The sequence below is a fragment of the Xenopus laevis genome, chromosome 5S (assembly GCF_017654675.1).
Source record: "Xenopus laevis strain J_2021 chromosome 5S, Xenopus_laevis_v10.1, whole genome shotgun sequence".
Classification (NCBI taxonomy): domain Eukaryota; kingdom Metazoa; phylum Chordata; class Amphibia; order Anura; family Pipidae; genus Xenopus; species Xenopus laevis.
Genome location: NC_054380.1, coordinates 138,638,086 through 138,782,264, shown reverse-complemented (window position 1 = coordinate 138,782,264; position 144,179 = coordinate 138,638,086). Strand labels below are relative to the sequence as shown.

General features: G+C 40.6%; 2 protein-coding genes across 2 annotated transcripts in view; one reads left to right on the top strand and one right to left on the bottom strand.

Annotated features, from left to right (window-relative positions):
• The window catches only part of znf395.S (zinc finger protein 395 S homeolog), a 23,603-nt gene extending 3,212 nt beyond the window's left edge, over positions 1-20,391 (top strand). Inside the window, 9 exon segments of the mRNA NM_001093094.1 lie at positions 4,698-4,946; positions 7,656-7,903; positions 8,030-8,136; positions 10,492-10,727; positions 12,621-12,721; positions 14,065-14,323; positions 14,891-14,983; positions 17,866-17,957; positions 19,792-20,391. Coding sequence (NP_001086563.1) covers positions 4,704-4,946; positions 7,656-7,903; positions 8,030-8,136; positions 10,492-10,727; positions 12,621-12,721; positions 14,065-14,323; positions 14,891-14,983; positions 17,866-17,957; positions 19,792-19,903 — 1,491 coding nt within the window. The 5' untranslated portion in view covers positions 4,698-4,703 and the 3' untranslated portion in view covers positions 19,904-20,391.
• Positions 20,392-47,770: 27,379 nt separating this feature from the next.
• pnoc.S (prepronociceptin S homeolog) lies at positions 47,771-91,607 on the bottom strand. The gene is made up of 3 exons (XM_018264820.2): positions 91,494-91,607; positions 74,392-74,528; positions 47,771-48,896 (listed from the first exon to the last, which is right to left on the bottom strand). The coding sequence occupies exons 2-3, from the start codon at positions 74,515-74,517 to the stop codon at positions 48,297-48,299; spliced, it is 726 nt and encodes a 241-aa protein (XP_018120309.1). The 5' UTR covers positions 74,518-74,528; positions 91,494-91,607; the 3' UTR covers positions 47,771-48,296.
• Positions 91,608-144,179: the final 52,572 nt, after the last annotated feature.

Below are 144,179 nucleotides of genomic sequence, written 5' to 3'. Positions count from 1 at the left end.
ACGAATATGATGGCTTTCCTTTAGGAAGTGTATGTGTATATATGTGTGTGTCTTTGAATACAGTGTGTGTGTATATATATGTGTGTGTGTGTGACACAGAGTGGGCAGTGCCAGTGAGTCGAGCAACTCCTCCCCCTCCCTCCCGTGTAAAGCAGTGTGTGAGTTGCAGCTCCCGTGCATGAGACGTGTTTGTAAATAACATGATGGTATGCGGTGATCTTTGCTGCCCAGATGCGGGTTCTCTGCACCCCAAGTTCTAGAGTTGCCACCTGGCCGATGATGGTTGATCCCAATTTTATTAATAGGGAATAAAGATAAATATATAGGAAGGCCAGTGATCCCAATGTTATTAATAGGGAATAAAGATAAATATATAGGAAGGTCAGTGATCCCAATTTTATTAATAGGGAATAAAGATAAATATATAGGAAGGTCAGTGATCCCAATGTTATTAATAGGGAATAAAGATAAATATATAGGAAGGTCAGTGATCCCTATGTTATTAATAGGGAATAAAGATAAATATATAGGAAGGTCAGTGATCCCAATGTTATTAATAGGGAATAAAGATAAATATATAGGAAGGTCAGTGATCCCAATGTTATTAATAGGGAATAAAGATAAATATATAGGAAGGTCAGTGATCCCAATGTTATTAATAGGGAATAAAGATAAATGTATAGGAAGGTCAGTGATCCCAATGTTATTAATAGGGAATAAAGATAAATATATAGGAAGGTCAGTGATCCCAATGTTATTAATAGGGAATAAAGATAAATATAGAGGAAGGTCAGTGATACCAATGTTATTAATAGGGAATAAAGATAAATATATAGGAAGGTCAGTGATCCCAATGTTATTAATAGGGAATAAAGATAAATATATAGGAAGGTCAGTGATCCCAATGTTATTAATAGGGAATAAAGATAAATATATAGGAAGGTCAGTGATCCCAATGTTATTAATAGGGAATAAAGATAAATATATAGGAAGGTCAGTGATCCCAATGTTATTAATAGGGAATAAAGATAAATATATAGGAACTTCAGTGATCCCAATGTTATTAATAGGGAAAAAGGTAAATATATAGGAAGGTCAGTGATCCCAATGTTATTAATAGGGAATAAAGATAAATATATAGGAAGGTCAGTGATCCCAATGTTATTAATAGGGAATAAAGATAAATATATAGGAAGGTCAGTGATCCCAATGTTATTAATAGGGAAAAATGTAAATATATAGGAAGGTCAGTGATATGATTCTAATGTTATTAATAGGGAATAAAGATAAATATATAGGAATGCCGGTATAGGTAGCAACTCTAACCCTAACCCTGTCATTTACTCCCTTACGCTTGGACACAGAATTCCTGGTAATTTCACTTTTTGAACAAATTTTTTCCGCCTGCCAAGTTTGACTTGGCTTCACTTGCCCATCCTTCGTCTCCAGTGCAGTTTTCTATATAGTAATGCAGGATCTGTGCGTGTATTTGGGTGGTGCTCAATCTGGAAATCTTACTGCAGGCTGAGTTATACAGGGAATGCTGAGTATCACTCATGTATTATAAGGGATAATGTACCCCCTACTGTAAATGATAAGGATATTAGAAGTCACTGAGGGGTTGTTCTGTGACCATATAAAGGCACAAGGCTGCAGGCTGAGTTATACAGGGAACTCTGAGTATCACTCATGTATTATAAGGGATAATGTACCCCCTACTGTAAATGATAAGGATATTAGAAGTCACTGAGGGGTTGTTCTGTGACCATATAAAGGCACAAGGCTGCAGGCTGAGTTATACAGGGAACTCTGAGTATCACTCATGTATTATAAGGGATAATGTACCCCCTACTGTAAATGATAAGGATATTAGAAGTCACTGAGGGGTTGTTCTGTGACCATATAAAGGCACAAGGCTGCAGGCTGAGTTATACAGGGAACTCTGAGTATCACTCATGTATTATAAGGGATAATGTACCCCCTATTGTAAATGATAAGGATATTAGAAGTCACTGAGGGGTTGTTCTGTGACCATATAAAGGCACAAAGCGGAGTTATAAAGGTATGGGAAATACAAAAAGGGGTTGTGGGAGCACTCACATTGCTAAGTAGAAATATATAGAAGTATAAGGGAAGTGCTACTGACATAACCAAATGGGTCAGTGCACATTCCCTGGGCCCCTGTCTAAGTAATTCAGTAGATATGCAAATGCATGTGTTCACAAAGACAGGGGTCTTTGTGAACATCAAGGTATCAAGGTAAACCCCATATGGCGGTCCCTAACTTGTTTACCTCCAGTCATAGGTAAACAAGTTAGGGACCGCCATATGGGGTTTACCTTGACGTGGTATGGAGGCTTTTCAACTTTATGATCATAACTTTGTAACTAAAAACCCCTGTCTTTGTGAACACATGCATTTGTATATCTACTGAATTACTTAGACAGGGGCCCAGGGAATGTGCAGCTTGTACTTGATCCCAACTAAGATATAATTAATCCTTATTGGAAGCAAAACCAGCCTATTGGGTTTATTTTATGTTTATATGATTTTCTAGTAGACTTAAAGGGGTGGTTCACCTTTAAGTTAACATTAGTATGTTGTAGAATGTCTAATTCTAAGCAACTTTTCAATTGGTTTACATTTTTTTTTTTTTTTTTTTTTTTTTTTTTTAGAGTTTTTGAATTGTTTGCGTTCTTCTGACTCTTTCCAGCTTTCAAATGGGGGTCACTGACCCCATCTAAAAAAACATGCTCTGTAAGGCTACACATTTATTGTTATTGCTACTTTTTATTCCTCACCTTTCTATTCAGGCCTCTCATATTCATATTCCAGTCTTTTGTTCAAATCAATACATGGTTGCTAGGGTAATTTGGACCCTAGCAACCAGATAGCTGAAACTGCAAACTGGAGAGCTGCTGAATAAAAAGCTAAATAAGTCAAAAACCACAAATGATAAAAAATGAAAACCAATTGCAAATTGTCTCAGAATATCTCTCTCTACATCATACTTAAAGGTGAACAACTACTCAAGAGCTGCCTATCCGAACACTGGCATCTTGCACACTTTACTGCACTGCTGTGAAACTGCCTGCTGCTTCCAAACATTCCTGGAGCATTTGTTGTGGTGTTTGTCAGACAGCGATACACTCAGTACAGTGAGATCCAGGGCAGAAAGATAAATAGGGAATGTGTTGGCATCTCCTGATACCTTGGGGGAACTTTATATTTTTAAACTGGATACTTTTTCTTTTCTGAAGTCTCTGTTCTTTGAAAAATCTATTCTGTCTTTTCTTTTTTTTAACCAAAACAGAATTATTGTACTCGGTAATTACCATATTCATTTTACAAAATTTGGCAGGTTATGAAAGTTTGAACACATTGCTGTGTTATTACAGTTTTGCTAATGAAGGGGAATTGTCCTTTAAGCTGCAAGTCACAGTTTCCCCAAGAGACCTGCTTATCTTAAATTGTTACAATTGTTTCTTTGCTTCTCTTAAATTGTTACAATTGTTTCTTTGCTTCTCTTAAATTGTTACAATTGTTTCTTTGCTTCTCTTAAATTGTTACAATCCCTTCTTTGCTTCTCTTAAATTGTTACAATCGCTTCTTTGCTTCTCTTAAATGGTTACAATCGCTTCTTTGCTTCTCTTAAATGGTTACAATCGCTTCTTTGCTTCTCTTAAATGGTTACAATCGCTTCTTTGCTTCTCTTAAATTGTTACAATCGCTTCTTTGCTTATCTTTAATTGTTACAATTGTTTCTTTGCTTACCTTAAATTGTTACAATTGTTTCTTTGCTTACCTTAAATTGTTATAAAAGTATCTAAGTGTACCTGCTGAGTCTTCTGGGCTCTCTGCCAAAAGCAAATTAAGTTTTAGAAACGTTAGATCATTTTCTGGCTGTTCAGTAAAAGTCAAGACGTTTCAGTAACAATTGGGGCTGCGGGTTGAGCTGTCAAAATCGGGACTGTCCTGTTATTCACGAGGTATGCGCATGCGTGTGCCCCAACATGGCGGCTTGTACCAGGAGCTCCCTCCCAGTGCAAGTGTCCTAGCGCTGGCAGGGGAACATTTTTTTAAAAAAAACTATGGTTACCCCCTAGTAGGAGTGTGGGCTCTATTAGCTGCACCTTTAGTTGGGGATAATATTTTTGCCCTTTAATGGGACGTCATCAATAGACGGCTCCTATATCTGTTGTTGTGGGATTAAAGGGAAACTGTGCCGCATTAAAATGTGGAATCTCAAGCCAGTTGAAATGTTATGCAAAGTAATTCTGTTTTGGGCAGAAAATGAAGAAGCAGTAAATAAAAGTTTTGGCTAATGGAGTTATGAACGCTGATAAAAACCCAACAACCCAATGCTCTGGCAAATGCCAAGATCTATTTATTCTCTCCTGTCCCCTAAAACTTACACTACATCCCTCCGTTTTTTACCCGGGGTTGTACATCTTGAAATCCCTTGTACTCGGCTTCCATAGGGAGCTGGGAGTTGTAATGGTACAAAAGCAACAACAATGGTGTTTTCCTCTGCTGAAAATGCAGCTATTGGACGAAATCTCTGGGGATCTGAATGGGTTTAACCTTCATTAATGTTTTACAACTACTTTCAGGTTAAAAATACCCTCCTGTTCATGTTAAGAGGCTTCTCTCTTGTTTTCCGAGTATTCACAAAATCTGCTTCTTGTCTCCTGTAGCTGACAATGGCCAGCATGCTGTCGAAACGTCTCGGCAAGAGGTCCCTCCTTGGGGCCAGGGTTTGCGCCCCGACTTTGTCCGGAGATGGAATGTTGGTGGACGGGCAGATGTCGATACAAGCAGAGATTTCTGGGGGATTCGGTGCTGGCGCATTGGAAGGTGGATACTGCAAGGAGTTCCCCGAGGATGGGAGTTGTGCTTCCGCAATGTCTCCTACCAACCGCTTTAAGTTGTATCCTGGGCAAAAGGTACAAGTTTGTGCTTCTTCAGGATGATTTCCCCTTATACGAGTGTGGCTGAATAATAGGACGTACCTGTCCATTTGTTACTCCCTTATAGGAAATTAGTTAAAGGAAAAGTAAACCTTTAAATAAGTGAATGTAAAATTGCTATTCTAAGCACTTCTGCAATGTAGATTCATTATTTATTTTCTTCTAATTGCAAGATATTAAGGGATACATGTACTGTTAATATGAATGAATTTTGTTACAACAGCGCCACCTGCTGGTCAGTTTCCCACCAGTCTGACCAGCAAGTAGTCAAGGAAGTTGTCAGGAGAAAGAAAGAGGCTGCTCTGATGTTCTTCTGCTTAGGAAAGATGTGAGAAAGGTTTCTAATTTTATTCCTAAGCAGAAGAACATCAGCCTCTTTCTTTCTCCTGACAACTTCCTTGACTACTTGCTGGTCAGACTGGTGGGAAACTGACCAGCAGGTGGCGCTGTTGTAACAAAATTCATTCATATTAACAGTACATGTATCCCTTAATATCTTGCAATTAAAAGAAAATAAATAATGAATGTACATTGCACAATTCCTTAGAATATCCCCCTCATCAATTTAATATTCACTTCTTTTATCCTTTAAATATAAAAAAGTAACACAGATAAATGAGTGGCCTGATGTAAGACAGAGACTCTACATTGGGCAGTCAGTCTCTTTAACATACTCCTTAGCTCTCCTAGCATTGTCTACAATGTTTAGCAGTTGCATGTACATTGGGAGATTCTGTGCATCTTTATCACAAGTTGCCCTAAACATCCAGATATGACAAAGAGCTGACAATTGAGTAACTCGCCTCCACCCAATACCTCTCTCCAGTCGCAAGGTCTACCGAGGTAAAATCGCTAACTAAAGAGAAGAATCCAGTTATTATTGCTATCGCTAATTATGGGCGACATGAGCAACTCCCTGCGGCACGCTATAGAAGAGGCCGCTGCATGTCTGTGACGTTAAACGTATACGTTTATAATCCAATAACCTGTATTGTCTCTCTCTAATATCCGTGTTTTGTGATGTCATTCAAAACCATTCAAAAACGGTAAAATAAATACATAATTAAATAATGAATCAAAAAGTTGCTTAGAATTTACGATTCTGTAACAGCAAAAGTTAACGTAAGAGTGAACCGCACCTTTAAGACTATTTGTTATGCAACAGTGTTTTTAGGCAAAGAAATATGGCAGCTTCTATATGTAAACAAATATAAAGGAAGGAATGTATTGTGTACACAGTAAATCCTTCCTCTTCTGCTTCACTGCCTGTTTTAAAGGACAAGTAAAGTGCTATTCGCTGCGAGTACCAACTCCCCTCAATGAATATAGTTGTTATACTTGTCTGTAAAGTTCACATGATCGTACAGGTACGGGACTTGTTATCCAGAATGCTCGGGACCTGGGGTTTTCCGGATAAAATCTTTCTGTAATTTGGATCTTCATAGTTTGTCTACTAGAAAATCATATAAACATTAAATAAACCCAATAGACTGGTTTTGCTTCCAATAAGGATTAATTATATCTTAGTTGGGATCAAGTACAAGCTGCTGTTTTATTATTACACAAAAAAAGGAAATAATTTTTAACAATGTGGATTCTTTGGATAAAATGGAGTCTCTGGGAGACGGCCTTTCCGTAATTCAGAGCTTTGTGGATTATGGGTTTCTGTATAATGGATCCCATACCTGTACTAAACACACAAACTGTCAGCGGCCTGTGCCCTGGGAGGCACCCGTGGCTGCTTATATGATTAATTAAATCTTTTTCTAGAGAAATGAATACAGGGGTGGAGCAGATTTGGCAGATCTCCCTGTGCATTGGGCACCAAAATCAATGTAATTCTTATAAGGCCTGGGGGGCACAGGCCTGGACTGGCAATCTGTGGATTCTGGCAAATGCCATATGGGCTGCTATAAGGTGCCATAGAAAGTCAGTATTTAGTGGGCTGGTGGGGGCTGTTTGGGCCTCTGTGTACCTGAAATGCCAGGGCCTATTTTAATTCTCAGTCCGGACCTCGGGGCAGGTTTCAGTGGGGCTTTCCCCGGTGAGCTAAAGGGGATGAGACCAATGATTTGCCCAATGAAAGATGATACAGATCAAAGCAATTTTCCAACAAGCAGTTCTTAAAGTTAAATGTAATCTGGGTGACTGTCTGTACTGACCCCCAATAGTCAGGGCTCTTTTTAAAGGCGAACAAAACCCTAAAAATGAATGTGGCTGATGCTACAGGTTTGCTGATTATTAAATTCTGATGCTAATTGCACTGGTTTCTGTGCTGCCGTGTAGTAATTATGTGTATTAATTACTAATCAGCCTTATATTGTGACATTTCTATTCTATGTGTACTGTATATTGTGAGTGGCTCCCTAAGCTCAGTAAGTGACAGCAGCACAGAGCATGTGCAGTGAATCAGCAGAAAAGAAGATGGGGAGCTACTGGGGCATCTTTGGAGACACAGATCTTTACTGCTAAAGGGCTGTGGTTGCCTTGGGCTGGTACAGAAGCACAAAACATCATGTACAACATTTCTACCTACTTCTTTAGTTAGGCTTTAGTTCTCCTTTAAGGGCAGGGGTGCGCCGCTGACCACACAGCCTCTTTGGGCAAATATTTCTGCTTCACTAATTTTTTTAATTAGGTTTTTATGTACATTTTAAGATAACGACTTTCCCTGATTGTTGGCAGGTTTATATCACTCACAACGGGAAGGAATATGTCGGTTTGGTGGAGCAGCACAATCATGTGGATGACGAGGTGAAGCTGTTTGTATTGGAGCTGGGGCTTCACCTCTGTAGAAAGATGGAGGACGTGCGCCTCGCTGAGACCCAGAAACCACTGTCCTCCCCAATTGAGCAAAGTCTTCCAACAAGCCCTGGGGCAACTTCCACCTCTGCCCAGAGATCGGTGTCTCGCAGCATTGATGTTCCCAAAAGGTGGGTGTGGTCTGCCCTGACCAATCAGAAGCTGTAGTTCTGGTATAGCCAGTTTCCCTTGACATAAATCTGCACCTTGATTAAATGGAGCTTGGTCTAATGGATACACTTTTGGGCAAATTGCAGGAGGTCGGATGCAGTAGAGATGGATGAGATGATGGCGGCGATGGTCCTGACCAGCTTGTCCTGCAGCCCCATTGTACAGAGCCCACCCTGCACTGACAGCATCCCAGGTAAGTAAGCTCTGTAGGCTTCTCACCACAACTTGCCTACTAGCCACAAAGCTGAACTGAAGTCCATCCACATTGTTTTGCATAAAAAAACACACTGGGGCACATTGACAAACAGTGAGCAAATTATCACCTGGGCAGTAACCCATATTGACCAATCAGTGATTAGCTTTTATTCAGCCAGCTTCAGGTTGAACAATGTAAGCAATCATCTGATTGGTTGCCATGGGTTACTGCATAGGTGCAAATTTGCTCAGTGTTTATCAATGAGCCCTAATGTGATTCTGAGCAATGTATCCAATGCTTAATGGGGGAGTTCACATTTGAGTTAACTTTTAATATGTTCTAGAACGGCAACTTCTAAGCTACTTTTCCATTGGTCTTCATTTTTTATTTTTTTTGTTTATTTTCCCTTGTTCTTCAGACTTTTTCCAGCTTTCAAATGGGGGTCACTGACCCCATCTAAAACAAATGCTCTCTAACGCTACAAATGTATAGTTATTGCTACTTTTTATTACTTATCTTTCTATTCAGGCCTCTCCTATTCATATTCCTGTCTTTTAGTCAAGCCAATGCATGGTTGCTAGGGTAATTTGAACCTTAGCAACTGGATGGCTGAAATTGCAACTGGAGAACTGCTGAATAAAAAGCTAAGTAACTCAAAAACCACAAATAATAATAAAATGGAAACTAATTGCAAGTTGTCTCAGAATTTCAATCTCTACAACATACTAAAAGTAGGGATGCCCCGAATCCACTATTTTGGATTTGGCCGAACCCCGTAATCTTTCGCAAAAGATTCCGCCGAATACCAAACGAATCACACATGTAAATTAGGGGTGGGAAGGGGAAAACATTTTTTACTTCCTTGTTTTATGCCAAAAAGTCACATGATTTCCCTCCCTGCATCCTAATTTGCATATGCAAATTTGGATTCGGTTCAGCCGTGCAGAATCCGAATCCTGCTGAAAAAGTCTGAATCCCGAACTGAATCCTGGAGTCTGTGCATCCCTAAGTAAAAGTCAAGTGAACAACCCCTTTAAATGTCATAATTACATAATGTAATTGAAAGCAGCGTCTGTCTGGTTACTTATATTCTCTGCACTACTGTTTCTGACTCTTGACACCATGTAACAGATGCCACCATAGGAAACTAAATGATCTGGGTGCTCAGAGAGTCAGAAGCAGAGAACAGAAAGGAATAAATAAATAACACTCTCAATTACATTTACACATGATAACATTTTTAATTTTTCAGAAATCTGTTACATTTTTTTTTCCATTAAATAAAACAACATCCTATTACTATGCAAAGACCTTGAGAAGCTATAACTCAGCCGTCAAGTACAAAGCAGTTTTTGTTTGGGACAGTAGCTCCTTTCCAAGATCCCTGTCCCTATTATTCACATGTTAATTAATGTACATACAGCTGGTTTCATAGATGGGGGTGAGGAGAGCAGTCCCTTGGTGGTGTCTCTGCCATATTTGACTTCCCTGGATCAGCTCAAAGCTTGTGTGCAGCAGTCAACCTGAATCCACCCAACCTGTGGGTCCCATGGGCTTCAAGTGTGCCCAAGCATTGCTGCCATACGACTATAGGACTCATATGGTTTCCACAACTATTAGGAAAAAGAAAAGTAAAGAAGACAATTGAAAGGATAACTAAACTTGTAAAATAAGTGAATGTAAAATTGATAAGGGGTCTACTCTAAGCACTTCTGCAATGTACATTCATTATTTATTTTCTTTTAATTGCAAGATATTAAGGGATACATGTACTGTTAATATGAATGAATTTTGTTACAACAGCACCACCTGCTGGTCATTTTCCCACCAGTCTGACCAGCAAGTAGTCAAGGAAGTTGTCAGGAGAAAGAAAGAGGCTGATGTTCTTCTGCTTAGGAAAGATGTGAGAAAGGTTTCTAATTTTATTCCTAAGCAGAAGAACATCAGAGCAGCCTCTTTCTTTCTCCTGACAACTTCCTTGACTACTTGGTGGTCAGACTGGTGGGAAACTGACCAGCAGGTGGTGCTGTTGTAACAAAATTCATTCATATTAACAGTACATGTATCCCTTAATATCTTGGAGTTAAAAGAAAATAAATAATGAATGTACATTGCAGAAGTGCTTAGACGACCCCTCTCGTCAATTTTACGTTCACTTATTTTTAAGTTTAACTTAGCCTTTAGAAATAATAGGCCTATGTATAATATTTTATTTAAAGGCAAACCTCTCTTAAAGGGTCAATTATAGCAGGATGTATTGAAGTGCTGTTGCACAAGGATTTAGATATAAGAATTTTCTGACAAACCCCATGAGTATATTAGCAGCAAGCCTCGTCTTTTTTTCTCCCCCAGCTCCTCGGGTAACGTGTGACTTGTGGAAAGAGGGTGGAGACGTGTCGGATAGTGGCAGCAGTACCACCAGTGGACATTGGAGTGCTAGCAGTGGGGTCTCCACTCCTTCCCCTCCCCACACTGACGCCAGTCCAAAGTACACCAGCGAGGTGTTCAGCGCTTCCCATGTGGACGAGGGCTTTGAGACTGACCCCGATCCCTTTTTGCTGGATGAACCAGCGCCACGGAAAAGAAAGGTATGTGACAAATTATTATTATCTGCAGCTGTTGTAAAAAAATAAATAATACATTTTAATCGTAAGCTCTTTGGAATACTGTCCACGCTTGAAGGGAATGTTTACTTTCAGTCCAATGTGCAAAAATGATAGGGATGCACCGAATCCACTATTTTGGATTCGGCCGAACCCCCAAATCCTTTGTGAAAGATTCTGCCGAATACTGAGCCGAATCTGAATATATTAAGGGCAGGGAAAACATTTTTTACTTCCTTGTTTTGTGGCATAAAAATCACACAATTTCTCTTCCACCCCTAATTTGCATATGCTGGGCAGAAGGACTCAAATCCTGCTGAAAAAGGCCAAATCCCGAACCGAATCCTGGATTCGGTGCATCCCTAAAAAATCAATATTTTATGATCACCGCTGTGCATGGATTAATATGCATGGCTTTGATTGGATAAACGGCAAATACTCAAAAGCATTCAATGGCTGTGGGTTACGTTGCTCAGTGCTGGGCAGAGACTAAAGGCAGTGCCAGGGAGGAACCTGCCAATGGAATTGCATCATTTTCACTGATAAATATCTGAAAAGGGTTTGATTTTTACACATTGCGCAAAATGTTCATTATTAGACATCGGCCTAAAAAGTTAAATCCCCCTTTTCAAAGTTCTCATTATTAAAAGGGGAGCTGCATTGGCAAAAAAACCCTATGGGCTATTCAATAAATCTGTTTTACAAAAGTCTTATTTTCAAAGGGAATATTGTTAGTTTTTCAAATGGTTTCTCCGTTAGGGGAACTATTGCGAAAATGGACATTTTAATATAAGCTTCCTCATACTGAAATAAAAAACTTTCTTAAAACAATCAATTAAAAATTCTGCATCGTTTCTGAAATAATCAAGTTTATCTTCACTGTCCCTCTCTCAGCATCTGTTTCTCTTCATTCTCTCTCTTTATGCAGCAGTTGGGTGTCACATATTCATTGACAGTTAGATCCAGTGGGGGGTCATTTATCAACACTGGGCAAATTTGCCCATGGGCAGTAACCTATGTCAACCAATCAAATTGCTGCATTCATTGTTCTACTTGCAGCTGGCTTTAAAAAGCTTTTCACTGATTGTTTGCTATAGGTAAGTGTTGCCAAGTGTTGATAAATGAGCCCCAATATATCTTACAGGGGGGCTCCTTTTGCCTAGAAGATGTATTAGAGCTCACTCTATTAAACTCACCAGACATCATGTCTCTCTACATGCAGGATTTGTGCAAAAGGCAGTTATTTTGTTAGATTTTGTTTGTACTGGAATCAGTTATTTGAGTGAGCTCTAATACATCTGCTAGGAAAGGAGCCCCCCTATAAGATATATTGGATCTAACAGCCGGTAGCCTGTCATTTAGATTTAAAGGAAAGTGGTTTTTAACTTGGAGTTGTATTTAGCTACCTGACATCCTGGGTCGGTGCTCCTATCAGCTGAAAACTGCAGTGACCCGGGGTTCTTCTAGCATTTTTCTTCACTCTTCAAATTTCCCGGCGCAGACACATTCGCATTAGAATGAAATAGACGGCTTTTTCGTTAAAGTTCGGCTTTTCCCTCTACTGCACCTGCTCAGCCACGAGAAGAAAGAATAATCAGGAATTGGGTCGATCCACAGTACTCGCCGGGTCAGTACAGTTTTCTGCTGATAGAAGCACCAGCCCGGGGGGTCAGGAAATACAATCACTTGGGGTGCAGAACTTTTGGCACCCCATGCAAAACAAAGACTTTCCTTATTCTTTAATGCAAACAAATCTGTGTTTGCAGATTCCATTAAAGCAAATAGCAGGCTGTCCATTCAGGTTCACTGATGTTCCATGAGCCTATAAATGAACAGCAGCACTTTCTGGCCTAACTCGCAGCCTTTTGTCTATTCCAGAATTCTGTCAAGATCATGTACAAGTGCCTGTGGCCAAACTGTGGGAAACTTCTTCGTTCCATTGTCGGCATTAAACGTCACGTGAAGACTCAACACCTTGGGTAAGGATTTCATTCCTGTTCTGCTGCTGCACCTAGGAGTAGTAACGTAACGTATGGTCGTATGATATAGACGGTTGTATCCGAAGACCATTTGCAACTTGGATGATGTGAATAGTAGAGTATCTAAAGAGCAATTTAAACTGCAGGAATAACAATTCATATTGAAGCCTCAGAAGTGCAATAAAAAAAAAAATCTAAAATTAAACAATAAAAATGGCAACTGCAAAGGGACTCATCTATAACATACTTTAGGGTTTACAAAAATCCAGAAAAACGTTTGGTTATTTGTTCTTTTATCTCTCTGCTGTGAATATTAAATGGGAATGTCACAGAAATACACTAGTTAAGTAAAAGCATCGACATTCTAAGCAACGTTACAATAAACATTCAATAATTATGGATTATATTTGAAGTTATTTGCAATTGCTGTTGAAAGCAGAATTTGTCCCTTTCTATTTTTTGCACTGCTAGTTCTGAGTAGGGATGCACCGAATCCACTATTTTGGATTCGGCCGAACCCCTGAATCATTGCGAAAGATTCGGCCGATACCGAACCGAATCCTAATTTGCATAGTTGAAATATTGGTGTGTAGGTGCATCTCAGGTCATTTTGCCTGGTCATGTGCTTTCAGAAAGAGCCTGCACTTTAGAATGGAACTGCTTTCTGGCAGGCTGTTGTTTCTCCTACTCAATGTAACTGAATGTGTCTCAGTGGGACCTGGATTTTACTATTGAGTGCTGTTCTTCGATCTACCAGGGAGCTGCTATCTGGTTACCTTCCCAATGTTCTGCTGCTGGGGGGGGGGAAGGGTGGAGGGTGATATCACTCCAACTTGCAGTACAGCAGTAAAGAGTGACTGAAGTTTATCAGAGCACAAGTCACATGACATGGGGCAGCTGGGAAACTTGACAATATGACTAGCCCAAAGTCAGATTTCAAAATTAAATATAAAAGAATCAGTTTGCTCTTTAGTAAAATGGATTTCAGAATTCTTTTTGAGCAGCACTATTCACTGTGTGTGAAACGAAACATGTTTTCCTGTGACAGAATCCCTTTTAGTTGTTTCAGTCAGAACCAGCAGTGCAGAAAAGACCCTCTATTGCAATTCCCTTTACTAACTTTAAAGCCATTGGACATTTACAATGAATTTGCATGTTTTTTATTCAAAACATAAACATTTTAACTGGGACTTTACTGATCGCATAGGTATTCGGTACTCCCAATTGCCATTCCCAGAAATGCTGCAGTTCATCCCTTGTTATTCTGTAAAGCTCCTGAGCTAGGGCTCTAATGGTCCGGCATCTGCTCTGCCATATTTAACCCTCTCTGATTTCACCAACAGGGATGGCTTGGATTCTGACCAGCGCAAGAGGGAGGAGGATTTCTACTACACGGAGGTACAAATGAAGGAGGATCCTGAAGCTGAGCCAACACCAAAAAGTCCAAGCTCTGCCACTGCTCCCCTCCTCATTCAGCCGGTGCCAGCCAAACCTGAGACCCATGCTATAGAGGTGCCATCAGTAGAGTCTCCATTGTCCAGTGCCCTCAGCCAGTCTGCTCCAGGCTCTTTTTGGCACATCCAAACTGATCATGCTTACCAGGTGGAGTTTACAATTCTTTATTCGTGTTGGGTGTTAAACGGTGTCCTCAGGACGTGGCCAAAAGTATCCATTCATTTATGGTCCGGCCCACTGGTTCAGCAGCCCTTAACTGTAAAAATCCAGGCCTTCACAGTTGTCCACAGCAGTCTCACATCATTGACCAGCAAGTAGTCAAGGAAGTTGTCAGGAGAAAGAAAGAGGCTGATGTTCTTCTGCTTAGGAATAAAATGAGAAACCTCAGATAACTTTTCTCACATCTTTCCTAAGCAGAAGAACATCAGCCTCTTTCTTTCTCCTGACAACTTCCTTGACTACTTGCTGGTCAGACTGGTGGGAAACTGACCAGCAGGTGGCACTGTTGTAACAAAATTCATTCATATTAACAGTACATGTATCCCTTAATATCTTGCAATTAAAAATAATGAATGTACATTGCAGAAGTGCTTAGAATAGCCCCCTCATCAATTTTACATTCACTTATTTTTAAGGTTTACTTATCTTTTAAAACACCTGAAACTCTTTAGAGATTTTTTAATTTAATCTGAAATGTTTCCCCCCCCTCTTTAGGCACTGTCTTCCATCCAGATTCCTGTTTCCCCTCACATCTTCACCAGTATCAGTTGGGCAGCTGCTTCTTCTACAATTCCGACACTTTCTCCGGTGGGTCCCATTTAATAGACAATATCAGTATCTTGCTATACAAGAAATTCTACTCTAAAATGCATTAGTTTTAAAACTAAAATTCAGGTTATGTGAACCCAGACAAAGTATAGTTGTGTTTTCTAAGCAATGGTTTTATTTTCTGGGTATCCTGACTAATTTCCGTTAAGTTTGTAACTATGGCATCAAATAACTTGTGTTTATACCCAATAATTTAACTCTACTGATTATTAATTATTTTATTATTATTACTATATTAGAAGTCACTGAGGGGTTCTGTGACCATATAAAGGCACAAGGCTACAGGCTGAGTTATACAGGGAACTCTGAGTATCACTCATGTATTATAAGGGATAATGTACCCCCTACTGTAAATGATAAGGATATTAGAAGTCACTGAGTGGTTGTTCTGTGACCATATAAAGGCATAAGGCTGCAGGCTGAGTTATACAGGGAACTCTGGGTATCACTCATGTATTATAAGGGATAATGTACCCCCTACTGTAAATGATAAGGATATTAGAAGTCACTGAGGGGTTGTTCTGTGACCATATAAAGGCACAAGGCTGCAGGCTGAGTTATACAGGGAACTCTGGGTATCACTCATGTATTATAAGGGATAATGTACCCCCTACTGTAAATGATAAGGATATTAGAAGTCACTGAGGGGTTGTTCTGTGACCATATAAAGGCACAAGGCTGCAGGCTGAGTTATACAGGGAACTCTGAGTATCACTCATGTATTATAAGGGATAATGTACCCCCTACTGTAAATGACAAGGATATTAGAAGCCCCCAGGGGTTGTTCTGTGACCATATAAAGGCACAAGGCTGCAGGCTGAGTTATACAGGGAACTCTGAGTATCACTCATGTATTATAAGGGATAATGTACCCCCTACTGTAAATGATAAGGATATTAGAAGTCACTGAGGGGTTGTTCTGTGACCATATAAAGGCACAAGGCTGCAGGCTGAGTTATACAGGGAACTCTGAGTATCACTCATGTATTATAAGGGATAATGTACCCCCTACTGTAAATGATAAGGATATTAGAAGTCACTGAGGGGTTGTTCTGTGACCATATAAAGGCACAAGGCTGCAGGCTGAGTTATACAGGGAACTCTGAGTATCACTCATGTATTATAAGGGATAATGTACCCCCTACTGTAAATGATAAGGATATTAGAAGTCAGTGAGGGCTTGTTCTGTGACCATATAAAGGCACAAGGCTGCAGGCTGAGTTATACAGGGAACTCTGAGTATCACTCATGTATTATAAGGGATAATGTACCCCCTACTGTAAATGATAAGGATATTAGAAGTCACTGAGGGGTTGTTCTGTGACCATATAAAGACACAAGGCTGCAGGCTGAGTTATAAAGGTATGGGACCTGTTATCCAGAATGAGCAGGACCTGGGGTTGTCCGGATAAAGGATCTTTCCATAATTCCATAATTTGGATCTTCCTTTGTCTACTAGAAAATGTAAACATGAAATAACCCAATAGGCTGGTTTTGCTTCCAATAAGGATTAATTATATCTTAGTTGGGATCAAGTACAAGCTACTGTTTTATTATAACACAGAAAAAGGAAAAAAATTTGGATTATTTGGATTGAATGGAGTCTATGGGAGGCAGTCTTTCTGTAATTTGGAGCTTTCTGGATAACTAGTTTCCAGATAATGGATCCCATACCTGTATGTTAAATGCATAAGTGTGCTTCTGTCTAAGCAGAGCTATATGTCGGAGCAACTGCATTGCACGCCCCCTGGAAAATTTCAGAAATTTATCTTAACCCTCCTAAGCTGGAATGATTGACCCCCTAAAAATGTTTCTGTCTTGCTGTGGAAATTGAATGGCCCGGGATCCTTACTGCCTGCACCATAAACCAGTTCTCTTAAAACTTTAGAAGTTACTTTTCCAGTCTGTCTGGCAGAAGGGACGGCAAAATACAAAAAAATGAAAAAAAAATTATTTATTAAAGGAGAGGTAAACCCTAAAAATTAATGTGGCTAAAAATTTTATATCCATTTTATATTGCACGTGGCTAAAGTTTGAGCTTGTCAATAGCAGCAATGATCCAGGACTTCAAACTTGTCACAGGGGGTCACCATCTTGGAAAGTGTCTGTGACACTCACATGCTCAGTGGGCTCTGATTGGCTGTTGAGAAGCTAAGCTTAGGGCTCGTCACTAATTATCCAGCAGAAAATTAGGTTGTCCTATAATAAAAAAAAAACCTCAGATAACTTTTCTCACATCTTTCCTAAGCAGAAGAACATCAGCCTCTTTCTTTCTCCTGACAACTTCCTTGACTACTTGCTGGTCAGACTGGTGGGAAACTGACCAGCAGGTGGCGCTGTTGTAACACAATTCATTCATATTAACAGTACATGTATCCCTTAATATCTTGCAATTAAAAGAAAATAAATAATGAATGTACATTGCAGAAGTGCTTAGAATAGCCCCCTCATCAATTTTACATTCACTTATTTTTAAGGTTTACTTATCCTTTATCCGTTTTCCTGCTATGCTTTTTATTTTTTTTATTCTGTACTTTTGAGAAATGAATAAATAGGGATTTAAAAAAGGAAAGGAAATGAATAAATAGGGATTTAAAAAAGGAAAGGAAATGAGTCCCTACTTTACCTTTACCTGGAAGTAGAACAAGATAGGCAGTTACAGTAGTGCCTTTATACTGTATATTGTATGATAGAACTCCACTATTGCCAGATTTTGTTATTTCTGCCAGCGTCAGGCCTTTATGAGGTCACAATCCAATATTGATGTATTAATTCCCGAGGATAAAAGACTAAAGAACACTGAGAATTAAAAATAATACCTTTAATAAACGTGGATTTGTTTTACTCTCCTTTCACTTTAGATCCGAAGTCGGTCCCTGAGCTTCAGTGAACAGCAGGCGATAAAGTCCCACCTCATTGTGGCGTCTCCTCCGAGGCCAAGCAACGGCAACAGGTAAAGGATTCCTTGGGTTCTTTCTGAAACGAAGCTTTAAAGATAAAATATACCCCTGTATAGGGTTAGGGTATCTTTCATAAGAACTACCAAAAATTATTATAGGAGGCCTCCAATAGAACAATTGTTTTTCAGATTCACTGAGCAGGTTCTGTTTTTACCCTTTAAAGGACCAGTAACAAAAAATGAAAGTGTTTTAAAAGAATGACAAAATAATGTAATGTTTCCATGCACTGGTTAAACTTTTGTGTTTGCATCAGAAACTCTACTATAGTTTATATAAACAAGCTGCTGTGTAGCCATGGGGGCAGCCATTCAAGCACAGGATACACAGTAGATAACAGATAAGTACTACTATAGTTTATATAAACAAGCTGCTGTGTAGCCATGGGGGCAGCCATTCAAGCACAGGATACACAGTAGATAACAGATAAGTACTACTATAGTTTATATAAACAAGCTGCTGTGTAGCCATGGGGGCAGCCATTCAAGCACAGGATACACAGTAGATAACAGATAAGTACTACTATAGTTTGTATAAACAAGCTGCTGTGTAGCCATGGGGGCAGCCATTCAAGCACAGGATACACAGTAGATAACAGATAAGTACTACTATAGTTTATATAAACAAGCTGCTGTGTAGCCATGGGGGCAGCCATTCAAGCACAGGATACACCGTAGATAACAGATAAGTACTACTATAGTTTATATAAACAAGCTGCTGTGTAGCCATGGGGCAGCCATTTAAAGATGAAAAATTAGAAAAGGTACAGGATACACAGCAGATAAGCTCAGTAGTATACAATGGGATTCTTCAGAACATATCTTATCTATTGTGTATCCTGTGCTTGAATGGCTGCCCCCATGGCTACACAGCAGCTTGTTTATATAAACTATAGTAGTACTTATCTGTTATCTATTGTGTATCCTGTGCTTGAATGGCTGCCCCCATGGCTAAACAGCAGCTTGTTTATATAAACTATAGTAGTACTTATGTTATCTACTGTGTATCCTGTGCTTGAATGGCTGCCCCCATGGCTACACAACAGCTTGTTTATATAAACTATAGTAGTACTTATCTGTTATCTACTGCGTATCCTGTGCTTGAATGGCTGCCCCCATGGCTACACAGCAGCTTGTTTATGTAAACTATAGTAGTAGTACTTATCTGTTATCTACTGTGTATCCTGTGCTTGAATGACTGCCCCCATGGCTACACAGCAGCTTGTTTATATAAACTATAGTAGTACTTATCTGTTATCTACTGTGTATCCTGTGCTTGAATGACTGCCCCCATGGCTACACAGCAGCTTGTTTATATAAACTATAGTAGTACTTATTTGTTATCTACTGTGTATCCTGTGCTTGAATGGCTGCCCCCATGGCTACACAGCAGCTTGTTTATATAAACTATAGTAGTACTTATCTGTTATCTACTGTGTATCCTGTGCTTGAATGGCTGCCCCCATGGCTACACAGCAGCTTGTTTATATAAACTATAGTAGTACTTATCTGTTATCTACTGTGTATCCTGTGCTTGAATGGCTGCCCCCATGGCTACACAGCAGCTTGTTTATATAAACTATAGTAGTACTTATCTGTTATCTACTGTGTATCCTGTGGAGGGGGAGGGGGAACTATGGGGTAGTAGTGGATGGAGCTTTTCTCATTTGGGGGTTTAGTTCTCCTTTAAGGTATGAAGATCCCAATTACGGAAAGATCCATAATCCAGAAAGCCCCAGATCCCAAGCATTGTGCAGAATAGATCCCATACCTGTTCACTTCTTTATTTTAACCCAATATACAAAGAATCCTAATTGGTTCCTCCCCACAGGAAAATTCGAGGCGAGGCCAAGAAGTGCCGTAAAGTCTACGGGATCGAACATCGAGATCAGTGGTGCACGGCTTGTCGGTGGAAAAAAGCCTGTCAGCGGTTCCTGGACTGAGCGTCTATAAGAGAAGCGCCTGCTCGACTGAAAGGTGGAAAAACGTTGGTTTTCGATTCCTGATGCGTCACGGAGTTGCAACTGCGCCATCTCTTCGAAAGGGGCTGGGGCAAAAGACTGTGTAAATTCCCAAACCTGTAAAGATGTAAATTGCAAGACCTATACAAGGTTACGTTAGTCAGATCTTTTATTTTTTTGTTTCTTTCCATTTTAGACTGTCCAGTTTTGTTTTTAATCTTCGCTACACGGAAGTGCAGGGACCAAAGTGTTTTAACTTCTTTTTGTTTCCCCCAAACCCGCAACGTTTGATTTTATAGTGACCCCTCCTCATGTAAAATAGTCTTGTCCTGCTCTCTCCTCGCTCCTGTGAAAGGTCTATGATCTATAGATCTATATATTTCTCTTGTACACGTACATTTTAACCTCCTCAAAGTGTAAATACAGTAAAGATAAATTTGCAGCTCCTCCGTTGTGGAGGGCACCCGTCAGCTCTTTGTTTGGTCCTTAAGTTTGTTCTCTCGGAACTTGCAAGAAAAATAAAATAGATGATGATCTCAATTTCCAGCAGGGAGTAACCTGGGGCTGAGCACTGGGGTTGGAGACAATGGAGAATGTTTGGCAAGAGTGATGATGTCTCTCTTTTAATTCACTTGAATGGGATATTTGGGGACGTATGAGGGTTAAACCATGGGAGAAACCACAGCCTCAGAGAGGTAAGTAAAAGAACCGCAGGCTTTATTGTAGGCAGTACAAACACAGCCTTACGCGTTTCGGGCACTTAAAGGGGACCTGTCACCCACACATGAAAATCTGTATGATAAAAGTCCTTTTAAAATTAATCATGAAACCCATTTTTTTTTTATTTTTATTAAAGGATAAGTAAACCTTTAAAATAAGTGAATGTAAAATTGACAAGGGGGCTATTCTAAGCAAATATACATTATTTATTTATTTATTTTAATTCCAAGATATTAAGGGATACATGTACTGTTAATATGAATGAATTTTGTTACAACAGCGCCACCTGCTGGTCATTTTCCCACCAGTCTGACCAGCAAGTAGTCAAGGAAGTTGTCAGGAGAAAGAAAGAAGCTGATGTTCTTCTGCTTAGGAAAGATATGAGAAAGGTTTCTAATTGTTTTCCTAAGCAGAAGAACATCAGCCTCTTTCTTTCTCCTGACAACTTCCTTGACTTCAAAACAATTTCCTTGACTACTTGCTGGTCAGACTGGTCAGAAAAAGACCAGCAGGTGGCGCTGTTGTAACAAAATGATTAAGTGTTTGGAACACGAAACGCGTCAGGCTGTTTTGACACAAACTTTTTCACTTTTGGAACATCTGCCTGGTGGAAGTTTTTGCCCTTGAGTGCCTGCTTCTATTCGAGATTTCGGTAACAGTACATGTATCCCTTAATATCTTGCAATTAAGAGAAAAAAAATAATAAATGTACATTGCAGAAGTGCTTAGAAAACCCCCCTTATTAGTTTTACATTCACTTATTTTAAAGGTTTACTTATCCTTTAAAACAACCATACTGGTTATAAACTCCTTTAAAACTTTCAGCTGTCAATCATATATTGCCTGCCCCTCCTTTATGCCTTAGGCATAGAGGCCGTTACTTTCACTTTCCAATGTTCTACAATTCCTAGATGTCACTGCTCTCCTTACATTCCCCCTCCGTCTCCAACGATTTTATTTTGTAGCCAGTGTATGGGCACGGGCACCAGCTGCCCCATTATGGTGTATAAACATGATTTTGGCAAGAATTTAGCCTTAATAACAGTGTCTGCAAAATGGCTGCTGCCTGCTTGATGTGATTGTGATTTCCAAGACTAAAATAAAGAAGATTGAAATCATTTATATAATGGAAGTGAAGTTTATTTTGCTTGAATAACATCATAAAACAGGATTTGGAATTATTTTTTAGGCTGACAGGTCCCCTTTAATCATAGGCCTGAGTGCATGAAACGCGTAAAGGCTTTGTGTTTGTCCTAAAATAAAAAGAATGCAGTTCTTTTACTTACCTGTCTGTGAGTACCTGCTGTTTCTTCTATGGTTTCAATACCTTCACCTTGAGCTTTAGATTTGGGGCATATACCCCCAGACCCCACTTCTAAACTGCTGAGAACATTTACTTTCTGGCTATGAACCAGCAATTTTTCATTGTTAATGACCCCCTTCCCCCTAAAAACCCTATATATGGTAAGTATTTGAACTCTTCATAAGTCACAATTGAGGGATACATATGACAACTTATAAAAAGGGGGGTGTTCAGTTTTGTATGCATTGAAAAATGGGGTGAACTTACCCAGAAGGACAAGGGGTCCAGGTGTTCAAGCCCCAGACCTTCAGCTCAGGGAGGCAAATGTTGCAAATCTATAATGAACGGCTGGCACATACCAGACCACACTCCGTAAAAGTATTTATTTAAAAGGGACCCGTCACCCAAAAAAATTATTCAAAATCCTATTTTATCACATGTCAAGCAAAATGAACTTTAAGTACACTGTAAAAATTATTTGAATCTTGTTTCCTTCAGTCTGGGAATTCATAATTATAACAAGCAGGCAGGAGCCATTTTGTGGACACTGTTATTAAAGGGATACTGTCATGGGAAAAAAAATTTTCAAACTGCTCCAATTGCTGAAATCCATTTCTCAAAAGAGCAAACAGATTTTTTTATATTTAATTTTGAAATCTGACATGGGGCTAGACATATTGTCAATTTCCCAGCTGCCCCCAGTCATGTGACTTGTGCTCTGATAAACTTCAATCATTCTTTACTGCTGTACTGCAAGTTGGAGTGATATCACCCCCTCCCTTTCCCCCCCAGCAGCCTAACAACAGAACAATGGGAAGGTAACCAGATAACAGCTCCCTAACACAAGATAACAGCTGCCTGGTAGATCTAAGAACAACACTCAATAGTAAAATCCAGGTCCCACTGAGACACATTCAGTTACATTGAGAAGGAAAAACAGCAGCCTGCCAGAAAGCATTTCTCTCCTAAAGTGCAGGCACAAGTCACATGACCAGGGGCAGCTGGGAAATTGACAATATGTCTAGCCCCATGTCAGATTTCAAAATTGAATATAAAAAAATCTGTTTGCTCTTTTGAGAAATGGATTTCAGTGCAGAATTCTGCTGGAGTAGCACTATTAACTGATGCGTTTTGGAAAAAAAACATGTTTTTCCATGACAGTATCCCTTTAACCTTTGGCTCTTACACAGGTCCCTCATAGTCAACTGAAGATTTCAGAGGGCCTGTAGGAGGCCGACATGAGACATGAAGTTCCCATATATATAAATGTAATTGTTAAGAATCCGCCCAGCTACAATTTTCTGGGCCCAGCCATGTCTGTTTAGGGCCCTTCTAATCCCCTAATCAGTCTTGTTTTTTTTTTTTATGCCAACTGCCACAATTGTAGAAATGACAGTTGTTGGCTAAATGCCTTTGTTTGTAAATCTCCGTAGCACTTTGAAATCCTCGGGTTTTTATAACTGGGGAGTAAAGTTTTAGAAAGATGAGCAGGTTTTATATTCTGTTAAATATAATGGCGCCCCTTTATTCTGTGCATATTCTTCCCTTTCTGCTTATTACTGTTACTGCATTAATGCTGCTTCCTCGGCTAATGAATCCCTGAAATACCACAGCGGATTAACTCCGTCTCTTTCTACTTTACCGTTCCATACGTCTTTCCTGAAGAATGCAGCTTACACGGCTGCTTCATCTTTGTTACATTTTACTATATTATAAGCAACTTTTCAATTGGTCTTCCTAATTTATTTTCTATAGTTTTTAAATTATATGCTGCCTTCTTTTGACGCTTTCCAGATTTCAAATGCGGGTCACTGACCCCATCTAAAAACAAATGCTCTGTAAGGCTACACATTTATTGTTATTGTAATTTTTTATTACTCCTCTTTCTATTCAGGCCTCTCCTATTCATATTCCAGTCTCTTATTCAAATCAGTGCATGGTTGCTAGGGGAATTTGTGCCCTAGCAACCAGCCTGCTGAAACTGCAAACTGGAGAGCTGCTGAATAAAAAGCTAAATAACTAAAAAAAACACAAATAATAAAAAATGAAAACCTTTTTTTTTTTTGGTCCCACAACGCCTATGGGCGTCAATTCCGCTGCCAAACAAGGCGAAAAAATTCGTTCCTCCCTAGTTAAATGTAAATCTATAAAAATCCAAACAAATAAGGTAAAGAATTTGTTTATAAAAAAAAAAAAAATCGGAGGTGCTGTGGGGCTGTTTCTTTTTGCACTTCAAAAGCCAAGTTTATACATAAATCTGTATATTCTACATATTGTATAGTTACGTCTTACCTTTCCCAAAATCCTTTCCTTCCTGTACTGTGGTGACTCAATAGTGAACTTTATAGCACTTACCTGTCTGTATAAATGAACTCCGTACAAGTCAGACTCTTGTTATTATAAATATAATCGGAGGATTAAGAACATCCTGAAGGATATGAACGAGAAACAATAATGATCCAGAACTTCAATCTTCTACAGCACAGCTCCCCGTCTTCTGATGCTGTGGGTCAGTGACTCTGCACATGCTCAGTGGACTCTGGGCGGCTTAGGGCTCGTCACTAATTATCCAGCAGAAAATGAGCTTCCCTGGCTGTAATATAAGCTGATGCTACAGGTTTGCTGATTATTCAATTCTGATGCTAATTGCACTGGTTTCTGTGCTGCCATGTAGTAATTATCTGTATTAATTACTAATCAGCCTTATATTGTGACATTTCTATTCTATGTGTACTGTATATTGTGAGTGGCTCCCTAAGCTCAGTAAGTGACAGCAGCACAGAGCATGTGCAGTGAATCAGCAGAAAAGAAGATGGGGAGCTACTGGGGCATCTTTGGAGACACAGATCTTTACTGCTAAAGGGCTGTGGTTGCCTTGGGCTGGTACAGAAGCACAAAACATGTACAACATTTCTACCTACTTCTTTAGTTAGGCTCTAGTTCTCCTTTAATTATAAATACCTCCCAACTGGGACAGTCCCGATTTTGATAGCTCAACCCGCAGTTCCGGATTTGTTACTGAAATGTCCTGGCTTTCTCTTTGATCTCCTGCACTGAACAGCCAGAAAAAGATACAAAGTTTCTGAACCTTAATTGGCTTCTGGCAGAGAGCCCAGGATACGTGGCAGGTGCACTTAAATACATTTGTAACAATTTAAGATAAGCAAAGAAACAATTTAAGATAAGCAGGTCTCTTGGGGAAGCTGACTTGTAGCTTAAAGGGCAATTCACCTTCATTAGCAAAACTGTAATAACACATAAAAAACACAGAATGTGCTGAAACTTTAATAACCTGCCAAATTTTGTAAAGTGAACATGTTAATTAGGGGGTGTGACCAAAAAATGGGTGTGGTCAAAAGATTTCGCACAGCAAATCTTTTTGTCCCTCTTTCTATTTCCAAATTGTTGGGAGGTGGGACAATGTCTGTGCCCAACAAATCCTATGAGAGGGGGAAACCCTTATCCCGAGGAAAATAACCGACAAACTGTCAGATTAGAGTGAACCTCGATGGCAGTTTCTCGTCTAATCACAATTGAATGTTTTGCCTGTTGCACTTTGGCTTTATTTCTGGTTTGTATTGGAAAGAATCACCTGCAATGAGACGTGTGAGTGTAATATCGATTATTTTCTTCATTGCGTTTGATGGCCGCCATGTTTATAACTCTCTGCTGAATTCGACATAATCGTAAGCAATTCATTTCCTTTCTCCCCCTGAGTTTGTTTTCTGTATACTCTGTAAATATTTTTTGGGTTTTTTTTTTTTTCTCTTCTTGTTATTAAAACCACTTCGGCGGGATAGAATTGCAGTTCTACTACTACTTTCCAGATTTATTAGACGCTTTACATTTTGCACATTTTTTATTTGTTCCCTTTATACTTTTCTTTCTTATTTTGTATTTTTTTCCCAAAGCAATTGCACAATGTTTCGACTTTATTGGTAGAAAAAACATGAATAAAAAAAAATCCCTAACCTGATCACTGGGACATTTCTACAGCACAAAGCCTGAGCCTCCTGCAAACATCTGCATTAAAGGAGAAGGAAAGGCTAAAAGTAAGTAAGCTTTATCAGAAAGGTCTATATAAATACACCAGTAACCCCTCAAAGTAATGCTGCTCTGAGTCCTCTGTCAAAAGAAACAGCACATTTCTTTCCTTCTATTGTGTACTCATGGGCTTCTGTATCAGACTAACTGTTTTCAGCTTAAACCTCCAGCGCTAGGGCTTGAGCATGCTCAGTTTGCTCCTCTCTCTCTCCCTTTTTCCTACTCCTCTTTTTGCTTTAATCTGAGCCCAGAGCTATGAGTGAGCAGGGAGAGATGTCACAAGCTAATATGGCAGCTGCTATCCTAAACAAACAGAGAGAGCTTCTAGAGCTGATTACTCAGGTATGGTAAAGTATTCTGCAGAATAAATATAGTCTTATAGCTTGTACTATTGTGGCTAATCTATTGGCAATAAACTGCTTTGGTAGCTTTCCTTCTCCTTTAAGTGCTGACAAATGGCAGCCTATACGCTCCAGACATTGAAAGGAATGGGACCACATTGAATTTTTTTTTTTAATTTTTATTTTCAAAATAAAAATTCTTGACTTGCTGATGTCACATTGAGATTTAAAAAAAAAAAAGTCTGTGTCCCCCCAATAGAGCTAAAAACAACAAAAATTCACGCAACACTCAATATTTTTTATTTATAATGACATATTCCTTCCTATTATGCGAAACACACTTTTGAGCGCATTCTTTCCATTTTGTCATTTCTAAGGGAAATCTGTTGCTACTATGTTAAAGCAGAAAAAACTGAATTTTTACCAAAAATTCTGCATATTTTTTTAAAAAAAAAAATCTTTAAGTGAGACCTGTTGCTCAAACATAATAGAGCATTTATGTGCTGAGCTGCTTCATTATGGAAAGTTATCTACAATTAACCCCTTCAGCATATTCATTTCATTAATAAAGCATTTGTGGTTTTCTGTTGTGTCTGTGTAATAGCAAACTGTTTGGGTTTTGTTTACCCTCATTCCTTCAGCCTTCTTGCCCTGAAATCTGCATAATTAAAGGGATTCCGTCATGATTTTTATGGTGTAGTTTTTTATTTCTAAATGACACTGTTTACACTGCAAATAATTCACTATACAATATAAAATGTCATTCCTGAACCAGCAAGTGTATTTAGTTGTAATATTGGTGTGTAGGTGCATCTCAGCTCATTTTGCCTGGTCATGTGCTTTCAGAAAGAGCCAGCACTTTAGGATGGAACTGCTTTCTGGCAGGCTGTTGTTTCTCCTACTCAATGTAACTGAATGTGTCTCAGTGGGACCTGGATTTTACTATTGAGTGCTGTTCTTAGATCTACCAGGCAGCTGTTATCTTGTGTTAGGGAGCTGTTATCTGGTTACCTTCCCATTGTTCTGTTGTTTGGCTGCTGGGGGGGAAAGGGAGGGGTGATATCACTCCAACTTGTAGTACAGCAGTAAAGAGTGACTGAAGTTTATCAGAGCACAAGTCACATGACCAGGGGCAGCTGGGAAACTGACAATATGTCTAGCCCCATCTCAGATTTCAAAATTAAATATAAAAAAATCTGTTTGCTCTTTTGAGAAATGAATTTCAGTGCAGAATTCTGCTGGAGCAGCACTATTAACTGATTTGCTGCAGATTGTATTGTATATCACTTAGCAATGTTGTTCTGATTAATCACTAGCACCAACATCTCAAAGCCTTGTGCTAAATATAATGGAGGCATCTCCACTTGAATCTTTCTCCTGTCTCGCTGGAGGGGTTTGTTTTTTCAGCTTCTTCCGAGTATTATTTCTATTGGAACACAAGAGACCAATGGGAACTCGTTATGTTTATACTGCAGCGATATGGAATCTATTTGATCAAAAACCATGTGGCTTGTCCAGTTTATTTAAAGCTATGGGGCTGGTGAGTCTGGATTGTGTGAGTCTGAGGTTCCCAGTTAGAGTTGCCGGTAAAACACCTGCCAAGGCCGGGGCCACTATTACAAATTTACCAGCAATGTAGCGGCCTATACATTTGTAATACCCCTAACAAAGGCCCTTGGCCCGGCCCCAATCCACTCAAAATTTACCTTTTTGCCTCCTGGTCATCACGTGCTGTGGCTCTGCCCCTTTATACATCACATCCCGCCCCTTTTTATGTCACCGCCCACCTTTTAGTTCCCGCCCCCACCACTGGCCAGTGGAAATTTTATTAAAAGGTGTCAACCCTATTCCCAGTTAGAGAGGCCACTTGCTCACCCCCTCACCAGCTGCATCCCCCATACACCAACTCCCCCAATACACCGACCCCCCCCATACACTAACCTCCCCACCAGTCGTACCCCCCTATACACCAACCCCCCATACACCGACCCCCCCATACACTAACCTCCCCACCTGTCGCACCCCCTATACACTAACCCCCCATTAGGGTTGCCACCTTTCTGTGACACACAATCCATACAGGGGGTGGAGCCATGACATCAGAGGGGTGGGCCAGTGATGGCGCAGAGTGAAAGCCTTCGTGGGGGCGGGGCTATGACGCAGCAATCAGTGATTGGCTGATCAACATGTCAATCGAGGGAGAGCCTGTCTGATTTTCCTTATTTCCTTCTGAAAACTGCTCTCCAGGTCAAATCCAGACCTGAACCCCCATAAACCGTCAACTCCTCAGCAGCTGCATCCCCCCTGCATGGCCCTCCATGTAGGATTGCCAACTTTTCTGGGAAAAAATACCGTCCTTCCTCTATATATATATATATATATATATATATATATAAGATATATTATATATTTTTCCCTATTAATAACATTGGGATCAACCATCATTTTTACCGGCCAGGTGGCAACCCTACCCCCATGTTTGTACCTGTTTATTTTCATTATTATGGTTTGATTAGAGACCAGTGGGGGGGGGGGTCAGGGTGCAGCACGTAGAGCTGGAGGGATCAGCAGTTTTTTCCCGGGAACCCAACGGCCGAGTCTGACCCTGAGTTGACCCAAAACGGGGCGGAGGAGTGAGGCAGAATTAGCGCATGGACTCAGCCCTGGATTTGTGGTGAGACAAGACTGTAGGAGCAACGTCCCGCCCAACCGCATTCTAAGAAGCGCCAATCACCAGCGCTGCATACACACTCACTGGGGGGAGGGGCTGCGCATGAAGGTGGCAGGTGCTAGGACCCTGTGGGCTCGGGGTGCCCAAGATGAAACTCTAAACCTGCACAGACACGGGTTGAGTGATGGTCCTTCTACGGCTTCATTTCACTACTGAACATTTCACTACTGAACATTTTGCAGCTCAGTGTTGATTTGTCCCCCCCCACATCACTGGAACCTGTTGCACCAAAACTGTTTCCAATCTACTGAAGCTGCAATTTGGCACAGCCCACACTCCAGACGGGGGGCAACAATACGGGCTGGGACATGCGCCTAATGCAGAGACCATAGAATACATTATTATTGCTACAGTCATGGCGGCCATTGCTATAGTTACATTGATAAATCTGTTGATAATAAACAGGACCAAAGTCCGTCAAATTCAACCCTCCAAATAAACCCCAGTGCCCATATATATCCAGACCTGTCTAAATACTATATATCAACTACAGTCATATGAAAAAGTTTGGGAACCCCTCTTAATTCTTTAGAGTTGTGTTTATCATTGGCTGAGCTTTCAAAGTAGCAACTTCCATTTAATATATAACTTGCCTTATGGGAACAGAAGTATTTCAGCAGTGACATAAAGTTTATTGGATTAACAGAAAATATACAATATACATCATAACTAAATTAGTCAGGTGCATAAATTTGGGCACCCCAACAGAGATATTCCATCAATACTTAGTTACAAATGTAACAGCCTCTAGATGCCTCCTATAGCCTTTGATGAGTGTCTGGATTCTGGATGTGGCTATTTCTGACCATTGGTCCATACAAAATCTCTCCAGTTCAGTTAAATGTGATGGCTGCCGAGCATGGACAGTCTGCTTCAAATCATCCCATAGATTTTCCATGATATTCAAGTCGGGGGACTCCAGAATATTGTACTTGTCCCTCTGCATAAATGTCTTTGTAGATTTCCAAGTGAGTTTAGGGTCATTGTCTTGTTGGAATATCCAACCCCTGCAGCGGAACTTCAACTTTGTGACTGATGCCTGAACATTATCCTGAAGAATTTGTTGATATTGGGTTGAATTCATCCAACCCTGGACTTTAACAAGGGCCCCAGTAGTCCCTGAACTAGTCACACAGCCCCTGAACTAGCCACACAGTCCCTGAACTAGCCACACAGCCCCTGAACTAGCCACACAGCCCCTGAACTAGCCACACAGCCCCTGAACTAGTCACACAGCCCCACAGCATGATGGGACCTCCACCAAATGTGACAGTCGGTAGCAGGTGTTTTTCTTGGAATGCCGTGTTCTTCTTCCGCCATGTAAAGCGCTTTTTGTAAAGACCAAATAACTAAATTTTTGTCTCATCAGTCCCAAGCACTTTGTTCCAAAATGACTGTGTCTTGTGTAAATGATCTTTTCCATACAACAAGCGACTGTGTTTGTTCGAGTGCAGAAAGGGCTTCTCATCCCCCTGCCATACACATGTTCTTTGTGCAAATTGTGCTGAATTGTAGAACGATGTACAGATACACCTGCATCTGCAGCAAGATGTTCTTGCAGGTCTTTGGAGATGATCTTTGGGTTGTCTGTAACATTCTCACAATCCTCCGCATATGTCGCTCCTGTATTTTTCTTGGCCTGCCAGACCTGGGTTTTACAGCAACTGTGCCTGTGGCCTTCCATTTCCTCATTCCATTCCTTACAGTTGAAACTGACAGTTTAAACCTCTGAGATGCTTTTTGTAGCCTTCCCCTAAACCCGATACTGAACAATCTTTGTTTTCAGATCTTTTGAGAGTTGCTTTGAGGATCCCATGCTGTCACTCTTCAGAGGAGAGTCAAACAGAAGCACAACTTGCAATTGGTCACCTTAAATACCTTTTCTCATAATTGGACACACCTGCCTATGAAGTTCAAGGCTTAACGAGCTAATTCACTTTACCATATAATAAATTTACACACTCAGACACAAAAACGTAATCTTGGCAATTACAACACTGTTTGCAAAAAAATGTTAACCTACATAACAATAATATAAATACCACCCAAAGGTTAGTACAAGGCAACAAGAAGCGGATATACTTGCCACAAATGAGAATGACCCCAATGTTTCGGCACAGAGGGGGATTCCCTTGACAAAGCGTTGGGGTCATTCTCATTTTTATTTTTTGACTTTTCCTTCTGACTCTTTCCAGTTTTTAAATGGGGGTCACTGACCCCATCTAAAAAACAAACTCTGTGTAAGGCTAAAAATGTATTATTATCGCTACTTTTTATTACTTATCTTTCTATTCAGGCCTCTCCTATTCATATTCCAGTCTCTTAATCAAATCAATGCATGGTTGCTAGGGGAATTTGGACCCTAGCAACCAGATGGCTGAAATTGCAAACTGGAGAGCTGCTGAATAAAAAGCTAAATAACTCAAAAACCACAAATAATAAAAAATGAAAACCAATCACAAATTGTCTCAGAATATCCCTCTCTACATCATACTAACAGTTAATTTAAAGTTGAAGAATCCCTTTAATCCCTTTATATTTATACTTCCTATTATTTGTTATAATGTAATGATGTTTGTATGTCTCTATACTGTGTGTGCTGGTGGCACTATGTGAGTACAGTTATTTGTGACAAAAAGTCCCGTTATTTTTGTATTCTGCGTATCTTGTCGGTGCTGTATAAATAAATGATGACGATGATGATGAGTTTGGCCAGGCTCTTGGGTTCGGCTCAATCAAAAGGCTGAATCTCGGCCGAATCCTGAAGCAAATACTGGATTTGGTGCTTCCCCAAAAAGAAAGTCTCAAGGACATCGGGCTCAAGAGATTAAAGTCTTCAGTGATTGTTGTTTGGGTTTATGACAGTTGCACAGACGTATAAGGCAAAGCTAAACTCCACAATCCTTGTCCCACCAATCCCATGAGAAAACCTGGAGCCCTTTTGTGAAGTTGTGTAAAAATACAAATACTTAAAAAAAACTGCCTAATCCTGAACTGAATCCGTCCCCTCATTTGCATATTGAAATGAAGGCGAGGAAGGGTTAAAAAGAAACTTGGTGAATTGTTTGGTCTCCAGGGTACAGGGCTGCTATTGCAGTAAATGGCCAGCAGAGGGCAGTCTTGTATCACAGGTGAATGTGCAGCTTGTAGTGATTATCCCACAATGATTATTTTGGCTGATTATTGTGACGAGTGTTTTGGGGAACAGATACTTTTCCTTACAAAGATGTAACACGTGTTAAAGGGGTGGTTCACCTTTAAGGTTATTATGTTATAGAACTGACGATTCTAAGCAAATTCTCAATTGGTTTTGATTATTATTTTTATTATTATTATTTTTATATAGTTTTATAATTATTTGGCTTTTTCTTCTGACTCTTTGCAGCTTTCCAATGGGTGTTGCTGACTCCCTCCTAAATTCTCTGTCAGGCTACAAAGTTATTTTTATTTTTATTCCTCCTCTTTCTAGTCAGGTCTCTCCTATTCATATTCCAGTCCCTTATTCAAATCAATCCATGGTTGCTAGGCGACTTTGGACCCTAGCAACCAGATGGCTGAAATTACAAACTGGATACTCACATATACTCACATATACTCACATATAATCACATATATTCACATATACTCACATACATTATACACCTGTATAATAATATTTATTTGCTACATTTTATCATTGTTGCATTTTCTGTGATTGTTTTATTGAATATTCTGTTCTGTTTTGCTTATGTATCTTTAGTTTAGTTTTGCTGTTTGGTGCTTTGGTATAGAAAGATTTATTTTACTTTGTTTGATCCATGAGAATTAGGGATGTAGCGAACTGTTCTGCGGCGAACTTGTTCGCGCGAACATCGGCTGTTCGCGTCCGCCGCAAGTTCGCGAACGTCGCGCGACGTTCGCCAATAGGCGTTCGCGTCAAAATCGTTCGACCATTCGACCATTCGATCGCTAAAATCGAACGATTTTCGTTCGATTCGAACGAAAATCGTTCGATCGAACGATTAAAAATCCTACGATCGTTCGAATCGAACGATTTTCGGATGTTCGAAGTTCGCGAACAGTTCGCGAACTGTTCGCATTATTTGCCGGTGTTCGCGAACGGCGTTCGCGAACACATACTCGGCGGTTCGCTACATCCCTAATGAGAATATGTACTTTCCAAAAATATATGGTTTTCTGGGTTTTTTTTTTTTACAGTTTGGGGGTCTTACGGCACATAACGCACAGTTAGGGCTCTGTTTTCGGCAGCTTAGTTGGCCGGCGTGAAAATTCATATGCATGTTTTTAATTTGGGGTCCGTACACACCACATACTTTGGTAAATCTATGCATATTGGGCATCAAGCTATTCATTAGACCTCTGGCGTCCATATTTAGGGTGATTTTTCTTTGTAAGTAAAACATTGTGTGCGATAAATGCGGCAAACTGCAACATTTTTAGGCAATTTTCATAAAAGTTGTAAAAACCTCTACGTTTAAAAAAGCTTTGCAGTTTGGTAGTTTGGTGTAGAAAGACGTCTTTATCTTTGTTGGATTCGTCAGAATGTGTACTTTCCAAAAATATATGGTTTTGGGGGGTCATTGCAGGCACATAATATGAAGTCAAGGGTCTATGTTCACAGAAGGCGAATCGGCAGCAGAGAAAACTCATATTCACTATTTTTATTTGGGGTCCGCACATGCCAGCTGCCTTGGTATATCAATGCATATTGGGCATCAAACTGTTCAGTAGACCCTTGGCGTCAGTATTTATGGTGTTTTACAATTGTATGTAAGAAATTGGGTGAGATAAATGCGGCCAATTGCAATATTTTTAGGCGATTTTCAGAAATGTAAAAACCATTGCTTTTATCGCCAAATTTAGGAAAGGCTTGCGACTTGGTGCTTTGGAGTAGAAAGACATGCAATTTGGATTCATGGGAATGTGTATTTCTGAAAATATATAGTTTTCTGGGGTGAACTTACTTTTTTTCTACCTTTGCTCCCCCCCCAAAACTATGTAAATGTGTTGATTTTGCAGCATCTGAAATGACAGACCATATGGGGTCTTCATTTTGGGGCCCCTATATACCACGTGCTTGGGTAAACATACACAAATTGGGCATCAAACTGTTCAGTGGACCCCAGGCTTTCATATTTGGGGTGTGTTACATTGATACCTAATGATGTGTGGGAGATATGATGCTGTAGAGTGGAAGCTTTGAGGTCATTTTTTTTTTTTAAAAAATTCACCAATTTCCATAAAAAATTATAACTTTAGGAAACAATTACAACTTGGTAGTTTGGAGTACAAAGATATATTTACCCATTTTTGATTCACCAGAATCTGTTCTTTCTAATAATGGGTCGTTTTCTAGGGTAAACCTACTGTTAGTGGAATGTTTGGCCCTGAAATCAGAAGTGTGTCGTTTGGGGAGCGTTGCTTTGGACATTTGCTAGTGTACTGCTTAGAGATTTTGATCTATACAAGTGAGAAATCTCCATAAAACGATATATATTTGGTATTTCCGCGTTCAGGAGACATAGAACATTCCAAATCGACTGTTTTCTTGTACATAAAATAAATGATGTTTCTGATATATGTGATTGTTCTTTGTGAAACAAGATTTTTTTCATTTTATTAGACACTTATTTTTTTACACCAAAATTCTTGCATATTTTGAAAGTTCAGGTTGTCCTGTAAAAAACAATATATTGTTTTCCTGGGTAAACTAAAAGACCCCCCCAGGAAAGGCCCTTAAAGTGAAAGAGTGCAAAATATCTAAAAACTGCTTGGCAGTAGATGTCCACATCGTAGACAAAACGGCTGGCAGGGAAGGGGTTAAGGGTAATTGAGTGTTGAGAAATGTAATTACTCCGTACAGACTCCATATTATTCTTGATTCCTTCTGATTTTACTACAAGGGATTCCCCACCTTCTACAGCAATAGGCACAGTAACCCCTTCTTGTCACAGACAATAGACTTAATTAATTCTACTGTAACTTTAAACTTGTTTCCTAGCAACGTCAGGTCGTGGTTGGCTCTCAAAGGGTTAAACTGGAGGAATCGACATGCTGCCTTCATTTCTTGGGTTACCAACACCCGCCATTTTTATTACAGGCCTCTATAGTCATAGATTTGTCCCTCCTGCCTGGGAGCAAGTTCTCTGCCTTTGCCTGAGATATTTAGTTAAAGTTATAATTATTTCTAATTAGAATAATCGGCAGATTAAAGTGCAGTTGTATTGGAAAGTGGTAGGGGCAAAGCTTGTCTGTTCTACATTGGAGTGTTCAGAGCGAGATTGGGGTCGGACTGGAGCATTGGAGGCCCACCGGGTCCCAAACTTATGCACGTGCGTGAATGCAGACGCACGCCACAGATCTTTGTTTTCTTTTGGGGGCCGGCAGATCAGGGGAGGGGGTCGTGGGATCCTATGAGGGCCGGGTTTTTTCCTGGTGTCCCGCCAGCCCAGTCTAAACCCTATTTATAGACCCCCATATTGAAAAAGGTATCACTGGATTTGTACTGGTGGGAGTGGGTAGATCATGGCTTCTTACTGGGCCCCCCTATAACAAATGCAGGGTCTGTTGCCTCTATAGTTGAGCCCCAGTGACTAGTGCAGGGCTTCCACTTACTCTCATCTGGGGATTGACCAGCAGGGGGCGCCACTAGCCAATAAATGACTTGTCAGTGTCACAATTCAGTAACAACTAAATAAACGGAAATAAATGATGTCAGGGAGTTATATACCTCCCAACTGTCCTGTTTTCTGCAGACAGTCCCGATTATGACAGCTCAGCCCACAGTCCCGGGTTTCTTACTGAAATGTCCCGACTTGATTACAGAAAGGCCGTCTCCCATAGACTCCATTATAATTAAATAATCCACATTTTTAAAATGATTTCCTTTTTCTGTGTAATAATAAAACAGTCGCTTGTACTTGATCCCAACTAAGATATAATTAATCCTTATTGGAGGCAAAACCAGCCTATTGGCTTTATTTCATGTTTATATGATTTTCTAGTAGACTTGAGGTATGAAGATCTAAATTACAGAAAGATCCCTTATCCAGAAAACGCCAGGTCCAGAGCACTCTGGATAACAGGTCCCATACCTGTACCTTGTACTTGATCCCAACTAAGATATAATAAATCCTTATTGGAAGCAAAACCAGCCTATTGGGTTTATTTAATGTTTATATGATTTTATAGTAGACCTAGGGGATGATTTATCAACGTTTGAATTTGACGATGCAAATTTCTTTGCACAAAAACTCTCAAATGCGAATGATATTATCAAAAACTTGAATGTTCGGTATTTTTTGAGCACGAAAAACGTGAATGTAAAACTTCGCCATCTTAAAGATTACGAGCTCATGTAGAAGTCAATGGGAGTTGTTCTAGGCAAAATTCAAGCTCTTTCTTTCATTTGAGCTTTCGTGTTTTTTGAGGTCTTTTTGCTTGTAAACTCACAAATTCGAATTTTTCACTTTTTTTTTGCTCTTGTTAACTCACAAATTTGGATTTTTGCCGTTTTTTTGATCTTGTAAACTGGCAAGGTTTTTTTTACGATTATAATTAATCAAGGTTTTTATATTCAGATTTCTAAATAAACAAACATTCAAGTTTTTTTTTCTCCTTAGGGGCAGATTTACAAAGGTTCGATTGGTAAATTTTAATTTTCTATTTTTTTTTTTGTCAAAACTCACAAATTCTCTTTGTCAAAACTCACAAATTCGAATTTTATCACATCTTGACCCTGGAAACAGTTCTAATTCGACTATTCTCCACCTAAAACCTGCCGAGTTCATGTAGAAGTCAATGGCCGAGGTCCCTTGAACTATTTGAAGATGTTAATAGTAGCAATGAGCCAAATTTTCTGCCAAGTTTCACTACGAAAATGACGATTCAATTAAAATGCAATTTGAGGTTTCGGGTCGGGACTATTCGATCAAATTTTAGATGTTCAATTTTTTTCATAAATAACATACCATTCGAATTGTAAATAAAATCAAATTTATTAAAGTTTAAAAAAATTCACATTACGCTAAAATCTGACCATTGATAAATAACCCACTAAATTGTGAGTTTATTCGAAGTACAAAAAAACCTCATAAATTTTATGTTTGCTAAATAAGCCCATTAAAGTATGGAGATCCATATTACGGAAAGACCCCTTATTAGGGTTGCCACGTATCCCATTTTGACCCACACAGCCTGCTTTTCAGAAGGGATGCCTATTGCCTGGGTCAAAACTGCCTGCAAGGTTTTCCAAATTAGGTTTTCCCTTGATTGACAGGCTCTGCTGGGATTTGAAACAGGGACCTTTGGGTTTCTGGCTCAATGCCTTAACCACTGGGCCAGATGAGCAGCCTGTAGGGTCTCTCACTATATATTACCTGGCCTTTGTACCCCTAGCCCAGCAGCTGTCTGGTTGGTTTGCAGTCAGCCAATCAGGGCTGACTCTGCCTTATTTAAGGCCAGCCCTCTAAGTACTCCTTGCCTGAGCATTGGTTCCCAAAGTATCAGTGTGGCATTGTCCCTAGCTAAGGGTTCCAGCTCTAGCCATTTTCCCTTGATTCTACCTTGCCCTGATCTTCATTGTCTTTCCCTGTGTTGTCTTGCCTTGCTTTGAACATTGTCTTGTTTTACCTTGCCTTGATCTGCCTTACCTTCCCCTTCTTGGTTCTGCTCCAGTCCAGCCTAAAAGACTAACCTTCCTTCTGCTGCCTCCACAGTGCCCTCCGGGCCCCTCCCCCATACTTGACAGTGATTAGCCAATTGTCAATCGCCAAGTCATGGCCCTGCCCATGATGTCACGGGTCCACCCTGTGACCTCACATACCCTGTGACCTGTCCGGGCAGCTACTACAGGAAAGTTGGAAACCTTACCCTTTATCTGGAAAACCCCAGGTCCCAATCTTTCTGGATAACCGGTCCCATACCATCAAATATTATTGGTCAGTACCAGTAGGGCACACAGTAGCCCAGGCTTGTATCATGTTAGCCACTGATCACTCATTTGAGTCACTGAGATTAATTTAACAACATTTAATGGATTTTCAAAAGCACCGACCCCCTGCGACGCTCATAATGGAAATATTTTTACTTTGAACCATAAACGCTGATCTTCTTATGAATTCGTGGCTACGGCTCCAAGCACAACGGCACTTCAGAGGTTTTGATGTTGTGATGATCCTGAGCTCAATGATGAGTCTGAGTCTTAATGGGAAACAAGGAACGTTAGAAGAACAAGTTCACTTTGATGGTTCCACCCCGGGCCTTTTAATCTAAAACAAGTCCTTTTATTCTGAGAAACATCTAAACCCCTTGACTCAATTACAAGTGCAACGAAATAAAGGCAAAGACGGAAGGTTCTTCAAAGAAATGTGATAACAGCATAAAGAATAGATTTTCTGTAATAAAACTAGTGTAGGGTTTGTTGGGGAAATATTTGAAATGTAGTAGAGTCCAAGGGTACAGGTATGGGATCCATTATCCAGAAACGCATTTTAGAAAGCTCAGAATCACAGAATGTCCACCTACCTGTACTCCCCTCCTCTTTGGAGCTGCACGCAAGATGGCGGCGCCCAGGGAATGGAACCGACGCGTTGCAGAACCGTGACGTCATTATGTCTGCGAATGCTGCTGGCGTCAACGTGTAACGATTTGCACCAAATTAAAATATAAATAGACGCCTAGATTCCTTGTCCTTGAATAGGTTCTACTTTTGTACATTCCTGGGTGCAGATTTCCTTATCTGTGGACCGATTATTTGATCCTGACCTTCGACTTTTCCCCTGACTACGAATCTCTACTGCCTGTACCGACCCTCTGCCTGGAGACGACCACAAACTTGTTTAACACTTCCGATACCCGACTTGGATCTAGAGACTCTTGGCTTTCTCCTTGGTCCCTACTTGGGTATTGACCCTGACACTACCATAGACTCCATTTTATCCAAATAATCCAAATTTTAAAAAATATTTTCTTTTTCTGTGTAATAATAAAACAGTATCTTGTACTTGATCCCAACTAAGATATAATTAATCCTTATTGGAGGCAAAACCAGCCTATTGGGTTTAATTAGGGATTTAGTTACTAAATAACAACCTGAAATAAACACACACTCCTGGAGTCACAGCAGCAGCTACACAGCAGCTTATTTATATAAACTATAGTAGTACTTATCTGTTATCTACTGTGTATCCTGTGCTTGAATGGCTGCCCCCATGGCTACACAGCAGCTTGTTTATATAAACTATAGTAGTACTTATCTGTTATCTACTGTGTATCCTGTGCTTGAATGGCTGCCCCCATGGCTACACAGCAGCTTGTTTATATAAACTATAGTAGTACTTATCTGTTATCTACTGTGTATCCTGTGCTTGAATGGCTGCCCCCATGGCTACACAGCAGCTTGTTTATATAAACTATAGTAGTACTTATCTGTTATCTACTGTGTATCCTGTGCTTGAATGGCTGCTCCCATGGCTACACAGCAGCTTGTTTATATAAACTACAGTAGTACTTATCTGTTATCTACTGTGTATCCTGTGCTTGCATGGCTGCCCCCATGGCTACACAGCAGCTTGTTTATATAAACTATAGTAGTACTTATCTGTTATCTACTGTGTATCCTGTGCTTGAATGGCTGCCCCCATGGCTACACAGCAGCTTGTTTATATAAACTATAGTAGTACTTATCTGTTATCTACTGTGTAGTAGAGTTTCTGAAGCATCAGTTTTACCAGTGCAACACAACAGTACATTATATTATCATTACTTTAAAAGACTTGCATTTTTTGGTGTTACTGTTACTTTAATCATAGGCTCCATTGTCCTGTAGTCTATTGCAATAAAACACAGGTTTTCAGCCTGGAGTTCCTCCTGATTTGTGATAAAAAAATAGTTGCCTTTCATGATATAATTACTACCCTAGCGGGTTTAAAACATGCTAACAATTAGCACTCTGACATAGATGTAAAGGAAATGAATATTAAATATATAACGTGGGCTTATCTGTTGCTGGTATAAATGTATATTAGTACATTGTCATAAATTGGGAGGGATCTTTCCACTTTCAGTAAAGGACCATGTTGTTCTCTTTCAGTTTTATGCAACCATACTCATTAATGTCTATTACCATCAGTTCACTTAATAACCCCACTGATAGAGTTCCAAGGTTATTAAAATCACTGTTCTTGAACTTGCCCTTGAACTTACTGGTTCAGATATTCTTTACATGGACTAACAATGCTCCCAACATGCACTTATGGCCACACCGGGATGCTCAGCCTGAAAACCATGCAGAGTAATAATGCTTATTTGATCTCAACACTGATGAAAGCCCAGCCTGAAGCTCATTTAGGGTGAGATTTGGGGTGAAAACGTATTTGATTCTTAGATATTCTTGGAAGTTTGGCTGAATGACTCAAGCACAACTGTTTTCCTATATCTGTAACCTTATTATTAGCCAAGAAGGGGATCAGGAAAACACATTTGCCTCCAAGAGGGGCATAAACCAAAAAAGTCTGACAACCATTGATGCAGAGCAGGGATCCCCAATCTTTATTAACCATGAGCAGCATTCAGGTGTAAAAGGAACATTGCACGGATGTTCATGGGCTAAATAAATCACCCATTTCACTGAGCAATTCAAGGCTGTGCTTCTGGATTTTTTCGGCATTGGAAGACTATATGAAGTAAATATTTGGTAAATATTCTTAGAAAATTCATAAAGCCAAGAGCCACAGAGAAGTTTCCAAAGTAAGAACCTATTCCGTCTTTGTATCTAGTCAGCCAGCTAGTGTTAGGGTAGTGTAGGCAGCCATAGGGTTAAGTTCCCCTATGGTCTGATTATCGCCACATGGTTGAAAATCCCCTGCTTTGGGCAGCTAAGAGTTGGACCTAAATTGGGAGTCTTGAGTGGTCCCATATACAGTGAGCCCTGGCAGATTCCAGATTTGTACAATGAGTATAAAAAGCTGAGCTTCCATGTGCTCAGTGCTTCTTTCAGTTTAACTTCAGCAGGACTGAATGAAGTGCAGCAAAGATGTAGGGGCCTGAGGAATTTGAGAGGCCAGTATTTGAGAGGCGCATGAAGGAGTTGGGGTACGGAGCTCCAAGCCTGGTGATCTCAACCATGGAGGGTTTAGAATTTGGAGGCAGAGAAGAGACTGTGATAGCAGCTGCCTGTGGGTGGATTCCAGTACAGGGGGTTTGTTGTGCTCACACTGTGGATAGTGCTGGGAGCTGTGCCTTGAATATTAAAGCAAGCTTTGTGTTCAGCTTAGACAGCTTGGGAGCTCAACTTGAGGTTGTGGAGATGCTGTGGATGCCTGTTCCATCATTGTGTGACCCCCAGTGAGTCTCTGCCTTAGGGAAGGTAGGGAAAGGCTCCAGTGTGTGTCCCCTGTGTGAGGACAGGTGTTGTCCGTGTGCTGCTATGTGGGAGCAACTACCTCTGTCCAACAGGAGAAGTATTTGGGCAGGTAGCGCTACCTGGGGAAACTTAAGAGCTCATGGGGAAAACTGACTGGGACTCTCTTTGTCCACCAGGAGTGGAGTGTGTGCCTGGTAAAGACTGTGCCAGGATTGGGACTACCACACAGATACCCCAGGGCAGGGTTTATATGGCTTAAATGAATATGTAACTATATTTTTGCCTTTCAGTTACTGTATATACAATTATATTGGTTAATGCACTTGTGTGTAATTATTGTTTCCTAGTGGAACCAGTAACATAACTACCCGGGTACAGGCCATGCATCTGGCGGAAAACAACTGTAGCACCATCATCTGCTGACGGCAATTACAAGAGAAATAGTAAACTAATTTATTAATCATTTGCTATGTACAAGTTTAATGATGATTTTTCATATGAAACAATTAAAAATCTTTTTTTTTTCTTTTTCTCTCTTTTTTTTTTACAAACAGTTACGGCAGTGACCAAACAAGGAAACCCCAAATTCATGTCTGCCTTTTGTTTATTTCTTTCTAAATGAATATTTGTCATGCTTGATTGGCAAGTAGGCAGGACGGCGGTGGATACGCTCTTCCCTCCGTAAGTAGAACAAAAAGGCTGACCCTCTAAAGTGACAGCAGTGTTAGAGCTAGGACAGTACATGCCATGGCTAGACTAGTGGTACATTAATAACGACTGCTTTAAAAAGAAGCAGAAAGTCAACCAGAGCCCTGAATAACAACAACACAAGTTATTGTATAAATGAAGACATGGAGTAGTTGGGGGATTAGGGTCCATAGACTGTAATACAGGAATTTCTCTTTCGGAGATGATACATTTTCACGATCGTTCGGTTGTAGAGATAAGAAACGACTGTGGCTTTTGTGTTCTTGTCAATGTGGATCTTCATTGCACCAACTGCTGCAGAACTTCAATTCCATCGCCATTTCTGCTGACAGGAGGGGGGGGAGATGCTTCTTCGCAGGGCTTCTTCTACACTGTCGCAGAAGTCTGAACCAGCAGTGCGGAGAATAGATACGGGCTTATAGATGCTCCTTTCAAAAGCAATTCTGTCTACAAATGAGGTTCAAATGAACGTGAACATGTTGAAATGTTTAGAAGGACATTTTCTTTCAATAGGCAAAATGTATTAAAGTAGATTGGAGCAAAGCAAATAAGTATTGGTATGACATTGATACCCTTTAAATAACAGTTTCTCTCTCTCTCTCTCTCTCTCTCTCTCTCTCTCTCTCTCTCTCTCTCTCTCTCTCTCTCTCTCTCTCTCTCACAGGGCCAGAACTAGGGGTAGGCAGAGTAGGCACATCCCTACGGCGCAAAACTGAGGCACGTCGTACCTTCTCTGTTGCCTACTCCATATCTGGTCCCCTCTCTCCCCACGGTTTCCCCATCGACTAATGTTTCTGCACATGAGCGCACATCATTTCGCCCGGTCAGTGCTGGGATTGGCCAGGTTGCCTAGGATGCCCGGCTCTGATGTATAATATTAATTATAATTAGGGCTTGGTGTCATATAAAATTTGTGTATAATAAAAAATAATGTCCCCCCTTTTGTAAAGGATATGAGGTTATGTCCTGTATAAAAGCAGTCGGCCTTCAGCCTCATGTCTTCAATATTTTACACACACATATATATATATATATATATATATATATATATATATATATATATATATATATATATATATATATATATATAACAATTTTTAAAACCATTAGGCGGGGGTGCATGAGGCTGTGACCACAAAATACATATAGACAAATACAAGAGTCCTCTGCACTCAACCCATTATCAATTTATTTAAGACAGAGACATTTTGTGCTACTGCTACTGAAAAATGCCTTACCCTTTAAACAAAACAGGGATTGTTTGTCCATATATTAAATATAATTAAGCTGAACAACAAAGTCATTCCATATCTGGCCAGTCCTACACTTAATTTTCATCTAATTCATTAAGAATTCTATTGCTTCGTTATACAGTTATAAGGGGCTAAGTTTTACCTGTCTTAAATATATTGATAATGGGTTGAGTGCAGAGGACTCTTGTATTTGTCTATATATATATATACATTTAAATGGGAACTGGTGCAAAAACAAAGTAATAAGAAAAACCTCAGTGTTTGGCAGAGTATCTTCTTGTTCACAGTGACAAACTCGAGGAAGGCCACAGACAGGGCTCAAAACATTGGATTTTTGTTAATAAAAAGGTCATAGGACTCCTTAATATTTTGCCCTTGGGGGTACATTATTCTCTCTCTCTATATATATATATATATAATGTATATGAACTCAAATGGGAACTAGTGCAAAAACAAAGGTCATTTTAGCAAAAAAGATCCAGAGTTTGTCAGTGACAAACCTGAGGAAGACACAGCCAGTGCTAAAACGATAGATTTTTGTTAATAAAATGACCCCCCTTTTTTGCACTAGTTCCCATGTAATTGTGGTAACTTTCTGTACATTTCTATTACCAGCAGATCATTTCTGGAAATTACCTGGGAGACTCTGCTTGGCAGGACATGTGGTTTTTATACAACTAAAACTCGCCTTCAAGTCAGGAATTGTAAAATAATCGCCTGCTTTGAGGCCACTGGGAGCAACATCCAAGGGTTGGGGAGAAACATGTTGACTATGAGCCACTGGTTGGGGACCACTGATCTATATGATGTCTGTGTGGCTCATGCAGCCCATAATTGTTACCCTGACTGTACAGAGATTGTTACAGTTCTACAACCGTCCCACCTGCTCTTCTGTTCCAAAGAGACACACACAGTAAGCCATTATTTAGCATTTTAGATCATAGTGCCACTTGCAATGTAAAAAGCATCAGCAACATATTTTTAAGTATTACAGTTTATAAGATTCATTTAGACATCATTACAAATGGAATAAAAACAAAGGGCAAATGCTTTAACTGGCTTTTTACAGAATTTGACGTTTCTTAAAACATGTCTGGGACAAGGTGGCACACATATGGACGTACAGGCACAGGATCCGTTATCCGGAAACCCGTTATACAGAAAGGCCGTCTCCCTTAGACTCTGTTATAGTCAAATAATCCAAATGTTTAAAAATGGTTTCCTTTTTCTGTGTAATAATAAAACAGTCGCTTGTACTTGATCCCAACTAAGATATAATTAATCCTTATTGGAAGCAAAACCAGCCTTTTGGGTTTATTGAATGTTTAAATTAATTTCTAGTAGACTTAAAGGAGAAGGAAAGGCTAAAAGTAAGTAAGCTTTATCAGAAAGGTCTATATAAATACACCAGTAACCCCTCAAAGTAATGCTGCTCTGAGTCCTCTGTCACAAGAAACAGCACATTTCTTTCCTTCTATTGTGTACTCATGGGCTTCTGTATCAGACTAACTGTTTTCAGCTTAAACCTCCAGGGCTAGGGCTTGAGCATGCTCAGTTTGCTCCTCTTTCCCCTCCCTCCCTGCTGTAATCTGAGCCCAGAGCTATGAGTGACCAGGGAGAAACTCAGGCAGGAAGTGATGTCACACCAAGCTAATATGGCAGCTGCTATATTAAACAAACAGAGAGCTACTAGAGCTGTTTACTCAGGTATGGTAAAGCATTCTGCAGAATAAATATAGTATTAAAGCTTGTACTATTGTGGCTAATCTATTGGCAACAAACTGCGTTGGTACCTTTCCTTCTCCTTTAAGGTGTAAAAATAGAAATTAGGGAGAAATATGTTATCTTGAAAACCCCTGATCCTAAACATTCTGGATAACAGGTCCCATACCTGTACTGAATGACAGATTAAGGTATAGAGATAAACACACGCTACTAATGTGCTGTATCAAGACATGTAGAGAGTAATATGGAAATGTAGCTCAGGAGCTGCTGGTAACACTGGGCCACTTATCAGAAAGGTCCTTCAGTGGTCAGATCTGAATGTCTAAGTTATAGAATGTATAATCAGTGCTAAATATATTTAGGGGGTTATTTATTATAGTCCGAATGCCAAAAACTCGAACAATTCGAGTTTTTTTTACTATAAAATACAAAAAAATCAATTTTTTTGAGATTCATTATACCCCAAGGATGGAAAAAGTCAGATTCTGAAAATCCGGCATCTCAGACTTACCAAGGTTGTATATAAGTAATGGGAGAGGTTCTTATCCTATTTGGAAGTTTCTGTGGTCTGCGGTGGAATTAGCCCGAAATCCGTTTATTTTGGACTTTTCGGACAAAAATCGTTTAATCGTTTGATTTTTTCGTGTTTGTCCCTGATCCAATTAAATTGTGCTTCTTGAATAAGATGTAAGGTCCAATCATGGATTCTAGTGTGGTCAGACTTTTTTATTTGATAAATAAGGCCCTTTTAGTTGCCTTGGAGTGGGGCACATAGTCCGGCAGAGCAGCTTCAGCCTTGAATAACAAGGTATAAACAGAACACCCAGACGATCATCGCTCCACAGGGAATGTCGAGACGGCCATAAAAACCAGTGCCGGGAAATGTCTCGCTGCTTTTCTAGGACGTATTTCCTTAATCTACATTTTAATGACTGTATTTCAATGTGGGTTGGTTTTTGTTACCCAGATCTGAAATATAATATACCCAAAATAACTTTGTTCAGATACTTATACGCTAATGGCACATGGGGTGTTATATGACGGGTGCTGTGGCCCTTGGAGGAATCACAGAGGGTAATATAACACTGGGGCTTCTGGTGGAGACTACTCGGGGGGGCACCAAGTGATCCCAACACTAATGCCTCCAATTCCTCTTTCTTACAATTGGGAAGCAGCTGTGACACCCTATGGGCTATTGATGTACCATGAATGTTGGGAAAGGTACAGTAATTAATACTGTATATTTGGACTAAATTACAAGTTACTGTACATTAGATATTTTGCAGTAAATGTCAGTTATGCACAGGCTTGAGTGGTTGGTCCTTCTGCTGATCATTGGTTGACCTGTGATGTTGGGTTGGGTATGTTAATAAAATATTGTGCACAAGGGATGGTAATTCCAGATTACATTAAAGGGATACTGTCATCGGAAAACATGTTTTTTTCAAAACACATCAGTTAAAAGTGCTGCTCCAGCAGAATTCTGCACTGAAATCCATTTCTCAAAAGAGCAAACAGTTTTTTTTATATTCAATTTTGATATCTGACATGGGGCTAGACATTTTGTCAATTTCCCAGCTGCCCCAAGTCATGTGACTTGTGCCTGCACTTTAGGAGAGAAATACTTTCTGGCAGGCTGCTGTTTTTCCTTCTCAATGTAACTGAATGTGTCTCAGTCATAGAGTGTAGTGCTGCACAATCAATCTCACCGCTTTTTGTAGCGTGGGGTGCCAGCTGCGACTCTGCTTCATTTGCAAAAATAAATTTCTTTCACTATACTGGAGTGCTGCTGGAATTTGTATCTGAATGTGTCTCAGTGAGACATGGGTTTTTACTATTGAGTGTTGTTCTTAGATCTACCAGGCAGCTGTTATCTTGTGTTAGGGAGCTGCTATCTGGTTACCTTCCCATTGTTCTGTTGTTAGGCTGCTGGGGGGGGGGGAGTGAGGGGGTGATATCACTCCAACTTGCAGTACAGCAGTAAAGAGTGATTGAAGTTTATCAGAGCACAAGTCACATGACTTGGGGCAGCTGGGAAATTGACAATATGTCAGATTTGAAAATTGAATATAAAAAAATCTGTTTGCTCTTTTGAGAAATGGATTTCAGTGCAGAATTCTGCTGGAGCAGCACTATTAACTGATTCATTTTGAAAAAATTTTTTTTTTTTACCATGACAGTATCCCTTTAAAGGGATTCTTGTCATTATTTTAATGATGTAGTTTTTTCTAAATTACACTGCAAATAATTCACTGTACAATATAAAATGTCATTCCTGAACCAGCAAGTGTATTTAGTTGTAATATTGGTGTGTAGGTGCATCTCAGGTCATTTTGCCTGGTCATGTGATTTCAGAAAGAGCCAGCACTTTAGGAGAGAAATGCTTTCTGGCAGGCTGTTGTTTCTCCTACTCACTGTAACTGAATGTGTCGCAGTGGGACCTGGATTTTACTATTGGGTATTTTGCAATTCTACATTTAAAAAAAAAAAGAGAAAATGTCTATTTTATGCGACGGGAGATCTCTGCTCTTGCAAAGGCAACATGTATGTCAACTGCCGCTTTAACTGATGTCGTTGGCAACACAATACTAACATCCACTTGACACATACAAACAGATGTGTGCGTGACTAGAAAACATATGAACAACCACACGTTCCCATTAGCATTCGATGGGAGAATAAAAACCCCAATACATATGTTTAATCACAAATTGTAAACATTATTTAAGGTGCAATATACAAAGCCTTTTGGGGCCAATTGCCAGTTTGCCCAGTAACTCTCAGAAGGTCTCGGCTGTCCCTATACTGGATATGAATGAAATGAATGAAATAATGCCTATGAAAAGATGGGGTATGTAATACGCCTCTATACGTGGAGATTTGGTTACACCCCACTTGGTATATTGGTGACTGAATGGTAAAGATCCAAAACAAGTGCATTGCATGTCATGTACGATTATAATTCAAACACAGGTGTAACATCTACAATGTCAAATAAAGGTAAGTGAGTCATGGGCAGGTTCTCACTGTATTTATGCCATATTTATATAAACAAGATCTACTATATTCTCCCTATTCCCCGATGGTGACCAAACAATTTGCCATAATGTCTATGCAGTAGGGGTGGAAGTTGACTTTCTGCCTTGTCGGTTATAAATCAGATTCTAGGCCTCAATAAAGAAGTCTTCAGATTTCGTGTTGCCCGTTTATTTCGTTCATGTCATTGGTGAAGGTGTCGTACTCAGCGGAGCGTGTGGACATCCCCAGGTATTGTCTCAGAAACTCACTAAATCTCTTCTGGTTGTTCCATTTCCGGGCTGATTTCCTGACGCCAATGAAACCTCCGTAACGCTTCTGGAGATCCTTTGAGGGACCCATAAATTTTCTGTAGCTGTATTTTCCTTTAACAAACCCCCCAAATCGTTTGGACATGGCGTTAGATGGGTTTTGCAGTTGAGCAAATTCATCAGGATAATTGGCCATTCCAAGCGTCTTCTCCGTGCCGTCCATGTTGGTATCTTCCTCGCCTTGTTCGCGGATCAGGTCGCTAATATCGGACAGCCTCTTGTCTTCATCCAATTTATTTAACTCAACCATTTTTGTGAGATCGCTGAGCCTCTTGAAATTGGAGGCAAACTGTCTGTCTTCTATATTTATAGGTTTGAAATCTTCTTCTTCTTCAAAGCTGTCCATGCTGAGTTGTACCGATGACTTTACCAGAACTGTTTTGCATACGGACCACATGGAACTTGAGTAGATCTTTCCTTCACATTCCACAATGCAAAGCTGTTATAAAAGATGTAAAGAATATTGGTTAGAAATGAAGAAAACATATTGATATACATTCCTTTGCTTTATAAACATCTCTGAGAACCATGTATTATACAGTATAATGTATGTATAAAACATGGGGGCAGCCATTCAAGCACAGGATACACAGTAGATAACGGATAAGTACTACTATAGTTTATATAAACAAGCTGCTGTGTAGCCATGGGGGCAGCCATTCAAGCACAGGATACACAGTGGATAACAGATAAGTACTACTATAGTTTATATAAACAAGCTGCTGTGTAGCCATGGGGGCAGCCATTCAAGCACAGGATACACAGTAGATAACGGATAAGTACTACTATAGTTTATATAAACAAGCTGCTGTGTAGCCATGGGGGCAGCCATTCAAGCACAGGATACACAGTAGATAACAGTTAAGTACTACTATAGTTTATATAAACAAGCTGCTGTGTAGCCATGGGGGCAGCCATTCAAGCACAGGATACACAGTAGATAACAGATAAGTACTACTATAGTTTATATAAACAAGCTGCTGTGTAGCCATGGGGGCAGCCATTCAAGCACAGGATACACAGTAGATAACAGATAAGTACTACTATAGTTTATATAAACAAGCTGCTGTGTAGCCATGGGGGCAGCCATTCAAGCACAGGATACACAGTAGATAACAGATAAGTACTACTATAGTTTATATAAACAAGCTGTTGTGTAGCAATGGGGGCAGCCATTCAAGCACAGGATACACAGTAGATAACAGATAAGTTGTAAAAAACCCCATTGTATACTATAGAGCTTATCTGTTATCTGCTGTGTACCACCAATGCTTATTGACTTGATCTCAGATTCCCTTAGTTCGTCATTTTAGCGATTTTCCCCTTTTAACCACCTACACAACTATAAACAACTTGGTTTTTTTTTTTTTTTTTGAAAATCATAATTTGAAAAGAAAAACACCCAGAGAAGCTGCGGCTATGAAGCAAATTAATGAATATTTTGCATTAGAGAAAATCTCCTGCCTGCCAATGATGCCTGTAATTAAAGCTCATAAAGCCAAGCCAGACATCATAGAACCTTCCGCATTCGTCTGTCCTTGGGGTCAGCTCTACGTAACCTCTTGTGCTGGGCTGAGACAGTTACAAGACCTCATTAATGAAGCTTGAAATAAAAAAGATCAATGTTCTGATGATTGGTGTAAAGTAAAGCAGAATAAATGAAGTGAGCAGTATAATGTCAGTTGTTCCATTTGGAATCCCATACAGAGTGTTCCGGTTCAGCGATGTTGAACGAGACCATTTGCTGATTATAACTCTATCACTCCTAGTGTGGGACACTGTGTTTTCCCTTCTCACGTTCAACTTGCCGGCTTGTTGTGCTTCTGTATGGGATCCGTTATCCAGAAACCTGTTATCCAGAAAGCTCCAAATTACGGAAGGCCTGTCTCCCATAGACTCCATTATAATCAAATAGTGCAAATTATTAAAATGATTTCCTTTTTCCCTTTAATAATAAAACAGTCGCTTGTACTTGATCCCAACTAAGATATAATTAATCCTTATTGGAAGCAAAACCAGCCTATTGGGTTTATTTAATGTTTATATGATTTTCTAGTAGACTTAAGTTATGGAGATCCAAGTTACAGAAAGATCCATTATCCAGAAAACCCCAGTCCCAAGCTTTCTGGATAACAGGTCCCATACCTGTAGTATATTACATGTTAGAGAGTCTATGCGAGGAAGATCTTTAAACTCTTTATTCCATAAAAACCCATTGATCCAACAGTCATTTGCCAGGGCTTTGGTATAGAAAGAGAATAGGGAAAGAGAAAGGTGGAGAGAAATCTCTGGTGTGAGATATTACAGGTACGGGTTTGGTTATCCGAAAGCTTCGAATTATGGAATGGTCATCTCCTATAGACTCCATTATAATAAAATAATCCAAATGTTTAAAAATGATTTCCTTTTTCTCTGTACAGGTATGGGACCTGTTATCCAGAATGCTTGTGGACCTGGGGTTTTCCCGATATCGGATCTTTCCGTAATTTGGATCTTCATACCTTAAGTCTACTAGAAATTAATTAACCCTTGATATTCGACTGGGAATTAAAATCCTTCGAAGTCGAAGGATTTTAGCGCAAATAGTTCGATCGAACGATTAAATCCTTCGAATCGAAGGATTTTAATCCAACGATCCAACGATCGAAGGATTATCCTTCGACCAAAAAAATTTAGGAAAGCGTATGGGGACCTTCCCCATAGGCTAACATTGAGTTCGGTAGGTTTTAGATGGCGAACTAGGGGGTCGAAGTTTTTTCTTTAAGAGACAGTACTTCGACTATCGAATGGTCGAATAGTCGAATGATTTTTAGTTCGAATCCTTCGATTCGAAGTCGAAGGTCAAAGTAGCCCATTCAATGGTTGAAGTAGCTCAAAAAACACTTCGAAATTCGAAGTTTTTTTACTTCGAACCCTTCACTCGAAGTTAGTGAATCGGCCCCTAAATAAACCCAATAGGCAGGTTTTGCCTCCAATAAGGATTAATTATATCTTAGTTGGGATCAAGTACAAGCGACTGTTTTATTATTACACAGAAAGAGGAAATAATTTTAAAAAAATTTGGATTATTTGGATAAAATGGGGAGTCTATGGGAGGCGGCCTTGCCATAATTTGGAGCTTTCCAGATAAAAGGTTTCCAGATAATGGATACCATACCTGTAAAAATAAAACAGCAGTTTGTACTTGATCCGAACTAAGATATAATTAATCCTTATTGGAAGCAAAACCAGCCTATTGGGTTCATCTACTGTTTAAATGGTTTTATTGTAGACTTAAGGTACAGTATGAAGATCCAAATTACAGAAAGATCCCTTATCCAGGAAACCCCAGGTCCCGAGCATTCTGGATAACAGGTCCCATACCTGTACATGTCTGAATGACTCAGCTATACAGTGTATACAGAACATTCCTTTTCTCTTTATAGTCATATATTTGTATCTATACAGTGTCCATATGGCTCACCTGTGCTGATGTATTTTTCGTAGTCATCCATTTAATAGAAACATATTGTGAAATTCAAACATATGAATACTGAGAATACATGAGCCATGGTAACAGGACTCGTCCCTTTCATAGGTATAAACACAGTAATACATAGTAGGCATATTCAGTAACAGCAATACATTTCCCCACATGTTGTGCTCTATTTGTATTGCCTGGACAAAGCTGAACACTATATTAAACAGGGAATAATTACTTTCTAAGCGAAAACCAGCAGTATTTGGAGACATGATTTGATACTGAATTTATTGCATAGCTGAAGGCGTATGTATACACTTAAATTTGTGTAGTTCTTCTCTCATACATGTATATATTTATATAATGGGACTGCACTAGGCAAATCCATAATGGAGACGGAGCTTGGAGTCCTTGTAGATAATAAACTTGTCTGTAGCAAGCAATGCCAGTCAGCAGCATCAAGGGCAAATAAGGTCTTGACTTGTATTAAATGGGGCAGAGAGTCACGGGAGGAGGGGGTCCCACTGTATAGAGCACTGGTAAGGCCCCATCTAGAATATGCCCTACAGTTTTGGTCTCCATCACTCAAACAGGACATTATTGTATTAGAGAGGGGACAGAGAAGGGCAACTAAGCTGGTAAAAGGTATTGAAAATCTTAGCTATGAGGAAAGACTGGCCAAATTGGGGATGTTCACGCTGGAGAAGAGGCGCTTAAGGGGTGATATGATAACTATGTATAAATATATAAGGGGATCATATAATAATCTCTCTAATGATTTATTTACCAGTAGGTCTTTCCAGCTGACACAAGGTCACCCATTCCAATTAGAAGAAAAGAGGTTCCAGCTAAATATTGGGAAGGGGTTTGTTACAGTGAGAGCTGTGAAGATGTGGAATTGTCTCCCTGAATCAGTGGTACAGGCTGATACATTAGATAAGTATAAGGAAGGGTCGGATGCTTTATTCACCAGTAGCTCCTCCCAGCAGACAGGAGGGAGCCAATGAGATTAGAGGAGGGAAAGGGGTGTTACAGGGAGAGTTGGGAAGTGAATCAGTGGTACAGGCTGATACATTAGATAGGTACAAGGAAGGGTCGGATGCTTTATTCACCAGTAGCTCCTCCCAGCAGACAGGAGGGAGCCAATGAGATTAGAGGAGGGAAAGGGGTGTTACAGGGAGAGCTGGGAAGTGAATCAGGGGTACAGGCTGATACATTAGATAGGTACAAGGAAGGGTCGGATGCTTTATTCACCAGTAGCTCCTCCCAGCAGACAGGACGGAGCCAATGAGATTAGAGGAGGGAAAGGGGTGTTACAGGGAGAGTTGGGAAGTGAATCAGTGGTACAGGCTGATACATTAGATAGGTACAAGGAAGGGTCGGATGCTTTATTCACCAGTAGCTCCTCCCAGCAGACAGGAGGGAGCCAATGAGATTAGAGGAGGGAAAGGGGTGTTACAGGGAGAGCTGGGAAGTGAATCAGGGGTACAGGCTGATACATTAGATAGGTACAAGGAAGGGTCGGATGCTTTATTCACCAGTAGCTCCTCCCAGCAGACAGGAGGGAGCCAATGAGATTAGAGGAGGGAAAGGGGTGTTACAGGGAGAGCTGGGAAGTGAATCAGGGGTACAGGCTGATACATTAGATAGGTATAAGAAGGGGTTGGATGGTGTTTAGCAAGTGAGGGAATACAGGGATATGGGAGAGAGCTCATAGTACAAGTTGATCCAGGGACTGGTCCCATTGCATCTTGGAGTCAGGAAGGAATTCTTTCCCCCTCTGAGGCTTAGGAAGGGGTTGTTTTCCCTTCCCCTGGCTAAACTAGCAGTTATGCAGGTTATATATAGACTTAAAGGAATTGTTCAGTGTAAAAGTAAAAACTGGGTAAATAGATAATATGTGCAAAATAAAAAATGTATCTAAAATAGTCAGTTAGGCAAAATGTAATGTATAAAGGCTGGAGTGAGTGGATGTGTAACATAATAGCCAGAACACTACTTCCTACTTCCGATGATGTCACTTCTGGTTTACAATGACAGCACTTCCTGATTCTTGATGGTCAGCGGGTTGCGGGTCTGGTTTGCGGATAAGGTACTTGTGGGTCGGGTAGCGGGTCCAAGCGGGTAAGAATGCGGGTTGCGGATTGCAGGTTGCGGGTACGGGTTACAAAATATTGACCCAGAAAAAAAAAGAAAAAAAGCCCAGGAAACCTTAATAAAATAAAATAGTGCTGTTATATTGCCCTACACATGAGCCCAGTGTATAGTTTATGTTCCATATGTTAGGAAATGTAGGGGGGGAACCCGGGTACCCAAACATTTTTTACAGACGTTTGCAGCCTATCAACCTTAAAAAAAAAAGACACCAGCGTTTTTTGGGACTAAAAAAATGTTTCAACTAAAAATTGAAGAAGCCCTATACATTCCATTGTACTGGTCTAAACTGGCGAAGGCAAGTCTGGCGGAACAGGTAACGTTGAGTAAAATCCGCATCTTAGTGAATTTGCAAAGTAACGCTCTTTCGCCAGAGTGTAAGATTGCGAAGTAGCGCTAGAGTCTATCTCCTTCGCTAGCGAAGTTACGCCTGAAGTCCTGAAATGACGTCACGCTGGCGAATTTTCGTTAACGTTAGTCACTTCGCCCTTTAGTGAATGTCCCCCAAAGAATCACTGTGTAACTGCAGTTTTATTGCAGCCCAAGTTTGGGGCATCACTAGAAGAAATATATTGTGGGGCACAATAAATCTACACTTTACTTTATTCTGGGTCCCTGTTCCCAGATTTGTTATATTATAATTACTATCCACCAATATGACTTTCCTTTGGTTTCCACTAAATTGTTGAATAAAGCAATGAGCTGTCAGCGGTCAGAGATACAAGGAGCTCATCAGGGAAGATGCTATAAGGAAAATTACAGATAATGCAAGATAGTTAATTAGTCCAGATAATTGGACGTTCAAAGAGCAAATCCTTTTAAATGAAAGATTTGCTTCAATTTGTATCTTTTTGCCTTTTTCATTTTATAGGGAAGGCTTTACAAAGCAGAACTGTACATGGATGCAGCTTGCTGGTCACACCACATTACTGCTTTACACCACATTTAGCAGAGCTGGAAATAAGTCACCCAGTGCTTTCCACTCTTTCCAAAAACAATTAAATAAGTAGGGATGCACCGAATCCAGGATTCTGCCATTTTCAGCAGGATTTGGATTCAGCCGAATCCTTGTGCCTGGCCGAACCGCAAAATGTAATGTATCCGAATCCGAATCCTTAAATCATTTGACTTTTCGTCACAAAACAAGGAAGTAAAAATGTTTTTTGCCGCGCACTCTATTTTTCCCTCCCCCTCACTGATTTGCATATGCAAATTAGGGTTCGGATTCAGCCAAATCTTTCACTAAGGATTCGGGGGTTCGGCCAAATCCAAAAAAAGAGGATTCGGTGCATCCCTATAAATAAGGGATACCCAGTATGAGACAGAAAAGCTATAGACTATTGTTTTTTAAGTAAAAAAAGTCCAACCAAACGAGAATCCGTGATCTGACCTTATTAATCATTGTAAAAAACTCAAAAAAAAAAAAAAGATCAAATTTTTCGTGAATTCTCTTGGGATTTTTGGCCAAAACTCAGTGCAGACCATAATATCTTCAAATTTGAAATGGGACCTTTGCCATTGACTTCTACAGGCCCCCGGCAGCTTTAAGATGGAGTATTTTTGGATATGGACTTTTAGCAGCCTCGGGGTATAATAAATCACAAAAAATGTTTGTTTTTTTCCCCCCTGAAAATTTGGATCCAATAGTTGAAGAAAAACTCGAAGTTTTAATAAATAACCCCCTAAATATTATGAGTTATGGTGCACAAGTGTGCCTGGCACAAGAACAAACACTCACATTACTAGCCAACTGCACACAAATGCCACTCTTGTTGCCAAACTAATGTCTCTAGCTGCTTTCCATATGGCATATGGGCCCACTTCTCCTTTAATAAAGATTGAATCAAAAAGATGAAACTCCCACTGAAATGCTGGAGCCAGTCTGTCGGTCTGTATTTCCATGGGTAATGGGGAAGTGTGGGCACCATAAATTAGTGTAAATAGCATTTCCATCAGCAGAGATACAGATATGGGATCCATTTTCTGGAAACCCGTTATCCAGAAAGCTCTGAATTACGGAAAGGCCGTTTCCCATAGACTCCATTATAATAAAATAATCCAAATTCTTAAAAATAGTTTCCTTTTTCTATGTAATAATAAAACAGTCGCTTGTACTTGATCCCAACTAAGATATAATTAATCCTTATTGGAAGCAAAACCAGCCTATTGGGTTTATTTCATGTTTATATGATTTTCTAGTAGACTTAAGGTATGAAGATCCAAATTACGTAAAGATCCATTATCTGGAAAACCCCAGGTCCCGAGCATTCTGGATAACAGGTCCCATACCTGTACTTGATCCCAACTAAGATATATTTAATCCTTATTGGAGGCAAAACCAGCACATTGGGTTTATTTAAGTTAAAATGACTTCTAGTAGACTTAAGGTATGAAGATCCAAATTATGGAAAGATCCATTATCTGGAAAACCCCAGGTCCCAAGCATTATGGTTAACAGGTCCCATACCTGTACAATATTTCAGGAAAGTTCATTTCCCAGTGCTAAGGATATCTTTGCAGCCCATGTCAAGCCATTTGTTATTATTTGGGAAAGCAGCAAAAAGTATGTCACATAATACTAAGGGGCAGATTTATCAAAGGTCAAGGTGAATTTTCGAATCTAAAAGAATTCTAATTTTTGAGCTGTTTTTTTGTGTACTTTGACCAGGGAATAGGCGAAATTCTATTGGAATTTGAAAATAATTTGAAAACTCGAATATCGAAATTTATCATCTACTGTCTCTTTAAAAATTCGACATCTAAAACCTGCCGAATTGCTGTTTTAGCCTATGGGGGACCTCCTAGAGCCTATTTGGAGTCAATTGGTGGACTTTGAAAAATCAAATGGTTTTTTGGGAAACAACTTTGATTTGAATTTGACTTTGATTCGTACAATTCGGCCGAATACGGACCTATTCAATCGAAAACTGACCTATTCGACCAAATAAAAACCTTCGACTTAATTTCGGTTTGTCTTTTTGAATTCAAATTTCGAAGTTTTTCAAATTCTAAATTCCACCCTTGATAAATATGCCCCTAAATGAAAGAGCATGAAGATAAATACATATCTGATATATATATATAAGTGAGACCATAGAAATACAAAATTGTGCTTATAAATAGCAGAGCCTTTGGCTAGAAAAGATCACAATGTCCTATATGCGGGATATTGGATTTATCAAATTATACAGACAAGACACATGAAGAGTAAAAACAATGAACAGTTCATTACAACTGAGAGCTATTGTGCAATGGGCATGGTATTTATAATAATATATAATAATAATAATATAAATTAGGCAGTAATGAGAGATAGTGGAGTAATCTGGGAACGCGTTTCTTAGAGGTTAATTAAGGTCTTCTCTTAGATCAAAAATAGGATTTCCTTACACAGATACTAACTGATTTCTTGTGGGATTGGACAATTTGGAAAGACAGAATTGAGCTAAATGATATATTCAGAAATGCACCCAGGGCTGGACCCAAATGTGTGTGGGTGGGGTGAGAGCGTCAGAGGGGAGGGAACATGGACTAGGGGTCGGCAGCAGGGCCAGAACTAGGGGTTTGGAAGAAGAGGCACATGCCTAGGGCACAAAGAAGTGGGGCTCCAAGCCTATACCTCTTCCCCTGCCATAACCCCTGGTCTGGACCATTGTTTCCCTACTGGGACTTTTTGCATGCTCCACCCCTCCATGCATCACGCATGCACCAGGGAAGGGGCAAAGTGACCGGTTGGGGCTTGGCCCGTGCCCGGTAGGCAGAAGACTAGGGTTGTCACCTGTCCGGTTTTGACCCCGGACAGCCGGGGCTGTCCGGGTCAATGCTGCCTGCCCGATTTTGCAAATTAGGAGATTTTGATTTCCTATGATTGACGCAGCATCGGCCAATTGCTGACAGTCACAGCCCGATTCCTGATGTCATGACCCCACCCCCATCACTGCCCCCCCATTATGTCACGGCTCCACCCCCTACCCAGAGTTAGACGGCCCATAAATTGGCAACCCTACAGAAGACCCTTTAACAGTACCGGCCCAGCGCTGCCCCATCATTAGACCCTACGCAGGGGCCGACTCCTAGTTCTATCCCTGAATGCCCCTTATACTGTATGACCCAAGTTACAACACTCAGCTTCTTATTTTGTTATACAATTAAGACAATTAAGGGGCATATTCTTTTTAAAACAGCAAAAAGTTTTCTCCAAAAGTAAAGACCAAAAATGATATTTAAAAGTTGAAATCATTTATTAGGACATACAGGTAACCGCCTAATACGTTTCGTACCTACTGGGGCACTTACTCATAAGGTACGAGACGTGTTAGGCAGTTAACAACTTTTTGCTGTTTTGGATTTTTGCACCCGTGGACTGGATTGAACTGTGAGTATCTTTCTCCCTTTATTATTTGTTTATTTTTCTTTTTGATTAACAATGGTACAGTTATTGGCATTTCACACCCTATTTCTAATGTTTGACATGTTATTTTTATACTTGAAAGAAAAAATGTAATTAAAATGTAATGTTAAAGAAGCTTGTGTAAAGTCAGTCAATCTGTGCCATGGGAGAATCTAATGAGCCCAATTTCTCCGTATTAGTCTTCAGCAGATAATGGCACCGAGGTGGCCTGCAGAAGAGACAAATGGCAACTAGAATCAGCGCTGGCCGTGACGGTGAAGTCCTATTGTACCCGTACAGTGTCCTGGGTGAGATCCAGCTGAAACCTTTCTCTACAACTTGCAAGTCTAAGGGGCAAATCTACTAAAGGGCGAATTTTCACCTTGGAAGGCTCCACCACACTTCACGCAACTTCGCTAACGTTAATTTGCAGCGAATATGAACGCGGACGTACTTTCACCAGCAAAAATTCATCAGCATGGGCATTTGTAAACGGATTTTTGCTAACATTACTTTCTTCCTAGTGAAGCTTGATTAATAGTGATGGGCGAATTTGTCCCGTTTCGCCAAAAAATTCTAAAGTGTCCTGCGAAATTCGCAAAATGGCGAAAATCTTTCAAAACACGACTTTTGACGCTGTCGACAATTTGCATTAAAATCGTTGCAGGCGGGAAAAAATGTTCACCAGCAAATTTTTGCGCCAGTTTTACGAATTTGTTTGCCAGCAGCAAAACGTGGAAATTCCCCACAAATTTGCGCCTGCCAAATAAATTCGCCCCTTCACTATTCATTAACATACTTGCGCTTACATCGATCTAAATATGACGGGTACATATAGTTAAAGGGATACTGTCATGGGTATCAATTTTGAAATCTGACATGGGGCTAGACATATTGTCAATTTCCCAGCTGCCCCAAGTAATTTGACTTGTGCTCTGATAAACTTCAGTTGCTCTTTACTGCTGTACTGCAAGTTGGAGTGATATCACCCCCTCCCTTTCCCCCCCCCAGCAGCCAAACAAAAGAACAATGGTAAAGTAACCAGATTGCAGCTCCCTAACACAAAATAACAACTGCCTGGTAGATCTAAGAACAACACTCAATAGTAAAATCCAGGTCCCACTGAGGCACATTCAGTTACATTGAGTAGGAGAAACAACAGCCTGCCAGAAAGCATTTCTTTCCTAAAGTGCAGGCACAAGTCACATGACCAGGGGCACCTGGGAAATTGACATAAGGAGAATGTTGCTTCTTCTCGAGGTATAACCTGGCGAAACAGACACTGGTGAAAAGGGTAACGTAGAGGAAAGTTTGCACTTTGATGAATTTGCGGAGTAACGACCGTTCGCCTGAGCGAAAATTCGACTGGTGAAAGTACGTAAAACGTTGTCAGCAATCAGTTCTTTCGCTAGCGAATTGTCCTTAATTCCTTTTAGTAAATTGGTGATTTCCCAACAAATTGTCTTTTGGCGAATTTTCACTAGCGACGGCCACTTTGCCCTTTAGTAAATTTGCCCCCATGGGTTAATATATTTTGCTTTAACAGAAAGGAATATCAGTTCAGCTCTGTATTTCACTTCTTAAAAGACTTTGCACATTACAAGTAGCTCATTATGGACAATTATATATCGAAAAAGGGGAAATGTGAAGGAGCATAAAATTCTACATTCATCCCTGACTGAGGGGTAAATTTACTAAGCGGCGAAAATTCGCTCAGACAGTGATAATTTACTAAAATGCGAAGTTGCGTCCAGGGCGCCGAATGCTGGCGAATTTTTGCTGTCATTACTTCGGCAATCAAAGCGAAGATGTGCTAGCATTCAATTATGCCTAGCGCGACTTCGTTAGAGGTCTTCGCTCAGGCTAATTTGCATACGCAGGAAAATTTTAAGTTGAATGGACGTATATGTTGCAGCAAATACATTACATTACACAAGTCCAGGGAACCTTAATAAAGAAAATAGAGTTGTTATATTGCCCTACACATGAGCCCACTGTATAGTTTATGTTCCATATGTTAGAAAATATAGGGGGAACTCGGTTACCCAAAAAAAGTTTACAGACCTTTGCAGCCTATCTCTCTGAAAAAAGGAAAAATGCCAGTGTTTTTTGGGAAAGATTTTCCACTACTCCGGTGCACTTAACCTGTCCTATTAACCTTTCACCATGTCAGCCTTCTACATGTTTTATGGTATTGAAAGTCAGAAGGATCCACAGTAAAGCCCCACTTCTAAAATATATTTTCCCTTTAAAGGAAAAGTAAACCTTAAAAAGACATGAATGTGAAATTGGTGAGGGGGCTAATCTAAGCATTTCTGCAATGTACATTCATTATTTATTTTCTTTTAACTCCAAGATATTAAGGGATACATGTACTGTTAATATGAATGAATTTTGTTCCAACAGCGCCACCTGCTGGTCAGTTTCCCACCAGTCTGACCAGCAAGTAGTCAAGGAAGTTGTCAGGAGAAAGAAAGAGGCTGATGTTCTTCTGCTTAGGAAAGATGTGAGAACAGTTATCTGAGGTTTCTCCTTTTTTTCCTAAGCAGAAGAACATCAGAGCAGCCTCTTTCTTTCTCCTGACAACTTCTTTGACTACTTGCTGGTCAGACTGGTGGGAAACTGACCAGCAGGTGGCGCTGTTGTAACAAAATTCATTCATATTAACAGTACATGTATCCCTTAATATCTTGCAATTAAAAGAAAATAAATAATGAATGTACATTGCAGAAGTGCTTAGAATAGCCCCCTCATCAATTTTACAGTGATGGGTTTTTCAGGGTTGATAGTTATAGAAATAAATGGGGTCAGATCTATAAGAAATTCAGCAGAATGTTCATAGAAGGACAGATCCATTTCAGGCTTGGAAATAAGATATTTTTCCTTATATGAAATAAAACAAATAATCGCCTCCGTTTCATTTTAAATCAACAGTGACAGAATGAATTGTACGAAGCTCTGAGCTCTGATCTATTTCTTTCTCGCTGGGTTATTATGATACTGTGACACGCGGTGCAGATAATTGAGCGGTGAAATTGGTTTTTTTGCTCCTGTAAAGGAAATTTTTCAAATTGGCATTAAATGATGTCGGACTGAATTCAATACTTGTGCTTCGTCCTCAGGTTATCAATGGACTGGCAAAGACAAATGGAAATGAGAAAGCTGCTAATTTCACTAAAAACCATCAATTGTCCGATTTAGAAGGGACATGAGCCCGGGATGGGCAGGTCATTAGCCTCCATTGTGAAGAGTCGGCCATGTGTGATAATAATGTGTAATGATTTGTGCAAAGCAGATTTCCTTTTAACTATTGATCACTTTAAATGAATGTCACCTCCATTAATCATAGCAAGTCATCTTCCTAGACTTTAAGTTTAACCCCTTGACTGTAGGGTTTCTCTGATCACATGGCTCAAAGATTAACCTACAAAATATTCAGTGACACCGAGGAGCAGATTTATTAATGGTCAAATCGAAAATTGTTAATTATCCAAACTCGATTCAAGTTTTCATTTGAATTTGAGATTTTTCATACTCTGGCCCTTTAAGAACTCGATTTCAACTATTCTTCTTCTTTTTGTTGTTTGTTATTATAATTTTCTGTATTGTGACTTTGTAAATTCATGTGAAAAAAATTTAATAAAAAAGCTAAAAAAAAAAAAAAAATATAAAGAACTCGATTTCAACTATTCACCACCAAAAATGTGCCGAGTTCATGTATAAATCAATGGGAGAAATCCAGGGACCAATTTGGACATGTTAGTCGCCTTCCTGACATTCTCGAATCGACTTTCGAATTAGATTCAAATCAGTACAATTCGTGCAAGTTTTAGACATTCAATTTTTTTTATGAAAAATAAATATTTAAATATTTATTAATTAAATAATCGAATTTCGAGTATATTGAAATTTAAAGGAGTTTATTCACATGAATTCGAAATTTCGTCCTTTAGGGGCAGATTTTTCAAGGGTCGAATTTCGAAGTAATGGGATTTTTTTTGGATTTTGAAAATTTTAATAAAAAGACCAACTGAAATTTATTTTAAAAATAAAAAGTTTTTTTGCGACTGAATAGGCTGTATATTCAATCGTTCGAATCGAAGTATTTTTCAAAGTCCACCAATTGACTCCAAATGGGTTCTAGGAGGTCCCCTATAGGCTAAAACAGCAATTCGGCAGGTTTTAGATGGCGAATGGTTGAAGTCCAAGTATTAAAGAGACAGTATAGGATAAATTTCGTATTTTCTAATTTTTTTCAAATTCAAATCGAATTTGGACTATTTTTTTTTATTTCAAATTTTCAATTCGACCCATGATAAATCTGCCCCTTAATAAATGTGCCTCTGACAGTTAGCCTCCTGACAGCTGGTAACTGGTTAAAATATCCTTTTTTTCAAATAATGAAGCTTTTACATTATACAGATCACACTGTAATGTGACCCCTGTGTCAGTGTTAATGATAGTAACAAGCAAGAAAATATTAGGGAAAATATACAATCTCCATTTTATTTCACAGCACCAACTGGGGCAACGTTTGCAGTCGTGCAAGGGAAATGTTTGTAAAAAAAAATGAACGGACAGAGCAAAGTCGGGATCAATTGGTATAAGATATATAAGATAAAGCAATTGTAATTATAAACATTTTATAATATAACAAGTGTCTGGATAAAAAAAGTGACTTTATGAAAGCGATATCTACATGATTAATTTAGCTCTGTTTGCCTTTATCTACATCTGGGCTGTCCAACTGGAGGCCCGTGGGCCGGATATGTGGCTATCCAAAGAATTGTTATGGCCCCAGACTGCTCAAAGGCTCCATATATTTCAATGTATCATAATTTAACCCGGCCCATGAATATGCTACTGTATATGAAAAATATTCGACCCACTACATGTAGAAAGTTGCACAGCACTGGTCTAGATCATCTAAGAAAGGATCTGCCAAACCTTCTTTGTCTTTATTCCACTGGTGAAGTCATTAATTATTATTAACATGTATTTATATAGCGCCAACATATTGCGTAGCCCTGTAAAGTAAATGTGATTATACAACTAAATCACATGAATTACATACATAGAATATATGGAGTAACAAACATCACAATCAATACAGGTACAAAAAGGTGAGGAAGGCCCTATGCATAGGCATACAGTCTAAAGGGAAGGGAGTAATACACAAGGTGTGGGAGTGGGCAAGATCGAATTAAGTGGGTGAGAAATGTGGTATTGTATGTGGTGTTGTGTTTGGTAGTTAAGCAGAGTGAGGGGAGGCTTCTCGAAAGAAGTGCGTTTTCAGAGATTTTTTGAAAGCAGAAAGGTTGGGAGAAAGTCGGACAGACCGTGGGAGAGAGTTCCAGAGGAGGGGTGCAGCCCTTGCAAAGTCTTGAATGCGAGCGTGTGAGGAGGTAATGAGAGAAGAGTTGAGTAGCAGGTCAGTAGAGGAGAGTAGTAAGCGGTTGGGTGAGTATATAGAGATGAGTTCAGAGATGTAGGGTGGGGCAGAGTTATGAAGTACTTTGAAAGTCAGTGTCATTAATTTGAATTTGATTCTGAAAGGTAACGGAAGCCAGTGCAGGGATTGACAGAATGGCGAGGCAGAGGAGGAGCGGTTGCTGAGGTGTATGAGCCTCGCAGCAGTGTTCATTATGGACTGGAGAGCTGACAGTCTCTGGAGGGGAAGGCCAATTAAAAGAGAGTTACAGTAGTCTAGACGCGATATGATGAGAGAGTGAATAAGAATTTTGGCAGCATCTTGGGTGATAAATGATCGTATTTTGGATATGTTCCTTAGGTGGAAGTGACATAATTTAATAAGTGACTGGATATGAGGAGTGAATGACAGGGCAGAATCTAGGATAACCCCAAGGCACCGGGCCTGGGGAGGGGGTGTGATAGTGGAATTGTTAGCTATGATGGATACTTTGGGGATGCTACTGGTGTTAGTTGGAGGAAAGAGAACCATTTCAGTTTTAGAGAGGATTTATTTAAGGTAGCGTTGCGACATCCAGGTAGAGATAGCGGACAGGCAGGAGGAGACGCGAGTTAGGAGTTCTGGGTTGAGATCAGGAGATGAGAGATAGATCTGAGTATCGTCAGCATAGAGGTGGTAGTGGAAACCATACGAGTTGATTAATTTGCAGAGGGAGGAAGTATAGAGGGAGAATAGTAATGGTCCCAGGACAGAGCCTTGAGGAACTCCAACAGAAAGAGGTAGGGGAGAAGTTGATACTCCATTGTAGGAGACACTGAAGGAACGATTGGTGATGTAAGAAGAGAACCAGGACAGGGCTATGTCACGAAGGCCAAGTGACTGGAGGGACTGGAGGAGGAGAGGGTGATCTACAGTGTCAAATGCGGCTGAGAGGTCAAGCAGTATTAGTAGTGAGAAATGATTGTTGGCTTTAGCAGTTAAAAGGTCATTAGTTAGTCGAGTCAGGGCAGTTTCCGTGGAGTGTTGTGGCTTAAAACCAGATTGTAGGGGGTCCAGCAGGTTATTGTCAGAGAGGAATGAGGTTAGTCGGTTGTAGACTAGGCGCTCAAGTAGTTTAGAGATGAAAGGTAGCAGAGAGATAGGTCGGAGGTTGTCAAGATTGGAGGGATCAAGAGAGGGTTTTTTTCAGAATGGGGGTGACAAGAGCATGTTTTAGTTGAGAAGGAAACAGTCCAGTTGAGAGGGAAAGATTAAATAGGTGAGTTAAGGCTTTGATTAGACAAGGATTGGTATTGCGGAGAAGTTTTGAGGGAATTGGATCAAGCGGGCAGGTGGTAAGGTGAGAAGAGGCCAGAAGCTTTGAGATTCCTCATCAATGACAGGGGTGAAGGAGCACAGGAGAGACTGGGGAGTGTGGAGGGAGGGTGGTGGAAGTCTAGGGGGGTTGAGTAGTGTAATGTCCCTTCTGATAGTGTCACTTTTGTTTTTGAAGTGCTCAGCAATATCTTGAGCAGAGACAGATGTGCATGGAGGGGGTGGAGAAGGGGAAAGGAGAGTGTTAAAGGTGGAGAAAAGTTGTGCTGGTTTTTTAGAAAGGGAGTTAATGAGTGAAGTAAAGTAAGTTTGTTTGGCTTGGAAGAGGCTGGTGTTAAAGGAGCGCAGGGCAGATTTGTAGCTCCAAAAGTCTGATTAAGAGAAACGATCTTGTTCATCGAAAGGGAGTGCTGATCCTGCTATCTAAATTTTGTCTGCATGAAATGTAAGGTAATGAAGGATATAGGGATGCACCACATCCACTATTTATGATCCCCGAATCCTGCGTGAAAGATTTGGGAGAGTACCAAACCCAAATTTGCATATACAAATTAGGGACGGGAAAGGAGAAAGTGGGGAAAAATCTACTCCTTGTTTTGTGATGAAAAGTCATGTGATTTTCCTTCCCATAATTTGCATATGCAAATTAGGATTCAGATTTGGTTCAGCCAGGCACAAGAATTCAGCCGAATCCAAATCCTGCTGAAAAAGGCAAAATCCTGGCTGAATCCCGAACCAAATCCTGGATTCGGTGCATCCCGGATATGGAAAAAAACTGGTTGTCCCTTGGTCAGACTTGGGTATCTGGATGTTGCAGGACTACAGTTCACAGAAATACATGTTGGAGTATCCCGGGAATCAAACAACTCAAGGGAACCAGGGTTAAGAACTTTGGGGAAAATGGTGAGGCTGATTTCTGCGCCTATTGGATGAAACATTTATCAGATTCACGAGGGAGTTGAACCATTTATTAGTGACACTTTATTGCTGTCTATCAGCCCTCCCTTTGCTCACGGATTGTTACACATACATAAAGCATGTGCGTTGGGTAAGTAGGATCAAAATCCTAAGCACCTTAAAACCATTAAATTAAGGGGCCCATTTACTTAGCTCGAGTGAAGGAATAGAGGAAAAATAGTTTGAATTTCGAATAGTCAAATATGGCTACTTTGACCATCGAATGGGCTACTTCGACCTTCGACTACGACCCTCGACTTTGAATCGAATGATTTCGAACTAAAAATCGTTAGACTATTCAACCATTCGATAGTCGAAGTACTGTCTCTTTAAAAATTTCTTCGACCCCCTAGTTCGCTACCTAAAACCTACCGAGGCCAGTGTTAGCCTATGGGGAAGGTCCACATAGGTTTCCTAACAATTTCCTGATCGAAGGAATATCCTTCGATTCGAAGGATTTAATCGTTCGATTGAACGATTATTCCTTCGATCGTTCGATCGTAGGAATAGCGGTAAATCCTTCGACTTCGATATTCGAAGAATTTTACTTCAACGGAGGTTAATTAACCCTCGATAGTCAACCCTAGGTAAATCGGCCCCTTACTGTTAGTATGCTGTAGAGAGGGATATTCTGAGACAATTTGCAATTGGTTTTTGTTTTTTATTATTTGTGGTTTTTGACTTATTTAGCTTTTTATTCAGCAGCTCTCCAGTTTGCAATGTCAGCCGTCTGGTTACTCCTTTAATAGCTATTACATTTACAAACGACCCTGAAACCATTGAAAATGTTTAACTAAAGCACCGTGGGATTCTGCGGCAAGAAAAGATTAGTATTAACCTTTGCACTGTCTGAATTATTGGCAAGTGAATCCAAAGAGTTGTTAAAAAGTATTAGGTTTCAAGTTTTATTGCCGAATTCAAAATTCTAATTTATCCGCATGAAGCATCTCCAAAGTAGTCATTACTGGTGCTAATTTCTTGTCTTCTAGACTTTCAGCTTCTAATCACAGGGGGTGACCTGCAGCTCCAGAATTACTACTTCCATTTCTGTTAGTCCATTAGGAAGCGCTCACAGGCCAAGCTCTCGTCTGCTGCTCATCACCGGCTCTTACTTCAGAAACACTGGCCAGAATTGACATTTAAAGGTTACGTCCGGTTAAATCATTTTATTGCGGCCGTACTGAATGCGTCTGTCTGTATGCGGATAGCTAGGAATAGGAAACATCTACATAATTATGCTCTGCAATCAAGGTGAAGAATGACTCCACAGCACTTAGAAGAATTTATTTTTATGGTCGCAGAAAACTTTGTGGTTTTTTTTCACTTCTATGAGGCTCAGGGTAAGAAACCTTGTTGATCAGATGCAGAAAAAAGTTTCCGTTTTATATATAATAAGTCACTATTGGGGGAATGTTATATGTTTCGTTAGGGCAAAAAAACGTTTGACCATGTTTGACTGAATAAAGACCTCAAAGACTTCCTCACAAACAGAATATTTAAAGGGATCCTGTCATCGGAAAACTTGTTTTTTTCAAAACACATCAGTTAATAGTGCTACTCCAGCAGAATTCTGCACTGAAATCCATTTCTCAAGAGATCAAACAGATTTTTTTATATTCAATTTTGAAATCTGACATGGGGCTAGACATATTGTCGATTTCCCAGCTGCCCCAGTCATGTGACTTGTGCCTGCACTTTAGGAGAGAAATGCTTTCTGGCAGGCTGCTGTTTTTCTATCTCAATGTAACTGAATGTGTCTCAGTGGGACATGGGATTTTACTATTGAATGTTGTTCTTAGATCTACCAGGCAGCTGTTATCTTGTGTTAGGGAGCTGTTATCTGGTTACCTTCCCATTGTTCTGTTGTTAGGCTGCTGGGGGGAAAAAGGGAGGGGGTGATATCACTCCAACTTGCAGTACAGCAGTAAAGAGTGATTGAAGTTTATCAGAGCACAAGTCACATGACTGGGGGCAGCTGGGAAATTGACAATATGTCTATCTCCATGTCGGATTTCAAAATTGAATATAAAAAAATCTGTTTGCTCTTTTGAGAAATGGATTTCAGTGCAGAATTCTGCTGGAGCAGCACTATTAACTGATTCATTTTGAAAAAGTTTTTTTTTCCCATGACAGTATCCCTTTAATGAAAAAGTTTTGCGACAAAATATTTCATGAAACTCCAGAGCAGGTGGTAAAGGTCTGCAATGCACAATTAAAATTCGTAATGCAATAGAATATTACATTTGCGACAGGAGAATTTTTAATCACAAAGCTTTGCTCTTTGCAAATTTTATTACATTCCCCCTTAGAGGTTTTCAACTTTTTTTCACTAGTAAAGATTTTTGAGGAATACACATTTTTAGCATATCATTCAGCTTTTTTTCCCATTCACACTTATTATATTCAGATCTTTTAATGGCTTTCATGACATTCCTGGTTCTAGAGAAATCAAGTTTAATTGTGGTTTCAAAAGCTCTAAAACCACTAAAATTGGACCTTTAATAAATGAAAAAGAGGCCTAGTTGGCAATTTTCACGTTTGAGGGAAAAAAAACTGGGGCAAATCTCATGCAAATTTTTAAAATTGCTCCATTAATTTTCAAGGAGGCTAAAAAAATTTAAATATTTTAATGAAGTGGAAAAATAAATTAAGTCGTTAAAGAATATTCCCACTGACTACTATTGAACCTACCAAGCTTTTACATGCCGTTGCTGCCGAGTTTTTTCAGGCAACTTTTCTCAGATTTTTTTTTTTAAAAACAGGGACTATTTTTATTTGTAAGGTTTTGCACTTCGCAAATTTTATTTTATTTCCCCCTATATGTCTTGATTCCATCAGAAATAAAGGGTGGTCAGGGAACAACTAGGTGAAAGCACAACACTTATTTGTAGCATAAGCCAGCTCTTGAGAGTGGCAGCCTCCTGCATGGGACTTATAGTTTTGCACAGTTTAGTTAATCAGCAAAAAATAGAGCTAGTACTTACAATGCCCACCTCCAGGTCACTAATAAACAAATTAAAAAAGTAAAAGGGCCAAGGATAGACTCCTAACTAACTCCAGAATCCACTAACAATTGCAATTAAATGTTCAATGTATCACTACCCTGTAATCCAGGGTTCCCCAACTGTGAGACACATTCAAATGTAAAAAAGAGTTGGGGGGCAACATAAGCATGAACATAGTTCCTGGGGGTGCATCATATGAGCTGGACTGGCAGCCTACAGGAGGTTCTGTTTGGCAGTACACATGGTTTTTATGTAACTAAAGTTTGCCTTTAAGCCAGGAATTCAAAAATAAGAACCTGCTTTGAGGCCACTGGGAGCAAAATCCAATGGGCTGTTGAGTAATTTTGCTGTAATCTATCCTGCTGCCAGTTCTCTATCCAAGTACAAATACTATGTTCCAGGCCAACATTCCTTCATTTAACCAGTAACCTTCTGTGTGTCACTGTATCAAATGCTCTAGAATAATCTAATTATATCACATCCACTGCCACTCCAGTGTCTAAGCTTCTACTCATCTCCACGTTGGAATTTGTTTGGCAAGATCACTTGCGCCCTTAAACTATGCTGGTGCAAAATTATAATATTTTGAAATGTACTCCAGTATCTTATCCATTATTACCCCCTCCAATAGCTTTGCTACCACTGATTTCAAGCTAACAGACCTATAGTTTTCAGGTTGAGAACTGGATATGTTTTTGAATAATGGCAGCACATAATCAATTTGCCTGACTCCCTGCATCATGCCAGACATCAAATACTGGAAAATTAAGGGGTTTGGCATATGATACACCAGGTTTTTGTTATGAGGTAACATTCATTGGACACCGGTTCTGATTAGTTTCCTTGTAAAAAACCGCAATTAATTACACGAGTGGTGTCATGATGTTTCCTAAAATGTTAATTTATTTATGTAACATTAACATAGGACTTTACAGAGGTTGTTCATCAGCCACATAAGTCAAACTGTAAATCTTTTAATTATTATAAAATAGGATTTGGTCTGATTAGCTAAAGATTCTGGCCTCATTGATCTTAAATCTGGCTCCACAAAGCTTAAAGGGATACTGTCATGGGAGAAATTTTTTTTTTCAAAATGAATCAGTTAATAGTGCTGCTCCAGCAGAATTCTGCACTGAAATCCATTTCTCAAAAGAGCAAACAGATTTTTTTATATTCAATTTTGAAATCTGACATGGGGCTAGACATATTGTCAATTTCCCAGCTGCCCCAAGTCATGTGACGTGTGCTCTGATAAACTTCAATCACTCTTTACTGCTGTACTGCAAGTTGGAGTGATATCACCCCCCTCCCTTTTCCCCCCAGCAGCCAAACAACAGAACAATGGGAAGGTAATCAGATAACAGCTCCCTAACACAAGATAACAGCTGCCTGGTAGATCTAAGAACAACACTCAATAGTAAAACCCATGTCCCACTGAGACACATTCAGTTACATTGAGAAGGAAAAACAGCAGCCTGCCAGAAAGCATTTCTCTCCTAAAGTGCAGGCACAAGTCACATGACTTGGGGCAGCTGGGAAATTGACAATATGTCTAGCCCCATGTCAGATTTCAAAATTGAATATAAAAAAATCTGTTTGCTCTTTTGAGAAATGGATTTCAGTGCAGAATTCTGCTGGAGCAGCACTATTAACTGATTCATTTTGAAAAAAACATGTTTTCCGATGACAGGATCCCTTTAAGATTGTATAAAATGCCAGTGCATTGCCGGCAATCATGCCTCATAAAAATCACCACGATTTTAATCAGCAACGGTGCCATACTGGTGCTGCCATATATGACAAGCCTAAAAGCATTTGTGCTGCTAATTGTTACATTTTCATATTATATTTTCAACAACAAAGTTTGAAACTGTGGCTTATGTAAGTAGACTGATTAAAAACACATCGTGGACGCTACTCTAGAGGTGTATTTGATTAGAGAAGATCTCAAGAAACCAACAATTTGGCTTTATGCCATACTATGTCTAGGAATGTCCAGATCTCTTGGCCAAAATGAGAGAGAAATGGTCTAGAGATGTTCCAGGACTAGCGGAGGAGGTGTGGGTAGATGTGCTGAAACAGGTTCCCGAGCTCAGTGTTGCCCAAAAAAGTTAGAGGCAATTTGGGGCCTGTTGCTGGAAATGGAAGACACCCACTATGACTTCAATCTACAATGCTGATGATTATGTGGCAACTTAATTGTCCCTTTAGTTTTTCTTTCATTTTGTGCATTTCTTTCTTTCCTGTATTTGTTAAAGTAAAATGCAAAAAAAAGAAAAAAGAAATATGTTGTTGTGATTTATTGTCAATAACTATCTGTATCACCGGTGAGAATGAATTGGACAGCTGTAATGAGGATTAAGAGTTAAAGCCTCACTCGAGGAACGAAAGGAAAATTCGACTTGTCTATTTGTCAGGGTAAAGGATAGACTGTTGCGAATGCGTCATTTGCCCTTGCACCTGCATCCAGCTTCAAATCAAAACAGCAATTGATATAACTGAGCAGTGCAGATTGCATTAGTAACTCCCCGCAGGTTACGTGACGGAATCACGCAGAGACAAAAATTACATTTGGTTCCAATTTATCATTTCCTTAAAGGGATCCTGTCATCGGAAAACATGTTTTTTTTTTTTTAATGCACCAGTTAATAGTACTACTCCAGCAGAATTCTGCACTGAAATCCATTTCTCAAAAGAGCAAACAGATTTTTTTATATTCAGTTTTGAAATCTGACATGGGGCTAGACATATTGTCAATTTCCCAGCTGCCCCCAGTCATGTGACTTGTGCCTGCACTTTAGGAGAGAAATGCTTTCTGGCAGGCTGCTGTTTTTCCTTCTCAATGTAACTGAATGTGTCTCAGTGGGACCTGGATTTTACTATTGAGTGTTGTTCTTAGATCTACCAGGCAGCTGTTATCTTGTGTTAGGGAGCTGCTATCTGGTTACCTTCCCATTGTTCTGTTGTTTGGCTGCTGGGGGGGGAGGATATGAAATAAGACTGGATATATACATATATATATAATACAAATCGAAGAAGAGGATCAACACTCACACAAAATCAAATAAAAATTTCTCACTTTGAGAAAGGCCCTGGACGGGCCGAAACGTTAGTCCATAGTTCTTGAATAAATTTTTATTTGATTTTTCTAAGTCCTGTGAGTGCTGATCCTCTTCTTCGATTTGTATTATTTAATTTGCTGATCGTGCACCCAGGTGATTTATCACCTTTTATCGTGAGTGCTGGCATCCCTTCGAAGGTATATATATATATATGTGTGTATCTTTCAATAATACATATAACAGCGTCATTTGCGGAGTCTACAAACAAAGCAATACAAATCATTTACTATGTTTTGTTTAAAAAATAAAAACCCTGTATTTATATAAAAGATATTTTGCCAAAGGAAAGAAAATAAGAATTACTAAATATCATGATGCCTTGATGAGAAAAAAAGACAGAAATATCATTAGGTCAATTTCCTCCAAACAAACACAATGTTATTTGTGCAACGTCTGCCTTTGTTAGTCCTTATATTCTGAATTGAGGCTTTTCAGACAGTTCCAATCACCCTCCATTATAGTGGAAACCAATTATCTCTTCACCCACAAGATTAAGGGTTGGGAGAAAAAAGTAGATGTTTGACTTTCCAGGCAATAAACTCAATGGCTATAAACCAAGCGCTTCTTATTGGTCAAGATCAGCAGATATTCCTTTCCTTTTTACCTCTTACAATTTGGTGGATTCAGCAGTTTGTGTGCCATTAGCTGAAGAGTTTTAATAGAGCTTTAAAGATAAGAGTAAAGAAAGTAGAGACACTTCCCAGTTATCTATTTTCAAAATAACAATCAACTTATTTTTTTGCCTAGGGCAGCACCGTAGAGATGTGCAGGTCAGCTACAACTCAACCCACACCTGACCCTAACCTCCAAAACCTTATCCTACACACTAACCCACAAATCCCACACCTGACCCTAACCTCCAAAACCTTATCCTACACTAACCCTAACCCACAAAACTTTATCCCACACCTGACCCTAACCTCCAAAACCTTTTCCTACACTAACCATAACCCACAAAACTTTATCCCACACCTGACCCTAACCAGCAAAATCTTATTCTGCCCTGGACACTAACCCGCAAAATCCTATGCCGACCCTAACCAGCAAAACCTTCGCCAAAACCTAACCCATAAAACCTTATCCTGCACCTGACCCTAACCCACAAAACCTTAAACCACACTGAACCTAACTCAAAAAACCTTATCCCACACCCAAAGCTAACCTGCCCAACTAGTTGTCAACCCATTGGTCGCTGCAGGTTTTGGGTCAGCTTGAACATCACTACAGCACCAGCCCTTCAACTGCCGCTACCCTTACCAGTTTGCATATGTACAGCACAGTCTGGGCATACACCAATCATGGTAGAGAGGGGTACCCCATCACCCTAACCCAATATCCCCGAAACTTTAACAGGGTGACTGTTGAACCTATGTATGTGCATTTAAACAGGAATAAAGCACCAAGAATTAGAAGCAAAATACAGACTGCTGACCTTTCCACCAGAGGACAAAGGGTCTCTCTCCACCCAAACAATCTTACCCAGTGATCCCCAACCAGTAGCTCGTGAGTAACATGTTGCTCTCCAACCCCTTGGATGTTGCTCCCAGTGGCCTCAAAGCAGGTGATTATTTTTAAATTCCAGGCTTGGAGGCAAGTTTTGGTTGTATAAAAACCAGGTGTACTGCCAAACAGAGTCTCAATGTAGGTTGGCCATCCACATAGGGGTTACCAAATGGCCAATCACAGCCCTTATTTGCCACCCCAAGAACATTTTTCAAGCTTGTGTTGCTCCTTTTTCTTCTGAATGTTGCTCACGGGTACAAAAGGTTGGGGATCCCTGATCTTACCTATTAAATATAAAAGCTCTGCAGAGTAATTACCAGGTAAAAATGGAACTCCAATCATACCAACTACTGCAGCTCTAATCATGCACCAAGAAACCTCACTTTTCCACACTGTCACAATATATCAATATTACAGGCAATAAACACTGGGCAAATCCATTGCAAATACCCATAGCAACCAATTAATAATGAGCCGTGATCAGTGCATTGCAATTAGAATAATGTCTGAATCTCTGGGGTTACTACATTGGGGATATTATATTATATTATTATTATTATTATATTATCACCATCACTATGTTGTCATATTGACTTACCAGAGTGTTGAAGTTGTGCTGTTTGTACAGGTGCTTGTTGCACGTCATGCAGTCTTTCTGGCAGTCACACAGCACATTTCCCAGCATGCACAGCAGCACTATATTCCACTGAAGAGCCTTCATCATGGCACACAGAGCTGGAGGGAAACACAAAGATATCATTGCTGGGGCTGCTTTTTTTGGGATTACACTGTGTAGCTCACCTTTCTACCTATAGGAATTAAAGGGGAAGGAAAGGCTAAAACTCAACTTTATCAGAAAGGTCTATATAAATACACCAGTAACCCCTCAATGTAATGCTGATCTGAGTCCTCTGTCAAAAGAAACAGCACATTTCTTTCCTTCTATTGTGTACTCATGGGCTTCTGTATCAGACTTCCTGTTTTCAGCTTAAACCTCCAGGGCTAGGGCTTGAGCATGCTCAGTTTGCTCCTCTCTCCCCCTCCTTCCTCCCCTCCCTGCTGTCATCTGAGCACAGAGCTATGAGTGAGCAGGGAGAGATTCAGGCAGGAAGTGATGTTACACCAAGCTAATATGGCAGCTGCTATCCTAAACAAACAGAGAGAGCTTCTAGAGCTGTTTAATCAGGTATGGTAAAGCATTCTAAAGAACAAAAATGGTGTTATAGCTTGTACTATTGTGGCTAATGTATTGGCAAAAAAAAAACTGCCTTGGTAGCTTTCCTTCTCCTTTAAGGAATGACACTCTCCATATAATAAGGAGTTGAGACATGTATAGTACGTGTAATACAGAACATGATTGACAATGACAAATATATATATACAGATTTTCTACTCATATTGTGAGAATGGGCGTCTAAAGTGTTACAAGAATATCCAACACAGCAAATAAACAGATACTAACTGAAATTGACATATGGGCTAGGGGTTCACAACAGGGCTGCCATCAGAAATTGCAGGGCCCCATACGAAAAAATGTCCTGGGCTGCGCCCACCAGAAGCCCCACCTACGGGTCTGCCCTCCCCACCCCACAAGTCCACCCCCCACCACACACTAAAAAAAAAAAAAAACATTGGTTGCTCTGGTTCCCACATGTTAATAAAAAAATATTGGTGGTCAGGGCCCCCCCATTTTATAAAAAATTTGTGGTCAGGGCCCCCCCCATTAAAAATATTGGTGGCTAGGACCCCACATGGGGAAAAAAATTGGGCCCCCACGTTATAAGAAAATTGGTGGCCAGGGCCCCCCTTAAACGTCCATGCCCCAAAAAAACTTGCCCCCCCAGAAGTTTAAAAAGAATTTGGTGCCCAGGGCCCCACCACACAACAGGGACCACAAAGGGTTACCTTTAGGGGGGCCTTGCCATGTTACACTTACTTCATTAGTGTGGCCCACCTGCTGTCAGTGAGCTGCCAACTTCAGGAGGGAGGAGGGGAGCACAGGTGGCTGCATCTTCTTCCAGTGACAGCATTTTCTTCCCTTATTGGTCACAGAATTTCAAAGTTGCATGGTGATTGGATGAGCTGGAGGGGAAGTTCAACCCTCAGCTATTCAATCCCTGAGCAGCTCAACCGGGACTTAAACTCAGTGACCAATGAGGGGAAGTATTGGACAGAAGATACCTCCCCTTGTGCTCCTGCCCTGCCTTCCCAGAGTCAGCAGCTCTCAGAAAGCAGGGGGGCCCGGCTAATCAAGAAAGTGCCCCCCCTTACCCTTGGGGCCCCCTACAACTCTCCCCCCTGTCCCCCCCTGATGGCTGCCCTGGTTCACAATGTGACAGAATGAGGGGTATTCAATATAGCGATGCACCGAATCCACTATTTGGGATTCAACCGAATCCCCGATTCCTTGTTGAAAGATACGGCTGAATACCGAATCCGAATCCTTATTTGCATATGCAAATTAGGGCCAGGAAAGGAAAAAGTGGAAAAAATTATTCTTTTGTGACGAAAAATCACGTGATTTCACTACTCGCCCCTAATTTACATAATTAGGATTCGGATTCGGTTCGGCCAGGCACAAGGATTCAGCCGAATCCCGAACCGAATCCTGGATATGGTGCATCCCTAATTCAATATTCATCCACTATTTTCTACACCCATCCTGGCAACTGGGGTCTTCCACTTTGCTCAGAGGGGCTCACACAGGGGCAACTATAACAGTGACATTTATTTTAGGTGGTAAGAGAGTCGGTTACAACTTTATTAAACTTAATACAAAAAGCCTCCTTACTAATAAGTTTCTAATTATGTAAGATAATATTTAACCAGGTCTGGACTGAGCCCTTCAAAGATTGGGTTAGATCCGCATTCAAATAAAGCAGGGCTGTAACTAAGCAGACATTATAATAAATTGTACTTTTTTATCCGACAGTAGTTTAATCTGCCAATTATCAGAAAAATCCCTCCAGGGACATATTTTCATAACAAAAGCAATAATCACGCCTCGTTTGCCAGATCTTTACACTTCGCAAATCTGTTTCTGGCCCAATATTAAGCGGCTGTGAAATTATTAGGAATATTTAAGTCCCCATGTCTGATCTTATTTGGCAGTTGAAACACAGACTGATTCCAGTTATAAAGAACAGGCAGTTTATTTGAGACGTTCCTCATATCTCGGTGGAATTGGATTAAGTTATATCATATGGTACATCCAAATAGAGTGATGGATAAGTGGGCGGGGCCTGTAACAAGTCGTTTATAAAGAAGTAGTACAGGTATGGGAACCGTTATCCAGAAACCGGTTATCCAGAAAGTTCCAAATTACAGAAAGGCTGTCTCCCATAGACTCCATTTTATCCAAATAAACCAAATTTTTAAAAATGATTTCCTTTTTCTCTGTAATAATAAAACAGTCGCTTGTACTTGATCCCAACTAAGATATAATTAATCCTTATTGGAGGCAAAACCAGCCTATTGGGTTTATTTAATGTTTATATGATTTTCTAGTAGACTTAAGGCATGAAGACCCAAATTACGGAAAGATCCATTATCCAGAAAAAAACAGGTCCTGAGCATTCTGGATAACAGGTCCCATACCTGTATACTTAAGATATGAAGATCCAAATTACGGAAAGATCTGTTGTCAGGAAAGCCCCAGGTCCTGAGCATTCTGGATAACAGGTCCCATACCTGTAGTAGCATATACAATGCTCCTTATTTTTAGTTGGGTTTTGCCTTCTCTGATTCAGTTTTACGTTGTGACACATCCAGCTAAGGGACCACCCATTTCCCAAATGTTCAGTTTGTTTATAGTAAAGTTTGGTTGAAAAAAGGTACACGTTCATCAAGTTCAACCCCCCAACTCTATTCCGAGCCACAAAGTTAGAACTTTATTTCATTGTAACAAGAAACTTTCTGAATATGATCAATTAAAAAATCTGTACCACTATTTTTCATTTAATATCATTAAAAGAAGTCTTTCTTTATTAGATTAGTTTATTTTTTTACTCTCTTCTTGGTAATGGAGCTCCTTAAGAGATGCCCAACTCTTTATTGGGACTGGATCTTCTTTTACTCCCTGCTCCTCTTCTTGGTAATGGTTCTCCTTGAAAGATCCCCAACACTTTATTGGGATTGGATCTTCTATTACTCCCTCCGCTTCTTGGTAATGGTTCTCCTTAAGAGATGCCCAACTCTTTATTGGGATTGGATCTTCTTTTACGCCCTCATTTTCTTGGTAATGGAACTCCTTGAAAGATCCCCAACACTTTTTTGGGACTGGATCGTCTTTTTCTGCCTCCTCTTCTTGTTAATGGAGCTCCTTGAAAGATCCCCAACTCTTTATTGGGACTGGATTATCTTACTCCCTCATTTTCGCTGTAAAACAGCTCCATGAAAGTTCCCCAACTCTTTATAGGGTCTGTATCTTCTTTTACTCCCTTCTTTTCTTGGTAAAGCTCAGGAGCTCCGCCATACACCACACCAATACTTTCAACTAGAAGTAGGTAGCCTGCGATCTGCCACGTAGATCATGGACCTGCATAACCGGCTTCTCGTTAGTATCACTTTGGAGTAGACTGGAGGTAAGTAAAGGGTGTAATGGGCCTTAGACCCGCCTAATCAATAGATTCAATACCCTTCAATACCCAGTTAGATATCCACCACTTCGCCCGCACTCAATACCTCCCGGTTATTTACAGAGAGAGACGGATGAATTCGGCACCATGTGTATATAAATACACCCCAAGATTGTCTGGCTAACCTGCCAATCAGCCGCAGAGGATCAAGTTCCATAATAGGTATTGAGATGAAGGGTTTCCAAAAAATTATTATACAAAATGGGTCGAATTTTAGAGTAATGTGATTTTTTTAAAATTTTATTCACAATTCAAATGGTATGTTAATTATGAAAAATTTGCAACGTCTATAATACAATCTAATAGTCCTGACCGAAAGCTCCGGGAAAAAACGTGACTTTTGCACGTCCAATTTTTTTCAGAGTGCAACTTTTTTTTGAAGCACAATTTTTTTTTCTCCCAATGGAGTCTATGGGGCATCATTTTCTGAACAAAACGTGGCAAAAATTTGGCTCATCGCTACTATTAACATCTTCAAATGGTTCAAGGGACCTTGACCATTGACTTCTACATGAACTCTGCAGGTTTTAGGAGGAGAATAGTTGAATTAGAACTGTTTCCAGGGTCAAGATGTGATAAATCTCACATTCAAATTCAAGTTGGTGGTTTTCAATTAGAATTTATGTTGAGTTTTGATCAAAAAAAAATTGAATTTACCATTCGAACCTTATTAAATCTGCCCTTAATGTCACTGGTTTGGGCTTGCTCAGTCACTGCTGGTCATCTGTCCCCTCTCTTTTCCTGATCAGTTAGAAACAAGATCTACTACTGTATGTTCTGTTGTTTGGTTTAAATAAACACAGTTCAAAAACCACTGAAAGAGCCACCAACCAGTCTGACCAGCAAGTAGTCAAGGAAGTTGTCAGGAGAAAGAAAGAGGCTGATGTTCTTCTGCTTAGGAATAAAATTATAAGCCTTTCTCAGATCTTTCCTAAGCAGAAGAACATCAGTCTCTTTCTTTCTCCTGACAACTTCCTTGACTACTTGCTGGTCAGACTGGTGGGAAAATGACCAGCAGGTGGCGCTGTTGTAACAAAATTCATTCATATTAACAGTACATGTATCTCTTAATATCTTGGAACTAAAAAATAGGGATGTACTGAATCCACTATTTTGGATTCGGCCGAACCCCTGAATCTTTCGCGAAAGATTCGTCTGAATACCGAATCGAATATGCAAATTAGGGGTGGAAAGGGGAAAACATTTTTTACTTTCTTTTTTTGTGACACAAAATCACACAATTTTCCTCCCTGCCCCTAATTTGCATATTCAAAATTAGGATTTGGTTTGGCCGGCAGAAGGATTCGACCGCCGAATCCTGGCCCAATTCCAGATTCGGTGCATCTAAATAATGAATGTAAATGACAAAAGTACTTAGAATAGCCCCCTCATCAATTTTACATTCACTCGCAGGGTCTCCATTTTCAGCTCATTCTTCTACCAAGGCCAGATAACTCCAGGCTATGAATGTAAATCTCTACCTGTATCCATGATGAGGATCCAAGTAAGGGATCTAGAATCCTTGCCTTATGTATGCGGTGTACTTATACCCCAGGGAAACGCCAGGCATGTAGGGTCCTCCTCCACAAATTCATCCCCTTTAAAGCATAACTAAACCATAAAAATGAATGTGGCCAAAAGTGTCATATTTTATATAGTGAACTTATTGCACGAGGCTAAAGTTTGAGCTTGTCAATAGCAGCAATGATCCAGGACTTCAAACTTGTCACAGGGGGTCACCATCTTGGAAAGTGTCTGTGACACTCACATGCTCAGTGGGCTCTGATTGGCTGTTGAGAAGCTAAGCTTAGGGCTCGTCACTAATTATCCAGCAGAAAATGAGCTTCCCTGGCTGTAATATAAGCTGATGCTACAGGTTTGCTGATTATTCAATTCTGATGCTAATTGCACTGGTTTCTGTGCTGCCATGTAGTAATTATGTGTATTAATTACTAATCAGCCTTATATTGTGACATTTCTATTCTATGTGTACTGTATATTGTGAGTGGCTCCCTAAGCTCAGTAAGTGACAGCAGCACAGAGCATGTGCAGTGAATCAGCAGAAAAGAAGATGGGGAGCTACTGGGGCATCTTTGGAGACACAGATCTTTACTGCTAAAGGGCTGTGGTTGCCTTGGGCTGGTACAGAAGCACAAAACATCATGTACAACACTACCTACTTCTTTAGTTAGGCTTAAGTTCTCCTTTATTAGCAAGCTGAGGCAAATGGGATCAGTGCTAGTTTTTCTCTTTTTCTTTTATCCCTCTTACAGTTCCTATTTTGGTTTAACCAATGTGAGATTTAGCCAGATCTGTTTCACTCTTGGTAACCGCAGCTATTCTCATCCCTGAGTGAGTATGGATGACGTATGTTCCCATAAGGACATAAAATCACAGGAGAATGAGGGAATGTCGCCGGTGAAGCTTGAAATCAGCGGTAATGATACAGTTACATCACTGCTCTGAGATTAAATCTTTCTTGGATACTGATAAATCTGCAGGTGATTTGCCCTATAACAATTTGCAGCACCTGTTGCTGAAATGGAGGTAAGTACAAAAAATGAGCCCAGTGGCATAATCAGAAGATACAGGGCCATAAAAAATGAATTTAGGGCCCTTTAAAACTTTTGTAATATGACATTTTCATAAACATGTAGGGGAGAAGAGAAATCCTTCCCCTGCTTTTCTGTCTGTGACATCATTCAGCCCAGTAACAGGCTGGAGAGCGACCTGATTGGCTGGACACCGCAGTGCATCCTGGGAGGAGAGGGTGTGCCAGACTGTGAAGCTGTGTGTGTAGGCCCTGCTGGATCTGTGAGTCTCCAGGAGTGCAGAAGAGAGGCTGTCTGACCCTGCCACGCTGCTAAAGCTTCAGAGGAGGAAAGTGCCATTTGAGAAGAGTTTCCACTGTGATCTGCCTCTGAGAGAGATTGCTGAATAAATCCCTTGAAGAGAGGATTTGCCACAGTACTGAGCCTAACAGGAAGACAGGCCTTGTGTGATTTTGCCTGCTACGTGGGAAGCTGCTATTTTCCAAGGGAAAAGGTACTCTGGGGAAAGGTAGCGCTACCAGGGGAATAAGAGCTCTGGGGAAAGGGACATTGCAATTTGAACTGTGTGCTTTTAACCCTTCCAGACAAGTGGGACTGTGATACTATAAGAACTGTGTTTGAACAGATAGTTAAAACCTAATAGGGATTTAGGTGGTGTCCCTTATATTCCCATACAGGCGTGACTTGTGTATTAGTTACTACTTTACAGTTTATATAAAGTTAAATATTGTTATCCGCAAAGTGTGTGTTTATTATTTCCTAGGGGATTCCTCTGAGGTAAGTTCCTCAGTGCTCCCTAGGTGGAGGCACTGCGCTGTGATTTCCCAGTTCCCAGTACTTTTCGACTTGCAAAAGGGACTCAGGGCCCCTGAATTGCCAAGGAAGCTATTATTTAAAGGGACAGTAACCAAAATAGCGTTACATTGGAGGCACTGCTGAGATGTCGACTGGGAAGCTGGGGATGTTTGATGAAAATATGTCTGCCTTTGAAACTCCACAAAGTGTTCGCCAATGGTGTACTGCATTGGGACTTAACCCCCGAAAGGTTGCCGCTGTTGGGCCCATGGTGCCCAGAGTGAAGGAAGAATTTATTTATCAAGTTCTGGATGGGGAACAGATTTTTTACCGCCCAAGGGTGGCTGCGTCACGGCGGGATTCTGCCGGGGTCCTGTTGAATGTTCTTATAGACAGCCCCAGAGAGATAGATCGTGACCGTGTTCCCCCTGATATTGATGCTGAAAGTGAAGGGCCCTGGAAGATTGTTCTGCCTGATATGTCTGATGACGCAGATGAGTTAACTTCCCAGGGTGATGCCCTTACTACCCAGTATGCAGTGAAGGCACCGGAGAGTGTGCAGCTGAACAAGACGTTGTTTGATTCGCCAGCTGAAAAGAGTCACATAAAGAGATGTCCATCCTGTGAGAGCGTGGTCTCCAAGGGGAGTCACCATAGTTCTGGTGGCCGGCTGGATACCCCAGAGATTGTGAGCGCGCTGGGACAACTTACTGACCAACTGACACAGCTAGCCTGGAATGGTAATTTTAAGAGACTTAAAGTGTTTTCAGGTACCAATCCTGTACCCTCAGGTGAAGAGTCCTTTGAGTGTTGGAGAGACTCCACTGTTGTGTCCGTGAGAGATTGGACTGGGCCCGAGACTACTATGAGAAGGAAGATCCTTGAAAGTCTTCGCAGCCCTGCCGTGGATGTTGTTAAGTCCTATATGGTCGGTCACCCCGATGCTACTTCGGGTGATCTGATTGAAGTCCTGGAGGTGACGTTTGGCCCTGTAGAGAGTGCTACAGAGATGCTCTATCGCTTCCACTCTACCGTCCAGAAAGAGAAGGAAGATTTGTCTGCTTATCTTGTGCGGCTAGAACAAGGCCTGAGACTGCTATTTAGCCGCGGTGCAATTACAGACGATGAAATGGATTCTATGAGAATTTGCCAATTGAAAAGAGGGACCCTGAATAGTGACCCTGTTGCCATAACAATTAGAGCACACTACCAGGATAAGCTACCCCCTGGGTATGTTGCTCTGATGGAGAGAGTTCGGCGAGAGGAGGCTGATGCCTATGTGAGGGTCAAACGGAGTTCCACTGCAGGGCATACAGAGAAATCCCCTGCTGAAGCAAAATTTGCAGAAGAGAACAAGAAACTTCGCAAAGAGTTGGAGGACTTAAAAGCTCAATTGTCTGAGAGAGCCAAACCCCCAGCTGAAACTAAGAGAGTTCCTACGTGTTACCGGTGTGGAAAGCTTGGCCACATCCAGTCAAACTGCCCAGTTCCTGATGAAGGTGAAACCCAATCTGCACTGTGTAAAGTACGCCGTAGGCGTAGAAGATTCCATGGGAGATGTTACAAGTGCCAAGTGATGGGTCATCAGGCCCGAAGTTGTAAGACTTACAAAATTTCCACCATACAGAAGTCTTATTATGAGCCTTCTGTCTGTGAGAGTGACTCCCCTGAAGAGGATAGGGTGTTGAGTCGAGAGAAGACTACTGTGGAGAACCCTATTGGCATGAAGGTGGCCCCTGAAACCTTTGATACCCCCGATAGATCTAAAGTACTGGGTCTGGGTGAGCGCAGGTCTCCAGGTAAGGCCAATGTTAGGGTCCCAGGTAACAATAGTGATAAAGACATTTTTGACTGTTTTGCTGTCCAGGCATGCCAGGGCATACGGCAAGCGAGGACGTTGCCGATTTGTCCAAGGGGAGAATGTAGGGGAGAAGAGAAATCCTTCCCCTGCTTTTCTGTCTGTGACATCATTCAGCCCAGTAACAGGCTGGAGAGCGACCTGATTGGCTGGACACCGCAGTGCATCCTGGGAGGAGAGGGTGTGCCAGACTGTGAAGCTGTGTGTGTAGGCCCTGCTGGATCTGTGAGTCTCCAGGAGTGCAGAAGAGAGGCTGTCTGACCCTGCCACGCTGGTAAAGCTTCAGAGGAGGAAAGTGCCATTTGAGAAGAGTTTCCACTGTGATCTGCCTCTGAGAGAGATTGCTGAATAAATCCCTTGAAGAGAGGATTTGCCACAGTACTGAGCCTAACAGGAAGACAGGCCTTGTGTGATTTTGCCTGCTACGTGGGAAGCTGCTATTTTCCAAGGGAAAAGGTACTCTGGGGAAAGGTAGCGCTACCAGGGGAATAAGAGCTCTGGGGAAAGGGACATTGCAATTTGAACTGTGTGCTTTTAACCCTTCCAGACAAGTGGGACTGTGATACTATAAGAACTGTGTTTGAACAGATAGTTAAAACCTAATAGGGATTTAGGTGGTGTCCCTTATATTCCCATACAGGCGTGACTTGTGTATTAGTTACTACTTTACAGTTTATATAAAGTTAAATATTGTTATCCGCAAAGTGTGTGTTTATTATTTCCTAGGGGATTCCTCTGAGGTAAGTTCCTCAGTGCTCCCTAGGTGGAGGCACTGCGCTGTGATTCCCAGTTCCCAGTACTTTTCGACTTGCAAAAGGGACTCAGGGCCCCTGAATTGCCAAGGAAGCTATTATTTAAAGGGACAGTAACCAAAATAGCGTTACAAACATATAAATGAATCAGTGCCCACTGGCGCTCTACATTTTCCTGCTATAATACATCAATGTACATGAAATGATAAATTCTTTGGCTTTATTGTATTTGCCTTTCTATTCCAACACTTTCTAATCTCAAATGTAATAAATATACAGTCATATGAAAAAGTTTGGGAACCCCTCTCAGCCTGCATAATAATTGGCTCCATTTTCAACAAAAAAGATAACAGTGATATATCTTTCATTTACTGTACTGGGGTGTTTTCTGAACAAAAACTTTTAGAGAAGCAGTATTCAGTTGTATGGAATTAAATCAAATGTGAAAAACTGGCTGTGCAAAAATGTGGGTACCCTTGTAATTTTGCTAATTTGAATGCGTGTAACTGCTCAATACTGATTACTGGCAACACCAAATTGGTTGGATTAGCTGGTTAAGCCTTGGACTTCATAGGCAGGTGTGTCCAATTATGAGAAAAGGTATTTAAGGTGACCAATTGCAAGTTGTGCTTCTGTTTGACTCTCCTCTGAAGAGTGACAGCAGGGGATCCTCAAAGCAACTCTCAAAAGATCTGAAAACAAAGATTGTTCAGTATCAGGGTTTAGGGGAAGGCTACAAAAAGTTATCTCAGAGGTTTAAACTGTCAGTTTCAACTGTAAGGAATGTAATGAGGAAATGGAAGGCCACAGGCACAGTTGCTGTAAAACCCAGGTCTGACAGGCCAAGAAAAATACAGGAGCGGCATATGCGGAGGATTGTGAGAATGTTACAGACAAGCCAAAGATCATCTCCAAAGACCTGCAAGAACATCTTGCTGCAGATGCAGGTGTATCTGTACATCGTTCTACAATTCAGCACAATTTGCACAAAGAACATGTGTATGGCAGGGGGATGAGAAGCCCTTTCTGCACTCACACAAACACACTCGCTTGTTGTATGGAAAAGATCATTTAGACAAGTCACAGTCATTTTGGAACAAAGTGCTTTGGACTGATGAGACAAAAATTGAGTTATTTGGTCATAACAAAAAGCGCTTTACATGGCGGAAGAAGAACACGGCATTCCAAGAAAAACACCTGCTACCGACTGTCACATTTGGTGGAGGTCCCATCATGCTGTGGGGCTGTGTGGCTAGTTCAGGGGCTGTGTGGCTAGTTCAGGGGCTGTGTGACTAGTTCAGGGGCTGTGTGGCTAGTTCAGGGGCTGTGTGACTAGTTCAGGGACTACTGGGGCCCTTGTTAAAGTCCAGGGTCGGATGAATTCAACCCAATATCAACAAATTCTTCAGGATAATGTTCAAGCATCAGTCACAAAGTTGAAGTTACGCTGCAGGGGTCGGATATTCCAACAAGACAATGACCTAAACTCACTTGGAAATCTACAAAGGCACAAGTACAATATTATGGAATGATATTCAACTTGAATATCATGGAAAATCTATGGGATGATTTGAAGCAGACTGTCCATGCTCGGCAGCCATCAAATTTAACTGAACTGGAGAGATTTTGTATGGACCAATGGTCAGAAATAGCCACATCCAGAATCCAGACACTCATCAAAGGCTATAGGAGGCGTCTAGAGGCTGTTACATTTGTAACTAAGTATTCATGTAATATCTCTGTTGAGGTGCCCAAATTTATGCACCTGTCTAATTTTGTTATCATGTATATTGCATATTTTCTGTTAATCCAATAAATGTTATTGTTACTACTGAAATACTATTGTTCCCATAAGGCAAGTTATATATTAAATGGAAGTTGCTATTTTAAAAGCTCAGCCAGTGATAAACAAAACTCCAAAGAATTAAGAGGGGTTCCCAAACTTTTTCATATGACTGTGTATTAGCAGGCCCGTTTCCTAACAAGGGATTGTGGTTAACATAAATCCGACAAAGTGGAGAGTCTGTTTGTCTGGACACCTTGTTTTTATGCACCAAAACTTGACCCCAAACAAAGAATTAAAAATGAAGCACCTGCTTTAAGGCCACTGATAGTAACATCCAAGGGGTTGAGGAGAAACATGTTGCCCATGAGCCACTTGTTGGGGATCATTGGCTTAAACCAACTGGAGTATCTAATTGCAACTTATATATGCAGGTATATATTACAGTTGGACTAGAGATGCTTTTGGCAGTTTTTGGGAATGTAAACCCTCATGGACAAGGGGCATATTCTCCACCGGCATTTTTTGTAGCTCCATAACCACCGATGCCATACAAGTAGCAGTTAGATATTGGCAACAAAAACATGCAATAAACCAGAATAAACATGCCCATGATGTCTGTGACATTATCAGCTCGGACTCTGTCCCACTGCAGAGCCACCCATAGATGAGTGGTACAGACTGGCTAGGCCAATGGTAGGCTTTAAATAAGCCCCCTTTGAACCTGCCAGAACCTTTCTTGGACTATAGCAGTGAAACTCTAGTGGCTTATGTTCCTACTTTTACCCAAATCCTACTCAGATCAACCTATGAAGAGCCCTATCAGTTAGGGTCATACTCAGTGGCCAAAGTTATCTGTGTGGCCCTCACTTTACAATAGGATTCCCTGGAATGTACAACTAGATGGCCCTGTCTTACAAAACAATCTGTACTACATCTACTTTATCATTAGCTAGAGGTTCTGTTGGGTTCCTGGCCATGCAGTACAGTCCACATGCTCTACAAACAGAAGTGCAGACAATGGGCTACATTCAATTTAGTGGGGAAAAGGTTTATCACATGAAAACTCATGGACAGAATTCAATTTGAGATGCATTTCAATTCAGAAAAACGTATCTCATGGTTTATCACGTGAAAACGTTATTGAAGTCTACGGGAAAAAACTGGAACTGACTTTGGAGAGAAGTTTGTGCCAAGTGCAAGAAACGGGCACAAGTCACCCGGCAGGTAAGTAAAATAAAAATGTTGATGAATCCACAACAAATTAAAAGATGAAAGCAATGATCTGATTCGTTGTCATGGTTATTTGCAGTTTACCACCTAACTGGCTACCACCCTTTTTAACACTTTACAAAATTCACTTTTTATACAGGTATTGGATCCGTTATCTGAAAAAAAGTGATGGGCGAATTTCGCGTAATGGCTAAAGATTCATGAAAAACTCAGAAATTGACGCCCGCGTCCAATATTGGACGCACGTCCGAAAAGTCGCTCGCTTCAATTTGGTGCTGGAGTTTAAGTCAATAGGCGACTTTTTGGATGCGAGTCCAAAATGTTTATTTCGTCTGCAAATTTTTCGGAGATTGGCTGCAAATTCGTGCCAGGCGAAATTATTTGCCCATCACTACTGGAAACCTGTTATCCAGAAAGCTTCAAATTATGGAACATCTCCCATAGACTCCATTTTATCCAAATAATCCAAATTTTAAAAAAATATTTTTTTTTCTGTGTAATAATAAAACAGTAGCTTGTACTTGATCCCAACTAAGATATAATTAATCCTTATTGGGTTTATTTAATGTTTATACATTATATTATATCTAGCACACTTAAGGCATGACAATCCATATTACAGAAAGATCTGTTATCCAGAAAACCCCCAGATCCCAAGCATTCTGGATAACAGGTCCCAGCAAAAGGTTCGTGATATGATATTATTATTTATAAATTAAAATATTCCGCAACTCTGTACAATAAATGGATGCATATATTAAACATACAGATTACATACACAAACAATCACTGATACAAGAGTTAAAGAGGGTCTTACACCCTAAAAAAAATAGGTCCATCTGTAGAAGAATGCAAGTTCTCTCTAAATGCCAACTGCCACTATAGTATCATTTGCTGTGAGATAGTTCCATAGTAGTGAAGTTAAGGCACCTGCTCCATCAAGTTTTGCCCAAATCCTAATTAATGTTTAGTTGATTCAGACTCCCCAGAGAAACACTGCACTAAAGGCATTAATATCAGTAGCCCTGAATACTTGCACATACTGTATATTAGTGTAATGGTGGCCATACACGGGAAGATTAAAGCTGCCGATATCTGTCCTTTAGACTCGGCAGTTTATCTTCTGACGGGTCTCTTTTATCAGGCCAAAAATTGGCCATATATCGATCGGGGAGGTTTGATTTTTCTGGCGATTGAGGACCACATCGGCTAGTTGATGTGGTCCTACGACATGTCGGCGCCCATTCTCTTCATTGTAATCTGATTATTTGGCCCTGGGGCCGAACGTTCGCATTAACCTGATATCGCCCTGCTGTTGGTGGGCATATTGGGGAAAGATTTGAGCAGATCTTATTGTGACGTATGGCCACCTTAACGGTCAGGGCACACAGGCAGATTCCCGGCGTCAAATCTCCTCTTCTTCGAGGCGACTAATCTCCCGAACTGCCTGTTTGCCCTGACCCATAGACATGTAAATCCCTCTTGTTTGGGAGCAACAAGGCTCTGCTCTAACTGTCAGCTTGTGGTGGCTTTTGGGACAGTGACCAACTGAAACAGCGCTGAGGGCTGGAATTAGTGATCATTAGGCAAAAAGTGTTATCTTTGTAACACAGGTGCCTGGATCACTGGAATTGGGAAGGGAAACCTTACTGGCTGGCAGCCCATGTTGTGTTTCCCTGTTCCCTTCTCCTATAAATGTCAAGAATTACTTTTGGGGTCCGCACATCTCGCTTCAACTACAGTAGCTTCTGTGACTTTACTTTGTCTGGTGCTGTACATACACTGCTATACACATATACCTTAGCTCAAATTCTCACATTCTGTGGCAGAGTGGTCCTTACCTACTGCCTGTAGTGTATCCACATTATCCAGCACCTTATTGTATCTAGGAATTCTGTATAGTGATATATTGGCTCTGTTTAACTCGAGCATCATAAACTCTCACCTCTTGTTTTACCTTGTTATTTACATTGACAGATTTCCCATTTGCATTGCCATGTTCTTCACAGATAACACAATGTCCATATGCAACAGAAACCCAATCTGGCCAACACTAATCTGTGTATGTGTCACTGAAACAACAATATGCCTCAGAACTGAGCAGCCAAATTGGGAAACCCTGTCCCCTAATTACAAAAGAGACAAAGGGCACCGCTCAAAAACTCTCTCTCCTGTGGCTGCTCCCCCATAAAAGTCTGGGTGCTCTGTCCAAAGCGTCCCCACTGTCCACACAATATCCACAATAAAAGAAGGACGGCACACCGGAAAAAAGCAGGTTTATTGCAGGGTCCTGCAGAAAACAATCGACTTACGTGCTTCGGGAATGATTCCCTTAAAGGGATACTGTCATGGGAAAAAAATTTTTTTTCAAAATGAATCACTTAATAGTGCTGCTCCAGCAGAATTCTGCGCTGTCAATTTCCCAGCTGCCCCCAGTCATGTGACTTGTGCCTGCACAAGGAGAGAAATGCTTTCTGGCAGGCTGTTGTTTTTCCTTCTCAATGTAACTGAATGTGTCTCAGTGGGACCTGGATTTTACTATTGAGTGTTGTTCTTAGATCTACCAGGCAGCTGTTATCTTGTGTTAGGGAGCTGCTATCTGGTTACCTTCCCATTGTTCTGTTGTTTGGCTGCCGTGGGGTGAAAAGGGAGGGGTGATATCAGTCCAACTTGCAGTACAGCAGTAAAGAGTGATTGAAGTTTATCAGAGCACAAGTCACATGACTTGGGGCAGCTGGGATATTGACAATATGTCTAGCCCCATGTCAGATTTCAAAATTGAATATAAAAAAATCTGTTTGCTATTTTGAGAAATGGATTTCAGTGCAGAATTCTGCTGGAGCAGCACTATTAACTGATTCATTTTGAAAAAAATGTTTTTTCCCATGACAGTATCCCTTTAATCATAGGCCCTATGATTAAGAGATACATTCCCGAAACGCGTAAGGCGATTGTTATCCGCAGGACCCTGCAAGAAACCTGCTTTTTTTCCAGAGTGCCGTCCTTCTTTTTTTTTGTGGATATCCTGTCCCCTAATTGCCACACTATGGGGTGCAGCAGTTGTAGGAAGGGGGTGATACATCTGCAGTGAAGGGTATATACATCAAACAGGCAAATATAGTCTTATACGGGTGCGTTAAAGGGGCAATAGGAACAAATCAACATCATTCATTAAAACTAAAGTTTTTCTAGTACACAGATAAAAAAAAATTCGGCACAAACCCCCAGTTAGATTTGCTAATTATCCCACTAAAATGACATGCCCCCCTCCGGCATACAGTGGCTCCGTGTGGCTGGCAGCCTATGCCGTGCCCTGTGCAGTGGGTGCAAGTTTATTTGTAAAGTGCTGCTGTGAGTATTGATTGGGTTCCATATAAGAAACACACAGCAGCAGCACCGAGGCACCCGTCCCTCCTTACAGCTCTCTTAAAGATCCAATTTTCCAAAAGCTTTTTCATTCAGTAACGAGCCGGAATTTGATTTGGAAAAAAAAAAAATCAGAAAAACCATTAAAAAAAAAAAAGGTTGGTGATGCAGGACTGAAATGAATTGATAATGATCAGTAATTTGCTCTGCTGGGTGCAAGCGACTAAATGGAACATCTCAGTGGGAGCCACAACAGCACCGGGGACCTCTGGAAAGGTTATGGCACATTGCCCCGAGCCTCCAGGCGACTTATTCCCGAGATAAGGCAAATAGTCTTGACTCCAGCGTGCAACTTAGTGTCTGCTGCAGAGACACATTCACAAACCCATCAAGGAGATATGAGATCATTAAATCTAGTAATGCTTAAAGGGTCAATGCAGCATCAATATCTTCCCTGTATAAATACATTTATTTTATCCCATTATTTTGTGCAGCAGAAGGAAACACTCACTTCCAGCGATTACTCTGCTACTAAGCAACCTAAGGCAACACTAACCACACTAAACACTAAAAACTGCTTCGTCTCTTTCCAACCTCACAAGCAAAGTGATTTTTGCAGCCTGAAACACTGGCACATGGTGGGCACAACTAATTCCCCTGCAAACTGATGGACCACCACCAACCCCAGCCAAACAGTTATTCCAATTGTCAGGCAGTTTCCTACCTTAAGGTGTTGGCAGTAGTCGGACCTCTTCTGAAATGTGTCTCACTGTACAGTGTGGAATATTTATACCCAGAAACACCCCCACCTCACTCACTCCCATAGAATGCTTCAATGTTTCCACCCCCTCGTGGTTCCTGAATGACAGACCAATACCGTTCCCCTCGTCTTTTGGAGAATAAGAAAACGACATGACGTTGAGATCCCTTCACTGGAACTCTATAAAGTGGACGTCTATCCTAATTTCAAGTTCCTGTTCTGTCAATGGGAGGCAGCTGTAAGTAATGTGTTATCTCCCAATACATTCAGTAGGACACCAGGCAATTCATTAGCTTTAGTTCAGTCTTGTTCCCGGGGGGGCTAGTGATTTCATTCTACATGCACCAGTAGCCAAAATGATAGCTGCTTTAAGTGCAATCAATGAGACGCGCACGTCTTTTGTTGGGGTGATTATTCTTGTTTTTTCACCCAGGACTAGTTCCCACTTAACTGGTGTAGAGCTTTAGATACATTCAACTATGGGCCCTTTCATATATGTGTGTGAGTAAGGGAGAGTTGTTGCAGAACTATATCAGCTGCACAAACAGGATTTGTGGATGCCAGGAGTTCTTAAACTAATAAAAATTAATTTTTTAGCATACAATGAATATATACTCACTTAGTACCAATGATGGAGTTGAGGGAAAGTGGTCAGAGAAATATACAACTGCAGAGCAAATCACACACTGACACTCACCTGAGGACAAACTTCCCACATCATCTCCCCTAGATCTCACCTCCAGGGAAATCCTCGAATCCCTATCCACTATACCCCCAATCAGTCCTCCTATGTTGGAGCTCAGAACTTCAATTTCTAACTCAGCCTCTTTGTCTTACACTCCTAGAGTGGCACTAGAACAGGAGCTCATCTACATATATCATTTAGGGTGTCCCTGTTCCCCAACTTCATTAAGGGCCCAACTCCCTTATGGTGATTATCCACCCAGGTATCCAGGTTAAAAGTACTAGGACTTCTTAAACGAAATAGGAAGAAATAGGGGATTTCCCAAACCAGAAGGGGTGAAGAGCGAGAGCAAGACCTTGCATAACCCTGTTATGAGCTAAGGGGGCCCAGCCTGAAGGCCATTTAGGGGGAGATTTGGGGTGAGTGTTTATTTGTACCCTGGGTACCCCTGGAACTATAGCAGTGTGACTGTTACCCCAATGTTTCTATATCTCTGTAACCTTGTTATGAGCTAAGGGGACCAAGTCTGAAGGCCAGTTAGGGGGAGATTTGGGGGTGAGTGTTTATTTGTACCCCTGGGTACCCCTGGAACTATAGCAGTGTGACTGTTACCCCAATGTTTCTATATCTCTGTAACCTTGTTATGAGCTAAGGGGACCAAGTCTGAAGGCCAGTTAGGGGGAGATTTGGGGTGAGTGTTTATTTGTACCCTGGGTACCCCTGGAACTATAGCAGTGTGACTGTTACCCCAATGTTTCTATATCTCTGTAACCTTGTTATGAGCTAAGGGGACCAAGTCTGAAGGCCAGTTAGGGGGAGATTTGGGGTGAGTGTTTATTTGTACCCTGGGTACCCCTGGAACTATAGCAGTGTGACTGTTACCCCAATGTTTCTATATCTCTGTAACCTTGTTATGAGCTAAGGGGACCAAGTCTGAAGGCCAGTTAGGGGGAGATTTGGGGTGAGTGCTTATTTGTGCCCTGGGTACCCCTGGAACTATAGCAGTGTGACTGTTACCCCAATGTTTCTATATCTCTGTAACCTTGTTATGAGCTAAGGGGGCCCAGTCTGAAGGTCAGTTAGGGGGAGATTTGGGGTGAGTGCTTATTTGTGCCCTGGGTACCCCTGGAACTATAGCAGGGTGACACCCCAATGTTTCTATATATCTGTAACCTTGTTATGAGCTAAGGGGACCAAGTCTGAAGGCCAGTTAGGGGGAGATTTGGGGTGAGTGCTTATTTGTGCCCTGGGTACCCCTGGAACTATAGCAGGGTGACACCCCAATGTTTCTATATATCTGTAACCTTGTTATGAGCAAAGGGGGCCCAGCTTGAAGGCCAGTTAGAGGGAGATTTGGGGTGAGTGCTTATTTGTACCCTGGGTACCCCTGGAACTATAGCAGGGTGACACCCCAATGTTTCTATATATCTGTAACCTTGTTATGAGCAAAGGGGGCCCAGCTTGAAGGCCAGTTAGAGGGAGATTTGGGGTGAGTGCTTATTTGTACCCTGGAACTATAGCAGGGTGACTGTTACCCCATTTTTTCTATATATCTGTAACCTTGTTATGAGCTAAGGAGGCCCAGTCTGAAGGTCAGTTAGGGGGAGATTTGGGGTGAGTGCTTATTTGTACCCTGGGTACCCCTGGAACTATAGCAGGGTGACTGTTACCCCATTTTTTCTATATATCTGTAACCTTGTTATGAGCTAAGGAGGCCCAGTCTGAAGGTCAGTTAGGGGGAGATTTGGGGTGAGTGCTTATTTGTACCCTGGGTACCCCTGGAACTATAGCAGGGTGACTGTTACCCCAATGTTTCTATATATCTGTAACCTTGTTATGAGCTAAGGGGGCCCAGTCTGAAGGCCAGTTAGGGGGAGATTTGGGGTGAGTGCTTATTTGTACCCTGGGTACCCCTGGAACTATAGCAGGGTGACTGTTACCCCAATGTTTCTATATATCTGTAACCTTGTTATGAGCTAAGGGGGCCCAGTCTGAAGGCCAGTTAGGGGGAGATTTGGGGTGAGTGGTTATTTGTGCCCTGAGATATTTCACACAAATTCTAAATTACTGAGGGATGTTTTAAAGTTGTAGTACCTTATATCTTAGAAAATAGAAAACCAGTTTAGAGCCCAACAGGTGTCTGAAGATATTTTCATACCTTGGTGTTTATTGCGCAATGGGACACTTAAAAAATGATTTAAGTTAAATATATCCATCACAGGAGGCTTTACTCACCGGTATCTTGGATGCTCAGCAGTGCGCATCAAGACAGAATGTAGTTGATGATGAGCAACAATATTTGTATTAATGTATTTGGTCTGGTAAATATTAGAGCGAGCGCCAATGTTTTGGTCTCTGATTCACTGATTACATTAATGATACAGCCATCAAATAGGGAAAGAAATGAAAATGACTCAATCTGCACTTGTAGTGGTCTTTGAGAAGGGATATATCTTATAGCAGCTTGCGGCATTTAATGGAATAAAAAGCTATTGATCTGACTTAGTCCTGCTTTGCTAGTTTTTCTGAAGATGTTCTGATTTTCATCTGATTAACATGGTTCTGAAATAATATAATTGCTGTAAAAGTGCAAAGACAGCAAGGTATCACGTGCCAAGCACCAAATGGAGTGTTGTAAAGGTTGCTGCCACTCGATGCCTAACTGTCAGCTGCACAATTTGGCTGAAAAGCAACAAATTCCTGCTTTATGGCTGACGTTTCGGAGAAACCTTTTCCTGTTTTAGCACCCTAATGCTCCCATGCACAAAGAAATGCAAGAACTTTGGAAAAGCCGGATCCCCAACATCAAGATTAAACTAGGGTAGATTTATGAAATGTTGCAATATCTCAAATATCTCAATCTCAAGTGCAAAAGGTTCCTTTCCTGCAGATTGAAATTTATCAGATCTCCAGTATTTTTATGCCTAAATAACTTGGAAGGTCAGAGATCATGAGAACCATTCTAGCCAAAGGGCAGACCAGCATTTATTTTATTGACGTATTCTGCCAGTGACTTTCTTGGGAATCCTTGAGTGGGTGAGTAAATCCATTGGACAGAAGAGGATGGAAACGTTGTTTATATTGAGGAGAGTTTTTTTGGGTGTGTATTGTAAATATCTACAGCCCTGTTCCACTTGCTGATTAAAAAAAAACATCTTTCTAACCTGGGGAAGACTGATCAGAGATACTTGGTTCATTACTGCATTCCATCACAAGTCGAGATACTTGATTATATAAATACTTTAATACTGATGCCATTTATAGTCATTGATATTGAGATAAGAAAAGAAGCATGTGCTCAAACTTTAATTCATTTTAGGGATGCACCAGATTCATTATTTTGGATTCTACCGAACCCCCAAATCCGAATTTTTTACTCCCTTGTTTTGTGACAAAAAGTCACGTGATTTCCCTCCAGCCCCTATTTTGCATATGCAAATTAGGATTCGATTAAACCAGGCAGAAGGATTCGGTCAAATCAGAATACTGCTGAAAAAGGCAGAATCCTGGCGGATTCCCGAACGGAATCCTGGATTCGGTGCATCCCTAATGTTTTTTACTGTTTTTGCCTGAATTAGAGGAGACCAAAGCAGTTGGCTTAAAAAAACAAAACACAATAATACATAATATAAAATCATTTTTTGAATCTTAAACCTATTAAATTTATCTGCCAGCATTATTATTATTATTATTATTATTATTAACATGTATTTATATAGAGCCAACATATTACGTAGCACTATAAAGTAAATGTGATTATACAACTAAATCACATGAATTATATACATAGAACATATGGAGTTACATACATCACAATCAATACCGGTACAAATGGTGAGGAAGGCCCTATGCAAAAGAGCTTACACTCTAAAGGGAAGGGAGTAATACACAAGGTGTGGGAGTGGGCAAGATCGAATTAAGTGGGTGAGAAATGTGGTACTGTATGTGGTGTTGCGTTTGGTAGTTAAGCAGAGTGAGGGGAGGCTTCTCGAAAGAAGTGCGTTTTAAGAGATTTCTTGAAAGCAGAAAGGTTGGGAGAAAGTCGGTCAGACCGTGGGAGAGCGTTCCAGAGGAGGGTGCAGCCCTTGCAAAGTCTTGAATGCGAGCATGTGAGGAGGTAATGAGAGAAGAGTTGAGGAGCAGGTCAGTAGAGGAGCGTAGTATGTGGTTGGGTGAGTATATAGAGATGAGTTCAGATGTAGGGTGGGGCAGAGTTATGAAGCGCTTTGGATGTCAGGGTCATTAATTTGAATTTGATTCTGAAAGGTAATGGAAGCCAGTGCAGAGATTGATAGAATGGCGAGGCAGAGGAGGAGCGGTTGCTGAGGTGTATGAGCCTCGCAGCAATGTTCATTATGGACTGGAGAGCTGACAGTCTCTGGAGGGGAAGGCCAATTAAAAGAGAGTTACAGTAGTCTAGACGCGATATGATGAGAGAGTGAATAAGAATTTTGGCAGCATCTTGGGTGATAAATGATGGTATTTTGGATATGTTCCTTAGGTGGAAGTGACATGATTTAATAAGTGACTGGATATGAGGAGTGAATGACAGGGCAGAATCTAGGATAACCCAAAGGCACTGGGCCTGGGGAGAGGGGGTGATAGTGGAATTGTTAACTATGATGGATACTTACGGGATGTTACTGGTGTTAGTTGGAGGAAAGAGAACCATTTCAGTTTTAAAGAGGTTTAATTTAAGGTAATTTAAGGTTTATCTCTACATCCAGGTAGAGATAGTGGACAGGCAGGAGGAGACACGAGTTAGGAGTTCTGGGTTGAGATCAGGAGATGAGAGATAGATCTGAGTATCGTCAGCAAAGAGGTGGTAGTGGAAACCATACGAATTTATTAATTTGCCGAGGGAGGAAGTATAGAGGGAGAATAGTAATGGTCCCAGGACAGAGCCTTGAGGAACCCCAACAGAAAGAGGTAGGGGAGAAGATGATACTCCATTGTAGGAGACACTGAAGGAACGATTGGAGATGTAAGAAGAGAACCAGGACAGGGCTGTGTCACGAAGGCCAAGCGACTGGAGGGACTGGAGGAGGAGAGGGTGATCTACAGTGTCAAATGCGGCTGAGAGATCAAGTAGTATTAGTAGTGAGAAATGATTGTTGGCTTTAGCGGTTAAAAGGTCATTAGTTAGTCGAGTCAGGGCAGTTTGGGTGGAGGGTTGTAGCTTAAAACCAGATTGTAGGGGGTCCAGCAGGTTATTGTCAGAGAGGAATGAGGTAAGTCGGTTGTAGACTAGGCGCTCAAGATTGGAGGGATTGGAGGGATCAAGAGAGGGTTTTTTCAGAATGGGGGTGACAAGAGCATGTTTTAGTTGAGAAGGAAACAGTCCAGTTGAGAGCGAAAGATTAAATAGGTGAGTTAAGGCTTTGATTAGACAAGGATTGGTATTGCGGAGATGTTTGCATGCCATGACTTAACTGCAATCGTTTTTTAAAACTAAACCTTTGTACAGCCCAAGATGAAACATTCTGTTTTCCTACTGTAATGGCATGCCCCCATGTCACCCTGAAATTTGTATTACCGGTATAGGACCTGTTAACCAGAATGACTGGGACCTGGGGTTTTTCGCATAACAGATCTTTCCGTTTTTTGGATCTTCATACCTCAAGTCTACTAGAAAATCATTTAAACATGAAATAAAGCCAATAGGCTGGTTTTGCCTCCAATAAGGATTAATTATATCTTAGTTGGGATCAAGTACAAGCGACTGTTTTATTATTACACAGAAAAGGGAAATCATTTTTAAAAACGTGGATTATTTGGATAAAATGGAGTCTATTTCCTTTCTGGATTACTGGATTCCAGATGAAAAAGGAGGTTTTTGTCACCTTGGGGACTTTTGGAGATATTTATTCTTGCTTGCTGCCTTAAAACATGATACATCAGTTAAACAAATATAATTAGAAACCCTCCAAGCCCTTGCCTTCATTATGCATGCTTTTAATTTCCTTAAGTTCTATTAATTACCTGTCATTTATTTTCAGCTCCTGATAAGGTGAAATGATGTTTGCACATGTGTCTTCCAGAGAAGTCTAAATGGTAAGGTTAATTCCTCGATATAAATAGTTCTGCTGTATAAATAGTAATTGAGGTGATTGAGATACACGCAGAACATAAAATCTCTGGAGGGGAAGAAATGAAACACAAACTTTAGAGATCATCATCATCATCATCATCATCATCAATCTGCAATATGAAAGGGTGGGAGGCAATTAACTGAACGCTACTGATAATTGGGTTAACATTTCAGCAAATATAAATTAGGCACGCAAGTGTGTATAATCAGAATCATAAGTTTGCCACTGTCAATGAAAAGGGGATAAAAAAGGCTTATTGCAATGGGGAAATTGCAGGAGAATAACCCAGAACAGCCTCACCTGAAATGGACAAGGAAAGGCAACATCTTTTCTAGAAGGCTTTTTTTAAACTAATCCCTACCTTTAACTACAGCCCTTTTTCTTGAAAAGCTTCCCGGCAGCTAATACAGAAAACGATTATGTTATAAGAGGTTGGAGGGCAGCGTTTTAGTTGGAAAAACGATAGCAGTAAATTACACTATAGATTGAGGGGATTTACTTGTCCTTTAATTACAATGAAAGTCTGAGAAGTAGAGGACAGGGCCAAGCTTCTTGTGCATCAAACCAACATTCGCTCGATCAATCACCACTGGTTGTGGATTTTTTTAACAGAAAAGTATTCAAACCACCTTCAACCCCCTCTAAAGAATCAATCTTTTAAACCTCCCGAATAGGTAATTCCATAAACCAAACCCTTTCCTTCAGTCTCACTGGATGTTCAGCCCATAAATCACTTGTGAATTTGTTTTTTCTTTCGAATGTAGAGTTGCCCACTGGAGTTTTGTTTAACATTCATGCTTACTGGCTTATTATAGGGTTACAACAAATCCAGAACATTTGTGTTGAATCCGCCGCAGTCGATTTGGCCAAACACCAGACTAAATCAGTGGATAAAATATTGGCAAGGTCATCAGAGCACTTACTGTATAGGGCTAATTTATAAGGTAGAAACGCTAGAATTGACACAATTGTGCATGCAATTACACTATTAAGATAGATGCTTGCTCCCATACATGCCCTTATAAAACATATATCAAGGCCATATAATTTCTATGGGTGAGCACCATGCCTACGTCCAATAACACTAAGGGGCCCATTCACCAAGCTCGAGTGAAGGATTCGAAGTAAAAAAACTTCGAATTTCGAAGTGTTTTTTGGGCTACTTCAACCATCGAATGGGCTACTTCGACTATGACTTTGAATCGAAGGATTCGAACTAAAAATCGTTCGACTATTCGACTATTCGATAGTCGAAGTACTGTCTCTTTAAGAAAAAACTTCGACCCCCCTAGTTCGCCACCTAAAAGCTAACGAACCCAATGTTAGCCTATGGGGAAGGTCCACATAGGCTTGGCTAACTTTTTGGTCGAAGGATAATCCTTCGATCTTTGGATTAAAATCCTTCGAATCATTCGATTTGGAGGATTTCATTGTTTGATCGAACGATTATTCCTTCGATCGTTCGATCGATCTTTTTGCGCAAAAATCCTTCGACTGCGATATTCGAAGTCGAAGGATTTTCATCCCCAGTCGAATATCGAGGGTTAATTAACTCTCGATATTCGACCCTTGATGAATTTGCCCCTAAGTAAATAATTAAATAGATAAGCAAGGTTACTCACTTAGTAGTGAAAAATAAACTCATATTATACCACATGGCAGCTTGTTTCCCCTTGTCTGCATACCTCATGTTTGCCACTCACTCCTGACGCATTTCCCACAGGCCCGGATTTGTGGTGAGGCCACAAAGGGCCGATCCTATGGCAGCAACATTTTTGGGGCGGCATGCATCCTAAGGACCACTGGGTGCTCCGGTAATGAGAGTGCGCAGGTGCGTGCACAAGGGATTTTGCGTGTAACAGCCAGCGCTAGGACCATGCAGCCACAAGAAGGTGTGCGCGCAAGAGAAATGTCCGGCGAATGGGCCACCCGCCGCTTGCTCAAATCCGGCCCTGGTTTCCCACTATTGGGTGCTTCATCTGATTGATTGAGTCTAATTTGATTCGAATTCGATTCAAATTTTCGGGTCAGTACTATTAGTTCGAGTTTTAGACATTTCAGTTTTTTCTTAAATAACCTCCCTTGTGAGTTGTGAGTATATTTGAATTTATTAGAGTCAAAAAAAAATTCACATAAACTCGAAATTCGACCTTTGATAAATCTGCCCATTTTCAAATGTGAAAATTGCCCACTGGAGTCTGTTGGGTCACTTTATCAAAGGCAAGTTTTGTTTAACATTCATACTGACTGGTTTATTATAGCGAGCGATACAACCAATCCATAACATTTGCGGTGAGTCGATTTGGCCAAACACCAGACTAAATCTGATGAAGCACCAAATGATGCGAAACGCGTTAGGAGGGAGTGACTCCTATACATGTCCATAGCAATTTGTAATGAGCACCAATATGGCCCATCACCCTGCTCTGATGAATTGGGTGTAACTGTGAATAGGGAACTATTGGCACCAGTGTAAAGGAAGTAGCGTCAGGCACTGGCAGATCAAACTTCAAATAATTTTATTGGTATGACATGTTTCGGGCAAGGCCCTTTATCAAGTAATAACCACAGGGAATAGGGAACTATTGGCACCCTGAACCCGGCAGAAAATATGGCTGCACCCGTGTTGGTTCATCATACATGTGCGTCCATAGGGAGAAAATGTGCACTTTGCATATACCACTCAAGCTCTCATAAAGTGAATATCTCTCAGCCATTAACCCAAGTAGCTTATCTTACTAAAAACACTTCTAGTTTATTCCTGCCGATTAGTATCATAGAGCCGTGCAGGCGGCATAATCACCGTGTTTATTGACCCACCAAGAATTACGTTCTCACACTCACACATTCAGGCCTCATATTAGATTCCTGTGGTGCGTTCATCAGACCGGCGGATACAACATGGCTTATCTCTCATACCACAAGAAAAACAAAAAGGAAGACTAGAAACTCATGAAATATTTCACTAGTCTTACACAGCCGGGAGCCTTATTAAGTGGGTGAATAGGAATGAGGGATGACTGTAGACATAAATAACCTGTAATAAAACTGAAAGCACCTAGAGTGAGTCTGAGAGGAACAAAGGAAGAGCACAGACATGGCTGAATCTTAAATATAACATATTAGCTGTCCATTTCATATAACAACATTGGGCCAAAGTTAATATAAGTGGCCATGGAAGGCTCGGGGCAGAGCACCTGGGCCTCCTTGTTCACCTGGTGAGTTAGAAAGAGGGCACAGGACTACTAAGTAGGAAGAGTATGGACCACACCTGAAAGGGAAGACACTGATCCATGTCTTCTCCCAGAAGAATGTTAATAAGTTAATGTTAACATAAAAGAGCCACTGAGTCTACAAAACAAGCCATGGTATGGCAATCTGATTTTTTCTCAATTTTAGCTTCTTATGGGCTCACACATAGGCAGAGTTCCAGTGAATTTAATCAGAGCTGCTCGTTATCACTTACAATTGCAGTTCTGAGCCTTATTCTTCTCTAAGAATTGTACCATTGCCTATTCATTATGGGAATACGTGGCTTCTGTTTCATGCGTCTACCAGGCCTGGATCTGGTTCCACTTTCCTGGTGCCACAGACAGGGCCGCCATCAGGGGGGGACAAGCCCGGGCATGAAGGGGGGCCCTGCAGCGCTGCATTTTTTGAAGAGCCAGGCCCCCCTTACGAGCGCCCGAGCTGTACGTCTTGCCTCTGCGTTGCCGAATGCGGAAGTGCCGAAAAGCCGGAGCCGATGCGCCGAAAAGACCCGAAGTCACGAAGAAAAGCTGAAGTCCCGAAGCACCGAAAAGACCCGAAGTCAGGACACTGCCGAAGCCGAAGTCCTGAAGCAGCGCAAAGACCCGAAGTCATGAAAACAGCCGAAATTGAAGTCCTGAAGCGGTGAAAAGACCCGAAGTCACAAAAGGAGGCGAAGTTGAAGTCCTGAAGCCTTGAGTTCAATTCTACTGAACACCAGTTTGTGTGTTTTGTTTTTTTAATCCCCTGGCCACAAATGTATTATTTTAATATTCTATAGGCCCCTGACACCAATCTTTTTTTAAAACATTTTTTTTGGGGCCCCAATTTTCTTAACTTGTAAGGGGGCCCTGCCACCAGTTTTTTTTTAATTTTTTTTTGGGGCCCCAATTTGTTTTTAACTTATAAGGGGGCCCCTGCCACCAATGTTTTTGTTTTTTTCAAATTTTTTTGGGGGCCCCAATTTGTTTTTAACTTATAAGGGGGCCCCTGCCACCAATGTTTTTTTAAAAAAACATTTTTTTTTAAATACATTTTTTTTGGGGCCCCAATTTTTTATAAGGGGGCCCTGACCATCAATAGCTTTTTATAACTTGTGTGTGTGGGGGGGGGTTACTTTTTTAGCGCTGATGTCTGTGTGGTCATTTAACTGCGATGTGGAGTGGGCGGGATATGGGGTGGAGCTTGGTCTTCAGTGTGGGCGGGGCCCCAAAAATTTTGTTGTACGGGGCCCCATGATTTCTAATGGCGGCCCTGGCCACAGAGCAAACAAATGCCTGTAGCCATCAGCAAAAAAAAGCTGTATTACTTAAGGGTGGGGCTACCCCACTGGGACCCCCAAGAGCAAAGAACTGTGTTTCTCTTGAAACCTACGGCAGCTTTACATCCACAAGAGGCATGTAGTTGGCAACGTGGGTTTCCCAGGGAATGGCTCTTAGTTTGTGCAATAGAAAACCGAGCCTGGTTAGGGTAAGAAGGGCTAAATGGAGCCAAAAAAGCCCTTCCCAAGAAATTACATGCAAAGTGAAGCCTTCTGAAATCATAAGGTATTTACTTGTCTCATGCCATACACACAGCATTGCCTAGATACCAAAAATTTGAGTTTTAATTTTCCCATAAGGCATCATGGGTGGAGACATGCAAATCACTCCTTTATGTCCCTTTGGCCAACCCCGCATCCAGAACCGCTGGTTTGTAGCACATGTAACACGTTTTTGGACACCCCAAGAACATTTTTCATGCTTGTGTTGCTCCCCAACTCTTTTTTCTTCTGAATTTTGCTCACAGGTTCAAAAGGTTGGGGATCCCTGGTCTAATGGTTCAGAGCCGTATATCCAAACTTGCAGCCTGTTTCCATCTTGTTAGATCTCATCAGTGCAAGATATTGGAACATGGCATCTGATGGGGTGGGAGTGATTTGCATGTCTCTGCCCATGATGCCTTATGGGAGAATTAAAACTCAATTTTGGTATTTAGGCAGTGCTACTGTATGTATGTATGGCATGAGGCAAGTAAATACCTTCTGATTTCAGAAGGCTTCAATTTGAATGTCATTTCTTTATGTGTCATTAAAAAGTGCAAGTTAGGGATTGCCTGGGGCCACAAGGCTCTGGGCCCTGGTACTTACTGCTTATCTATGGCAGGAGTTGAGGTCAAGGCTTTCTTATTCCTGAATGTGCCTAAATCAACACTCAACACAACTTGCAACACTAACCCAGCCTGTGCCTATAGGATTCATCAGTGCAGCTTATTGAGTTTTAGTTAGAGAAGAGCCGAAGGCCACGGGGTTTATTATCACTGGCTATTCCTTGTTGTACACTGGAAACCTTTCCAGCCACAGGTAACACAACCGCGGGTATAATAAAGTGCTGCCCTTCTGCATAATTTACTTTGTGCAGCCTAATAGTACCAGAGAAGCCATAAGTAGTAATGGGCGAATTTGCGCTGTTTTGCTTCGCCGAAAAATTTGCGAATTTCCTGCGAAATGGCGAAAAATTCGCCTGTGAATTTTCTCCATCGAATTTTTGCGTCCGTTTCACAAATTTATTCGCTGGCGGCAAATCGCGCAAATTCGCACCTGTCGAATCACTAGCTATAAGCAATTTGACTATCTGCACAATCAACACAATATTTCCTAATGAATCCCCTGCACTTTATGGACTGTAAAAATAAGGAAAACCATTTAATATTAATATAGGAAACCAAATAGCCAGTAAAGTAAATGCTCTGCATAGGCAGAAGGTGACCTTTTTCTTTGTAAAGGCTAAATAGTCGGTTACAGTGTAAGGGCTCTTACTCATGAGCGTTTTTACCTGCGCTCCCCTGCGTTCCGTTTTTCGGCGTTCAGCCGCAGGGGAGCGCAGGAATAGACGCATTTCATTATTTCAAATGGGGCTGTACTCACACAGGCGCATGTAGGCACCGAACGCAGGTTGAGAAGCAACATGCTGCATTTTTCCTGCGTTCGGCACCTACACGCACCTGTGTGAGTACAGCCCCATTTGAAATAATGAAATGCGTCTATTCCTGCGCTCCCCTGCGGCTGAACGCCGAAAAATTGAACACAGGGGAGCGCAGGTAAAAACGCTCATGAGTAAGAGCCCTTAGTGACAACATCACAGACTGGTACCATCATGTATTGTGGACAACGAAATGTCGCTGACGCTGATTAAAGTCTATGGGCGTCAAAAAATGTTGTCGTGAGGCAAATTTTTTTGACGCCCGTCTTTTTTTATTCGCACAACGCCATACAAGTCTATGGGCGTCATTTCTGTGGCGAAACAAGGTGAAAAAATTCGCCCATCCCTACACTGAATCATTCAGCACGGATCATTTCTTAAATAGCAGCTTATATGTACAGTATTTATCATAACAAGGATGAGCAAGATAAAAGATGTACATCCTCCAGTCAATTAGCTATAACAGGAATAATAAGAATAATCTGCGGATACAGGTAAAGGGTGAAAGACAGAAGAGACTGTGTGAGTCTTGGAACTTATTTTATGTCTGATATGGGGCGAGGGGGGTTATGGGAAGAACTTGATCATGGGCCAAGGAGCACAGTATATTCTCATCTTCATTGGACAGACTGACAGGGAAAATGAAAAAAGACGGTTTCTTACCATAGGCTCATCATGCAATCATTTTTGATCTGAGAAGAAGAAGAAAAGCAAACGATAAGAAACATAATTAAAGGGGTTGTTCACCTTTACATAAACTGTTAGTAAGATGTAGAGAGGGATATTCTGAGACAATTTGTTATTGGTTTTCATTTTCTATTATTTTTGGTTTTTGACTTATTTAGCTTTTTATTCAGCAGCTCTCCAGTCTCCAAATTCCCCTAGCAACCATGTACTGATTTGTATAAGAGACTGGAATATGAATAGGAGAGGCCTGAATAGAAAGAGGAGTAATAAAAAGTAACAATAACAATACATGTGTAGCCTTATAGAGCATTTGATTTTTTTGATGGGATCAGTGACCCCCATTTGAAAGCCGAAAATAGTCAGAAGAAGAAGAAAACATTTTTTAAAAATATAACAAAGAAAAAATGAAGACCAATTAAAAAGTGGCTTAGAATTAGCTATTCTCTGCACTGGTGGCTCAGACTGTTGATACCATTTTGTATACTTTGCACCGGTGGCTCAGACTGTTGATATCATTTATATTCTCTGCATTGGTGGTTCAGACTATTGATACCATTTCTATTCTCTGCACTGGTGGCTCAGACGGTTGATACAATTTCTATTCTCTGCACTGGTGGCTCAGACTGTTGATACAATTTCTGTTCTCTGCACTGGTGCCTCAGACTGTTGATACAATTTCTGTTCTCTGCACTGGTGGCTCAGACTGTTGATACAATTTCTGTTCTCTGCACTGGTGACTCAGACTGTTGATGCAATGTAGGAAAAGGCAGCTGATTAACAGTCCTGCTGCTGGGGAACTAAGACTTTTGCAACTTTGTTTAAAAAGTAACAAGCTGCTTTCAATAGCAATTGTTTCTACAAATAACTTTAAAAGCACAGAAAAGGTTTAATAAACATATACCGGAAAATGCTAAGAATCATGTTTTGTTTACTAGGCAAATTTGTATTTTGGGTTGACTTGCCCTTTAATTCAGAGCTACCAAAACACAAAACTATTAAAACACTTAAACATATGAAATCTGAACCTTTAACTTTTTATGTGCCAAGTTGCTTTTCATTCTCTTATTCCTTCCACAATTCTCCATTCATCTTCCCTTCTTGACTTCGCATAAAAGTCAGCCCTGACAGTGTAGAATCTATGGTGTTGTCACATAAATGTTTAATGTTATAACAATAAATAGGATTAATTGTACAATTACAGTTTGTTTAGGGGACTATAGAGGTTGCAAATGATCCTGTACTTTTATCTTTGATGAACAAATGACATCTCAGAGAAGAGCATAACTTTCTTTAGTTCATTGAAGCCCTCCATAGACCTGGATGCAGAACAGTAACAGTATATGAATGTGCTTGGCACCTGGAAGGAATATCAGCTGTAGGAAACCAACAAGGTGTTGGGACAAAAATAATGAGACCAGTCACCCTGAGCAAAACAATTAAATGGAGAACAGGAGGCAATCTCCTATGTTGGGTATAGGAAGCTGAGATGATATGGTTAAACTGCACTTGGGTGCAACGTTGGACTCATTGAGATGAAGTTGCTGTCCCGGTAGGCCCTGACACTCTAGTCCGAAACTGTACAACATATAGAACTGCTAAGGGCCCTATGTGAATGTGGGTTTGTTGGAAATATCACATGGGATCTCCGGGGGGTGTAACTTTGCTGGAATTACTACTTAAAGCATAAGAAAACCTTAAAAATAAGTGAATGTAAAATTGATGAGGGGGCTATTCTAAGCACTTCTGTAATGTACATTCATTATTTATTTATTTTTAATTGCAAGATATTAAGGGATACATGTACTGTTAATATGAATGAATTTTGTTACAACAGCGCCACCTGCTGGTCATTTTCCCACCAGTCTGACCAGCAAGTAGTCAAGGAAGTTGTCAGGAGAAAGAAAGAGGCTGATGTTCTTCTGCTTAGGAAAGATGTGAGAAAGGTTATCTGAGGTTTCTTATTTTATTCCTAAGCAGAAGAACACCAGAGCAGACTGGTGGGAAAATGAATTAATATCTTGGAATTAAACATAAATAAATAAATAATAAATGTACATGGCAGAAGTGCTTAGAATAGCACCCTCTAGTGATGTGCTGGTCGGGATTTCCCAGACCCGCACCAGACCTAAGAAAACAGAAAAATATTTGCATGTTTCACCATATAATGTAAAGGTTTACTGTTGTGGTAAAACATGTTTTTTTCTGCATCAGTTCATAGAGTTTCTCCAGCAAAATTGTGCACTGAAATCCATTCTTTAAAAGATCAAACAGATTTTTTTTAATACTTCATTTTGAAATTTGGCATGGGGCTAGATAGGATGCTATTTCCCAGGTGTCCCCAGTCATGTGACTTGTGCTCTGAAAAAAAAACGTGCGACTTGGGTCGTAATGAAGTAGAATGAGAAGGGGAGAAATAATTTTAAACAGTAGAGAGAATTAATTGCAATGTAAACAATTTAATATAAAAATAAAAAGTAACCATAAAAGCATGACAGACTCACTTGAATAAAAGGATGCTTCAGATATTTGAGCGTCTAGTAATTCCGGAGGATGTTTATTATAATTGATCAATATCATTGTTAATAGATGTTAATGGGCAGGTGCACAGGTTTAGTGTTTCCTTGTAGCACTTCTTTTAGACTTGATTAAACTCAAACCTGTTTCCAGCGACTGATATCCAGGGCTCAGGACAGAGAGAGTTGTAACTTCAGCTTGTAGTTGGCTAATTTTAGATTTTATGGATTTCTTTAGGGCAATTATACCCCCCAGAGGAAATAACGCAGCCACTGAGCTACAAATAGCAGCTACTTACCTGTGTGACATGAGCCTTAAAGTAATACATAATCAATCTGAACACTTTTGACACTTATTCTGTCATGCACGGTTTTTACTTCTGAAAATTACTTTTGTTTCAGCTTGAACAATCTGCGTTTCCAAAGACATCAGCTCACATCAAGAACATTCTCAAATGTTCCCAACACTTGTCAGCCGGGTTCCACTTGCCAATACACCGCTGAGCCGGTTGTGTTTCACTTGTTTGCACAGTACTGGAGAACACATGAGCTGCTGCTTTAATAAAACGGGCTGCAAATCTGGGGGGCTGTGTTTGACTCTCCTTGTAGCCTTAGGAAGTCAGTTTCCAAGTACCTCTGGTACCAAACTTAGATTGTAAGCTCTGTGGGTCAGGGGACCTCAGTGCCTCAAAAAGCACTGTGAAAAAGTACTGTGCTGCTCTCCACAGGACATACAGTACCTTACCCCGCATAGGCTACACGCAATAACACATACCATCCAAGATGTGTGTCCAAAGTGTCATCATCCCCTGCTAACTCCATATACATGGTGTGGTCCTTCCAGCAAATGCAAGAATTCTGGAAAGGGGTCTTGGAAGAATGCTCAGACGTTTCCTCCACTCATATACAAATGGAACAACTACCTATCCTCCTTAAATGACCAGTTACATAGTGTTGCCACCCAGCCGGTATTTTACAGGCCTAGCCGGTAAAATACCTGCCAAGGCCGGGGCCGGTATTACAAATTTACCGGCAATGTAGCTGCCGGTAAATTTGTAATACCCTTAAAAAGACCCCTGCCCCCAATCCCCTGTAAAAACTTTGCTTTTGTGACTTTTGTGCCCGTCTTGAAATGTCGGCACCGTGGCCACGCCCCTTTTACAGCACGGCACCGCCCCTTTTGACGTCACACCCTCCCCTTTTTGTTCCCGCCCCCCCACCCGGCCAGTAAAACAATTTGGAAAAGGTGGCAATCCTACAGTTACATAAAAAAAAATGTGTTTCTACATAACGAAAAAAAAACACCAAGACACATTTAACTTTAAATTCGCATTCTTCATTAAGAAATAACTTACCCATTCTCTGCTTGCGCTCCTCTTCAGAAACGGCAACAGGGCAACGATCCATTGTGCGGCGCTCAATTTCTCCTCCCTGCCTTCTGTAGGAGATAGCCAGGGAGGAGAAATCCAGTGCCGCACAATGGATCATCGCCCTGTCACCGGTTCTGAAGAGGAGAGCAAGTTATTTCTTAATAAAGACTTTGCGAATTTAAGTTAATGGTGTCTTGGTGTTTTTATTTCCTTAAGTACAAACAAATTTTTTTTATGTTACTGGTCCTTTAATCAGGTCTAAATTATATCCCAATCAAGGGCCGGAACTAGGGGTAGGCAGAAGACGCATGTGCCTATGGAGCAAAGTTGGAGGGGCGCCAGGCACCGACCCTCTTCTCCCTGGTTGCCCCTAGTTCCTGTAGTGAAGAGGACGCCTGCTGCCGGTATTTCTGGGAACAACCAAGTACTTTACAGTATACTTTGTGTTCCTGCCTCAGTCGACTGTTCCTGACTCTGAGACACTGGAGCATGCATGCGCAGATATTTGCGCACACGGAGGGCGGGGTGATGCATGCACCCACCTGTGGCACCCATACCTTGTTCCAGGGACACGCACGCTCTTCTGCGCATGTGCACGCACACTCGGCTTCTGCACGTGTCCTCACTTGTGCCCACAAGCAAATGAGGAGGGGGCGATGTAGTCGGCCGGGTTGCTTTGGGCGCCCTGCCGACTTGGCCTGGTTCTGTCCCAATCACGTAAAATCCAAAGTCTTCTATCAGCACTGCTGATTTACGCAAAAAAAGCTGATAGATATCAGTTGGAAATCAACGCTAGCACCCACAAAAGAACAGTGGATTACAATAGTGAACAATATCATGCCACTATGTAGACTAACGTACCTACAAAGGGGATGCCCAACCAAATATGACACAGTATGTGTTGTGTTTATACAAATGGCCTGTAGGTGTCACTGTGCACATAAGTTGTGCTGTGCATGCACAGTACTTTCTATTCTGCTCAAAAGCATTAGAGTTCAAGTACTGTTAAGTGTAATTACTGCATGAATCTGCTAATAAAGCCCTGTTATACTCTATTCATCCTCGGCTACCAAAACACAACAAATTGGCTACAAGATGTCTCTTATACCTCTGCAGCAGCCCGCACCTTTTCTCCAAAACCCTGGTGAGCCTACCATACCTTTTACTGCTTGGATCCATATGTTTTAAAATTACAGAACATACACAGGGATAAAGGACGAGTGGCACCATAGAGTAACTTGAAACGAGGATGTCAGATTCGGGAATTTACTAGAAAGGTCAGACCAGGTACTCTTGAGTAGACACCCAGTTAATTAACAGTTTATAGTTTAGTTAAGACCAGGTTACCTGACAATTTTAACGGTGTATAATATAGAGAAAGGGACAATGCTTATACTATGATACACAAACCTCTAACACTAAGGACTACAAACTAACACTGGGACTATCAATCCTGATCTATGTACTGTATGTATGTTTGATAACAAAATGTCTCTGTGTACTGTAATATAAATGACAACACTTATTGTTTTAATACATTTAACACAATATGGAAATGTATGCATGGATAACCCTTGAAAATTCAATAACAGAACAATTGTTAAAAAAAACAGTACTGTGCTGTTTGTCACAGACATTAGTTTAAATATTTTGTAAATGTGCCCCAAAATGTTTGTTCTGACGTAAGAGTATGATCTGTTATTGAGATAAAGTTTCCTAAACTCATCGGATTGCCTTCACTCCTTCTTGTCTGTAGAGGAAACTGTAGCCAATACAGCCCAAACAATGATTTATATAGGAATCTATTTATATGGCATTATATGAACCTTGGCAGCAGCAGCAGCTGGTTCTGAGTGCTGAAAAGAAATGTAGCTTTACATTTATTTACATGGAACCTCACTTGACAATTCTCTTCTGACATAGTGACCACGTCTTTCTGTAAAAAACATTGTTCCATCTTTGCTTTGTCTTTCTGTAGTGAGCAAATGTCAAGCTCAGTCAGCAATGTCAGTTCCACTTTGGGTTCTTTGTTCTAGTTTGTCTTGTTTGTTTCCATCATGTTGTACTGCCTGATTCACACCTGCCTGGAACCTTTTTTGCCTTCTCTGCTCCATTCATAACTTGTGTTGTTCCATCTTTGCCTTGTCTTCTTTATGCCAATATTCTATTCCTATTATAGTCTACATGTTCCTGTCCTTACAATTGATGTTTTTTTTTTACGTGAAATTTTTCATTAATAATAACAGCCTTTTTCTGATCATTTTGCTTTTCCAAAATTGTAGCACCTTATTCGTCCCATCTTGCACACTCCTGGGGAAGGAATTATCCATCTCTACCCTATAGAAGTCAAATATATGTCCTGGAAGAAGGATGAGTTATAATTGGTCCAGGAGTAGTGTGAGTAGTTCCTGTATAAGTAACAAATAAAAAAACAAACAAATACAAAAGTATTGTAGAAGTGATGCCTATATTGGCTAACAATAAAAACTTATTGCAAGCTTTTGGAGCAGCAAGGTCTCCACATCAGTTTTGTTTTGTGATTAGCCTGTATAAGGGTAGGGGTATATAGTAATGTCTCTTTGGACTCTTCTCTAGGAGGAGGTAGATGTCTTAGGTAGGAGGCCTTGGAAGGGCCTGGGGTGGAGAAAGGCCTCAGTGCTCAGAAAAGTTTGAGCCCCATGGTAACCCATGGTGAAGTTCTGAAAGCACCCATTGAATGAGGTCTTCTAGTTAGTGGTGGAATAGACAAGTTGTTTAGCATTGTGCCCCACTCAGGAGAAGTAGTAGGGAAGTTCCCCAGGTAACCAGATTGTAGGTACTCAAGTGGGTAAAACTCAAGGACATCTTATTGGATTCAGAAAAGATTGAGCCCCATGGTAACCCATGGTGAAGTTCGGAAAGCACCCATTGAATGAGGTCTTCTAGTTAGTGGTGGAATAGACAAGTTGTTTAGCATTGTGCCCCACTCAGGAGAAGTAGTAGGGAAGTTCCCCAGGTAACCAGATTGTAGGTACTCAAGTGGGTAAAACTCAAGGACATCTTATTGGATTCAGAAAAGATTGAGCCCCATGGTAACCCATGGTGAAGTTCGGAAAGCACCCATTGAATGAGGTCTTCTAGTTAGTGGTGGAATAGACAGGTTGTTTAGCATTGTGCCCCACTCAGAAGAAGTAGTAGGGAAGTTCCCCAGGTAACCAGATTGTAGGTACTCAAGTGGGTAAAACTCAAGGACATCTTATTGGATTCCCTTGAAGAACACTGTGAGGGGCTGATTTATCAAAGGTCGATTGTTAGAGGGTTTTTTTTTACCTCGAATGACCTCAAAACTCGAACAGTGTCTTTTTTAAGAAAATATTTGAACATCAAAAACTCGATTGGATATTACCGACTTGAAAACTCGAATCAGATTCAACTAAACTGAAATCGATTTTTTTCTCCAAAAAAACTCAAATGTCAGGAAGGCTATTTACATCTTCAAATGGGTCACTGGACCTCAGCCATTGACTTCTACATGAACTCAGTAGGTTTTAAGTGAGGAATAGTCAAATTCGAGTTGTTCCCAGGGTCAAGGTATGATAAATCTCAAATTCGAATTATTCCCAACTCAAATGTGTGAGTTTTGACTAAAAAATCCAACTCGAAAATTCGAATTTGAATCTACAATTTAAACCTTAATAAATCTGCCCCAAGTGTTGCATGTGTTACAGTTTTATTTGAAATTTTAAATGTTTAATGTGTCCTATTATATAGAAGATAAACATTTACATAATTCTCATAGTCATTGCCACCCTATGTAATTATATATGAATGCAGTGCTTCATGCAGTATAATTCTTTATGAGCTGTGTAAGTGGGCAGTTAGTTATGATTAGCTGTGATTACATAAATATATATAAACTATGTAAATATGTGAGCTTCAGATATATGATTATGGATACCCTGTGCTATTATGTCTGATGGACAATATAATTACACAAGGCCTTGACATTTATGGCCCACGTTGGGGAACCACTAATTGTATTGTCCATGATTGTACCCGCATGACCTTGGTATGATTATGCATAAAGAGGGCATGTAATTAGTAATAACATTTGGATATCGTTATTACATTAAATATACGATGAATCATAAATATAAAGACGTATATGTTAAAAGATGTTGGATATCTGTATTACATTGCAAGTACAAGGGTTTGAATAAGGAGCTTAGCCTTTATGCTGCCCAGTTCTAATGGGTTGGTTCCAGGTGTTTGGTCCCCTATTCGTTTTCCAACTCTTGGGGTGCAAAAAGCTCAGAATAGCTCCTCATTCCTTTCAGTAGCGCCTGGATTTGCAAGTGAACTTTCCAGTTATATTTTTTAAGTAGCAGTGAATATTTTGAACCCATAATACACCATTCTTCCATCATTTCAGAATAATTGTGTTATATCTTTTCAAATATGGAAGAGGAACGTTCCCCTGCACAGTCCTAACTTGCATATAATTTTCTGAGCACAAGGGCAAGTGCCAGTGGCTGCAACATGATAAGGAAGCCCTAAGGAAGCACGTGTTTAACCCCCCAAAATAGCTGCAGTTTCCACATCAGTACTACTGTGCCGGTGTAAAAAGAGAACAACCGACCCGCATCTTTACCTGCTCCCGAAACTTCTACCTGCAACCCGCAGGGTACCGCAAGTTTTTGTGGGTAACCCGCGGGTACCCGACCCGCTGCAGGACTCTAGTTTAAAGCAGCCCTGCCTAGCTCTGCACCTGCAGTTACTGAATCCACACAGTCTGTTCAGTTGATCAAATTCATACATTTCTGTTATTCTTCCAGCCAGAGAGACATGCACATAGAGAGAAAGTGAGAGGGGAATAGCCTATCATTTACAGTGTTATTTATCAATATCTGAAAAGTTTTCACATTTTTCTAAGAACTACTCTGACCATATCCGCACAGATCTATTAATTTTCCCAAGAATTTTTTGTGTTTGAAAAAATCGTGAAAAATTCCAGATACAGCAATTTTTTAAATTTGACTCCCGAATACCGAATCTTTTCGCATATGACGCCCAAATACCGCAACTTTTTCTGAGATCAGGATATCTTTGGGACATCTGACATTGACTTCTACATGAACACAGGTCTGAGATGGAGTACATTTCAATTTGGACTTTAACACCATCGGGGTTTAAAAAACCACGAGAAATTCAATGGTTTTTCTTCACAAAATAATTGTGTTTTTACCCTTTAAAAGTACAATCAGCATGTGTTATTAAACATATGGGCATGTGTTCATAAGTCTATCACTATGGTATGGAGCATGCATTAGAGTCCAGTGATCCCCAACCAGTAGCTAATTAGTAACATGTTGCTCTCCAGCCCCTTGGATGTTGCTCCCAGTGGCCTCAAAGCAGGTGATTATTTTTGAATTCCAGGCTTGGAAGCAAGTTTTGGTGCATAAAAACCAGGTGCACTGCCAAACAGAGCCTCAATGTAGGTTTACAGTCCACATAGGGGCTACTAAATGGCCAATCACAGCCCTTATTTGGCACCCCAGGAACATTTTTCATGCTTGTGTTGCTCCCCAACTCCTTTTACTTATGAATGTTGCTCACGGGTTCTTAACGTTGGGGACCCCTGCATTAGACAGACCTGAGGATTAGGGAAAACTGAAATATTTAAAGGATGTGGAAAACTAAAATTACAGAGGGGGCCAATTTGTCAGGATGTTTAAAAAAATAAAAGAAATTATACCTTTTATAAGCTAATTTAGTATGTCACTCAATTGTAATAGTAGCAGTATAAAAATGACATTAAATAGATGGCGTTACTGCAAGAATGGTGGGTGCTCTACAAGATGGGTGGCTTTATAAACAAGGCCATTATAGTCAAAGAAGGGACCAAATGCCAGAATATAGTATTTGTTATGTTTACAGTTCCTTAGAAAACAAGCGGCAACATTTTACTGCAAATCCACCCTGTTCTTAGTGTTGGACTCCCGCCATGTTCTATCACTTGAGCTTTGTTCTTCTTATTAGCAGATTATGTGCCGAGCTCCTGTGTAATTGTGAACATTAGGCCCACCCGCCTTGGCTCCACAATCTCTCCTTCTTGCCTATTAGGTGCTTTATTGCTCCTGTGCAGCAGTTACGGCTCATATTTCATTAGGTTGGCTGCTATCATGTGCATTCATGCTGTTCTTATCTCTTTCCTTCTCTTGCATTTATCACTTTTCTGCTGGGAAGTCAGGATCAGTCATTAGATTCCTCCCTGGGTCTGATACAGGTCACTTATAATGGGATGAGTCAGGGCACATTCTGTTAGGGAGTGTTGGTGCCTCGTGGTTTCCATTGAACCGTGTAACGCTGAATATTTAGATAAGTCAGGGCCATAACTTACTGACGTTTCATATGCTTGTCATAAACAAGGACATGAGGCCTGACACACACCAAACACAATGTCATTCATTTAATAAACCGGACGGTTGAGATGATTTCAAAGTGGAAAACTTGTCCTTTTATGATGTTTGGGTTGAACCTTCTTAGCAGCTTAAAAAGAAATAAAGAATTAATCTCAAAGTCGTCATTATGGGTCATGCACTATCATGAAATAATACACTTTGAATTCTGTGCACATCCAGAGTACGGTCTGATTCTATACACAACTGACACCCAAGCGAGCTAATACCAACACACCATGCAAGAACATAAGAACCCAGAAATCTGATGGAAAAAAAGACCCACGGACCTGTATATGAAATAACTGTTGGTTTTGATTCACCTTATCCCTGGCATGTCCTGCCACAATTGTATCCTCTACCTCTGTTGGAAGTGAGCTGTAAATATTCACTACCCTTTTAGTACTGTAGTACCTTCCCACCTTCTTCTACATCTATTGACCATTAGTGAATTGACCATTGTTTTATTTTGCTGTTTACTGATGAAACCTCTTTTTGAACTTGTGCCCTGTGCATCAGGTCTCCCCTCTGTTGTACTTCCTTCATTGAGCTGATCATGTACCATTTCCGTAGCCTTTGTTTAAATATTTTCTCAATGTCCTTCTAAAGGCCCAAACCAAACACAGTCATTATGGTCAAAATGAAGTTCTGTGCAGAACCAAATTTTGAGACCCGACCCTAACCCGCAGCCGGCAACCACAATCCACAATATTACCATCTTGGAGCAACTGCCCAACCGCAACCCACCTACCACCATTAAATAAGTGCTGTTGCTGCAAACCAGAAGTGATGTCATCAGAAATGGGCGTAGATAGAAGTTGTGAAGCCATAAGATGTGACAAGGAAAACTATGGGAACTTTCAATCCAAAACAATGACAGTTATTTATTAACCAAAAGATCAATACATAACAAATCAATTTTAATACCAACTGATTAACTTTCCTCTGGCAGGTTTTGATCAACAGCAATACTGATCTAATATCAAGGGGCACATTTACTAAGCTCGAGTGAAGGATTCGAAGTAAAAAAACTTCGAATTTCAAAGTTTTTTTTTCGGGTACTTCGACCATTGAATAGGCTACTACGTCCTTCGACTACGACTTTGATTCGAACAATTCGAACTAAAAATTATTCGACTATTCGATAGTCGAAGTACTGTCTCTTTAAAAAATACTTTGACTATATACTTCGGCAGTTTAAACCTACCGAGGTACAATGTTAGCATATGGGGACCTTCCCCATCACTTTTTTTTTTTAAATCCTTCGAATCGTTCGTTTCGATAGATTTCATTGTTCGATCGAACCATTTTTCCTTTGATCGTTCGATCGTAGGATTTGCGGTAAATCCTACGAATTCGATATTCAAATTCGTAGGATTTTACCTTAGTAAATGTGCCCCCAAAACTACTTGATGTTTTTATACTTCATTTTAAAATCTGACATGGGGCTAGACATATTGTCAGTTTCCAAGCTGCCCCAGTCATGTGACTTGTGCTCTGATAAACTTCAGTCACTCTTTACTGCTGTACTGCAAGTTGGAGTGATATCACCCCCCCTCCCTTTCCCCTAACAACAGAACAATGACAAGGAAACCAGATAACAGCTCCCTAATACAAGATAACAGCTGCCTGGTAAATATAAGAACAGCACTCAATTGTAAAATCCAGGTCCCACTGAGACACATTCAGTTACATTAAGTAATAGAAACAACAGCCTGCCAGAAAGCAGTTCCATCCTAAAGTGCTGGCTCTTTCTGAAAGCACATGACCAGGAAAAATGACCTGAGATACACCTACACACCAATATTACCACCAAAATAATATACTTGTTGGGGTTAGGAATTAAACTTTACATGGTAGATTGAATTATTTCATTGTAAACAGTGCCATTTAGAAATAAAAATGACATCAAACAATTCATGAAAAAATCCCTTTAAAGGACCAGTAACACCTTTTAGAGAACCCGATCCCAATCAATCACATTACATTTCACATCAAAATTACATACCGTATATACTCGAGTATAAGCCGTCCCGAGTATAAGCCGAGGTACCTAATTTTACCTCCAAAAACTGGGAAAGCTTATTGACTCGAGTATAAGCCTAGGGTGAGAAATGCAGCAGCTTCTGGAAAATTTCAATCAAAAAATTGAGGGTTTCTGCTCCCATTGGAGGTGCCGGCGTCTTGTTTTTGGATGCTGGCGACCATTCTTGGACGCCGGCAAATATTCTTGGAGACTATTCTTGGACGCCGGCGACTATTCTTGGACGCCGGTGACTATTTTTTGGCGCTGGCGACTATTCTTAGACGCCGGCAACCATTTTTGTGCTCGACCCGAGTATAAGCCGAGGTAGAGTTTTTCAGAATATTTTGGGGGCTGAAAAACTCGGCTTATACTCGAGTATAAACGGTAATTAACTTCAAATACAATGCTGCATCCTGCTTTCTAGTAAGGAAACCACCGCTTTTCCATGGAGTCCAAGGGGTCCCCGCCATCTTGCAACACCAAAAAGCTTCTTCTTCCCTGTGTGCTGCAGTGAGCCACTTCCTGGTCTTTGGGTTCCAACTTTTGCATTCGTGATGTCACTTCTGCAACAGCTAGTATTTGCAAGTGGCTTCAGCTTCTTCCTTAGTTTCTCCCTCTCTCATAGGAATCCGTCAATTCAGTTCTCCTGCAATCTTTTCTCCGGCACATTATGACTCCTCTGCTACTGACTTCTAAACTGACTTTCCATGTTACAGCTGGACATCGTGTGAGAAAAGTCAGAGGCAAGCGTATAGTTTCACTGCTGCAGGGCTTGTCACCCTATCGCCTTTTTTCAAAATGCATTCCACTGCATGGGTGTGGTTTTAATATTTTTGATGCTACTGTTCCTTTAAACTGATCAGAGTGGCCTAGAAAATTGATGTTCGCAGTCTGAGATGAACCCTAATATAAATCTGCCCCATAGCAAATTCAAGCAGGATGAAAATACCCTTTTTAAGAAGAATGAACACAAAGAGATCACTCCACCCTTTAAATGAAATAACAGTCTCTTTAATCACCTTTAGCCATGGTGTACTGCTTAAAATATTGCCCCTACAATTAAATATTGGCATCACTTTGTGATGGCAAAACACTTCTTAAAAGAGTAAAATTTCAGTTTATTGCATTAAAGCGTTTGCAGTTAAATGTAATGGCTGAATAGCAGCGTTTGGGCAGAGAGAGTTGGTAGAGATAAGATTTAAAGCCCGAGTCCGGCAGAGCCAAGTGAACAGGGATTAGAGTGATTGTAAGTATTGTGTGGCCAACGGGATGGCACTCGCGGTGCTTCATTTTCCGAAGTTACCGGGGCGACTACTGTCCCCGAATCTGCCCGTGTGCCCTTACCCGAAGGGGCCAATTTACGAACATCCTGATTTCTATTTTTTACACATAGGGGCCGATTCACTAACTTCGAGTGAAGGATTCGAAGTAAAAATCGTTCGACTATTCGACCATTCGATAGTCGAAGTACTGTCTCTTTAAAAAAAACTTCGACCCCCCTAGTTCGCCATCTAAAAGCTACTGAAGTTAATGTTAGCCTATGGGGAAGGACCCCATAGGCTTGCCTAACATTTTTTGATCGAAGGATATTCCTTCGATCGTTGGATTTAAATCCTTCGAATCGTTCGATTCAAAGGATTTTATCGTTCGATCGAAGGAATAATCCTTCGATCGTACTATCTGCGCTAAATCCTTCGACTTCGATATTCGAAGTCGAAGGATTTCAATTCCCAGTCGAATATCGAGGGTTAATTAACCCTCGATATTCGACCCTTAGTGAATCAGCCCCTAATTGTATTTTTCTCTTAACATTTTTGTTTTTTTAATATTTCTCTAAAACTCTAAACAATTGAGATTTATTAAGGGTTTTTTTTACTGAAGTCCAATTTTTTTCTGGTCGGAGTTTAAAGGGAAAAACACAATTTTTTCACGGAAAAAACAAAGAATCACATTTTTCAAGATTTATTATACCCCGAGGCTGCTAAAAGTCTGGATAAATTAATACTCCATCTCAAACCTGCCGAGGCCAGGCAATAGCAGATGTTGAAAAGGGCAGGAGACTTTAAAGGAGAAGGAAAGGCTAAAAGTAAGTAAGCTTTATCAGAAAGGTCTATATAAATACACCAGTAAACCCTCAAAGTAATGCTGCAAAAGAAACACCACATTTCTTTCCTTCTATTGTGTACTCATGCAGGGGCGCGCCGCCAATGAGGCGAGCTGAGCCGCTCGCCTCAGGTGGCAGCGCCTGAAAGGATTCCAGGGGCGGCAAAAAGCCGCTCCTGCACCTTTAAGAGCCGAATTTCCGTTTTTTGAACCCGGAAATTCGGCTGTACTATTGCGAGAGAGCGCAATTGTGCTCTCCGCAATAGTGCCTCAGGCGGCTCCTTAGTCAGAATCGCCGCTGTACTAATGGGACTTCCTGTGCTTAAACCTCCAGGGCTAGGGCTTGAGCATGCTCAGTTTGCTCCCCCCCCCTGCTGTAATCTGAGCCCAGAGCTATGAGTTTGCAGGGAAAGACTCAGGTAGGACGTGATGTCACACCAAGCTAATACTGCAGCTCCTATCCTAAACAAACAGAGAGCTTCTAGAGCTTTTTACTCAGGTATGGTAAAGCATTCTGCAGAATAAATATAGCATTCTAGCTTGCACTTTTGCAGCTAATCTATTGGCAATAAAATGCCTCCATAACTTTCCTTCTCCTTTAAAGCAATAAAGTAGCTGTAGAACAAGGCAGCCATGATGGACAAAGGTAAAAGCAAGGCTGAGGTGCTACAGCTAGGGAAATGGCCTGCATGATGGCAGCTACAGAAGACATTCCTGGGGGAGACGTGTAATCACTGCTGCCTCTGCAACATAGACATTTTGGGGCAAATTCACTAAGATCCGAAGTTGCGCCGGCGATAGCTTCGCCACACTCCGCCAGAAGTAGTTTCGCTACGCAAATTCACTAAAATGCGAAGTTGTGCTCAGGGAGGAGAACGGTAGCGAAGTTGCGCTAGCGTTAATTCGTCAAGCAAAGCGAAGTTACGCTAGCGATGCCTAATTTGCATACGGTGCCAAGTTAAAGTACAATGGACGTATGTGTAGCACCAAATACATTACACTACACAAGCCTGGGAAAGCTTCATAAAATAAAATAGAGTTGTTATTTTGCCCTATACATGTGCCCCCTGTATAGTTTAGGTGTTTTAGGAAATGTAGGGGGGAAAGAGGGTACCCCCAAAAAAATTAACGATCCTTTTCAGCCTATCACCCTTAAAAACGGAAAAGACGCCAGTGTTTTTTGAAGCAAGCCCTATCTACTCTATTGCACTTCGCCTGGTCTGAGGTGACAAAGGCAAGTCTGGCGCAAGAGGTAACCTTCAGTAAAATGCGCAAGTTAGTGAAGTAGCGTAGTTACGTCCCATTCGCCATATCGCAACTTCGCCTGGCGTAAGGGTGCGAAGTAGTGCAAGAGTAGGTCCACTTCGCTAGCCAGCGCCCGTTAGTGAATTGGCGAAGTTACGAAATGACGTCACGCTGGTGAATTTGCGCCAGCGTTAGTCACTTCGCCCTTTAGTGAATCTGCCCCTTTGTTTCAGATGTGAACACATCATTACATTCTTTAACTAGCAGCTCAACTGTAATATTCTGCTAATTTGCACCACTAAACACTTCTTATAATGAGTATATTCAGTACCCACAAAAACCATACCGCCATAAGGTGTAATTATATGCTTTATATACTTATAATTAAATGTATACCTAGTAGCCAAGGATTATGCAGTATGTCTAGTAGGCTTGAAAGCCATTCTGTTATAAGGTTTATTGTTTTATTATTATGTTAAATGTACTCTGGCAGTATGTGTCTTGCTCCCGTTTTATGTGTATTCAACACAGTCATTTGATACAAAAAATAGTTCTAGTGATGTTGATGCCATCTCCGCTCTCACAGAATTGTTATTAGTATATTGGTTATAAGTATTTATAATCTGCAAGCAAATTCTGCAGAGCTCTATGTATGCATCAAATTATTCAGAGAGAACCCTGCTCATTTCAGATTCTTAAGTGAAATTAAATTAGATAATTTAAAGGCTGCAAAATTAGGAGAAAGTTTAATGAAACATGTAAGGGAACTGCAGGGAAGGGGAGCAGCTTGAATGCATATTGTAAGGGATAAGGTAATGGAAGAGGGGCTTAAAGGAGAATGAAAGGTACCGAAGCAGTTTTTTATTGCCAATAGATTAGCAGCAATAGTGCAAGCTATAACACTATATTTATTTTGCAGAATGCAACAGCTCTAGAAGCTCTCTCTGTTTGTTTAGGATAGCAACTGCCATATTAGCTTGCTGTGACATCACTTCCTGCCTGAGTCTTTCCCTGCTCACTCATAGCTCTGGGCTCAGATTACAGGAGGGAGGGAGAGAGGAGCAAACTGAGCATGCTCAAGCCCTAGCCCTGGAGGTTTAAGCTGAAAACAGGAAGTCTGATACAGAAGCCCATGAGTACACAATAGAAGGAAAGAAATGTGGTGTTTCTTTTGACAGAGGACTCAGAGCAGCATTACTTTGAGGGGTTACTGGTGTATTTATATAGACCTTTCTGATAAAGCTCATGTTGCACATATGAAAATGAATTCAGAGTGTGAGGGTAGGGTAAGAGAGAAGTAATTCCATTTATTGCAGGGAGCTGAAAGACAATAGGAACATTCTCTTAGTCCTGCACATGGGAACTGGTGCATCAAGTAAAAGTCCCTACCTTGGCTGTGCACATTAGTTCCCTCTGCAGTAGCAGGGCAGGAAGTGTTCCTGGAAAATGCAGTCTTACAGGAAACAAATATAAGTAAGGGCTGAACTTGTTTTATTGCACAAATTTTATTAGGGGATGCTTTACTTTATAACTCTTACACTTACTTACTTTTAGCCTTTCCTTCTCCTTTAGTGCAGTGACACACCAGGAGATTAATCGCTAGCGATAAATCGCTGCTTCTCTGGGCAACTAATCTCCTGCAGTCTCCAGTGAAAAGTTTTCCCATAGGCAATAATGTGAATCACTGGTGGTAAAACCCATGTGTCGCTCCAGTCTCCCAAAATTGCTTGAAGTTTCCTCTTGTAGTGATTTTGGGAGACTTCACCAGTCATCCAACTGGATTTCTTAATAAAATGAAAAAAACAGAATGAATTGAGCAACTCTAGACGATTTGACTTATTTCTACAGATATACCATTACCTGGATGAATGAGAATCTTCACAAACACACAAAGTCTAAAGAAAGGACATCAAGTCAAGGGTGGCAAAGTTCAGGCAAGGAACAAGGAAGCAGGAACCTCTGGTGACAGACAGCAACGAGAACAATGAACTTGCATTTAAAGGGGGTTTTAGCAGAGCTCACTATGATGGCAGCATCCAGAAATCCAATCCTGAGAAATTCCTGATGCTTGTGACATCATTGCCATGCACCGAACTGGTGTGAATGAAGGAGAAGGCCAATCAATAATGAGTTATAGTAGTCAATACATGACGTGACAAGAGAGTAAATTATAATGTTGGTGGCATATTGAATGATGAATATCAGAAATATTCCATAGATGAGATTCACATGGTTTATTTATTAATGCATGAATTGAAGGGAAGGACAGGCTCAAAGATATCTACAAGACGTGGTGGGGTGGACAGATGATAGTAGAGTTAGGGTGGCCACCTCTCTGGTTGTGAACCAGATTATCTTGTTTTAACACAGGCTTGTCTGTGTTTCAGAGGTCTGATAATCATACAGAACTTTTCTTGCGCCGGCGAAAAATTTGAAAATAAAAGGACACCGAGGACACCGGTTCAATGCCCAATTATAGGTCACAATTAATGGTGTTCCTGGGTGTTCTTAAATTTACTACTGATTGATTACTGGACTCTTGACCCCTTGCTTTGTTTCTGACAATGATCCTGTGCTGCCTGCCTTTGAACTTCTGCCTGAATCCTGACTACACTTTCTCTTGAACCCTTTGGCTACAGCGAACTGGACTTTAACCCTAGAGCTTCCTCCTTGGTCTGGACTCCTCTGTCATCCAAGCCGCATGGACCTGACCTATGCAACAAGATCAAGTCAGGCAGCAAGTAGCAAAGTCATAGTAGGATGTCAGGAACTGGTAGAACAAGTCAAAATAGCAATTTAGAACACCCAGGGACCTATATTCAAGCACCGAACCTGGGTCTCTGGTGTCCTTTTAACAAGAATTTTCTTGTCTAAACATAGTGTGATTAGGGGAGATTGTGTATGGTGGCTTATCAATATTATGATCATAACTTTGTAACAAAAAAACCCTGTTTCAAAATTACATGCACTTGCATATTTACTTGAATCATTTAGACAGGGCTTTAAACTTTTTGAAATTGGCCTTAGGTGTGCATCCACAATCTCCCCTAGTCTTGTATTTGCCAGGAGCTTTGGCTAAGCTCATGTGGTTATTGCACCCTCATACCCGCCCCTTTTTACTTTTGGTGGTCCCCCTCACTTGTTGTGCCTTGGTTTGTGCAATCTGTCTCCTTTAAAAGCCATAGATGCTAGCGGCATGGGAGGATCTAGCCGTGAAAAAACCAACGTCCCATTAGACACTTCTCTATGTACACACACACTTATTGTGTCTTTCATTTATTTCTCTTCTACACCCTTTCATTCTATGCTTACTTTCATACATACTCCCAAATACACATACACTTTCCCTTACCACTACCATACACACCTTCACATTTCACTTACACATGTATACACACTATTGTGCAACTGCACATATCACTCTACTTTGTTTTTAATTACAACACCTGACTTCTACTTTTCAAAAATGGGCGTTGGTTAAGGCAGTCTCTCCCTCTTAAAAGCCGCTCAGCAGTTGGCGGGGGAAGATTTAGCACAGAGTTTGAAACCAAAGCACTGGAGATGTTTACGTAAAGAAGTGTTACTACATAGAGGGGTAATGTTCCTTTTTTACTATGACTAAAGATAAATAAGTTAGGGACCACCATGTGGGGTTTTACCTTGACGTGGTATGGTGGCTTATCAATATTATGATCATAACTTTGTAACAAAAAAACCCTGTTTCAAAATTACATGCACTTGCATATTTACTTGAATCATTTAGACAGGGCTTTAAACATTTTGAAATTGGCCTTAGGTGTGCATCCACAATCTCCCCTAAACATAGTGTGATGACATCAATGAGCGACCATGGGTGCAGCCATCTTGGAAAAGAAAAGTGCTCCTTTTTGGCCAGGCATGCTGCAAAAAAACGTTGCACTATGCCCTGAACTTGCTAAACGAGCCGTAAAATGTGGAAGGGGAGCTGCATATCTGCCTAATGCATCTGGATCATCATGCACTATCCAATTGCATATGGTGCAGTACAATATCTTAGATGCATTTATTGCACATTGACAGAAGGGAAAAAAGGGAAAAAAGCGTAGCTCAATCCCCCCTAAAATAAACAAAATAATATTAATGAATTAGTAAAGTTAGCCGTGTGTGATTGCAGGCCCAGGTGTATAAAACCCGAGCCATCATGTGAACCCACAGGCTTCTTATTATAAGCAATACATAAAAGAGAAGGCCACTCGCACACCTGAACCGTGAGGCAAAAAATTTCTCACTTCCTTGTTTTGTGACAAAAAGTCACACAATTTCCCTCCCTGTGACTAATTTGCATATGCAAATTAGAATTCGGATTCGATTCTGCCGAGCCGAAGGATTCACCCGAAATCGAATCCTGCTGAAAAAGGCCGAATCCCGAACCACATCCTGGATTCGTTGCATCCCTACTAACAAGACTGGTCCAATTAGAAAATGTTCCATTTACCACCACTCTTTGTAGTCTATCTTTTAGCCAGTTCTCTATCAAGGTACAAACACTATGTTCCAGGCCAACGTATCTTAATTTAACCAGTGACTTTCTGTGTGGTTCTGTATCAAATGCTTTAGCAAAGTTCAAGTTGACCACATCCACTGCCATCCCAGAGTCCAGGTTCCTGCTCACCTCCTCATAAAAGGCAATTAAACCAGTTTCGCAAGATCAGTTATGCATAAAACCATACTGGCACAAACTTATAGTATTATTATTTGCAATGAAATCAAATATCTTATCCTTTAATACCCCTTAGAATAGCTTTGCTACCATTAACGTCCAACTTACTGGCCCATAGTTTTGAGGCTGAGAATGGGATCTCTTTTTTTTAATAAAGTCACCACAGTAGCAATTTGCCAGTCCTAAATCCTGAAAAATGAAGTAAAGACATTTGACAATCATGGCACCTGGTGTCTATGGTATAGGCATTGCCGTAACTGCGCCGGCACTGGGACTATTTGTTTAACCGGGGAGCAAAAGAACTCGAATTCATTGTTTATGGAATGTAAACATCTCTGAGCCTTCTAATATCTATTTAGCTAATACTCCATTACTCTCACAGTTCAAAGGCACTAATTGAAAGCGAGATGAGTCACGAGGAGAAAGCTTCTAAATGAAAAAGAACAACTCAATTACTGTTACACACAAAGAGTAACTTTTCCTATTTCCCAGATAAGATATCACAGCCTGTCAAAAATGTAATTTGTTTCTGTGACGAGTATGGAAGTACTTTATATGCCGCTGAAATCCGTGTTTTTTTTGTAACCAGTTTACAGCTGTCACACTAATATAAAATAAGATTTGTGTTTGTTGCACAGCAGGAAGGTCAGGGCTGGGCTGTATGAATGCTATTGCTTTCTTTTTGGTATATCATCATCATCATCATATACAGTATATATAAAGCATATTTTCTTTGACTGTACTCAACGTTCCAAATGAATGTTATCTGCCTGGATGCCATCTCTGTGAGGAATGAAAAGCAGGCTTTGATGTGCATGTCACTCAGTCGAAGGCTTTCTGAACCAAAAAGGGAATTTTTCGTTACTTTCATTTACTTCTTTTTTTTTTTTTTTTTTTGGTTTGTTTAGTGCCCAAAGCCTTTCATGTTCCAAAAGAAAAAGAGAACTTTTTTTACATTGTCAGTTTGGCAACAACACTACTTACTACACAGGGAAGCACAAAATGGCATTTTACTTCAAGTCACTTCTAAATAACAGAACTATCTTGTATATAAAGTCAAAGGGGCAAATTCACTAAGATGCGAAGTTGCGCCAGGTGCAACTTCGCCGCACTTCGCCAGGCGTAGTTTCGCCAGGGTTCCGCAAATTCACTAAAATCCGAAGTTGCGCACAGGGGTAGCGTAAGGTTGCGGAGTTGCGCTAGCGTTGATTCGCTATATAAAGCGAAGTTACGCTAGCGAAGGCTAATTTGCATACGGCGCGAAATTCAAATTTCAATGGAGGAACACGTATCTGCACTACAAATGCCTAGAAAACCTTCAAATCTGCAAATAAAAATTTTATTTTGCCCTACACATGTGCCCACTGTCTAGGTAAGTTGCCATGAGTCAGGAAATGTAGGGGGAGGAAGGGGAGCCCCAAAAATTTTTCGATCTTTTTCAGCCTATCAGCCATCATGTAGAAAACACGCCAGCGTTTTTTGGGACTTAGAAAAAAAATTGACTTTTTTTTAAACAATCCCTATCTACTCTATTGCGCTTCGCCAGGTCTGAGGTGGCGAAGGAAGTCTAGCGTAAAAGGTAGCGTTCAGTACACTGCGCAAGTTAGTGAATTTGCGTAGTTTCGTCGCTAGCGAAGATTCACCTGGCGTAAGGTTGCGAAGTAACACTAGCGAAACTACGCCAGCGTTCGTTAGTGAATTTGTGCAGTAGCGAAAATGCCAAACGCTAGCGAATTAACGCTAGCGTTCGGCGCTTCGCGCCTTAGTGAATTTGCCCCAAAGCCTGTTCCATATGTAGATCACATATTTTTAATTTTTAATTTTATTAGTTATGCTCTACACTGTTTTAGGCTGCCCTTAGTAACCCCGTGTTTATTCTACATTTAGCTCCCAGAATATTGCACTACCCCAATTAGGCACTACAATTTGCATTACTCACCTAATCTACTATGTAACTGGGTTCCACTTAGGGAAAAGGCTGAAAGCTGGGTCTTCCTTCATTGCTGCTGTATATGTTCTCTTCCCTGTGGGGACTAATACTGACCAAAGGTGCTGAGAGTATATGCCTATTCACTGTTCTGTATGATCCTGTTTTGCTCTTATGTACATTCCATTGAGGATTGTAATGTTCAATAAATATGTTCATTGGTTAAGTTATAAGAACCACTGGTGCCAAATTATTTCACCCTGAATGAAGTTAGTTACACTGCACCCTGCCTCCACACCGTCTGCGAGGGCTTACTCCCTAAGATTTAAGGTCTCATCCAGGGCACAATATTGGGAGTGGAGCTCATAGTTAAAGAACCGTGCACTCAATTTACTATAGCGCTACATAACTTTGCTATGTGTAAACCCTCACCTTGTGTTTTTTTGTTTTGTAAGCATTCTTTTTCAGCACAATATATATATAAACCTTTAAGGGTCTCAGTATCCAGTCGAGTCCATGAGCAGTTATACTTAAGATACCCTATCTGCACCCTGGTCTCTCATCTCATATAACGGCAAAACCCTGTAGCTATAATCATATAGTTTCATTTTCAAATGGTTTTTGATATTTCTTGGCAACTCCTTAACTTCCTATGGGAAGAATGTAGCCCACGATATATATTACAGCTAAAAATGACAGCACCATATGCCATGATATATTTAACTTAGTTAGGAGTTTACAGGATACTCTCACACAGGGCCGCTATCAGGGGGCACAGGGGTGACTGTCCTGGACCCGGAAGATTTTTGGTTCTATGGGAGGACCACCGGTGATGCAGAAGAAGCTGCTCCTTAAAAGAATGAAGAAGCCACTGCTGAGAAGATGAAGAAGTCGTTCTGGAAAAGAATGAAGAAGCTGCAATAGAGAAGAACGAAGAAGCTCACGACAGAAGGAATGAAAAAGCTGTGACAGTAAAGAATGAAGAAGTTACGACTGAAAAGAACAAAGAAGCCGTCGCCAGTGACGAATAAAGAGGAGAATGAAGGCCACCTGCCGAACTATGAAGGCTAAGTTCCGCTTAACTTGTAGGGGACCCTGGCACCAAAGTTTCTTTTTAACTTGTAGAGGGGCCTGACCACCAATGCTTTTTTAACTTGCAGGGGCACTGGCACCAATATTTTTTTAACTTGTAGGGGGCCTTGGCAGCAATGTTTTTTTTTACTTGTAGGGGGCCATGGCAGCAATGTTTTTTTTTACTTGTAGGGGGCCATGGTAGCAATGTTTTTTTTACTTGTACACGGCCCTGGCACAAATGTTTTTTGAATCTGTAAGGGGCCCTGGCACCAATTTTTCTTTTCAAAGTGTAGGGGGCCCTAGCACCAATGTTTTTTTTAACTTGTAGGGAGTCCTAGCACCAATGTCTTTTTTTTACTTGTACACAGTCCTGGCACCAATGTTTTTTGAATGTGCAGGGGGCCCTGGCACAAATGTTTTTTTAACTTGTAGGGAGTCCTAGCACCAATGTCTTTTTTTTTACTTGTACACAGTCCTGGCACCAATGTTTTTTGAATGTGTAGAGGGCCCTGGCACCAATTTTTTTTTACTTGTACACGGTCCTGGCACCAATGTTAGTCACCAATATTTTTTTTTAACTTATACAAGCCCTAGCCATCATTGGGGTGGGCGGGTCCCAGAAAATGTCATACAGGGCCTGTGATTTCTGATGGCAGCCCTACTCTTACACATCATATTCTACTTGACCTGGGATTGTGAAGGCCATTGCCAAGTATCTAGACATGCTTTCTGGTAATTAACATTTATTGTCTTTGTGGTTCATCACAGTGAGGACAGTGAGGTTGGGGAATGCACTGCCGGGTGATGATTCAGTTAATGACTATAAGAGGGACTTGGATGATTTCTTGGACAGACATAATACAAAGGCTATTGTGATACTAAACTCTATAGTTAGTATAGATATGGGTATATATCATTTATGTGACAGTAGGGAGGGGTGTGTGTATGGGGCTGGGTTTTCATTTGGAGGGGTTGAACTTGATGGACTTTGTCTTTTTTCAACCCGATTTAACTATGTAACTATGTAACTATGTATGTATTTGTGTAGAGGAGTCTGTTCCAGGTTTATGCTACAATATCATATGCCTTTGGTACATCTGGCTTTGCTTCTACTGCTGAGATAACTTGATAATGCAAGGCTGGCAGTAAGAGATAATTATCACTGTCACACATAAAAATATTGTCTCACCTCAATAGAGTGCAGTGCCTACAGGATCCTCCAGAAAATCAATTGTTCTCTCTGCAGAAACAAGTTTCTAGGCACAGCTCAGAGTTTCATCTCGCACTGCTATGAAAGAATATATATATATTAATAGACATATAGTGTGAGAGAGATAGAACATGATGAGAATATTGACATGTGCTACTAGTCTTTCATATTAAATAAAGCCTAAATCATGGGGTTCATGGCATATAATGTGTGTTTGGTGACAAGTAAGTACTGCAGCATTCAATTTGTGATTGTCCAACAAAAATAATTGGTACTTGCTAATTATTACAAATCAATAGCTGTATCAGCATAAAACATATACATTCTCATAACTCATCCCTCTACCCAGTGACCTACATTGTATCTAGTATAGAGATATAGAACCTCTTGTTGGAAGGCCAAACATATTTTCCAAAGGACAGAAAATTTGCTCTTATGAAAGTCTTGGAAGCATCTTCTGTTTTGAAATAAGAATGAAATAAATGCACCTTGGTCGAATGTCCCCAATAACCTTAAAGCAAAACCTGCGTATGCACACAACAGAAAGTAGCTATTAGAGTTTCTAGAGCCATAATTTAAGTAATTCACTGCAGTGGCCTGAACTACAGCCAATGTTCATGGCTTTGTGTTTCTCAAGAGCCACAAGGAATTGGTTAAAGGCTCTCAAACACACTTTGCTGTCTTTATTGCCATTCTGCAGAGTCAATTGATCAAATAATATATAAAGAAAATATAAAACTGCTGTCAATAATCCAGGACAACCAGATTTTCTGTTTTGGACAATTGACTGCAAAATTATCACTTGGATGTGGAAGGGCTCAAATATCCAGTCAGATTCAAAAGTCTAAATCCACCACTAGAAACTGGTACAGTAATTTAAAAAAAAAAACAATACAAATTATTACATAGTTAATACTCCAAGATCCATGAGAGCGAGTGAAGAGAGGCAACCGTCAGGGGTGTTTCTGAGATCGAAATTGCACTCTCTGCACTAGAAAAGCCGAATTTCCAGTTTAATAACCGGAAATTCGGCTCTTAAAGTTAGAGGGATCGTGTGAGTGTGTGGAGGTATCTGCGTTGGGTTTAACTTTGAAGGGTTGAACTTGATGGACATTGGTCTTTTTCAACCCGATTTAACTATGTAAATTGTGTATGTTCTAGGGATGCACTTAATCCACTATTTGGGATTTGACCGTATCCCCTTGGTGAAAGATTCATCCGAATACCGAACCGAATCCTAATTTGCATATGTAAATTAAGGTCAGGAAAGGGAAAAATGGAAAAAATTCTTCTTTTGTGACGAAAAGTCACGAGTTTTTCCTACCCACCCGAATTTTCATATGCAAATGAGCAGATTCAGTTCGGTCAGGCACAAGGATTCGGCCGAATCCTGCTGAAAAAGGCCGAATCCTGTATTCGGTGCATCTCTAGTATGTTCTGGCAATTCTGGGACTAATGAATAATCCAGGATAAACTACCCAGTGATCGTTCAGTGCCCACTAATCTCACGATAATTGAGCTAACATTTGTCATTGGGGAGAGAAAAATCTTAAGGCCTTTAGCCACCTTTATATATGCTATCCCTTCCAATTTACAGCTGTGTGAAAGGGGATTGATTTTCCAGCAGGACAAATGATTCTAAACAAGCATCAAAGCTGTGCCAAGTCCAAGGAAGAAACAGGAGTTCTCACTTGTATGGCTTTTCCTCTACAGCCACCAGACCTCAACCTCAATAAGCCTCTTTGGGAACATTTGGACCAGACAAAACATCAACTAGGGATGCACCTAATCCAGGATTCAGTTTGGTATCCGGCCAGAATATTCCCTGCATGTTTCTGGCTGGCCTGGATACATGTCATTTAAATGTACCCCATCAATTCCAAATACAGGAGGATTTAATGGTGTATGCAACATGATGCAGTATGAGACACCCTATTTTTCAATTGTAGTAAACGTTGTTCCTCTGCAGCGTAATCGTCATGAATCACCATGCGACACTGAAGCCTGAAGATGTCACTGCTTTATTAATGTCTATGGAGGAAGCCCCTGCAAAGCAATTACTGAATGGCCACTCGAGTGTAAACACTGAGTAAAAGGAATGTACCTATTCACAATAAGCCTTGTTTTTATTTGAGAACTAAACTCTAAAAATTAATATGGTCAAAAATGTCCTATTTTATATAGTGAACTTATTGCACGAGGCTAAAGTTTGAGCTTGTCAATAGCAGCAATGATCCAGGACTTCAAACTTGTCACAGGGGGTCACCATCTTGGAAAGTGTCTGTGACACTCACATGCTCAGTGGGCTCTGATTGGCTGTTGAGAAGCTAAGCTTAGGGCTCGTCACTAATTATCCAGCAGAAAATGAGCTTCCCTGGCTGTAATATAAGCTGATACTACAGGTTTGCTGATTATTCAATTCTGATGCTATTTGCACTGGTTTCTGTGCTGCCATGTAGTAATTATGTGTATTAATTACTAATCAGCCGTATATTGTGACATTTCTATTCTATGTGTACTGTATATTGTGAGTGGGTCCCTAAGCTCAGTAAGTGACAGCAGCACAGAGCATGTGCAGTGAATCAGCAGAAAAGAAGATGGGGAGCTACTGGGGCATCTTTGGAGACACAGATCTTTACTGCTAAAGGGCTGTGGTTGCCTTGGGCTGGTACAGAAGTACAAAACATCATGTACAACATTTCTACCTACTTCTTTAGTTAGGCTTTAGTTCTCCTTTAGGCTAAGGGCACACTAGGCGATAGCGCCGCGATTTGACTCGCGGCGACTTTTCGCCGCGACTTTTAATCCGCAATCGCTGGGGAAACTTTGGCGCTGGCGTCTATGGGGAATCGCGACAAATCGCCAGCGTAAAAACACACGCGGCGATCTTTTTTCTATTGTCGCTCGAAATCGCCTAGCGAGGCGATTTCGAGCGACAATAGAAAAAAGATCGCCGCGTGTGTTTTTACGCTCGCGATTCCCCATAGACGCCAGCGCAAAAGTTTCCACAGCGATTGCGGCTTAAAAGTCGCGGCGAAAAGTCGCCGCGAGTCAAATCGCCGCGCTATCGCCTAGTGTGGCCTTAGCCTTAAGGATCAAATAAAGTATTAACATGTTTGTGAAGATTCTCATTCATCTAGCTCATGGTATATCTGTAGAAATAAGACAAATCAACTGGACTTGCTGTGTTTTTTTTCTTACTGGCTTTCTCAATTCAGAATAACTTGTAACTGTTATTCTGAACTGGATGACTGGTGAAACATCAAGGAATAAGCACAGCAAGTCCAGTTTATTTGACTTATTTCTATAGATAAAGGATTAACACTTATTTATATAAAGTAAGTGTTAGCTCTATGGGGCAGGGATTGCCTTCCTCTTGTCTCTTTGACGCTTTGCTCGTAACCTTTAATGTTACTGTATCTTGTACAAATATAATAATATCCTAATCTTGATGCTTTATCTTCATTTAGACAATTCTGCATCAGTTCTAAAAAGAATGTAATTTTTAAATACCTTGATCTCTGCCCCAAGTCACTATTATGTATTATCTTTCTGTTGCTTCATTCACAGCTAAGTGAATAGAGAAGAAATGTTTTCTTGTTAATGCAATATACAGCATATAAGATCAGGCTATCCATTTCAAGTTATTAGTGAAACGCAGACTAATGGAGGTTTCCAGCTCTGTATATATTATTCTTCCTTAAAGGAATACTGTCATGGGAAAACATGTTTTTTTCAAAACGCATCAGTTAATAGTGCTGCTCCAGCAGAATTCTGCACTGAAATCCATTTCTCAAAAGAGCAAACAGATTTTGTTATATTAAATTTTGAAATCTGACATGGGGCTAGACATATTGTCAATTTCCCAGCTGCCCCAAGTCATGTGACTTGTGCTCTGATAAACTTCAATCACTCTTTACTGCTGTACTGCAAGTTGGAGTGATATCACCCCCCCTCTCTTTCTCCCCCCCAGCAGCCTAACAACAGAACAATGGGAAGTTAACGAGATAGCATCTTCCTATCACAAGATAACAGCTCCCTGGAAGATCTAAGAACAGCACTCAATAGTAAAAGCCAAGTCCCACTGAGACACATTCAGTTACATTGAGTAGGAGAACAATAGCCTGCCAGAAAGCATTTCTCTCCTAAAGTGTAGGCACAAGTTACATGACCAGGGGCAGCTGGGAAATTGACAAAATGGCTAGCCCCATGTCAGATTTCAAAATTGAATATAAAAAAATCTGTTTGCTCTTTTGAGAAATGGATTTCAGTGCAGAATTCAGCTGGAGTAGCACTATTAACTGATTCATTTTGAAAAAAACATGTTTTCCGATGACAGGATCCCTTTAAGTAGGAGAAATAACAGCCTGCCAGAAAGTAATTCCATCCTAAAGTGCAGGCACAAGTCACATGACAGGGGCAGTTGGGAAATTGACAATATGTCTAGCCCCATGTCAGATTACAAAATTTAATACAAAAAAATCTTTTTGCTCTTTTGAGAAATGGATTTCAGTGCAGAATTCTGCTGGAGCAGCACTATTAACTGATGTGTTTTGGAAAAAAATGTTTTTTCATGACAGTATCCCTTTAAGGAGTCTTGATTATCTTTATATTGCTTTGCTTTCATCATACAATAGGAATATAAATGATTATCTAGCATACTATTTACAATTATTTACAACTTTATTCAGCTTGCTACACAATGCAAACCATATGCTGCTATTTTTTGTCTATTAGTCTTGTTTTCCAATTGAGGAGCAATGAGACTGATGGGTTTGCCTGATGTTACAGTAAAGCAGAAGACATGAAATGATCATATAGTAACTCATTTTAGTATCTGTCACTGAGGAGTTACACATACAGTATGAGATAAAGAGCCTGTTACCCTAAGGCTACAAACTACACATCCTTTCATTTGTCATTTCATGGTTAGTTTGCTTCATATTTGCAAGAGGCCAAATCACCTGAGCTGGTTAAGATGATAATAGTCTTTTAACACTTTCCTTGCTAAGCCCCAAGTGCTCAGATAATAAAGGGAATAAAACAGTGATGACGGTGGCCAAGTTTTGATACAATCACTTTGTATTAACACATAGGGGCCAATTCACCAAGCTCAAGTGAAGGATTCGAAGTAAAAAAACTTTGAATTTCTAAGTGTTTGTTGGGCTACTTCGACCATCGAATGGGCTACTACGACCTTCGACTACGACTTCGAATCGAAGGATTCGAACTAAAAATCGTTCGACTATTCGACCATTCGATAGTCGAAGTACTGTCTCTTTCAGAAAAAACTTCGACCCCCTAGTTCGCCATCTAAAACCTACCAAACTCAATGTTAGCCTATGGGGAAGGTCCCCATAGGCTTTCCTAAATGTTTTTGGTCGAAGGATAATCCTTCGATCTTTGGATTAAAATCCTTCAAATCGTTCGATTCGAAGGATTTAATCATTCGATCGAAGGATTATTCCTTCGATCATTCGAGTGAACTATTTGAGCTAAAATCTTTCGACTTCGATATTCGAAGTAGAAGTATTTTAATTCCCAGTCGAATATCGAGGGTTAATTAACCCTCGATATTCGACCCTTGGTGAATCAGCCCCATAATAAACTGACTAGATGTGTATTCACAGTTCATTTCCTTAGGAACTACAGGCAGGTATACTAGTTGTATGCCCTTTAACACATGAAAAATTACAATTCCTGCAATGTACAAGTATGGGACCTGTTATCCAGAATGTTCGGAACCTGGGGTTTTCTGGATAACGGATCTTTCCATAATTTAGATCTATAACTCAAGTCTATTAGAAAATCATGTAAACATTAAATAACACCAATAGGCTGCTTTTGTTTCCAATAAGGATTAATTATATCTTAGTTGGGATCAAGTACAAGCGACTGTTTTATTATTACACAGAAAAAGGGAATTATTTTTGATAATTTGGATCATTTGAGTTCAGAGCTTTCTGGATAACAGGTTTCTGGATAACGGATCTCATACCTGTACATATGCATTGCTGTACAATACATAGGTGCACACATTAAAGACATGCAGGTTTACATACAAACCAAAACATAAGGCCCTACGAAATAAACCTGTAGTAGAATATTGATCAAGGAACTGCCCCATTGTTTGGTGTACTGTAGAGGTTTTATTGGTCTCTGATGTCTCATTCCCTTTAACTAAAACCTGCTGAATTGCTGTTTAAGTCAATGGGAGAGGTCCAGGCATCAATTCTGAGTTGTTTGCAGCCTTCCTGGCATTTGAGGTTTTTTTTGGAGTTTTTAAAATTCAAATCGAATTCGATTCTAGTTTTTGGGTCAATTCTATGCATCCGAGTTTTAAAAATTTGATTTTATTAATACAGTTCGATTGGCCAAATTTCAAGTTCATGGGAGTTTATTGGAGTTTTAAAAAACTCTTAGAGGCCCATTGTAATGGTTGACACCCTAAAACTAGAACCAATGCCATGCACCCTGGTTTCGGCTCGTGCTTCTGCCTGTAGCAGCCGCCTTTGGTCTCGGGAGGAGCCCTCAGCTACTCAGATGCCGCCAGGTCTTATAACGAGAGGTACAAAGCGAGGGGTTCTAGAAGGGCAGAGGGGCACAACAGTTGGCAAAGTCTTTGGGCAGAAGGTTTGGTACAAGGCGTCAGGCAATAGAGTAGTCAGATCTGGCCGGGTCGGGGCAGGCAGAGAATAAATGTAGTCAGGCAGGCAAGGGTCAAACCAGGAAGTCAATCAGAGGGTTAAGCAGAATTGAAGTCGGTTATCAGGCATGGGGTCAGGATACAGAAAGTAGAATCGTCAAAAGCCAGGCAGGGTCACAACAGGGAATCAGAATCAGGAACAGGATCAGAATAAGCTCAGAACACCACAGGTAAAACCTATAACAGGCAAGGTCTGAAAGCCCAAATGGGTCTTTTATAGTGTTCCATTTTCGGCCTGCGTCATTACGCCAGCGCATCCACGTCAATATAAACAACGAGATGCGTGCGTGCGCGCCCTAAGAACCCTAGATGGCGGCTGAAGAGGAGTGGCCTGGTGGGCGTCCTCGCCGCACCACTGGACCACCAGGGTGAGTGCTATTTATTACACCCATTTATCAAAGGTCGAATTTGAATTCATGTGAATTTTTTTTTTAATTTGAATATACTAACAATTCAACTGGGAGTTTATTTTAAGAAAGAATTTGAATGTCTAATATTCGATCGAATGGTTCAGACCCGCAAATTAGAATCGTATTCGATTCGTACTAATCAAGTTTTTCTCCTGGAAAAAAAACCTAGATTGTCAGGATGGTTATTAACATCTCCAAATGGCTCAATGGACCTCTGCCATTGACTTGTACGTGAACGCGGCAGGTTTTAGGTTCGAATGAGGACTGTTTCCATGGTCGAGTTGTGATAAATCTCACAATGCAATTTACATTTGAACAGGGGGATTAAAATTCGAATGTGTGAAATTTGAAAATTCAAATTTACTATTCGACCCTTGATAAATCCGCTACTTATAAATTGGTTTAACCACACCCTCTCTGTTAGCAGAATTATCTTATTATTTAGCATGGTGGGGAGGGAAAAAATGAACGGAAGATAACAACAATTTATTGTCCCCCAAGGGCAAATTGTCAATTTAATGGTAATAAACCTAAAATGAAATTTATTATAATCTCTGTCATGCTAATTAACATCAGAGAACCCTATCCTATACGAGAGTATAATCATTGCACAAAGAGTCTATCTCCAGCAGCCGCTGGGCAATTAATCCTACCTGGCCTCTCTGCAGATCTTTCTTGAAACACAACAGTTTTCCTGTAAGTATTGTGTAGATAAATGGCTGCACAGATAGAAAACTGTATAGATATTATGTTATCTTAATTAGCAACTGAGATGTAATTGCTCTGATGCCCAGGGCTATCGCTGGCTTGTCCCATTATATAATAAAAATTACAGTAGAAATGTAAAAGACTTGCCCGACAGCGGGATACGTTAATGTGTCCTGAACCCAAATAAAGGCATTAAATAGAAATTCTTCATTAAATCCTCCAGTTAGTGTGTGTACATGTAGCTGAGCAATTCGGCAGGATTCCTGCAGTGAACAGCGACGCAGATAATTGAAAGCGTGAGGTTTCCTGCAGTTAAATGACAAGAGCTGAGCGTCAGTCTCACATAAACTCTGCACACAATAACAGCTTTCCTCATGATTTTTCCCAGTGAGAGACCTCAGTTGTGCGTCCTGCAGATGGTTTGTGTCCTTTTCATGTGATATTGAGCATACAGCCATTCAGTTTTGTAGTAGAAAATGAGACACCAGGGCCCACCTTGAACCATCCAGTGTATCTATTATCTGATAAGCCAAAAAGTCTATAAAGCCCTATGGCAGACTGGGGACTATAAAAGAATTGGGGGCAGATTTACTAAAGGGCAAAGTGACTAACGCTGGTGACGATTTGCCAGCCTTACCGCTTTCAGGCACTTCACCGGTTTACTAATGGGCACAGGCATAACTTCGTTCGCACTCTATTGCCAGTTGAATTTTCGCTCTGGCGAATGGACGTTACTCTGCAAATTCACTAAGATGCGGATTTTACTGACGTTAGCTCTTTCGCCAGATTTGCCCTCTCCAGCTCAGACCAGGGAAGTGCATTGGAATACAATAGATCTTCCTCATTCTTCTGTTACTTACATCATATTTTTATTGGAAAAAGTTTCTAAGTCCCAAAAAACACTGGCGTCTTTTCCTTTTTTCAGAGTGATAACCTGCGAATGTCCTTGAAATGTTTTTTGGGTAACCGGGTTCCCCCGATTCATTTTCTAACATATGGAACATAAACTATACAGTGGGCTCATGTGTAGGGCAATATAACAACTCTATTGTCTTTATTAAGGTTCCCTGGACTTGTGTAATGTAATGTATTTGCTGCAAAATATACGTCCATTCAACTTTAAATTTCCCGCCGTATGTATATTAGCTTGAGCAAAAACCTCTAACAATATTGTGCTAGGCATAATTGAATGCTGTATTAATGAGTTTTTTCAGTAATGGCTCATGGTAATACGCTGATTAAAACCCAATAGCTCATTGCAATACTTTGATAAAGAACTGTATAAAAATATAACACAAAGAACTGTTCTACTGTTGAGCCCGATGTCGTATGTTGAGCCCAATATAGTGCAAAAAGACAGCTTTATAACTTATAATTATGTATAACAAAGCTTTGTATCATAGTATACAAGGCGGCCTTATAATCCATAATACTGTGTAATGAAGCGTTGTGCAAGAGAAATCATGGGAAGTAATCAACTCGATGATCTAATACAATAGTTTATTATTCTGATATGTATTATGTTTTATGATTTCTGCAGCCCTTATCAGACTCTCCTTTATTGTAGCAAGGGGCACAATATGCTATTCAGGTACCAGTTAGCTAATATAAGATCTCTGCTTCGGATGTGCTTGTTGGGAGTCTGGCCAGATCCTGATGAGCGCATGGGAAGCAACATCTGTTATTAACCAAATCATTGTATCTTCTTACTAAATTACTATATGAGCTCATTGTTTGCTAAGCCTATAAAAACTGGGGGTCTCCATTTCGGTCAGTTGAGATCTCACTTGTGGGGTTGACGCGTGCCGCCACAGGACCTTCCGTGCTCCGTTTGAGGGATTCAATCTGCTGACTGTTCCGGGATCTCCCAGTCTTGGTTGCAGATTGAAAGTGCTTCGCTCTTTTACTCATTCGGTAATATATACCTTCTTCATTCTATGCATGTAATAAACCTTTGCTTATACGTAGCTGGTGTGTTTGAATTACTTCCGAGAGACTCATAGAACCACAATTAAAACAAATGATATCGCATCTTTGCTTTGATTGCCGAAGTAACACTAGCGAAAATTTGCCAGCGTTCGACGCCCTGGACGCAAGTTCGCATTTTAGTAAATTAGCGTTGTCTGAGCAAATTTTAGCCTGGCCGAGTGTTTTTGCAGGTTAGTAAATTTCCCCACCAGCCTAAAGTTTGAGCTTGTCAATAGCAGCAATGATCCAGGACTTCAAACTTTTCACAGGGGGGGTCACCATCTTGGAAAGTGTCTGTGACACTCACATGCTCAGTGGGCTCTGATTGGCTGTTGAGAAGCTAAGCTTAGGGCTCGTCACTAATTATCCAGCAGAAAATGAGCTTCCCTGGCTGTAATATAAGCTGATGCTACAGGTTTGCTGATTATTCAATTCTCATGCTAATTGCACTGGTTTCTGTGCTGCCATGTACTAATTATGTGTATTAATTACTAATCAGCCTTATAGTGTGACATTTCTATTCTATGTGTACTGCATGGGCGGATTTTCATTAAGGCTTGGGGAGGCTAAGCCTCCCCAAACCTGCCTGACAACAAATAAAATAAAAAAAAATTTGCTTGTAGAAAGCCTGTCTCCAGCTAGGGGTGAGGGTTGCTTCTTGCAGCGTATTGTATCAGACGTTTAGTGGGACTGTTAATGCGGTGCCTGGGTAGTTTAAAAATCCGTTTTATAATGTTAGTATTATCTAACATTAGCTGCAGTCTCAGTGCTGGTACCTTTAAAGTCCCGGTACAGCTTTGTGCAATCCGATTGGTTGGAGGTGAATACATGTGACCCTTCTTCCAGCCAATCCCATTTCTCCTTCCTGGACTCGGACTTTGGGGCAAAATGAGCTGGATTAAAGTACAGAAGCAACTATCCCTCCCGCCCCCAATGGATTCTTACAACTATGACTGTTGCAGCAGCAGGTCAGTAAGGGAGCAAGGCTGTTTGGTAATAGATTAAATGGGAGAGAGGTGCAATGGTGGGACAGAGTAGCGGAGTGAACGATGAAAAAAAGCAATGTTAAACAGAAGTGGAATCATAGAAAGTTGTGCAGATTGGGATAAGAAACTGGAATACTGTATAATACAGAAAAGGGACACATACATTGTATTTGTAGAGAACATGGAAGTGAGGAGTGTGAATTGATGAAAGGTGGCTGATAAGCAGATGTGAGAAGAGAGAAAGATTGAAATGTGAAGAAAAAGTAAAAGTAAAAGTAAAAGTGGAGGAAAGCTGGAGAGAAGACATGGAAATAATAGTAAAATAACAGAAAAGAGAGCTCTGAGAAATAGAATGTGAGTAGAGTGTCCCATACTTAGTTAGTGATGAGCGAATCTGCCCCATTTCGCTTTGCCGGAAAATTTATAAAACTACAAAAACAATTTATGAAACAGCAATAAATTTACGAAATACATGGGCGTCAATTTTTTGTGTGCGACAATTTTTCTTGCTGCAAATGCATTGAAGTCAATAGGCATTTTTTCTTATGGTGACTTTTTTTGTCTTTGTGACATTTTTGTCCTGGAGACTTTTTTGCCACAGTGAATTTTTCCAAGAATCCATGGCTGCCGAAAAAAATGTGTCCATCACTATTCGTTGTACATCTATAAATAAAGGTAAACTGGTCAGATTCGCCAATCACTACAACGTATATGGTTGTGGGCCTGTGATTCATGTTTATTCATGCCTTGCAGTGCACTACAGTGGCAACTATATCTACCAGCTCTGTGACAGTGTACTTGGCTACCAGTGATTACTGCCAATCACTTCATGTGTGTCAGGTGCCACTATCCACATTAATGTATAACTTGCTTATGGTGCCGGTATCCACTGCTTCTCTTTACATAATATGCTTGGGGTGTCAGTATCAACTGCTTTTCAGGTCCGGAGTAGAAATATGGTTATTCCAGGGAATGCCAGAGGGGATGTTATAAACCCTGTATTTTATTTTGGGCTTGTGATGTACTGCAGGGTCTCTCTATTATAAATCTCAAACCACACATGGCCAGTGCCCACAGGTGTAGGATCCATTATCTGGGAAACCGGTTATGCAAATTACAGGAAGGTCATCTCCCATAGACTCCTTATCCAGAATACACCAGGTCCCAAGCATTCTGGATAACAGGTTACATACCTGTACTTACAATTGTGTCTCACTAAAATGCACTTAGGGGCAAATTCACTAAGCCGCGAAGCGCCGAACGCTAGCGTTAATTCGCTAGCGTTTGGCATTTTCGATACTGCGCAAATTCACTAACGAACGCTGGCGTAGTTTCGCTAGTGTTACTTCGCAACCTTACGCCAGGCGAATTTTCGCTAGCGACGAAATTACGCAAATTCACTAACTTGCGCAGTGTACTGAACGCTACCTTTTACGCTAGACTTCCTTCGCCACCTCAGACCTGGCGAAGCGCAATAGAGTAGATAGGGATTGTTTAAATACAAGTCAATTTTTTTTCTAAGTCCCAAAAAAACGCTGGCATGTTTTCTACATGATGGCTGATAGGCTGGAAAAAGATCGAAAAATTTTTGGGGCTCCCCTTCCTCCCCCCTACATTTCCTGACTCATGGCAACTTACCTAGACAGTGGGCATATGTGTAGGGCAAAATAAAAATTTTATTTGCTGATTTGAAGGTTTTCTAGGCATTTGTAGTGCAGATATGTGTTCCTCCATTGAAATTTGAATTTCGCGCCGTATGCAAATTAGCCTTCGCTAGCGTAACTTCGCTTTATATAGCGAATCAACGACAGCGCAACTTTGCAACCTTAGGCTACCCCTGTGCGCAACTTCGGATTTTAGTGAATTTGCAGAGCCTTGGCGAAACTACGCCTGGCGAAGTGCGGCGAAGTTGCGCCTGGCGCAACTTCGCATCTTAGTGAATTTGCCCCTTGGGGTGTAGCGCTCATTACCCTCAATGTATAATAAAATGGTGATGCCATGACTCCATGTATTTCTCTAATGGTATATTGTGCTGGAGATAACACTGGGGCTTGACTACATGTATAGGATCTGTTATCCAGAAACTCATTTTCCAGAAAGCTCTGAATTACAGAAAGGCTATCTCCCATAGACTCCATGATAATCAAATACTGTAACTCAAATCTTTAAAAATGATTTCCTTTTTCTGTGTAATAATAAAACAGTAGCTTGTACTTGATCCCAACTAAGATACAATTAATCACTGACCCCCCCCCCCCCATTTTAAAGCTGGAAAGAGTCGAAGGCAAATAATTTGAAAACTATAAAAAATAAATAATGAAGACCACATGAAAAGTTGCTTAGATTTGGCTATTCTATAAAATGCTAAAAGTTAACGTAAATTTGAACCACAAGTGAGCTTGTGAGTGCAGCTTCATTTAGCCTTCCCAAACAAAAAAATCACCCTCCGCCCATGGTGTACTGTATATTGTGAGTGGCTCCCTAAACTCAGTAAGTGACAGCAGCACAGAGCATGTGAATCAGTGAATCAGCAGAAAAGAAGATGGGGAGCTACTGGGGCATCTTTGGAGACGCAGATCTATACTGCTAAAGGTCTGTGGTTGCCTTGGGCTGGTACAGAAGCACAAAACATAATGTACAACATTTCTACTTACTTCTTTAGTTAGGCTTTAGTTATCCTTTAAAGTGGACCTGTCGCCCAGACATAAAATCTGTATAATAAAATCCTTATCAAATTAAACATTAAATATAATTTCTATTTTTTATTAAAGCATTCATAGCTTTTGTAAGCTCATTTAAAAATCTCAGCTGTCAATCAAATATTGTCTATGCCTATGTATGGTTTACCAGATGTATCTTCTCTGGGCTTCTTCACTAAAGGGAGGAAATTACTTTGGTTCTGTTATGATCTGCTTCAGGTCCAAATAGTGACTCGCCTGTAAATTTTAGTAGTAACCTGTGTTTGAAAGCTGTATCGCATAACCAGTAGTGTAGTCAGACAGCCCGCATGGCTACCACTGTGTTGATAATATATTTCACTGCCAACCTAATCATTTGAATGGATGAGTCTGCTAAAAAGAGAAAGGCTAGACTCCTGTTGTGGTAAGGGAGGGTAATGCAGGACTTCTTGGCATAAATGGCTGGCAGTGGGTAATAATCCCTCAGAAGACACCGCTAATCTAAGTGTGGAAGTAACATGAATCCTTTATATAAAGAGGCCTCTATCTTTTGGTCTTTCTTGAAAGCTGCTGATAATGTTGTATTTTTAGAGAGGCATGCAATCTGTAGATTCTGACTAATACCAGAAGGTCTGCTTAAATATGCCATGAACAATCACTTTTTATTGGCTAATGTTTATTGGGGATGCTTGGGTCACCGTAGATTTGAAATGCAGGGCCTATTTTGAATTCCAGTCTGGGCCTGCCAGATGGTGACCAGAAATGATAGAGGATAAACTCACCTCTGTGGTGTACTGTCTGTATGATTGCTCCATGATGGAGTATACTTATAAGTACAGAAGCTGATGTTATGATGTCCAGTGTCGGACTGGGACACCAGGGGCCCAACAAAAAACCTTAGACCAGGGGCCCACTCC

Excerpts from the sequence above, each read along its gene's own strand:
- pnoc.S (XM_018264820.2), bottom strand. The coding sequence starts at position 74,517 with ATGATGAAGGCTCTTCAGTGGAATATAGTGCTGCTGTGCATGCTGGGA. Across the intron at positions 48,897-74,391 it reads AGCACAACTTCAACACTCTG|CTTTGCATTGTGGAATGTGA; the intron begins GTAAGTCAATAT and ends CTTTTATAACAG.